This window comes from Calonectris borealis, chromosome 7 (assembly GCF_964195595.1).
Source record: "Calonectris borealis chromosome 7, bCalBor7.hap1.2, whole genome shotgun sequence".
NCBI classification, from domain to species: Eukaryota; Metazoa; Chordata; class Aves; order Procellariiformes; family Procellariidae; genus Calonectris; species Calonectris borealis.
Window position 1 is genome coordinate 25,233,224 of NC_134318.1, and position 127,696 is coordinate 25,360,919.

Below are 127,696 nucleotides of genomic sequence, written 5' to 3' on the forward strand. Positions count from 1 at the left end.
TAGTCTGCGTTTGCTCTCATAAGGAGTTCCGTAGTCCATGTATATTAGGGCAGCATAAATGACAGATGAGTCAAAGCCTTTTTCAGTCTCTTCCCTTTTGAACCTGAAGAAGAATTGTCTGACTTGACTGTCTATGCTCTCCTGAAATTAATTAGAGCTTTACTTCCACTACCTCAAGTCTCAGTGAAAGTTTGTTTCCTACTCATCACGATGACAGTGAAAAGCTTCTTAAACCATATTTTTCAGCAAGTTCAGCACTTTCTGGTTCCCCCAAAAAATTCAAAGGTGAGAATTTGGGTTCCTTCCACCCCCATTTCCATATTCTAAGAAGGTAGCTAAAATCCTGAAGCTAGCAGAAAATTCTGTACAGAACTCGGATTCAGCCTTGTTGAGTGAAGAGGGGACACATCCACTAAGCTAAAGACTACAAAACCAAGCTAGACCATGGCTGAAGTATGCTTCAAGGCTCTCTATGTGAGCTTTCTAACTGTGTGGAATAGACATTGATATGGCTTTGTTCTCATTTGCCTTATTTTGAAAACTTTTTTTTTTTTTAATTTTGAGGTGTATTTCAGACATTAGTTTTGAAAAGCGTCTGATATTGGCCTAACTCCCATTGAAGTCAGGAGGAGCTTCAAGTCATGAAGTGACCATAAACCAAACTCATCAGAGTGACCAGTTGTGATGGAAAAGAAAGGAGAATGGTCCTACTGGGGAATAAGGTGACTCCTTGGGACTCAGAAAAGCTGTTTTGGTAGCAGACTTCTAGTGTGATATCCACACATCGCGTCTCTCAGTTACCCTTGCTCCATAGAGAGGATATTTCCTTACCCAGCAGGAAATTATCTGAGATACCTGGCAAGTAAATGGCCTTATGAACACTGACTCTTACAGCTGACTAAGTTACCCTTCTCTCTAGCGTAACTGTGACTGCAGGTCTCTGGAGTGGTAACAACGTTTTTCTGGCATTACCTCGAAATGAGGGCCACAAGTGCCAGACTTGAAATCTTAGCAAGGAGCAATTGTGTGACTGTGTGTCTGTGTGCTTACAGAGAAGTTTGGGCACTGTAGCTGAATCACACCTTGATATTCCTGCAGATGGCATGGAATCTGCATGTTCTGGACATGGGACATCTCCGAAAGTTTTGCTATTTGCCTACTGAAAAATGGTGAAGTTACAGCTCTTGCTGCGGTAAGAAATATTTTCTTGGAGCTCTGCTTTAGGACTTGCAGCAGATTGTCTGACTGCCTGCCTAACGCCAGCCAAAACAGTCCCTTCCTGAAGTCCCCTCCAAAAGGAAAATAGGAATTTTGATATGGGCAAGGGCTGTCTGAAAGGTGAGGAGGAGTGGGAACCAAATCTGAGCAAGATATTTGGGCCAGTAAAATCCAGCCTTGCTGTGTCATTATTCAGGGTTATCTACCCCCGAACAGTGGGGGAGGTCACACAAACAAGTGCCTCTTCGTGTCCAATTTCTTTAACAATTCACAAACTAAAGACAAACACAGGCTATCCAAAGTTGTGCTGGCTGTAATGCTAAACACCAACAGCTTCCTAGGAGTATTTTGATAACGACAGCTAAATAAGGGCAGGGGGAAGAGCAAGGCTGTTGTTACTATCCTTTTATATGTGTATGTTTATAGATACACACAGTATTTTAATTTTTATGTATATGTATGTAACTGCATATGTATAATTTCTGGGGCAACATTGGGCTTTAAATTGGACAAACTTTTTTAGATTTGAGTTTGTTCACTGGGTGGATCTTCCCAAAGAGAGCCAACCCCACTGTTAAATAAAGAGCTCGTCAGTCCTGCCTAACAATCTCAGCTTCTGGTGACATCAGCAGGAATTAATATTGTCATCTTACCTGCTGTGACTCTGGTTTAAAATAAAATAATTGATTGAAACATTCTTACAATTAGAAATTAGGCTCTGCTGTCCCAAAATATGATTGCATACCTGGTCAGTTTTGACAATATACCCCTGCTAGTGATCACTTAGAATGAAATAGAGGACCCAACGCTTAAATACTTGTTACAAGATCTATTCCTGCAGAGATCTTGCTTTGCATGATTGCTGTCTCTCTCACCTATCATCCTCTTAGCTCCATTATAGTAAGCAGTATAAACTATACTTTCTTCCACATGCCCTTTAAAATGCCTCTTGTTATGAAGGCAGAATCAAGAGGAACACTTGATGCAGATTATACTGTGAGCTCTGCTGCTGTATATGAAGGAGAAAAATGGGGAAAGGAAGAATTTGAATCCTGACTTCTTATGGCTGAATGGAAAACGAAAAATGTTGTGGAGGAAAAAACTTTCTAGAGTGGGATCCTGAGCTAGAAGTAAGCCCTTGGCCCTATAAAGTGTTCAAACGATGAAGTATAAATGAAGGAGCTTTTTTATTTTTAAAAGGTGCGTGGATTTGTATCCTCCCATCTCAAAAGAGACCAAAGTACCAAATCTGAATGTTTCATTGTAGAATAATGGTAGAAAACTATTTGTATGTGAACTTGAGATAAAATCACAAGGGAGAGGGCAGGGAGGTTGGAAATGCTCTCTAGAGCATGTTCTCCTCTAGCAAGAAAACAAGATGAGTCCTGAGCAGAGATATTTAATATCTCATATTAAGAAAAAAGGGGCAAATTCCACTCAGTGCTCATCTGAATCCCCAAAGCTGCACATGACAAAGAACTTTATTTAGATCTCATCAAAATCTTTTCACTTCTCACCAGGAAAAATGTGATTCTGATCATCAGCAGCCTCTATTAAATTCTGGTTTTGTGCTATCATATTTGTCATTTTACGAGCTGGTGCTCAGTGCAAAAATAGAAATATTAATGGATGCTGATGCTTGTATTGGATCTAGCATACAAAGAAGCAGTTCAAGAGATAGAGGCATCTGGCAGGCTGCCATTTAGAGATGAGAAAATAATAATTCAAATGTGATAAGAAAGTTACAAATACCCTGTATATGGGAGCAGTAAAATTCTTGTCTGCTTTAATACCTTGCTATTTCTGGGTTACTCCAAGTCCAGTGTGTGTATTTTGAAAAATGCACACTTTCAGTGGAATGAAAAAGTTTGGGGTTTAACCATAGTGTAACTGCCAGAGATGAATCGAGCTCCTTGGTGGTGAGGAGGGACAGAAATAATTTCAGCTGCTCAGGTTTCAGAATTGTCTGGTCACTTTTAGGCTTCCGTGTAACTGATGCAAAACATAGATAATGGGCTCAGCTGGGGGCAAGGAGGGGAAAGGTTATTAGTAGATCAGTCCTGAATGTGAATTTATTTCTGCTTTCAGCAATTATAGCAGTCATTGCTGCTTGCTGGGGATTTTGTTTCCCCGGGAGAGGAGGCCATCAGAAAAACAAACCCACGGCAACTAGTACAGCTTGTCTGCTAAAAAGACAAAGCATGATTGTTGTGAGAAATGCTACCTTTATAATGAGCACTTACGTTACTCCTGGAACTTGGCACTTCACTAGCTCTTCTCTGAACACACAAACTTCACAACCGACTATTTACACGTATCTGGACAGTTGGTGAGAAAAATTGTGCTGTTACTCCCCCAGGAAAAAACAAGACTTGAAATACGTGTATTAGAGGAGGTCTGTATTGCTTGTAAGGTAGAGTGTTCCATTAAACAGAAAAAATACTAAAGTCTTGACTTGAATTTAACCAGCATAAGTTGCAAGGAGCAAACTTTAAGAGAATTAAAAATTAGTACTGAGACTGCAGCTAATTCAGAGGCAAGGAAAGAAAAATGTAATTTGCTCCTTTGAGTGATAATACAGATTGCTTAACCTTTGGTTTTATAAGTCTCTTCTCCCAGTATCAAATCTAATCTACCTACCAACTTAAGTATTCACAAATGCACTACCTCCTGTTTATTAAACTGCACTAGTGCTTAGCCCAGCCTCCCTAAACCGCACCCTTGCAGCAGTGCTGCGCCCAGGTGAACGATGCCTGTGCAGCGCAGGCAGCCACGTCAGCAGCTGCAGCGGCAAAAGCTGTAAAAGCTGGCGGGGATGGTTCCACAGCTGAAGACTTGTTTACCTTGAGCATCACTCACCTAAGCTCACTTCAGTGGAAACAACAGTGAGCTTTTTTCAGTCTATGCAAAACCCTGGCACGTATGCAAACGGCAAGTGTCACTCCTTCTGCAGACAGGCGCTGGCTCCGATCTCCCTGCGCAGCGCCGCTGCCCCAGCGCGGGGCGGGCCGAGCAGCTGCACCCGCTGCCGGGCGGCCTGAGCGCTCTGCCGGCGCCCGAGCTGCCGTCCCGCCCCTCGGGGGTGGCTGAGAAGCAGGTGAGGAAACGGGGCGGGGGGAAGCGAGCAAGGACTACAACTAGGAGGAAAGACACAGGAAAGGATGGGAGGTGTGTGTAAAGCTGGGAGAGGACTACAAGTGTTGCTGCCGTGCCGTAATTAGCATTACAGATCTTAATTGAGGGCAAACATGCCTTTCTGGTGTCATAGAATCATAGAATCATTAAGGTGGGAAAAGACCTCTAAGATCATCGAGTCCAACTGTCAACCCAACACACCATGCCCACTAAACCATGTCCCTAAGCGCCTCATCTACACGTCTTTTAAATACTTCCAGGGACGGTGACTCCACCACTTCCCTGAGCAGCCTGTTCCAAGGCCTGACCACTCTTTCAGTAAAGAAATTTCTCCTAATATCCAGTCTAAACCTCCCTTGGCGCAACTTAAGGCCATTTCCTCTCGTCCTATCACTTGTTACTTGGGAGAAGAGACCAACCCCCACCTCGCTACAACCTCCCTTCAGGTAGTTGTAGAGCGCTATGAGGTCTCCCCTCAGCCTCCTCTTCTCCAGACTAAACAACCCCATGTCCTCTATCACCTGTGTAAATGTTCCTAGAACAACATAAAGGTCTGTGGAATAGACGCCCATTTAGAGTTTTCTTCAGAAATACATATTTGTTTAAAAATATAATCAAATTATTGGTTCTAAGTAAGTTGCATCAGTATACCCAGGGTGTAATGATTCCTGTGTCATTCATATGATGAAGCTATCTGGATAAACCTCCTCTATGACTTGTTTCTGCTTCATTGCAGAGCTAATACCCTCAAGGTTCAGCAACTTGTTATGACTAACAACTTGTTGGAAATACTGAAAATAGCTCATGGGGAGGGAAAAGGAAGGGAATCAAAGGAGACAATTTTCCAAAGGAGAGCTTCTGCAGAACCAAGGAGGTGTTTTCTGAAAGTTTGCTTTGATCCTGTTTCTAGTGAAAAATACAGTGTAAGAGAAAACTGTATGGCTTACAAGATACAAAAAAAATCTTTAAAGAGATTGAATCCTCATTCTCCTACTTATCTGAACAGAAATACTTGTACCTGACTTAGTTCTCTCTTAGTTCTTAGAGGTCTTTTCCAACCTTAATGATTCTATGATTCTGTGAAAAAAAACTTAAGAAATCAAGATGGACATCTATTAATGTCTTTTTGCTTCTACAATAAGAAATGTCATTCACTAGATATCCTTTCTTTAATGCAATGTATTGCCTTAGTGATATTATGATGATGAAGCATGTCCTCTAGTAGCTCAGTGAAGTTCAGTTGTGTTTACTGTATGAAAAAGTGAAACTATTGTGGTAAATGACAGCCATTAAGATGTTTTTAATCTATGAACAATATTTGCCTCAAGACTTTTTTTCATGTGTGTAGATTTGCTGTGGATAGGAGTAGGAGATGCTTTTCAGCTGTTGTCAATATATCGTTTAAATTGCTCTTTTCTTTCTCTGTAATTTCTTTTTTGTGGGTCTGGGAATTCTTGGTCTGGTTTTCTAAGGAAACAAGGCTTATGCAATCATGTGATTTGGATGTGGTCATGCATCTGTCTGTCCTGCTGTGGCAGCTTTTTAACCCAATAGCAAATTTTAATCAAATTAAAGAGCAGTGGCTCTCTAATTTGTATTCTTATAAATTCATGAAAATCAAGAGCCTGTTACAGAGAGAGGCTTTAAGATGCCCCTAACAAGGGAAAGCCCCTCTACTGAGGACTCAGCTCTTACAAGACACAAGAGATTCCACACAAGAGGAGCTATGTTATGAGTATCCCAAATCCAGGAAAATCTTCCCTTAAAATTCACACCCAGTTTGCTACCGCTGAACTCATCTCCCAGATAAAATCCATAGCAAACCAGGCTCCGTTACCTCCTCTGCCCACAGAACTATGTTTTGTGTATCTGACCTTGGTCAAGGGTAAGCTAGATCCAAATGCTGCCTGTGCATTACTAATACTCTGTGTATTTAGAAATATCTGGATCAGGCGTGAAGAAATAATCATAAAAATGCTGCATTTTATGATTCATTAAGCTTTCCGTTGACACTTCGTGACATAACAAATAGAAGTGCACAAAAAGCATTTCTAGGGCCCTTTATTAATTGCTCTGTTTCTGGGAAATCTGTTTGGAAAGTGGCCTGTTAGTGCCTCCTTCTCCCCTCCCTTGCAACGGCATGCAGCTTTTTCACCTCTAATGAAGTTTAATCAACACAAAAAAAGTGGTAGGCGTTCCAGGTCACAGGCATTGTGGTGACTCAAACATTTTTAAGTGAGTGCTTTTGACAGACCAGAACGCACTTTGCAAACCTTCCCTTGCTCTTCTTGAATGAACAAAGGTAGAAATACGGACTCCTTGCTGCACTCTGTGCAATGGTTTTGTCTTGATGGGGGTAATTTTTTGCTTTATTTTTGCATAAACAAAACTGTGAATGAAATCATCCTTTTGGCACGTTATTGCTGTTTGAATTCTCGTCCTGTTGTTCAGCACTTCGATAGTTCTGAAGAAAATTAACCACAGTGGTCCACTGGTTATTTTATGTTGAGCTACTGGGTTTTATTTTCCTGAGATGTTAAATGTATTTTCATGACATAAATCAAGTCAAAGAAAAGATGATATTTCTTATAAAACATTGTTTAATGTCTTACAGTGTTATAGAGCTGATAATTGTGAAGTTTTCCTGTTATTTTCTATACGCAAAATTAGTGTTTCTACTATTACTTCCTTGTTGAGGAAAAGTCTTAAAAGGGAAAACTGAGAACATATTCAGTTTTATACTTATAATATTTTATACTTGAAACAAAACTCCTGTTCTTGCCTACTGCTGTAAGAAAGGTTGTGCACAGAAAACATTTCCCTTTCATGTTGTTCACCTCCCAGTTACGGTACTGATGGAAGGTAAGAACATTCAGCTAGCAGTCACTTGGGTTCTTCTGGTTTTCTTTAGCAGGTGGTGACTCTTTAAAGATCTGTCACCTATCTCTTGCTTCACTTAAATCTCTGGGCATGGATGACAGTTGAGCTGAGACTGGTTTTTGTTCTGGGTATAGTTACTTCGTGTTCGCTAAAGACTGGAGATACCACAACTTGTGTCCCTCCAACAATACTGCCAGCGTGGCAGAGGTAAATGGAGGTAAACCACTGAAGCAGGCCACTTTTCAGAGGTGCGCTGCTAGCTTTGCTACCAGCTGCAGGTGGCAGTCAGGATTCAATGGCAAGTTACAGTCTGAAGGCTTCTTGACTGTGTTGCAGTAGGATTACTTCAGCAGTGTTGTATTATTTCCAACCCCCTCCATGAGGACAGCTTTCTATTTTTTGCTCTTAGGGAAACCATGCTGCCTGGAAAGATGTCTATATTAAGATGACATATTATATGCTGTTGGGAAATAGATTTGCATCTGATGGGCTTATTCTTAGAAGATTAGAGACTAACCATATACAAAAGTATTTCTTCAAATGTCATTTCATATCTTTAATGTACAACTTGAAAAGGAAGGCTCTGCTAAGAGCTGCCTTCAAAGATGCTTAAAAATTTTCACAGGAATTGAATACAGGCAGGGAATGATGCCTGACCCCCAAATGCTCTTATAAAACTAGGTACTACGTGTAAAAGGATGCTCTTGGCTGCTGTAGCTCTTTGCCTTCTGTTCTGTTTACAAGAATGTCTCCTGGCTGGCTCAGAAGAGCCGGCTGCCAATGGGAATATTAGTGCAACAGGAGGGAGAACAACTGGAAAGACCTGGTATGTTCTCCTGCAATCCCAGGGATGCTCTTTAAGCAGGGAGAGGGGCCTGCATTCTGCAGCCTTCTGCTTAGTCTGCTGGGAAAGCAGCTATCCTGTGATAGACAAAAAAAAGCTATGAAGGCCTTTTAAGAGAAAGGGATAGGAATAGGTTTGCACTGCCATCTTCAGCCCTAGGAAAAAATGGAGCTCTTTGATGTAGTAGGCAGAGCACGTGGCTATATGGGGTATCCCACAGTCTGCTTGCAGCAGCCAGGGCAGAAACTCGGGCATGGGGGTGCAAAAGATCCGCACAGGAAAGGTGCTTCTCCTCCTCTTCACACCACGCTGAACCACTTGCCAGTCACATGGGCAGAGATGCAGGGATTTCCTCCATGCAGCCACTATGGGTGCTATGGAAGGAAAACGTATAACCCCTCCAAGGTATGGCAGGACAACAGAAATATAGGAGGAAAGTAACTGACAGTGAAGTAAGATCTGTGTTGTGGAAAGAGAAATCTGAAAAAAATGGGGCTGCTTAGAGTCCTAAAAGGGAAAGTGAACAAAGAGCAGCGGGAGAGGCTGGGAAGACAGAAGGAGATTTGGGACAACATATCTCCAGGTCTGCATTTGAAGTTTGAAAAATTGGTTGTGGTTTTCCCCTCTAATACAGACATCTCTCTCCTTAATGCAGCAACACAGCTTCACTAGTGGTCAGAAGATACATGGTCTGGTAATGAAGTGCTTAAACAGCATTTAAGATTTTCCATTAGGTAGAAATACATATCCACGAGAGAAATTTATAATTATTGATTTAAATTGCGGTGGGTTTTTGCATCTTCGAAAATCTTTTCGTGACTTCTTGGAGAACATGGAGCATGAAGTACTCTGAGGTTAGTGGGACATTTGCGTTATTAACCCCGCCTGTTGCAATATCTGGAACAAACTTCTTCCTTAGGAGTTTACAAAGGACTCTACTGGAAATCCAAAAGTGTCTTAAAAATACAGTAATACTTCTTTACGTAAAGCCACATATCTCTGGAAATCTAACTGCAGAATGAACCATCACATTACTGTAAAGCTGAATAGCTTTAAATACAAAATGCTGAATTTCCAAAAACTGCTATCAATAGCCTTTTTGTTTTACGCACTATTAAACTGGTGTGCAACAGGCTGTCACTGAACATTTGTTCCACATTTTGCTGAATGAAGAATGAATGCAAGGCAGCTAAGATACCTTCCCTGCAGAGAGTAAAGATGAACAAATCAGGAGCTGTTGCAGGGATTGAAAAGGAGGTGTGTGAGCTAGCAGCAGTGTGTGCTGCAGTGATTGCTTATTTGGAGATTGTGGGAGAAGGAAGCAAGATACTAGAGCTTACTGAAATTGCCAGAGCTATTATATAAGTCATTTAAAAAACGAAAAACAACAAAAAAACCCAACTCTAAGCTGTTAGCTATGCTGACTATACTGCTAATAGGAAAAAAAAAAAGGTCTTCATTTGGCGTATCTCTTGCAACTGGGAAAAGTTTGATAGTGGATGGATGTTCTCAGAAGACAAATCATGAGTAATGGCTACCAGGGGTTACTATCAGCCTCAAGAGTCTGGCTAAGAATAAAGCATGTATGAACTGCATCACCTAATCTAGTGATGAAGACACCCTTTAGCTGAATATCATATGGGACTTGCATTAAATCTGTTGGATAAAGGAATCTGACCTCTCTTGCTAACAATCCAGCACCCTTCATACCCCTAGGTCTACTTACCTAGGAACTCTGTGGTAAAAGCTGTTGAGGAAAGATGGGTGGAATTTTCCAAAAAAAAAAAAAGATGGCATTAAAGTAGGCATGCTGTCAGGAAGGATTAAACTTGGGCTGATGAAATGTGCCTAAAATCTGTTCTGGAGACAGAAGTCTTCTATCTACCAGACAGGCTTAGCATAGCTAATGCCAGCGTAAGCGTATCCTGTCACATCAGCATGCCTCTTTCTTCACCTCGCCGACTGAGGCAGCTATGATACCGCAGCAAGGACGCACCTAGCTTCAGTTGTCACTCTTAAGTGGCTTTTCAGTCCAAACAACCTTCTGAGTCAAAATGATAATAAATAGAAGATCAGGAACTGTTTTTTATAAGAAGGAAGGTATATTTTGCATTCAAAGTCCTCCAGGTTCTGCTAGTCCCTCAGCATGGTGCACCAGGGGCCGCTTTGGAGGTGTCTGTACATCACTGAGGGGCTCATCCAAGCAGAGAGAAAAGAGGGGCTCCATCTAATGGTTTAAGAACTCTGGTTCCAAATGAAAAAAAATGAGAGAGGGGCCTCAGGCCAGCCTTGCTCAGGTTTCTGAGGCTTTGGAGGTATTGAAACATCAAATGATAAGCAGTCAGATTTCACTTAACACTACTACTGGTCAGGGTGTGCTCTCATTTAGGCAGCCACCCTATTTCATTATTTATTTCACCAGATACTGTGACTCATTTTTGAGCCTGGTACTTGACAATTAAAAGAATTCATCTCAAATAGAAACTAAAATTTGGTTGCATCGTACAACATTTTAATTTTGAATGGGAGTCCAAAGCTCAAATGTCTGAGCTTTGAAACCTGAAGTGCAAAGTGCTGCAGTGACAGCAAAATTAAATTTGCTCACCTCCATCTATAGAAGCAAATCTTAAAATATTAGTGAAATTATTTGAAACTGAAAATATCAACATTCAAAAATCTGTCTTTGGATATTTGTTTAAAAATTCTGATTTTCTTGTATTTCTGCCTATACACAGATAGAGTTGATGAAGCTTTACCTGTATGTCACTTACTAAACCAGGTCTGACCAGCTTATTTTGTGTGGTGGCAACAACAGGATTATGAAAATTACTTAGTTCCAAGTAGGAAATAAAACCAGTCAAAAACAGATATTTTCTTTCTCACTTCTAATGTACGAAGGCTTTTTAAATAGGTTTCAGAGGTATTTGATAGCTTCCCTTCTATTTTAGGAAAATACATAGACATAACACAGTGTTTTAAAGGAAGAAAGCCTTCTCAAAACTTGAATTTATACTTAACTGGTGCCCTTTCTCCTTGCTTTTCCAAAATGCCTCCTTGAATTAGAGCATCGCTATAGGGGTATTAGACTGTAAACGAGGTAAGTAGGCAGAGGTAGGTAGACAGAACCTACCTGCTTCTCACTGTGCAGTTCACCAGGTGGTTTGTGCATCCATGTTTTTATTTACTCTTCCACCAGTGTCTATATCTGAGCAATTATGAAAGCTTCTCTTTCCCTCTGGTTGGTTTACATGATTCTCTATAATGCTCTTAATTAATATGTTTAAAACTAGTGACTTCTGTCAGTAACTAAGGATATGTGTGGCTGGACAGAATGTAGCAGAGAAAATATAAACTAAACACAGAGAGAGGAAGAAGGAAATTGCAGTAATTACACAGTCATCCAGTCTGGCAAGCTGTTCAGCATCATTGGCAGATTTCATTCACGTGATATTGTGGGCAACCAGATGGAAAAAGTGGCATTGATTTTTCTTGACTACCCCTTCCAGAGTTTGTGACTGAAATCCCCTAACAGCATGAAAAAGCCTGCCGCTAACACTGTACCTGCCGCTAGCTCTCCAACGGGCAGAGGAGCTGCCAGTGCAGCTGAGAACTTAAATTATGCAGGCACCTTACATGCATCCTCTTTCTCTTGACTGCTCTTCTTTTTCCAATCTTTGTTTCCTCACTCTTTGCTGCTCTTTCTCATTTCATCTCTCCAACTATGAATCTGTCTTTATTGAACATACTATACACCAGTGAAGAAGTAACACCTTAAATTCAAAATTCAAATTAACTCCACAGCAGTGCATATGGATCCTGAATTTGGCAGGAATTTAGATGAGATCTTGAAATTTCCATTACATAAAATTTGGGGGTCTAAAGTTTTTCAGTTTCAGCAATTCATCTTGTAGATTCTTCCTATTTACAGTTTTGGCTGTGTGAAAATAGATTCAATGTTAAGTTTAGATGTCCACCTGCTTCTGTTGATTTGTCACTAAGGTTGTCTGGAAAACTGGTTGCTTAAAGCTCTTCCTCAAAATTTTGAATGTCAATTAAAAAAATACATTTATTGTAAAGTTACCGAACATGTAGTTTGAGCTTTTAACCAGCATTATAGCAAAGTGTTTGGTTAGTATTAAGAGAACTTCTGAAGGCTAGATCTAACTGGAGTTCAGCTGGGTCTTTGAAGGAAGTAAGACCATCTGCTGGCTTCCCTTTCATAATAATGTTTGAATTTACTGACAAGTTCCAGCGATATTTGACAGATAGAGAGACTTTGAGAACATGAAGCTCCTGGAAGCTTCATGAAAACCAGCAACTGGTCAGAGGAAAACAACCCAGATTAATGCCACCTCCATTAATGGCAGCTAGTCCCTGACACATGCTTAGCTCCAAGGTGGACAGCTGTAAGGGATGCAGAAGGGCAGTGGGTGATACTTTGTGTGCAGTGGTTGGGGGGGAAACAGGCATCCAGGAGCACTGGGAAAAGGGGCAGTGTTAGTCTATAGGACAAAAATGGGTAGGGAACAGGCGGCCACGGTCCTGCTGCTGAGAAAACAACTTGTTGGCTTACAAAGGAAGTGATTCATATTTTAAAACAGCAGGAAGGGGGTATGTGATGAGAGAATTACTTTTGCATGGCCTCCCTCCCCTAGTCTGTAAAGACTAATTATCCAGAGGTGAGAGATGGTTGTCTCGGGCACACTTCTCTGGCAAGAAACTTCTTTTCATTAATCTGATGGACAGAGTGTTTCTGCAGTTCTGTGGTCTCTCTCTGACTACCGTACAGGCAATTGTCTGTATGCAGTTTTTTGAGGAATGTCAGGGTGTCCCCATGTTTCCCAGCAGCCATACTTACGCCAGCTTTTCATATGCAAAGTTGAAAATTAATTGAAAGGGCAGGATATTTAAGGCTTTCTGTGAAGTATTCAATATAGCAGTCCAAGGTGTTGACATGTCTGCCTTGAACAAATAAAAGCCACCTGTGATAACTTTCATTGCCTACCATGAAGCTGTAGCCCAGCTGCCAAGATGGAGGTAGCTCTGCCTAAGCAGAGTGAAGTCAGGAGAAATAACAATTGGACATGTGACTAAAAGATTTTCAGTTTGCTATAAACTCATCTGTAAATAGCAGAACTCAGAAATACAGAGATCATGCACCTCATTAAATAAAATGAGGTAAAAATAAATAATGCTCAATATACCATTATGGAACTATGCAGTACCTGGTTTTGAATATGACAAATCAAATTATGAAAGCACTGTATTTTTTCTGCATGGATTTGCAGCTACAGACTCTTCATGTTTTAACGAGTGAAAATTTTCACATAGTGGCAGAATTTTTATGCATTTGATAAACCAAAATATCCTGGTAACCATTCTGATCAGAAGTATAAAGAGCAGTCTGTCAAATTCTTCTTCCTTATCTCTTCGTTGAAAATCTTTTCTATGTTTACCAAGAAAATATACTAGTACACTACCACCTGATAAGTAAATATTTCACTGACTCATTTTCAAAATATACATATATTGCCTAATAATAATTTAAGCTCTCAATAGTAACTGTTTGGACTGCTCACGTTATTATAATAGTTTTCAAAATAATTCAGGATTAAAAACTGCTGGATCCCGACTGTCTGGGAGGAAGTTTATAAGGAATGTTACTGTGTTCCAAGTGATGGTGTCATCAGGTACATGCAGAGGGGATAAAAAAAATGTATAAAATACGTTCATGCTATGGGGCAGAAAAAAAATGCAGTTTTATACTATGCATTTTAGTATGTGCTAAAAAACAGATATTTTTTTTTTATACAATATTGTGTGTGCTGTGTCATCCTAAATATTCGCTAGGGAACAGGTTGAGCCTTAATAATTAGAAAAGCTCCTTCTCATATAGGAACTTTTCAATCTATCTGTGCTCTATCCTGTGGGAAGAGTTCTTAGAGGCCGCTTCTTTTTAAAGAAATTCAAGGAAGATCTCTGATTTGTGGGATGGATTTGCCACACAAATCTTTCTTTTCCCTTTTCTCCTTGTACTGTCGCATCCCATTGTAAAGGAATCTCCAGTATCCACAGCTCTAGTTATCTACATGGAGACCTCAACTGCTCCATCCTAAATATATACACCCCTTACAACTTGCTTGTTTTCAAAAAGGTCCGCAGGCTAGACTGAGAATAAATACTGTGTAAGCAGAACTTCTTTTCCTCTCTACCTTTCAAAAATCTTTATTCCTACATTCTAGCTGACATACAAATCAAACTTAAAAATATATTTGCCCTTTTAGTACTAACATGTTCCGATGCCCCAGTGAGGACCATGACAAAACATACCAGATGAAACACTTTTGACCTTAAGGATTTTGAATTCTAATTTCAAATGAAATTGAAATTTGACTGGTTGTAATTTATCTTACTTTCATGTTGCCAGCAAGACCCACGGCAAGTGTTTTAGTAGAAACTCCAGAAATTTGAAAAACTGATTTCTAGGGACCTTAAAAAAGTAGTCTAGTCTTACTTTCTTTCACTTCAACATTGGCTCAAATCAACATCATCAAAAGCAAATAAAGACTCAATGCAGGAAATATTTTTCTTTACGATAATCCAAAAATGTTTACATGGTAGGGTATGTACAAGATCCGAATTTAGGTATCTAGCTTCACCTCTTCCTCCTGAGCAGCTACTTCTCTCAATTCACTTGTGAGCTGTTTTGCACACTACAGGCTACAGAAGGGATGTGCCAGGAGATCAGTTATGTCCCCATCCATAAATGAAGAGAAAAAATGTTCCTGGAGACTTTGCTCTGCCGTCCTCCTTTCCTTCATTCCATTCAGCAGCATAAAAATGACTGTCTAGCGTGGTCTCTGGGCTGCTAAAGGATTGACTCCATTCAGTAATTATGCTCTGAATCTCTTGATAAGGGATTGTCTCCTCACTAACAGAAGGGAGACTTTCTCAGAAACAGCTGCTGTGATTATTGAGCACAGGTATCAGTCCTGTCCTGCCAACACACTCAAACAGAATGTTAATAGTTTAGTCTATTAAAATCTACTCTCGCAATTGTCTATGAGCAGAACTCCCCAGTGTGAAACAATACAGCTCATTACTAGGAAACAACCTGTCTATACCTTTCTCTGGTTTGGAGATTGCCCATAATCACTCACAGGTATTTTATCCCGCCTACAAAATGACATGTTGTAATAGTCTCTTATATAATGTAATTATACCTTAGTTCATATTGCATAAAATGATGAAATTCAAACTACTGCTGGGAAACACCTTTCTCTGACATTGAAACTAAAATGCTTCACAATAATACTAAGCTATAGAGCATGGTTTAGTTTAAAAAAAAAAAAAAGTCATGAAATGGAAGGAAGTAGAGAAAGTTTCTGGAACGGTGTGACTGGAAATGGGATATGAGTTGCCTCAAACCGCTAGAGCAGGTCCGCGGAGACTCTGCTGCCTTTGCAGGAGTGCTGAACACCCAGTTGAGAGTCTAGCCCTGATGTTGCTGTAGCTGTGTTTATGATCTGCTCCAACGCTGGAGATGTTTGTCTTTAGTACCAGATGCTGGCTGGTAGCTAGATGATGTTTGTCATTTATTTACATATTTACAATGCACCAATAAATGATAATTAAACATGCTGTTTACCCACTGATCTCAACAGCTTTGTCCTGAGGAGAAAGTAAACTCTTACATTTTCTTGTTGTAGGCTCTGTACCAACTTCGTAATTAGGTAGCTGACAGAAGATAGAGAGATCACCTGGCAACTCCTCCTGCTGGAGCTGAAGCCAGGCTGAGCAGGTGTTTTACACCTCTTCCTTCCTCTCTGCAACTGAGTGAAGACTCTCTCAATCTAGTTCAAAGGCAAGAGAGCACTTGTTTTCTGCTGTGTAATTCATGTGTTAGTGTGTTTCAGTATTTATACAATAGAAATAAAACAATGCTCAAGTTGAAAATATCTACTAAAAAGCAGAATTCACAATTTAGTCTTACTGTTAGGAGATCCTCTGGAATCAGAGTACCACTAAGCTATGCTCAGTAAAACCAAAACCTAAGGGTGCCTATAGCTGACCAGTAAACAACTGATAATCTTGCTTGGAGAGCCTATTGCATATGACACAGTAATGTATACAACAAATGAAACTGAAATGCAAAATCATAGTGTAAAATAGTCTTTAAAATAGCATAATGGCTCTAAATAGGGAGTTAGGAGTGGTGATGCTCTCGTTTCAAATGGAAGGTAGTCACGGAGTGCCCTAGTACTCTGCTAAACAAGATAGTTTAGTAGTCAAATTCTGGATGAAAGGGAGAGAGGGATTCATCACTCACTCTGGCAAGAAGTTCTACCTCATAAGAAAGCTGCATAATTAATGCTAGATATTTTAAAGCCATGAATTGCAATTCCTATGTAAGCTTTGGAAACGGAAAAATGTACCCTAGCTATATTCCTGAGGAAGTAGGGAGCGCACCCACTGAGACTTACGTATGCTAAGTCAGAAATTGAGAGCCAGGGATCTGAAAGATAAATATATACCAAAAGGTTATGGCTTGTCCTTCAGTGGAAATTATGCGGTCTTATTTGAGAGGCAGAATCTGCTAATGACTTGTAAGTTAACTTACAACCCTAAATGTAGCAACTGCTAAGAATCAAGTTAAACACTTTGGTTTTGCTTATTTTTAGTTTTAAAAAATATTTCCCAACCACATATTTAACAGTTGAGAACCACACTCATGCCAGTTCTCCAAAGACACATCATCAGAAGAGGAGATCCAGATGTGGCTGTTGCTCTAATCGCAATTAACTGACAGCTTATAAAAGCCATCATCTTGAGAAAACACCTACATGTTAAAAAGCTTGGGATCAAGAGAGCCCCAGGGAGTAGTTTAAGTCTCCTCACTCTACTAGAAATAAAATCAGCAAAGGAAGTGAAAGAAACATAATTAGAAAACTGTGTCTTGAACCAGACAAACCCTTTTCTGTTGTATGCAAAGTCTACCGTGAAGCTGTAAAAGCTATTTACACTAAAAATTCAGTATCATCTAAGATATAAAATAAAACTGGAATCTCTAGTTGAGGTTTTCATAGCCACTTAATGGATTTAGACTTTTATGTCTTAAATTGCAACAAATAGAGCAAGTGGTGCCAACTCTTGTGCTTTGATTATTAGTCTCTTGCTATTTGGTGTCTCCTAGGAGCAAAGCAAACATGTGAGAAGATAAGCTTTTGTCTAAATTTACAATTATATATTATATATATGTACTTACATTTAAATATGTGGCCCTCTTGGCTGTGAAGAAAACCTTAAAAGGGGAAACCCACATCCATCATTTAGGTAGACAGAGAACATCTGGTGAGATAACAGTCTTAATACTGAATCGTGTTTTGCATTGGTTTTATTGTATGCCTTCCTTGCTGTCTTAGTAAAGAAAGCTAATCTGCTCTGAGCTCTGTCCTGGCATGTCTAGATCATCATTGGTAGCTACATTTTCTACTTGTAACAATACCTTGAATATCTTTATCTTCTAGCATGGTTTCTTCCGTTACTCCAGTGTAGGCATCAGTTGTTCCTGATTGATAGTCCCCTCTCTAGGTGTTACAATTTGGTACTATCATGCCTCCCAGAAACAGGGGAGCTCTCAGAAGTTTCAATGCAGGATTTGTTTTCCAGTAAAATCACTGAGTGCTCAAGTACCTTCACCTACAGGAAGGACTAGGAAGGAATTTGCTCTTTTTCTGCCCTTTTTTCAGATAAACAAAGACCCCAGTGAGAACCATTGTGTGTCTCTCAAACTGTTCTTTCATGATCCAGAATTTCTCTATTTTCTGCAAATGAAAGCTTATAGTCAGTTTTACTTACCAACCTCCCCTCAACACCCCCCCAAACACCCCCCCCCCAAACCTTTAAGAATAGGACCCAGGTAAAACAATTCAGAGATGTCCGAGTTTTCAGTGAGCCTGACGCAATAGCTTGAAGTATAGACAGCCCAGTTTATTTTCACTTGAAGTTTCTTTTAATCTCTAAAAGATCGCATCTGCATTGTGTGACACCCATTGAGGATAAACTCAAAGGATTTGAATGCACTGCTCTGATATCACAAATCTGGCTGATTATCACAAACCCAATTATAACCAACAGCTGACCTGACAGTCAAGATGAACACTAGTCTGACCAGCAAAGCCTCAGAATATCCACTGACAGTGCACATTGGTGTCTAAATAAATGTGATGCTGCGGCCTGCTAAAGCATCTTAAACGCAGATATCCTGGTAAGTGCTCCCAGGGAGGCTTGAAGTGGCTAAAAGGGAAAAAGATGTAAGTAGGCAGAAGAGAACTCTTCCCTAGATAATGTTTTTTTTTTAATGCAATGCTACTTGGAAAGCATCATGGATAGATTAAAGTGAACCTTTCAAAACCACTTTCCTGCTTTCCATCTAAGAATAAAGTTGAACTCGTGAAGGTGCTAACTTGCAGGTGAATGCTTAGCTGTAAGTTGGCATCAGCAGTCCTGACTGCTGGCCAGCTGCTCTACTGGCTTGCAGGGAAACGGTTCTAGCAAGGGGCCTTATCCCAAACTTCATGCAAGAGGCAATATGAAGCAGGTTACAGGGAATATTGATTCTGTTAACAGCATGAGGAAGTTGAGTGCTTTACTATTAAATCTCAGGAAAACTTGATTGAGAAGCTTACTCATCTAAAAATTAGTCAGGGAAATTCCTGTGGTGCACACTGAGAGTGCAAATTGGGGATTCCTATTGCAAAGAGCTCTCGTGGCATATATTTTGATATTACATTTATTGCCATTGTTGACTGTGGGATGGGAGTAAAAGTAACAGTGAGGAGTTGCATAATTAGAATTAATGAATACATGAGTAATGTCATACGATCGTGTTACGTTCTCATCAATTCCTTGGTTAAAATTATTTCTTCCACTGGAAATTACCAAGGATAAGATATGAGTCACAATCAGCACAGCAGAAATAAACTTAAGGAGAAAATACCCATTGCTGCAATGGCCTTTTGCCTACACAAACGGGAATAACATGGTATTTCTGTGCAGCAGTTGTTCACAGAACAGTAAACCTTGCTGCTTGAAGATGCATGCTCTGCCCCCGACACGCTGTGCCCGCGTACCACCCAAACTTTGAAGTTCTCCTGATCCGACGCACTAAGACTGCGAGCGGAAAGGGTCATTTACCTCACCGACCGGTAACGCTGTGCTCTTGTCACGAACTGAACCCCCAGGACGGGGACGCACCTGCCGGGGGAAGGGCGGGAAAGGGGCAGCGGTGCTGCCCGGCCGCTCCCGTTACATGGCGGGGGCCGGTCCTTGGGCAGGAGCCGGAGAGAGCAAATCTATCTCTCTGGCAGGGAAACGCAGCCACATAAACAACGAGGAGAGCACCCCCGAGGCGGGGCCCTTCCTTCCCATCCGTTACCAGAGCCAGTGGCACTAACGCCTTTTCCCTACTAAGGACGCGCACAGACGGAGCGTCCCGCCGGGCGGCCCGCAGCCCCCGGGCCCTCAGCGCGGGGCCGCGGGAGAAAGCCCTTACATAACGCCTCCAGGGGACGCGCAGCAGAGCGGAGCCGCGGCCGCCACGGCGGACAACGCCGCCGGTCCCCATCGGTCACGTCTTCCCTCCGTCCGAGCTGGGCGGACAACGCTCTTGCGGCCCCTCCGGCCGCTAAGCCGAGCTTCCCGACGCCAACCCGCCGCCCCCCGCTCCCACGGCGACCCCGCCACCGGCCTCCAGCGGGACGTGAGGGCAGCGAACGGGCAGCGGCTTGGCGCCAGCTTCGCCGCCTCAACGGGCATGCGCAGCCGCGGGGGCGCATGCGCCTCCCGGGCCCCCGCCAGAGCGTCGAGCCTGCGCAGAGGCGGCGGCCGGGCAGCTTCTGAGGGAGGGCGGCTGGCGGCGGCGGGCGCTGGCGGAGCCCGTGGGGCGTCCGGCGGGCGGCGGCGCGCCCCGTGCTGCTCCGCGGCGCAGCCCAGCGGGGGCTCCAGCGGCGGCCGAGCGGCCCCGGGGGCCGCCGCGCGGCCGGGCCGGCAGCGCCCGAGCCAGGCTGTGCCCCAGTTTGTGTCCAATCAGAGAGTGAAGTGCGTGCACCGAGCGGGGCGGCAATGCGTAAACAAGCCCCGGGAAACTCCTCCGCCCCCCGCTCTCCCCTCCGCGCCGCTCCCGCCCGCTCCCCGCGCCGCCCCGCAGCCTCCCCCGCCGCCCGCCAACAACTCCGGCGAGGCGCGCGCTCCCGCCGCCTCAACCGCCCTCCCCTCCCCCCGCCCGCCCGCCCGCCCGCCCAGCCGGCGCCGCCCGCGCTGCCACACGCACCCCACTCCCGCACACGCCCGCGGGTGCCCGTGGCCTCTCGAGAGGGAAGGTAAGGGGCCCGCCGAGCCGGCCGGCGGCGGGGGCGGGCGGGGGCCGCCGGGCAGGCAGGCGGCGGCGGCGGCGGCGGGGTGTGGGTGCGTGCGGGGGGGGATCATGTGTCATAACAAGTTGTTGAACGTGACATTGCTCTCGATCTGCGGGGCGGCGGGGAGCGGGGCCGCGAGGGGCAGGGGCCGCCCAGTAACTTTCTCCTCAAATTTGCCGCTAAGGAGGGAGCCGGCTGCGGCGCGGGCAGGGCGGCGGTGCTGGCTGCCGGCGGGGACCGCGGAATGCGCTCGGGAGAGGCTGATGCCGTTCGCGGTGCTTGTAGCTTCCTGAGGGGGACGGCGCGCAGCGCGGCTGGGTGACGAGCGCTTGGCGTCTGGCTGCTGCGGGAGCCGTTTCCACCCCTGCGAGGATTTTTCTAGCAAGGCGCCTGGGCGGCTAGTTAGCGAGGAGTAGGTTCTGGTCCAAAGCATCCGTTCCTGCGGGTAATTATGCCTGGCTAATGCTCCGTGGCAGTTTGGCTCGCTTCCGTCGTGATTAGCTTGGCTTATTATATAAGATGTCACCGGAGGAGGAGAGGCACAAGTCCTCTGTGTGGCGCGGGGGGGGGGGGGCGGGACGGGACACGGCACCGGTCCGCCGTGCCTTCCCCGCACCGTGTACCGGAGCAGAGGGAGCAGCCCTGGCCCGGAGCGGGCGGCCCGGGCAGGGCGGGGAGCTCACCTCGCAGCCCGCCGGTGAAATACAGCAGCTCGTTTTACACGTGGGTTGGGTGTGTTTCCCAAACCTTGCCTTTGAGCAGAAACATAACCTGTTCTGGTTCCTCTCCGCATGTTTGATTTCTTCTTTTCTCTCCCCAAAAAAATAAACATTTGAGCATAACAAAGTTTAAGAATTTGATTTTTGCTTCCTTTATGTGCATGTTTAGTGTGTTAACATGATCTGGAGACGATTGAATGAATCACCAGTTCCATGGAATAAAAGCAAGTGAATCATCTCATACACACACACACACACACACATCTGTGAGGGAGCATAGTTGTTACTGTAGGTAGTGAAAGGTTAGTGTCAGTTTCTGATACGCAATGGGATGTAAGAAGTATAGACAGTGCTCAGAAACCCACCAGGTTTCCTGGGGCTAGTTTGTGAACTGTGAAAGTTTTGCAACACTCAATTGCAGTTTTTCTGGCTCAGTGGTTGAATGGTAACCTCTTTCTGTATCAACTTGCTACCCTTTATTTTAGCCAAATTCTCAAAAGGGGGGTGTTAATGGTAAGATTTAAGTAACTGTGTTATTCCAAGTGTATTATTTAAAATAAAATTTAAACAGTCACCCCCTAAATGGTATCGCACTATGTCCATACCCTGAAGCCAGAGACATATCCCAGATGCTTTTAATCTGGGATTTGTTTTGCTTAGTTTTGTTAAGCAAAAATAGTTAGTCTCTGCTAGAGTAAAAATATATAAATACATATTTGGAAAACAAATTAAGCCAGTTTATTTACTAAACACATTAGAGTTGTACCTAGATAGAATTCTGTTCCTGATCCTCTTGCCTGTTGTTGTTTTAAATGGGATTGAGGCTGGGTCTTATATATAGTTTTTCTTTCAACTCTGACTTGGTTACAAAGTGGAATTTGCATCCTCCATGTTTTCTTGACACGTCTCTCTTTCCCTGTACAGAGGCAGAACTATGAATTTTACAAGATTAATTCATCTTTTTCTCTCAGCATACCTGCCACTGTCGAGAAATGAAGTCACTGTTTACAACAGAGAGGTAGTGCTTTACACATACAAGCACTTGGTTTTACAGTATAGAAGTATGTGAAGATCTTCATATGTCTTACTGGTAAACCATTTTGTCTCCTTTGGCATCAGGTATCCTTTATCTCGCTGCCCATGTTTTGTACCTCTAGTCATTCTCCAAACCGGAATGGAGGAATAAATCAGTCATGGAAAGGGTTGGATTGGGTATTTGTTACTGTTGGGGAGAAAAGGCATGCTACCATTTTTTTCTAGAACTGAGTGCACTGGCACTTCAAAAACAATTTTATAGCATTAATTACAGGATTGGAGCAGCTAAGTGTGGGAAAACTGTATTACTTCAGGGTTCATTGTGCGGCTTTTAACACCTCACTTTCAGAAGATTCTGGAGTTAACCAAGTTAAGACTGCACGCAACTGTGAACACACTGTAATAGAGATTCTCTTAAGTTAGGTATATTGAGTGATCAAATTAACAAACAGGAAAAAATACTATTTTATTTGTGCATTTAAATCAACAGTCAAATAGCATTTATCCTTTTTCATTTATTTTCCTTACAAAGAAGATAGAAACATACAGTGTCTATGGCATTCTATGCGCCCAGACCTCAGCTGAAAGCAGTAAAGCAAATAATACGTAAAGTGGACGCACCACTGCTCTAGCCGTTTTCCCCTGCTCTACACGTGCTCTAGGCTTCAAAGTAGAAGGGAAAAATTCTAGGTTTCACTTTTAAGCCTTCAGAATGTGCAAAATAAAGTGAGATAAAATGGATTGGTTTAAGGTTGCTTCTGTGCAGCTCCATTTTTGGGATTGATAAGCAGATTACTGTAGGATGCATAGCAGAACTTTGAGAACAGCGGAGGGCAGTGCAGATAAAAATGGAGTGTCTGAACTTTGTATCTTGTTTTTTTGCTGTGTTGGGATAGGCTTTGTTCTTAGCATGATAAATTTATGAATATATATCAAATCTTAAAATGCCTTTTATCAAAAAGAAAAAAAAAAGAGATTAAGTTGTAATTTTTATTTGAAATGGATAGTACTTTGCTCAAAACCAGTTCAAGTTATCACTTGCTTTACAAATTCTATGCTCTGAAAGACTGGTGCTGACAGCGCCTTCCTATGTCCTTCCAGCTATCTCAACTGGAAATGAATGGTTAGCATCCCAATTAAAAAAAAAAAAAAAAAAAAAAGAGTCTTTCCTTTTTGCAGTTTTTGCTTTAAAGACCCTTTCTAGACGCATGCAGCAGTCCCCAGCAAAGTTTTGAACTATTCCTGTAGAAAGACATACTGCTGGTGTTGAAAAAGAGAATCCTTTCTTCAACTATTGAAAACTTTGCACCAAGTGCACATTAGCCTGTTTGCTCCCCAGATCCTCAGTTGAAAACATTTATTGCAGTTGTCTGGGAAGAAATTTAATTTCTATTACTAGTCTCAATATTTAAAATATTAAGAAAATAGTTAGAAAAAGTTAATACTATACTAAGGTGTATCACTTTGTATCGCTTTGTATATTAGAGTTGTAGCTAAACTGTTCTTGAATGTTGGTGGAGAGTGCCTTAGACATTTCCTACAGTGAAGCTTATTTCCCCGATTATTGTGTTTTTCTCTTTACATTTTTCCAGCAAATACACTGCCATGAAAAGTAACAGCTTGACAGACTTTGAGACTGAAGCCCATAATGAATAGAGCAGGTGTAGCACTGGCAGCAAGCTCCACCGTGCTATGACAAGACTGTGTATATCTAGCTGCGTGTGTGCATGTGGGAAATATCAGTGTTGATGTCTCTATCTTAATTATTGCTTATAAAATAAAAATTGTTCACTGCTAAGTGTAGGACAGATATATATATATATGAAAGATATATATATATGAAAGAAATATATATATGAAAGAGATATATATATGAAAGATATATAGTGTTACTTGAGCGCTATGGTCTCAACAGCTGTCACTATTAATTTTTATATGTGAAACAAATAATTTTGACTGGTTAGCTAAAGCTGAAACTGTTTATCCCATTATTAATAGTTGAACTCATGCATGTCTCAGCAGTTTTCCTAACATCTGGCCAAACTGTTCATTTGCTACTGTGCATTGGTCATTTGAATAATTTTCTTCCTTTGTTTGTCATTGTTTTATATGTGTTTTGAGGTTTGGCTGAAAATAAAAAAAGAGCCTGCTAATTTGCCATAATAATCCTATTTTCATAAAAGACCTAACTAGGAAAAGATGAGAAGACTTACTTTCTCAGAAGAGGTTAAAGATGAGAGTAAAAGTTACTGGGAGGATCTTCACTTCCTTAAGATACTGTTGTGTTACTGACTGATGCATTGCAAAGAGGGAGGCACCAGGCTTCAAGTTGTTGCAGTCTGTTATGATTCAGGAACTGCTTTCCCACGTTGAATCTTCACTGGCAGTTGAGTTTGCAGTAGTTGTTTTAAAGAGTGTACCACATGGGCATTGAGCAATGACTGCTGAAGAACCAGGTATCCACACTGCCAATGGGGTGCCTTTGGTGACCCCTTGTGCACAGCTTCAGTACTGGTTCTTCCACAAGGAGGAAACCCACTTTGCAGTCATACCACTTCTACTCAAAGCAAATTCGTATCAAAAAGAACCCTTTCTACACACTAAATCAGTAATGGAGATAGAGTGTTGGGACCTAAACGGTGAAGCTGTGTTTTTTTCCTGATTCCTGGGTATGATTCATTCTCTGCATATTAGTAGTGGCAGCGTTACAAAATTATTTTCTGACAAAGATACATTGTTTCTGGCAACGTTCTAGCAGTTATCTGCTTCCTCAGAAAAATCTATGGCTCTGTGCTTATGGATAGCGGACAGCTGAATCAGTGAGTGCAATGTGACACCAGCAGGGAGGGTCGTAGTTTGTCATTGTCGTAGAATTGCTTGCACCCAGTTTATTATTCCCATCTTCCAAGCTGCACCCTGCACACTTGTTTAGTTCACCTGTTACAGCTTAGTTTTTGTAGTACGAGCTCTTGGGGAACACTTCGTCATTCATTCTGTATTTGTAAAATTTGCAGCACTTCAGTATCCTGGCTGATTTGGCTTCCAGTCTCTATGGAAATAAGTAGTAAATAATAGCTTTCATTTTAGATGTGTGTGCATGAATCTTTACTGTGTTTCTATCCAGTACAAAGAAAAACCAAAACAATTCTTCTGCAGTTTTAATAGAACATCTATCCAAAGACCAACACTATAAGTAAAATATGACTCCAAATAGACAACGGTACGAATGAAAGAGAATAACAAATCTAAATTCACATTTCTGTGACTCATGTGAAGCTCCAGTGAGGGAGACCATGAATACCACCAAGAGCAAAATTAAGTCCTAAAAAAAATAAGACTTCAGTTTTGTTTTAACATAGTTCAGCAGGAAAAATCTCACAAGAATTCTCAAATGTGATGAGCTTCTGTAAGGGACAGATTGGTTGTAATTTTCATAGCATCTTCTTGTCCTTCTTAAAAAAAAAAAAAAATTGTGGGTTTTTTGTGTAGCCAAACCACCCTGTGGTACCCTGAGTAGAGGTTTGTTCAGCTGTAGACTTGGAATCACAGAGTTGTTTTTGTACCTGAGCTATCCTGGTTCCCTTCACAGAGATGTGGAGTTAGAGACAGATGAAATTGCTACAATTGACTTCTTCCATGAGGAACCAAATGCTGTGGTTATAACTTGATGACAGAAAGGCAATTTATCTTCACCTTGTAATTAAAAGGATGATTTCACATTGGCACTGTATCAGAGCATAGGAAATATATAGATTTTCAATGTAGTGTTACCTGGTACATTTATATTAATTTCTCTTTGCAGTGGTCTTTAAAAGTATTAATGTTCATGGATTACTTTTTCAGGACTAATATAATTGTTCTGTAGCAGTTTCAGTCAGTACTAATGAATTCCATTTTACCAAACAAAACAAGAAAACACCCAACTTAGTTTGCAACAATTGTGAACTAGTAGTTGTATGATCATATAGGTGATTTTATGACTTTTTATGAGACAGTAACATATATTTCTGAGTGGCTGCAGCTGACAAACTAATTTGCAGAGGTAGACTATCCGAGATTTCTCTTTAGAACTATAAAATGGGACATTTTAATATGCATTAATGTTTAGATTTTTTAAAAGAGTTTCTACCGTCATATAAGAAATCAAAGTATTTTAATATGTATTCACACATATAGTGTGGATGTATGAGAACATTCTTGGATTAATTCTTATGTTTTCATCTGTCTAGAGACATTTAATTTTTGTTTTCAGTCATTTTAAAATGGGGATAATTTATGTAGATAAGAGCTTTTAAAAAAAAAAACTAATAATAAGACAAGAACATAGGCTGTAATGTGTATTCTGCCCCAGCTGTTTTGTAACTTTCACTGAGCATCCTAACCCATGAAAAAATTCATGTTAGGGAACAGTCTAAATTTCCAGTCTTGGCATTCTCCTGATCGCTGCATTTTTCATAGTCTGTGAACTTGTGATGCAAAAAGGAAGTACCTGTAGATTGAAATTACTTGTATGGTCATAATTCCTATTTTAGCTTTGCCAGTGTGGTGATAGCGCTTACTAGCCTTGGTGAATAGAAGGGCTTGATTCATAAAAGCAGCTCTCCAAGACTTAACACTGCGTCTCCTTAGCAGTTGCTGACGTAATAATACAATGTAAAACTGATGACATGACCTATAACAAGATATTAATTTCCTCAATCTGAAACTCTACGTAGAAGAAAGAAAAAGCACTGGAGTTCCTTTCAATAGCAGAAGACTTCATATTGTGCTTCCTAGTTCTGGTTCTTTTTAAGAATACTGGTAAAATACTACCACCTTATTAATTTAATTTGGATTGGAAAGTCTGTTTATTAGATTATTCCAGTATATTTTCAAAGTCCCCGAAAGAGAAATTATCACTTTTCTTTGGAATGTAAAATGTGCTGGCATTATCTGTTTACATAAGTTTCTTGGATCGAATTTTTCAGATTACTTTTTACATTGTGTTGCATCTGTTAAAATCCTTGTGTACTAACAAAGCACATTAAAGTAATAGAATCCAAAAATTAAATATTCTGAAGATAGATTTCAGTGCTAGTTACTACTGATCAGATCTGACAGACAGATAAATTCTCTCCACCACAAAAAAGTAGTTGATCTTGAGATAAAAGTCTTGAGTGATTCTTTGAGAAGCATCACCACTAATTAAAGCAAGTGAATTATGTTTATTTCCTCTGTCAAGAAGAAGAGTGGAATATGTAAGAAAACAGGCTCTTGATTAATTTCATAATGAAAACAGTTCTTTTTTCAGATGGAAGATCAGCTCTTAAATAGCCAATGTGTGGATTGAATGGAGTTAAAGATGTTTCTTTCTTTCATGGTTTTATAAAGTTGTTATTTACTTTTTTGAATAATCATCAGTACTAGCTGCAGAGACAAAAGATCCTTTATATGATATAAATGATATTTTGACTAAGTACTCTTGGTTGATTCTGGCTGTAGAATTTCCCTGCATACAAAGTGATTTTGAAGAGCTGCTTAATCAAACCAATATTTTTCAGCTTTCCATCTTAACTCTTTTGATATGTCATAGATAAAGTAAATTTTCATGCTTTCATCCCAAATACATATTTACCAAAATTTGCAAGAGTTTTGTGCGGACAGTGATCCCAGAATGCAAATGGATTTATTTGAAATAATATACTCGGTGAGAGTTGGTGCCTCACACAGGCAAGTGTTTAAAATCTACTATTGATGTGTAACTTTTGTGTATTCATTGCTGAAAATTTAGAACGTAAATTTACATGGGATAAGTCTACAATTCAAAATTTCCATTAATTGCAGAGGAGCTTTTCCAGTAAATTCAGTGTGAAGCTGGATGAAACCACTGACAAACTTTTAACAGAGGAGCTGATCTATAACTTTTCTTTTCTGGCTTCTCAAGGTATAATAGCTCTTATTACATCAACTAATAGAGTAGGGAAAAACACACAAACTATTGGGCATACAAGCCCTTCTTCAGGTCTCAAGCAATAGCAGCAAACCTTGAACTAAGGGTGCGGTTTCAGAAGACATCTATAGGCGCTGCTGTTGAACGAGGGAAGTGCTGCTACTATCTCTTATGCTGTCTGAGCCCTGGCAGTCATTGAACCCCCCAAATAAATTAAGTTTAACTAACCTAGCAAGAAACTAATAAAAACAAGTTTTCTGCTGGGCTAGTGTGTTTAATGGACCTACAGATGGATCAACAAGCTCCAGAGTGGTGCTTCCCTTTTTTGGTTCAACTGGTCCATTAGATCAGCTCTGCTGTTCAGTTAAATGTAGATTTAGGACAAGTTAAGAATAGTTGCTTTGAGTTTATTGTAATTATGGCAATCAAAAAGCTAATTTGACGGAAAAGTGTGGTTATCACCTGTAAAACAAAGGGGATATTAGTATAGGGACAAATTGTGAGGTTGTGCTCCATCATGGGCAGAAAGAAAATGGGTCATTACCACCAGAACACTGAAGGCTTTAGCTGGAGTGTCATCATGTGGCAGAGGCAGTATCTCCAATAAGTCTGTCATTTTTGATATCTAGAAGATCTATGAATCCTCGTTTCCAGGTTTGACTTGATCAAGACTGAGAAGTGAGAGGTGGAATTTTCTGATGAAAAACGTTCTCATGGAATTCATTCTGGCACCTAGAAGTCTTGCTAATATGTGTGTAATTACATTGACAGAAGAACAGCATGAATAGAATAGTGTACATTAAGAAAGCAGTTCTTTAATATTTATTTAAGGTAATCTGTGGTCTTCCTTTCTTGGATACTTACTAGGCTGCTGCACTAGAAGCGGGTTTGGGTGACATGGACGTGAGTTGCTGGAGCAAGTTCAATGTTCTCTGGTTCTGGACTACTAAGTGCAGACTCTGCATCTGACTTCTTTCTTGGCAATGGAGAACCCTCCCCGCTTCCCCCATCTAGCTGTCCTATACCTAGATATCTTACCTAGATTTCTCAAGTACTTCTGGTATATAAAGAGTATCTCCAAAGGTCTGCCAAACATTGGGCCTTTGGATTTACAGTTTCCATCTTTTTGGGGGGTTAATATGGGATAACATTAACAAGTAATGTGCTGACTGAAAAGAAATTTCCTATATTTCCTACCAGTGATGATAGCTGCTTACCATGTCATTTTTACTGTATGTTTTCAAAGGAAGTGTCTTGGGTCTCATGAATCCAAGGTAGAATCCATGAAAATACAAATAATTTAGAACTTTAGCCTTAGCTGATGAAAACTACTGTAACTTAAACTTCAGTTGATCCATTTGACTTTATGCCAATATTGAATATGCTTGTAAATAGAGGAAAGCCTAACCACAAGTACTGCTTGTACTTACCATAGTGAAGTTACCATAGACCTTGCCCTGCTTATAAAATTGTCAGTTATTAAACAATTCCGAGAACAAGATTAGGGAAAAGTTGTCATTTTGCCCAGTTAAACAAATTTTTGTAACCTTTTCATTAAGCCAGGAATTCAAATTTGGCTTAATTATTACCCTTGTGTTATGAATTTATTTTTTCCTGTTCTTGTGAAAATAGAGCAGTGTTTGATCTAACTATAAGCCTTTGAAAAAACAATCTAAGTTTATATATGTTCTTAGAAGAGACTGGTGAGAGTTTGGCAGCGACATTTTCCAAAGACAGCATCTGCAGCCAAGTAGTTGAGTAGAACTTTCCCTGTCATTGTTCCTCCTTGAATCCCAATGTGGACTCCGATACAAGTATTAAAAAGGAGGATATTAGCTCTGCTTTGACTGCACAGACATCGTGAAGGAGAAAGAAGAGGTGACTGCTCTGCAGAGGAGTGAGAATTGCAAGTGGCTTCTGTTCGCAAGTATCAGAGGGTAAAGGAAGTTAGAAAACCATTTGGAGGGGCTAGGCACAGGGAAATGTGGAGGTGGATGTTGAGTGATCAGGGGAGGGTAGGGGCTCCAAAACCAGTAGAGAGCATACTTCCTAAGCCTCTTCTTTCCTCTGTTATCAGCAAATAGCAGAGAGAACAACAGGCAAAGAATGTCTCTTCCCTTCAGTGCTTGCTGGTTTGGTATTGATTCTGTTTATTCATACACAAGGTCTGTTTGGCGGGTGCAGAAGTCAAGCTGCTGACAACTCACACTGCAGAGAGTCATACTGACTCTGCAGAAGAATTTCTGTATTTTGGGCATGGTTAAGTATAAAAATTAGACTGTTCTAATATAGCTATTTTAAGGGTAAAGGGCTAAAATGTTAGGACATTTCTTATTTTAGGCTGTTGGTGTGACCATAGGTTACCTATTGTAGTGCTCTTCAATTGTGTTCTTAAAAAGCTTTCTCCCCAGCACCCGCTTATTCACTGCACAGTTGTAAAGTGTTTGGGGATTTACCAGTAGGAGTTGTCTGCAGCAGAGTGTAGAATGGGCGCAGAGGAATGCAGGAAGACAAAGAATGGTCTCAGCTTAGGGAAGTTGAATGCTGCCTTGGAAGGACTAGTTTCTGCCCATCTTGGATGCTAAATGACTGTTTTATGCTGGGTAATATAGGTCAGGGGTTCACAGGTGGCCATTCATTTTTTAACATTTGTGAGACACATGTGGCCAAATTTGCAGGTGTTCTGACATCACCAGTACAGTGAAAATCATGTGAAACTGAGCTGTTTACTGTTAAGGGTCCTGAGTGTCCTGAAAAATTGAACCTTAAAACTTACATCAGGTGTATGGAACTAAAGAGTGCTTGGGACAGTTTGGACCTAGACTTCTATGTCTCCTGTTTCCGTATCTGTAAATTATGGCTAGCAGTGTTGTCTTGTTGAATAGGTTGTGGAGAAGATTTTCTTTACTATTTGGGGAGCATTGAAATACTAAAGGAATGAGTGCATATGCATGTGTGATATCAAACACCTGTGAGTAAAATAAAAAAAAAAAGCATAACTGCCTTTTATACTAGGTTGTTTGGTAGGAAATATATATTCATAGTATTAAAACCAGTGTTACAATTCAGATATGCAAAGGCATACCCTGGAAGCTTCAACTCTTTTGGACTCTGTAATTTTTACTGAGGTTATACTGATCTTGGAAGGCCCCATCTAGATATGGAATTCTGTTGAGTTTGGTTTCATGGAGGCATATAAGAGACTGGTTTTGCCTAAAGGTTGTGTATTTAGACAAAAGAATGTAATAGACAAATTGGGTTCAGGGAGAGGCACTAGTCATACAGGTGTATTTTCCCAACATACTTGGGTGTGCTGCTTGGAGGTACAAAGGTACTATTTTATTCCTTAAACTAAATATGCATTGGGGCACATCTATGTGATTTTAAGCAGATGTAAGTTTCTTTTGCCTGAGCTTGAAGAAACTGAGAAGATATCTGCCTGTGGTTAGTGTAATATCAAGACAGTATATTAGCTGTGGCTCAGTGCCATGGTAACACCAGAACATGGTTTCTAGTCAGCTTTCAACACAGACATATCTAACTGCTAGTAGACCCAGCTTGCAACTTTTCTTGTCTTAAACATCTTAAAACAAACAAGATTCATTAAAAATACTTTATTAAAACGAACAAACTGTTTTTTAGGAAGCTGTGACAGTGATCTTATGGATGAGTTCCGAATATGGTATTTGCGGGAAGAGACAGGCAGAGTTTAGGAAAGAACTAGTGTAACTGTAGAATAATAGTGAGAAGCCCACAATACTTAAACCTGGACAATGCAGAACCTTCTCTTCTTTTATACCTCAGTGAGTGGGATGTTATTGATCCTGCTTATTGGAGTGGGTGAGATTTACCTTCTTCACAGCAATAAACCTACACATTCCTTGAAAGTGGCGATTGACAGTTAAATGTTGATTCCTGTGCTTTCCTACCAGTAAGAAAAGCATAAACATTGCTGAGCATCCTGTATCGATAGATGTCTCAGGAGCTTGTGCTGCAGGAGCTCTTTGTAGGTCAGAGTAGATCAGACAACTTAGTGTGGTATTGCTGTAAAAGTGAGTGGTAAAATGTTGGCGTTAATGATTGTGACTATTCAGTCAGATATCTGACAGGAGTGTTACATGAAGTGTTACAGTGTATCCCATATGTTAATTTAGCTGCTAAACTATAGTAACTTTTCTTTTTAATTGCTCATTTCTATGTATTTTGTGGGCAGCACAGGTTTTAAATAGAGGCTAAAGAACCTGATACTCATCATTGCTCATTTTATCACCTTATCATGAGCAACACTCACTTGAAAGTCACCATCTCTGCATGCATCAGTCCTGGGACCTATACCAAATACAGGAAAGCAGTGATTCCACATAAGCCATATAGCTAAACAGGGCAGGGAAATCCAACTGCTGATTGTGCAGTTGCTGCTCTTGTCTAACCATGTACCAAAATTAATCAGTGTAGTATACCCAGAAACAGAGCATAGAGCAGGAGCTCCAGAACTTATTTTGAGTGCTACTAGCATAGAAAGAAAAATCTGTGACAGAATAAGTGTTTTAGCAGCTTGTAGTGGCTTTTTGGACCATGCACAGATGCAGGAGGAGATGTTTAGGCTGTACTCCTTCTCTAGAGGAAAGGCAGTAAATCAGATCTTTGCGGGATACCAGTTTGAAGTACCTTCATAGTTAGGAGATCCCTGCGGGAGAGAACTGCATTGCAATTACCTGGACAGGAGACTACTGGGCTTAACGACTAAGAGTCTTTTTCAAAGTTGTTCTGTGAGCAAATAGGTGCTAAATATTTTCAGTTTGGGGGGCTGGAGCTGCTCTCTGTGTAAACATTTGTTTGCAGTCTTTTGTTTTTTAGGTCTTATGCTTGTGCTTTTCTCTGCAACACTCTGCTTCTGACTTAGCAAGGTTTCATATTCGGGGTTTATTTTTTCATTGTCTCTTTTTTTTTTTTTTCTTTGCATGTTCCTGCTTATCTCACAAGCATAAGGTATTGATCAAAACTCCAGGTAGAAGATAAATTTCAGAATAAGAAGAAACTTGCATACACTGAAAAGAAATCACAGAAGGATTGTGGAGAAGAATCTAGAGTACGAGTTCTGGTATGAAATTCTAAATATTTTCCTTGGAATTCAGGTCACTGTCTGCTCTGGAAGACAAATCTCACTTAGTATAGAGTATAGCATGTAAAATAGTTCCACTGAGTCTGAGTAAGGCAAAGCTTACTTCTTACCAGAAAAACTATGTTTAAATGGGTTCAGACTAGCATAGTTCCTACTCTGTTGTACATGGTATCCACTAAGATGTTTTTCATGCTTTATCCAAATGTTGAGGTGTCTTATATGTAAGAAAACTTGTTTGTATGAAAACTAGCCACAAAGGACAACTTTCTAGTACTGAATTTTTTTGCCACTGTTAAAGATGTTTTGAGTATGATTTTTTTCCTCCTTAAGATATCAGAAGGAAAACCATATGTAAATACTCTTGAGATGCATTCTTCCATCTCCATAATATGAAGTCAAAAGGCAATTCATTTTCTTAATACTGAAGATGTTGAAATCTTCCACGCATTTAAATAACACTGTATCAGTATTCACCTAGAGAATACCTTGCTCTATTTCTGACTCCATATTTCCACTGAAGGCACTGGCAAGCATTCCTGCTAATTTAAGGGGCTACAATTTGAATCCTTTATACTTACTGTGGAAATTCTGAATTTAGACCTGTGAATTTGCACAAAGCAAGGAAAAAAAGGTCTTTCCCTTGAAATCAGATTATGTTTAAAACCCAAGAAAGCTTATTTAAATTTAGAAAACTTTAATTGCTCTTTTTTTCACTTCTGTAGCATTAAATTTGCATTTTTTTGACTAGTAATTCTTTCCAGAATTTGGCTATGTAAAAGCTCATCAGGCTAAAACCAGGTATACTTGCATTACAAGTTGACTGGATGGAATCAGTCACCTAATCCTAGACAAATGGCTTGATTATTTTTAGTCTTATGTAGATGACTTACTGGTACAATTTCAAAAGCTTTCTCTTTGTAAGTGCAAGACAGAGGACTGGAAGGTCGCCATGTATGTTTTCTAGGCCCATATCCTAGGTGCTGTTATATAAAAACACCTATTTAGTGCCCACTGAACTGAAATTCATGTTATGATCTCACTGTTGCTAAGTACCGACTTCAGCTGATATAAAACGCTGCAGCTAGAAGTTTGTTAGTTCTATGTTCAGGGCGACCAGGAGAAAGGACAGGGAGGAGAGAGAGGAGAAACTCATTACAAAAGTAGTTTAACTACACAAAATCTTGAGTAAGGACCAGTGCATCAGCAGAAATGAAATGGAGATATAATCTGGCAATATTCTTAAGGTAAAATAATCATGATTTCCCTACAATAGACATTTGATTCAAAGGTTAGAGTAGAGTACAGCTTAACTGTGAATCAAAAAAGCATCATAAAGGAGATGGAAGCCAAAGAATGTACATAGGGGGGCTAGGCATTCGTATCCTACCAACTATTTCCTCGCTTGAAACTGCAGAAATAAGTATGCAGTGTTTAGGTGTTCATGAGGGAAACAGCAGAAAAAAACCCATGGGGGTAATTCTAAAATTGATGTATTCCATATAAATGTAATTAAGCTCCCTGACATTAGATGAGTTCAAATAGAAGTCTCATACACTTCCATGGGCATATTCCAGATCTCTCCAAGATCTGAGATAATAAAATAGAAGAATAGGATAAATAGCAAAAGAGAAATCACTATGTCGAAACTATTTGTAGGTTCTATTTACAGAGTGCCTTATTCTTCCCTCACAAAGCACAGACTTCTAAAAGAGTTTTGAAGGGTCCTGGTATAATCAGCTGCCAGTGTCAAGGGGAGACAAAAGAATGAAGGTAGTCTTGGATGAATGGGCAAGGGGAATATCAAGCAGTTGTCGAATTACATTGCTTCTGTGGTTGTTAACGCTGTGCTCACTACTCAAGTACTGAATTTGGTTCTGGCAATTGCACTTCAAGGAGGATGCAGAAAAATTGAAAAGGATATATAGAAGACCTAAAAGAATGATACAGGACTTGGGACACATGCTTTATCATGAAAGGCCAGAGGCACAGCTTAGTAAAAATAAAGCTAAGGTGGCACTTCCAGCCAGTAATCAAGCCATCCCTTAATATTATCTTTGGTAAACTAAATGGAAACATTTGAGATAAAGTAACTGATATTCAAAAACAGGTTGTTCAGTCTTGCAGATTAAAAGAAAATCACATGACTGTAGCTTAGCAAATGAGATAATAAAAACCAGACTAATTCAGACTACAATTAAGGATTTTTTATTATTATTCATTTTTTACTAATTGGAACTGCTAATGATTGTGGTAGATTCCTTGGCGCTGGTAATCTTGAAAATTAAGAAGGATGATTTAGTCAAAGTAATCTGCTGAAATTCAGGTGGGAATTAATACAAGTAAGTCCTATGGCTTGTGTTCTTTTTTAATGCAGCTCAGACTAGATCATCACAGTGGTCTTTTTTGACTTAATATGTATTACATAAAGGTTGTGCAGTCAGTCTTTACTGTAACATTTGGATTATACACAGCTCTGGCAGAGAATGTTCTACATGCAATTACCTGAAATTCTTCAGAATTCAAATTCCTAATTCAGTAAACGCAGAATAGAGGGACATGTACATCGAGAAGGCAGTACGATGGTATTAGACAAATGAGACATTTTCAAGAACAGCATATCTAGTGTGGTTTGTCAGCATTTTATGAAGGCATGACTGGGTCCCTTGTAAAATACCTGGCTATTTAAATTTTAAATCACCTTTTATCTTCCTTTGTGGTGGGTAGTATTCAAAAAGTATATGGAAAGTAAAGCAACAGCTAGCCCTGAAGCTCTGCAAAAGGTAGCCCTTGGATACAAGGGAGAGCTATGGACTGTATTTGCATAACATGTTGGTCTCAAAGTAGGTTAGATATCTGCTTGGCCATTTGGTTTTCTGTAAAAATACTGTTCCCTATTTGTTCTGTATTAAACCCTTCTCCATTTATATTTTTATGTTCTTTAAAAATAAACGTAGAAACAATGTGTTGTTTTAACAACTGATAAAAGCAAACTAGCTAAGGTGCAGAGTCGTCCAAGATCAGCGTTCCAGAAGAGTTCTTTCTGAAAGAAGAAAGCCAGACTTGAGTGAACGTCTCATATTTATTTTGCAAATAATAAGGATAGAGAAAATAAATATTGTGTGGAAGTGTATGCCCTAGCTTCCCTAAGGTAATCGAGGGTCTATGTTGTGTAAGTAGAACTAACAGATGCTTAGGAATCCTAAGAAGTCATGATTCCTCTCTTTCAGGCTTCTTCTCTTCATTTTGGCAGATTTTTTCATTTTGGCAGATTTTTTCATATTGCTGCTAGAAAATAAATATTCTGTTATAATTTGTAAACATCCTTATTAATAACCACATTTTTTCAGTCATCTTTGTACTATAGTCCAGTGGTGTGCAAGAAAGAGCTTTGCCTCAGATGCATATTAATCTTTAAGCCCCTATAAGAGATACTCAGTTTGCTATAATAAGTAGATTACACTAGTTCTGCAGTACACTTCAGTGTTCATAGCATTTTTCATATGTGTGACAGTGATGCAGTGTTTATTTTATGAGTCAAAAGCCACAGGTGCAAATCCCCCTACAGTCAACAGTGGAAATTGCTTGCAACGACTTCTAACGTATAGCCCATACATTTTGATTTCTATTTTACCCATAAAATTTCTGTATGAAGATCTACTGCTAAGAGTTTTTTTATTTTTGATGTAATGCAGCATTTTTGTGCTCAGTGAGAGGACATTGAGAATATTTAGTAATACAAATGGTTCATTACTATGAATGCAGTAAAAGTAACAAATATCAGTGAGATGGCACCCAAAAATACTATCATTTGTATCTAGTATATTCCCATTCTAAAAAAAAAGTCAGTATCTTGATATAAATATCTATCTGTTATGAGATCATGTCATTATTCTGTATGGCTTCTTACATTGTGTTTATTGCCATATAAATGAAACATCTTCCAGCGGTGTATTATTCCATGTGCTTAACATCTGTCACATGCTTTTAACACATCCCCTCCCCAAGGAGAGAAGCACGTGCAGTAGATGGCCATGTTTTGGTAGACTTTTTGTGTTTATTTTGGGGCAAGTATGTTGAAAGTGTTTATGTTGACAACACATAATCAATGTATAGTGTTACACAAAATTATTCTCATATAGCTGATTAATTGACCTATAGGAAAACTACAGACTGAGCTGAATACTGCCTGGGTAAGTAGTTCATCTGGCACCCAGCCCATTCCCACATTCTTTCCGTGCTCAGAGATGTTGGTCATGTCATACAACGCACGTCTGTATCTGGCCGTGGAGAAATGGGACAGCATACATCTGGTTTTAACACAAATACAGGCTTAGTCATGTCACAAGCGTGCATAAACCCTCAACACCTACTCACACATCGCTGGACAGCACAACAGAAAGGTTGGACATTACTAATTTTGTCGATTATGTTATTTTTGTGGGTTAACCCCGGTAGGCAGCTAAGCACCACAAGCTGCTCGCTCACTCACTCCCCGCCCCTCTGTGGGACGGGGGAAGAGTAAAGGAAGAGTAAAAGCAAGAAAACTTGGGAGTTGAGATAAAAAAATGTTTGATAAGTGAAAGATGAGAGAAAGAAAAGAAAAGAAAAGAAGTGAAGCAAAGGCAACCACTGTCCACCTCCCATAGGCAGACTGATGCCCAGCCAGTTCCCAAGCAAAAGACAGCTAACCTCCCTAAACCCCCCTCTTTTCCCTTTTTATGGCTGAGCATGATGTTATAAGGCATGGAATATCTTTTTGGTTAGTTCAGGTCATCTGCCTGGTTGTGTCCTCTCCCAACCTATTGCGCACCCCCCAATCTTCATTGCGGTGGGTAGCGAGAAAGAGAGAAGGCCCTGATGCTGTGCAAACACTGTTCAGCAGTAGCTAGAACATCAGTGTGTTACCAGCATTGTTTTGGTCACAAATCTAAAACACAGCACCATGTGAGCTGCTATGAAGAAAGCAGACCCAGGTTAACCCAGCGTGGTCTAGCCAGACCCAGTACCTAGGAAGCGTTTGAGACTTAAATTATAAAAAGCTGTAGATAGCATCTGAATAACAAAATGTTTGTCAGGAAGGAAGAAGACAGTCTTTTATAGATATCCTTAGTGCTTTTGAACACATTTTATAGTTCTCATGGTGGGGGAGATGATGAGTATTTCTAACTCAGACTGAGAGGGGAATCCACACATCAAAGATATTTAAGGTACATATTTAAGCAGTGTGTCCCACTACTTAAGTTGCTCAAGGTTTGAATGAATTGAAAAATAAGAATTTAGGTTTGTCTTGGACACAAATCTGTACTTAGGTCAGTAAGTGTTCTGTTTAATTTCTTTTACTGCAGAAAACAGACTACTTATACAGTTGTGTGCATTGCATAATGCTCAACTTTCTCAAACCAGAGTGTTTATTTTCTTGTGCAGGAGTCTTTTGGATGTTTTGCCTAAATGTCTTATGTTTCCACCTACTCCTGTCTAACATAAAGCATTCCTTTTATAGAGAAATGAGATCTGAAAGATCATATTTGGCATTAGCCTCTAGTGAAACTGAAATTTTTGCTGGAATCTACTGAGAGTTTTGCAGGTTTACCAGCAGTGCTGTTTTGGGAATAGAGCAAAAAGGTTGCTGTTACTTTTGTTGACATGGAGTCTGTAGGGATGTAAGCAGCCTAGCATTCCTCACGTGAGCAGTTTTCTTTCCATAACAATGTTTGAATATTGCGTGAAAACCTTATTCTTTCCTCATCTCTGCTCATGTGTCATTAGCGAAATGAGTCACTGACTCCACTGTGAAGTAAAGAGTTCGCTCAAATGCTTATAAAGTATGGAAGTACTTTAGACAGTGGAAGGTACTTATAGTATCTAACCATCCAGGGTTTGGGAGGCGTGAGGAAGGGACTAGAAAAAAGAATGGAAATTTGGCATTTTCATATGAGCAGTTTCTGCCTGTGCAGTGGTCATCACAACCTAACCAAAGATAATGAAACATTCATGGGATTATAATGCAATCTTTGTGGCTTCAAGACTAAGAGGTGTAATAGAGCAGTAGACCAGAGGACCACTTCAGTTCTTAATAGTGTCCACGTGCTTCCAGCACATTTTTTATTAGATAATGTGGTGCTGGAATTTTCTCACATAGGAATGCTTACGGGAGTTAGAAGGAGTGACACTTTGTTCTCCCAGAGTTATCAATGCACTGTGGACACTGGTGGTATCCTTTATTGGACATCTTCCCTCCTAGTTATTGGGAGATTTTGATACTTGTGCATGTGTGGAATAAGAATTGTTTACAAGTACATTTCTAAACATGCTGCAAAGAGTGCAATGATGGAGATGTTACCTTTAAACCTCGCTGCAGAGTATGATATGTGTGTGCGCTCGAATCTGTAATATTCTTTTGTTTGCAACCAAAAATACTTTCAGTTAATGACAAATATAAAGTGAGACAGTATTTCTGTTTCAGCAATTGTTAATATTAACTGCTGCTTTGGAAATGAGCGTAACTGTGCATTTTAATTTCCTTTTTAATAATGGATGTGTAGCTATAAAACACTCTATCAGTACTAGATGTGTATTAACCAGCAACCTCTTCATCACAGCAGAGGTAAAAGTACATTTAATTACATCATAGAGACATAAAAATAACTTCTTTCTGGAAGTCATGGAGGTATTGTGTAGGATTAGGCTGTGTAAACAGTGATATTCACGTTCATGTGATATTTGTTAATACGAAAAAAAAGACGAGTTGATGGGTCTGATTCTTTGTCATCTTAAGTGATCATTTACTCTGGCTTAAAATTGAATGCAAAAATGCAATTAAAACACAATGTTCTGTTTCACTCCCATTTTGCAAGTGTATAAAATTACATATCTATAAATACACAGACACATACTATATAAGGTATGAAATTCTGAAGAATCCAGCTTTTTATCTTCAAATATTTTAGCTTGCAAAATGTTATACTTGCCTCCATATGCTGAAAATTTGAGACTTACCTTTTAATTACTTACCAATTCTGTTCTAAAACTAACTGACGATACCTTGATTATTTTCAGGAGCTGGTATCAATAGCAATATGAGGCAATATGTAGGTTAAGTGTTCAATATGGCTATTTTTTTCAAAATAAAATCTCTCACCTCAGAGATTAGGTGTCTGGTTTAAATGCATGTCAAATGAACATTCAGATGAAGAATAATGTTGTGATTAACACATTGTATTGGAATTTGAGAATTGGAAGTTTAATTCCTAGGCAGTCATGTCTCTCTGTGTGGCTGAAATTTATTTATCAGAAATTTATTAGGAAACCAGCCAGAAATATTTTACTTTTTGTGAAAACAGGCTCAGTAATGTATCCTTTTCTTCACACAGTTTAGAATGGATACTCTTTAGACCAGATGGACTCTCAAAGGGTATGTTTCCACTGCAGCTGAAGGTGTATGAGCTGAATGGATATATTTGCACTAAGTGTAATCTAGCCAGCTTTGTTAAATAGCAATAAAAATAGTGTCAGGTGTTTCAGTAAATGGGACCCAGCTTGCCCTGGACCCTTGTGTGGCTAGGTTATGCTGATGTACATTCTAAATGTTCACTTCCATAATTACTGGAGTTAGCTAGATTAAAGAGCAGATCTGCTTTGCCCTTTCAAAAAATTTGTTTTATTTTGATCACCTGTTTTTTTACTCCTTTACTAAATTCTGCAGTCAACCTTTAGATTTTCTTCTGATTTATTCTCCTGTAGAAGCAAGCTTTTTCCATCTTCTATCTTCCCTTGGCCCTCCCTGCCCCATAATACACAGATTCTTCCTTTACCCACAGAAGACAAGACGGCATGCCTCTGTGGCTGCTTTGATCAACAAAGCTGTTTTGCTGGGGAATACTAGTTGACAGTTGCCCCAGAATTCCCAAGAAGTATGATTTCCTTGGTGCTTTAAGAAAAGCAAGAAATAAACGTAATTAAAGCTTGAGTCAATACAGATTTGCACAGATTTCCCTAGGGCTGGATAGTGGTAATACATAGCCCAGACCCTAAATATAGTTACCCTCATTCTCGTCCTGAACCACCTCTAACAGAGAGCCCATTTCCTGCATGAATTACCCACTTCCGAAATTACATTCTCCTCTATGACAATTGGGCTATAGGTGTTCAAAAGCCAAGTAGTGCACTGAATATAAAACTTAGTTGATTGAGTAGAGTTCTGTACTATGGAAGGACATATTCTGCAGTTTGAGACTGTTGAGTTTTCCTCTTCAAGAAGGATTTAGACTCCTGTTACATAAGTAACATGGAGTAACACCTCTACCCCAAAGCTATAATATTTTGAAAACACAATTATCTTTCTGGAAGCTAACAGGTAAATTTGTTCATCAGATTTTGAGTTAAAATTTGGTGCCTCGAAGAAATGTAGCAACCTGTAGCAGCAGAGGAATGCAGAAGGGACAAGAGAAAGGGAAAAACTTGAATGAAGGGAAAGAGGAGGGAAGTTGGGACATGCGAAGCAGCTATTAACCCAGTTTAACAGGACTGTGTATTTCGCTGTTATGCACTATTCCAGGAAGCTTACTATAATGCTAAATCTACCCTTAAAATATTTAGCATGTACAGTAGCTTCTTCATAATTTAAAGTTTTTTAGACATGTCATGGAGCAAATGAGAATGGACACAGAGCCACTATGCAAAATAATGATACTAATCTGTAATAGTTTTTAGGAAAACCCAGTAGCTTTTGTTTAGTTTACATTATGGTGCTCACCACAGTGGATCCCATAGGATAATGAAGACAAGGAGGTGGCAGAGCCAGTGCATGCTTGGATGTATCCCTAGTGTCCATGCTGCACACTCATGAGGGACCAACGCCGTGAGACAAGACCCCAGCATTCACCATAGCATACACCTCTGATACAGTTCAGACTCAACTGGAATTACTAACTCTTTCTGTTCACAGGTAGCCTAGAACTGCATGTAGTAAGCATATTCCAAACCTATTGAGTAATTCTGGTTAGTATTTCACAGAATCCCAGAATCATTGAGGTTGGAAAGGATCTCTGGAGGTCATCTATTCCACTGCCCCTGCTTAAGGCAGGGTCAACAAGAGCAGGTTGCTCAGGACCTTATCCGGTTCGGTTTTGAAAATCTCCGAGGATGGAGACTCCACAACCTCTCTAGGCAAACAATTCCAGTGTTCAACCAACCTCACGGTAAAAACCTTTTTTTCCTGATGTTTAAATGGAATTTCCTGTGTTTCAGTATGTGTCCATTGCCTCTTGTCCTTCCACTGGGCACCACTGAGAAGACTCTTGCTCAGTGTTCTTCACTCCTCCCTCCATCCTCCATAAGGATTTATAGACAATGATAAGATCTCCCCTGAGCCTTCTTTCCTGCAGGCTAAACACTCCCAGCTCTCTCAGTCTGTCCTCGTGTGATAGATGTCAATCCCCTAGTCATCTTTGTGGCCCTTCACTAAACTTGCTCCAGTATGTCCATGTCTCTTTTACCAGGGAATCCACAACTGGACACAGCATTCCAGATGTGTCTCACCACCTCTCTTGACCTGCTGGTAATACTCTTCATAACGCAGCCCAGGTGCCTCTTGGCCTTCTTTACTCCAAGGGTGCATTGCTGGCTCATGTTTAATTTCATATCCACCAGGACAGCCAGGTCCTCTTCTGCAAACCTGCTTTCAAGCCTGTCAGTCCCCAGCATGTACTCGTGTGGGGGCTGTTTGTTGCAAGTACAAGACTTTGCATTTCATTTTGTTGAACTTCGTAAGACTCCTGTAGGCCCATTTCTCAAGCCTTTTGTTGTCCCTGTGAGTGGTGGCACAACCATCCGGTGTATTAACTACTCCTCTCGTTTTGCATCATCTGAAAAATTGCTGAATATGCACTCTGTCCCATCACCAGGTCATTAATGATGATGTTAGGCAGTACTGGCCCCACTATCAACCCTTGGGGTACTCCAATAGCGACTGACCTCCAGCTGGACTTTGTGTGGCTGATCATAACCTTTTGAGACTGGCAGTTCAGCTGTTTTTCAGTCCACCTCATTGTCCATTTGTCTAGTCCAGCTCCTCTATTCAAAGCAGGGTCAACTAGACAAATTGCCAAGGATGGAGACTCCACAGCCTCACCAGGCAAACAGTTCCAGCGTTTGTCCACCCTCACAGTGGATTTTTTTTTCCTTATGTTTAAATGGGATTTCCCATGTTTCAATTTGTGTTCGCTGCCTCTTGTCCTGGCACTGGACAATATTGAGAAGTCTCTTGCTTAGTCTTATTTATTTCCCCCATCAGGTATTTATACACATTGATAAGAACCCCCCTGACCAAGGCTAAACAACCTCTGTCCTCTCAGCCTCTTCTCATTTGACAGATGCTCCAATCCCTTAATCATCTTAGTGGCTCTTCAAGCACTTCGATTGATAAAATCATAAGCAGAGGGAGAAAATTATGTGGTAGAGTAGCAGTTACCTTTCACTCTTTATTGTCAATATTTGCATCTTGTCTGATTGATGTTACTGTATTCTGTGGCTGTGAAGAAGAGACACTTATCAAAGAAGTAGGGATCTTCATCTTTTGTCTATGCTAAATAAATTACTTACAGTATTCTTGTAAGTGGTTACAAGTTTATTACTCTTTGGGCACTAAGTACCATTTAAATTGGCTCCTGTTTACATCAGTGCCAGTGGTTTGGACAATAACATCATTGAGAGGTCATGTTCATAGTGAGGATGTTTGCTCTAAAATTAATAATACCGACCTTGTTACTAAGTAAAAATTATGTTTCTAAAGATTTGGTCCTAGACTCCAGACAAACTATGAAGCTGCTTTTTCCTTCATCAAAAAAGTGACTGTATGTAATCTATCTACAGCAAAACAGTATACTTTCCATTTCTCTTCTTTATAACAATCTTTGTTACGTGGTTTTTTTAGCACCACATTAATTGTACCAAAAATTGTAGTTTTCAGGAATATTATTGAGTCTCTCTGTACTAAAATTCATTAGTTTGTCCTTATTGAATGAGGGACACTAACATGAAATAGGATTATTAGGAAGCAGTTTTAATACCTCACCTTGAGGGTTTTCAACTGTTCTTGCATTTTTTACACTATTCACTGTTTTTTTTTTTTTAAAAGGCAGGGGAGTGGAATTGCTTCACTGGTACAAATGCAGAGACCAACAGATGCAATGAAGAAATTTGTACAATAGATTTAAAATATATCGCATAAAAGTGTAAATTGGCAGTCTGTGTTTGAAGGTATCTCTTTTTGATGTATTTTGTAACAATGATTTCCCTCATGATTTTGGTAAGTTGCTGCTTAGTGGAAGACATAGCCCTGAAAGACGTATTTTAGTTCCTGACTGATGGAGGGTTATGATGGCACCAGTGTTTCTGACAAGTTTAAAAGACGCAAGGATAAAACACTAGACAGCATTCCAGATTTCTCAGCAGGAAAATGTAAATCTCCTTAATTTTATTCCTACTGAGCTGTGGCAGCTAAGGTCTTGTATTTAAATGCGATTTATTAAATAGACAGCATGGTGATGATAGGAGCAGGCTGTGTGTTATATGTATCAACAAGTTCTCATAAGCCAAATACGTTGTCAAAAATTCATATTCCCATCTATGCATTTGTGATAAAGGGAAATAGTTTTAAGAGTATTATGCTTTTATTCTTAAAAGCCTACCAAGGATATTAGATTAGGGAATGGAGCGAGATTTGCTATGTAAATTGATTGGTGAAACCTTCTAGCTTTAAGCCTCTAGAACCTAAACTTATCACAGCGCTGAAGAAAATAGTCACATCTAAAAAAACTCAGCAAAGTGTATAGAGGTTGTAGTAATGTAGAAAGGACAGATATTGTATGATATCTTTAGCATAGTTTATCATTTACTTCAGAAAAACGTTCTTGAAAGGTATTTATCAGGCAGCTCAGTTCATTACCTATTGTGAAAAATTTTGAAAGTGAAAAGGTTTTGGGTTTGTTTTTTTCTTTTTTTAAATGTGTTGATACTGTAAAAAAAAAGGCAGCTGGCAACTTCAAGATGAGATATTATATCTGAGATAAATCTCATCTCCTAGAACCTCTTAGTGTTTTGATGGTGACTATAGGATTTGGAACTCTTGCAATACAGATTAGAAATAGCAGCAAAGTATGAAACAATAGTGGAGAATGATGCATGCTTTCTGCAGATTTTATACACCTTTATAAAATATAAGGAGGTGGCTGTTACATATATACGTACACTGCTGCATGGAGTTACATACTAAGCTTGATGCAAGTGAATAGTTACCCACTTTAATGAGCTGGACTGTAGACTTGCATGGACTATGGGCATGCATAGTGAAGCATGAATGGTAGTGTTTATAGAATCAGGGCCTAAATTTGAAATATAAACATAGTTCACTTGCCATTTAAGTATAGATACCCCTGCAGCAGAATGTAGTGAATTTAGCAAGAATATGATTTTTGCTAAATGGCAGCTTTTTGAAGAGGAAATAAAGATCTATTTTTCTAAATATAAAGCAAGAATCATAATAGAATGATCCAATTTGAGCATTTGTCAGACCTCTTCAGTAAGTGCCATTAGATATTTAAGGACCAAAACAGACATTATTTTGGTTTATTCAAACAACTGCATCTCTAGAAGGGCTTTGCCTGTACTAGTGTGCTTAAGAACTGATTTGTTAGACTCAAAAGCATGTAATCTCCTGAAGCATGACCTACATTTCTTACCATCATTTTCTTCCTACAGAATTTTCTAGCAAAGTAGTTCATGATCCTGTCTAGTTGATGAGACTGGACAAGTTAGTAATGTGAGAATGAACTTCAGCAGACAGTACAGCTTTTTAAAAGCAGGATTGTGTATATTCTTTGTATTCTGGGAGAGACTCAGCCCTGCTCCATCCAGAGCCTGAAAAGAGAGTATCCAAACTGCCATAGCCTACTCGGCTAAAAGCCACGTGATCTCATTAGCACTGAGCTGAACCCAGACTTCCAAGCATTACAAAAAGGAAGCTCAAGATGCAGGGATGGTAAACATAGTCTCACAGCTTTTGGTTGATTTTGTGCTCAATCTGATTAAATGCACCTCAACCCAGAATATGCTGTTTACATGCAGGCAGAGTCTGAAGGCCATGATTTTGTAATTGCAAAAAAAATTTCAAACATTTTTTTGCATACTTGAGAATTGTTTTATACATCTTTTCTTTAGAAAACTCGGTGATGATAATGTCAGACACAGGCACCACTTATGCAAACTTTTTTGATTTACTGCAGTCATGCGACTAAACTTGGGAAACCAGCACTGTCAGCTTCCTAAGCTAATGTGACGGCAGAACTGGCATATGATGCCAAGTTATGGGCTGAGGAGTGATTGTTCACTTGAGAATAGCTTCTGGCTAGAATCCTGAGCTTGTCTCTTCCTAAAACTGGCGTATTGTTCAAATGAAGAATCAATTAAAAGTATCAGTTTTGCTTAATCTTTTTCTATTAGTATATTGGATAAAAATTATTAATATTTCAAGATAATGCTTTCAGTAAAATGTTATTTGGAGTGACTCTCATTTGTTAATGTGAACTGTTACAAACATCCAAAATACATAAAGAACTTCTATTTTTGCTTATTCTTAGGGAGAGGTGGAGATAATGTCTTTTATCTAACTCGATATGCCAAATTTAGCTGTGACTTTGGTCATATGATTGGATGGACTGGATCACATGGAACATGTTGCTGCACAGAGTTTGACTCTCTATATATGCTAAATTGCTGTCAGAAAAGATCGTATGAGGATGTGAAGCTAAGGTTGGAATATCTTGGTCTTCTCCTTATTTTCTCTTAATTTATTCAGAAAAAACATTCTCTATTTATTTTACAAGTTAAAAATGAAATTCACAAGTATCTATATTAAGTTTCCTCCAATGAAGCCTACTGTTTTAACTGGCAAACAAAGTGACCGTTCCCATGAATGAGAGTCTTCCCATGCAGTTCAAATGAAATGGAGTCCATCCAACATTGTGTGTTAAGTTAAAGGTTTTACTCTTGAGAGAGCTGGAAACAGAATTCCTGTTGAAAATCTGTTAAAGTAGGGTAGTTAACTCCCTAAGACATTGTGAATGTCATAAATTTGTCTTGTAAAAGATGAGGCAATTTGGTTGCTACTTTTCTATTTCCTTTCAAGCCTCTTTGTTTGCTGGTTCTGCCATCGTAACATGCATGAGTAGCTTTCTTGAGGATTGCTTTTGCTGAGCTTATTGGAGTTTTAAATTTGTTTTGACTTAAGATCTAGTAGCAAGCCTTGTTTTTAATTTGCAGTGCGAGTTGATTGCATAATTGTGAAGTTGTTTGACATGTGTGATACAATTTGATTTGCATTCCTGCCAGTTTTCAACTGTAAGAAACAAAATCTGTTAGTAACAATTTTAGCGGGAGTCATTGGAGGGTTCTTACAGTTTGTTTTCCATTTCCCAGAGACTGAAAGATGGCACTTTTCTAAAACTATTTGAACACTTCACATTATTGTTTAGCTGAGCTGTATATGTTGATGTAAGTGGCTTTGATATTTTCAGGGGAAAAAAGTGAAAAAATTAATATATTATATAAAATATATATTCTTATATATTATATATATTATATTTTTATATATATATAATGAAGTATAGAATGGAAGAAGCAATATAACACTGACAGAAGCAAGGATTTAAAAAGAAAAGTAATTGAATTATAGCAAATAGCCATTAGGATGTCTTGTGGAAAAGCATAGACTTCATTGAGACCTGATTAGAAAACTTGAAACCTGTAATTATACTGGTATAGAGGTACTTGGCCCCTTGAAGGATACATACGTAGAGTTGGCAAAGTATTTGCCCCATGACCAACAGATGCTGGAAATCTATGGAGGAGACATAGTCTTGCCCATGCAGACAACAGCTATATTCAGGCTGGCCTGTGCATGTTACACCACTGGAGTTTTTCTGATAATGTGGCTCTGATTGTCACTGATTGATTTCTTTCTTTCCATTATGCAGTAGCAGGGAGACTTGAAATAGCATTAATTCCCGAGTAGATTTTCTCTGGAAAAGCCACAGAATAAGCAGGTGATACTATTGTAGAGAGCAGAGTAAAAGGAAACTGAACTGGGAGAAGCATATAATCAGATAGCAATACAGGTAAAGTAGTTAAGAAGTATTAGAGATTATACAATAATAGAAATGGCAACAAAGGTGTGATTTCCATGAGTTCAGAGAAAGTCTAACAAACTATGCAGTGGAAGTGAAATAACTGGCCAGAGACCAAAAAAGTAATTCTGAAGATGCAAGGTCTTTGTGGTGCATGGAAAGCAGTTGATTTAGAACCAAGGTGGGTTGTTTCAAGTTATGCATCTTCTTTAAGCTATTATCAAAATGTGTGACCGTTACTTGCTCTAAGTACTTACACAGAATTGCTATAAATTTATATAAAACATAGGACTGTAAAAGACTACTTTGGTCATTCTTTGTGGTTCCCCACAATTGCAGGCAACTGTGAAATAATGCCTACTCCATTTCAGCCTACAGAACATACCACGAACCACAAAACGTTTTTTTCAATACCCTATAAAAAACTAAAGGCGATGTAGTACAGAACCAAAGTGCATGGAAACTACAGCGTCCCATAAGACAAAACCAGGAGAGGTTGAGGATACCACCAGTATTTTAGTTGCCTACAGTGCCATCGCACTTAAATCTACAGCTGCTTTCAGCTGAATAATTTAAATTATGCTGTGATAGATTGGTATTTTTAAATTTGCAATAACCACAGTTCTTAAATCTGTTATTCACAGGGAGGTATGTCAAACTGGTCACAAGATCTTCCCTTGGTATGTTTAATGGTCAGCTAATAATATGTTCAGAACCGGCTATTTTTTCACTTCAACCTCTGCATACAAGTGGCTAAAGTTAAATTGTCTCCTTCATCCTAGTGAAAATTTCTAGTCAATTTTATTTCACAGTTGTGATTTTTTTTTATTTTTCTCCCTCTCCCACTGCTATGACCTTGTTCTTTACTTGGTTTCTGCATTTCTCTAGCTGGGAAGAGACAGTGAGTGCTATGGCTGACCAGTATTTTAGTGTGCCACAGAAATGTTTAACAATACAGATCTGCTCATCTTTCCCTTGATGGAATCACTAATTTCATTCCTTCTCCTTTACTAGCAGCCATTTATTATAAAACCTGTAGGAACTTACTTTACGATTTCTCTTACTTTTAAAAATTTGCTTGAAATTAGTTCAACAAAGTTGGAACACTCTATGACACAATTTTACCTTACTCTTGAAATGTATCCTGAATGCATTTGTCTTGTTTACTTATTTGTCAATGGCATAATAATACAGATGTTAGCATTTTGGAACCTGCTTTGCTACTTTACTTTAGACTTCAAAAGAAGAGTAAGCATAAAGAAAGAAATGCTATATATATATCCCAGAAGTGATATTATGTGCTAATATACAGCATCTTCTGTAGAGCTCAGTAGGGATGAAGAGAAGCCCTCGCAGTAGAAACGCAAAACCTCATTGCTGATCATTTTCATGGGTAAGAGATGGGGATAAGGATAGCCTGATTCCTATCGTTTCCTATCAAATCAAAGACAGTCTTTACACTGAGCATAGTAATGTTGTTTATACAATAAACAATGTTACTACTCTTTGCCTAACAGCAAAGAAATGTGACGCGTGATCCCAAGATAATGGCAAAGACAGTGATAATGACAGTAAGAGTTAAGTTTACTTGTTGCTAGTAAATTACTCATATATATGGGAAAGTATGTGAGATGCAGCAAGGAAAATTCCGACTGGACCTAAGGAAAAAAATCCACCGTGAGGATTGCCAAGGGTTGAGACAGGTTGCCCAGAGAGACTGTAGAATTGCCATCCTTGGATATATTCAAACTTTATTTGGATAAAGCCCTGAGCAATCTGATTTAACTTTAACATTAGACCTGCTTTGAGCAGGGGCATGGACCAGATGGTGTCCAAAGATCATTAGTGTATCGTTCTATTCTAGATACAGTTCTAGTGGATAGGGAATTTAACACTGGAAATAGAAGATCCAAAAGTGGTTATATTTGATCTATTTTTCATACCTGAATAAATATGCAAGTATTTCAAGTAAGTTGCCAGCAGTTTGAGGGAGGTGATCTTCCTCTCTATTCAGCACTGATGAGATGACATCTAGAGTGCTGTGTCCAGTTCTGGGCTTCTCAGTACAAGAAGGATATGAAGCGAGTCCAGCACAGGGCCACAAAGATGATTAAGGGGCTGGAGCATCGTTCACGTGAGGAGAGGCTGAGAGTGTGGGGACTGCTCAGCTGGGGGAAGAGAAGGCTCGAGGGGATCTTATCAGCATGTATAAATACTTGATGGGAGGGAATGAAGATGAGGAAGTCAAACTGTTCTCAGTAGTGTCCACTGACAGGACAAGAGGTCATGAGCACAAATTGAAACACATGAAACCCCATCTGGTCACAAGAAAACATTTTTTTACTATGAGGGTGGTCAAAACTGGAACAGATTGCCCAGAGAGGTGGTGCAGTCCCCATCTGTGGTGATATTCAAAACCCAACTGGACACAGTCCTGGACAACCTGCTTTAGCTGACCCTGCTTGAGCAGAGGGGTTGGACTAGATGATCTCAGGAGCTCTCTTCCAACCTAAGCAATTCTGTGAAGTTTTCAAGATTTTAAAAGTCATGAAGTGGCATTTCCATGAGATGTCTAGAGACTCAGTATTCAGTGAAGGTGAATGCTGTGGCTTCCCTCTAAATATTCAGATTGCTCCACAATGTCTATTAAGAAAAGTAGGGATTTTTTTTTCATTATTTTCCCAGTCCAGATGTGTCCCAGTAATTCTTCCATCTACAAAATACAAGTAACTCTTAGGATAACTGGAGGGTAATTGGAGACTTGCCTAGAAACAGACTCCAGTGTAGCTCTATAGGGATATAAGGTTGTACTCACGTGGATCTACTTGCAGAATTAGAATTATTCATTTCAAATGTTACTGAGAACTTGGCTGTATTGACCAATGTTTATTTTCTCTCTGGAATTTACTTGAGAACTGACATCAAACATTGATATTTTTCAAAAATGTTGGAGCTGCGTTAATGAGTAGAATTAATTAAATGCTTGGGTTCACAAGTTCTTATGTGTCCTGGCTGTTCCTTTAAAAAGATACATTTTATTTGTATTACATGTAAATAATTACTCTGTTTCACATTAGGATGATCCAGTAGTTCAGGGATTTTAACAAACTACTCTACTTTGATAATACTTAGAAAGCAGTCTTTATTTTCTTTGTGTTAGACAAGATCATATATGTAAAAAAGACTTAGTTTAAAAAAAAAAATAAGTATTGTGTTAAGGACACTCTAAGAACTGCTGAGTACATGTCAGTCGATAGGAAAGTCAGAAGTTTAAGAAACACGGAAAAATGAGAGCGGCTGCATTTTCATCACTGAGTTGAGGGCTATAGTCACCCTCTCTGTAATACCACATTTGCTGTCACTAATACATGATATATATTTACTCTGACTAGCTCAGTTCATTTTGTCAATTCTGTTTCTCTCATAATATGAAAATGACCGCCTTGTTTGATTCAAACGCTATTCCTCTGTTACTTTTTAACTGCTATAAGTAGATCAAAATGCTCACATCACTTATATGGCACTATATTTTTAAATAAACCTGTTGTTGTATGCAATGCTAGGGGTTAACTACCTTTGAAATTATAATTAATTCATAAGCATTTATTAACATAATTTGTTTCCACATGATATAAAGTAGGAGTAAGTATTTAAGGATCTTTGTTATACTACTTTCCTCTGATAATGAAATGAGAGCTGCTTCTGCATTGCTGCTTGTTTGTTCTTTATGTTGTGGTCTTGAAAGGTGCTGAATGCCTCAACTTTCATCATGTTCAGTGAGAGTTAAGGGCACTCAGCATCTCATAAATACAGCTTGGTACCAGCGGGACTGAGCTCCTACGTTGTGGAGAGATGAGGCAAGAATTTGTCATGTACACTGTCACTTACCTGGCATGGGACTGGTAATCCTTAAAAAAAGGCCTTCATTATGGCTTGTGAGAATCTATACCAGTTGTGTATATTTGCAAGTACCACAACTGCTGTGCAATTATTACTGTATGGGCTACACAGTATAACAAATGATGTAACTGTGTTTTTAATGTGCTTGAATAGAACATTGTGTATCCATTATTGTGTAAACATGAGTCTAGCTGATAAATTTGTTTAGAATTTTTTTTTTTCTCCAATAGAGACACTTGATAAACTATCCTTTGAAATCTCACTTAGAATCCAGTTTATTTTTAAAACAAATCTTACCAGATGCAGTCATTTTGAAACAGCCAGGAGAGCATCAGCAGTTGCTTGTTTTAAATGCATGTATATAAGTTTAATAACGCTGTATCATGCTTAGTCTACATTCAAGAAGGGCCACTCATGCTCATTCTGAAAAATGTCAACTTCCGCTAAACTGACAGAATGTGACTCCTAATTAAAATAGCCCCATGAGATATATATAGTCTGTTGTCTACTTTCTCTGTTAGAGTTTAGCATTCTCTAACCTTTGACTCAGCAGTGTGTGCTTTATGGTATAATAATGCAAACAATGGTTGACAATAGAAGGCCAAAGCCATCAAAACACAACTTTTTGTTAAACTATACCACGTGCTGCTTTGAAAGATTTTTAGCTTTATAAACTTTTGTTCATGTTGTGGAGAAATAATCTCGTACAAGATGAACATTTTATCAGGAAAAATTGTGCACGTTCTGTTGAATTACTCTGTCAGGTTTATCATGCATTCACCACTGCACTGTAACTTCAGTTGTAACGGTTTTAAATGCACCTGACTCAGCCTGGCAATTGAATTGATGTAAATGGAGATCTACTGCAGGAATGGATCTACAGAAGTAGGAAAGGATGGCAGGAGCAGGCCTAAGTTATTAAAGCCTTCTGCTGTTGCAAGCACATACCCAAGGATGAAAGGGAGACTGCACTGGAGGGCCAATGCCAAATGAGTATTTATTTCAAATGCAGAATGGAAAAGCAAAGACCTAGCACAGTCACAGGTAATGTGATGGTATTGCAGCTAATACAGGAAATGCCTTCTTATATTTTTGTTATTATTGTTAAAAGGAGTGTAGAAGAAATTTTCTAGGAATAGTGCAACTGAAAGACACCATTAAGGCAGCTTTAGTTTTATGGATAATTTCCTGGTAATATAGTGCATTTCGGGGGGGGGGGAGGAAGCAGATGTATTGAACCACAGAGGCAGCTTTCACTCCTGCTTGATCGTTCTCTGGCTAGTTGGTCCCGGTTAGAGGGAAGCACGTGTGTAACGTGTAACTGTTTACAGGATTTGGGCCTAACTTAGTCCAGTGGTTTAGCGTTTCTTCTTGAGGGATGGAGAAATGGGTTAAGTTTCACCTTCCACGGGCAGAAGCTGAAGTTGTTTTTAAGAAACGGCGTAAGGGCCGAAGCGACGTGCCGCGGGGAGCAGCGGGCTGGGGCGCGGGCTGCGCTGCCGCCGCTCCTGCGCTTACCTGCGGCCGGCAGCGCCCCCGCTCCGCTCCCGCCTGCCCTCCGCCTCACCTCCACGGCCACCCGCCCCCGGTCCCCTCCGCCCGCCCGGTGCCCGGGCGGCGCGGCCGCCCAAGGGCCCCCGGCGGCTCCCGCCCCGGAGCGGCGCTGCGGGCCGCGGCGCAGCAAGACTCGGCCGGGGAGCAGCGCCTGCGCGCCCGTCCCGCCCGCCCTGGGACCGGCCGCGGCAGCCTGGCGGGGAGGGAAGGGGGGAGGGCTCGAAGGGGTGGGAGGCGCACGCCGTTTCCCTTTCTCTTTCGCTGGGCGGCCGCCCGCCCGAGGCCGCTGGGCTGCGCCAGGTACGGCGGGGGGCCGAGGCGGGGGCGGGAGGCGCCGCAGGTGCGCGGGGCGGAGGGACAAGAGCCGGGCAGCGGGGGGAGAGCCCGGCCGCCGCCGAGCTGCCCCGCCCGCCGCCCTCGCCTGCCGGCCGGCTCCCGCCGGCAGGGACGGTGGGGGGGGCTCCTCCCCGCGGGGGCCCTCCGAGGCCTGCGGACCGCGGCGCGCCTCGCCGCGGCGGGGGCGTGCCGGGCGGGCAGCGGGGCGCCCGCGGACCCCGCGGGGGCTGGCCGGCGGCCCCTGCACCTGTCACCATGCCCCGCGGCGCCGGGGGACTTGTCCCGCTGGCGGCCGGAGCCTGGCGGGGGCAGGGGCGCTGCCTCGGAGCTCGGCTGCCGAGCGCCGGGCACACAGCTGCTGCTGCGTGAATAGTGACCCGCGTGCCCCTGCCAAGTTCATGGCGACACTTGTCCTCTGGGGCGTCGTCCCCGGTGTTGTGCTGCTAGGCTTCCACACCTCTCTCTTTCCACGTGTGTTACAGGTAGGAAGATGACTCGCCTGGCACAGGAGCAGGAATTACGAGCCACGTCCCTGTGAGACCTCCAGAATTAAGAGCAAATGCCCGGAGAAGTCCAGCTGCACGGAGCAGCGCCACAGCTCTTGTGAACCACGGGCATTGACGCCTCTCAGACTTGCTCCTCTGGCCCGAGCACTCTGCCAGCATTTCCTGCCCCACGAATGGCTACTCAGAGGAAGCACTTGGTGAAAGATTTCAATCCTCATATCACCTGCTATATCTGTAAAGGCTATCTCATCAAGCCAACTACAGTAACTGAGTGCCTCCATACCTGTAAGTAGCGCTTTGCAAAATATCCCTCCTTCATTAGTGATACTTCCTTGAAGTGTTACCTGTTCAATATGATCTCTGTGCTGCTTTTTGTTTACTTCTGAAGCGTTGCATGAAATGCTATGCAGTTTTTGGTGGGGTTTCCTAGACATTGGTCTGCCATTTGGGTCATCTTGAGGGCATGTCAACTCTGCTTAACACCTTGCAGAGTAAAGATACCCCTTTTCTTTCCCCCAAGCTAGTGGTGATTGTGCTGGCTGTAGCACCAAACGTCTATCACTGTGGCCTGGCTGATGTCAAGTAAGATCATTAGGTCGGGTGTGGTATTTTGATAATATAACTATGCTTTTGAAATTTAAGCCAAAGTATCTGTTGGCAGTGTGCATGATGGATACACCAGTTTGGTCAGTACTGGCTCACATCTCTCTGTCGTGTGTTCCATGGCACAATGCAAAGAAATACTTGAAAGTTGGCAAAATATTTATTTAGGGAGTATATCTCTTTGAATGAAACTGACTCAGGAAAAATTATTCAGGTTGTCTTTTGCTCCTAATACTTCTAAAACATTGGTGTGTATGAATTATATTAAATGTATGAATGGTCCTATCAAACTCGGTCATCTTAGTTCCACAAGTTAAATTACTTGCACACTTGACTTTTTTACATTTATTCCTGAATAGAAGATAGTTTGCTTGGAACTTCTTGAGAATTTTGCATCTTTCCAAATAAAACTTGAATTCTTCTAACGGAAGAGTAAGGGGAACTATATGTTTTCTGGTAGATTTCCCATTTTTAAACCTTTAATAAATGTCCGTTAAAAGCCTTGTCTTGGCATTTCCTGTCATTTCTGCACAGTGTTGTTCTTGCAGTTGTTACTGTCTTCACTGTTAACTTTTACATTATGGTGTTATGTCCCTAGTATATCAAGCATGTAGAGAATTAAAACATATCATTCCTGTATTTTGTTCACAGCACAAAGGTAATATTGTTTACCGTTATAATAATATTATTTTTAGTTTAGTTTTTGAGAAAAAATAATATTGAACTGACTTTTTCCATGTCTAATATCAGCTGAGGATTATAATGTATTTTGTGGTATTATTCTTCTGTTTTGGGTTACTCGGTAAAGGAATTTTAAGTTCAGGAGAAGTCAAGCAAAGTGTCCTTATAAGAACTTGAAATAAAACAGGGGAGAGAGAGGTATATTAGCTATTATTAAATTATCCTTCCCTTTAAAGAAAAAATTCCAGCATTAGTTAATTTTTTTCATGGTTGAAGCTTAATGAACAGTAGTAACTTTTAAAAGGTTGGGGTGAGGGGAAAAAAATTGCATCAGAAATCAGCTCAGACTTACAAAAAAAATTGTTTTTATTATGATATCTTTCTGTTTAGATAATTTATTTGTTTATTTACTTTTGCTCCCATTACAAAACAATAATGGCAGGAGGAGTGTTTTTTTCTCAGCAGCATCTGTTTCTTTTGTTCACTTGTAGATTGTGAGCGCTTCACTGAGACAGCTCTGTTACTGCCTAGTCCCCAGATTAGCGCACGTGAATTCCACTGAGCTTCCATATAGGCACACAGGTCTCCTCTCAGAAAAGCTGCCACATGTTTGGGTCATTAAGTAGAACTACAGGAAAGAAGGTGGTGTTTCTTTAAAGCAAAGTTTAGTTGCCAAAATACGAAGCTTACAATGATGGAAAGGAAAACAAAAAACTTCAAGTGGTGATATGGAAGCCTTATGTCTCTAGAGGAAAAGGTGATCTGTATGTGGCAGAATTCAGGAAGATACTCTGAGAAATTATTTTACCCTTTGGCTTTTAGAAAATATTTAAACGTGGTTTTTTTTTTAAGTGCGGGTATGGTTCTTCAGTCATATGCAAATAGTTACCACAAAATACAATGATTTTAACTGTCTTTTTGTATTTGTCTCGTACTACGAATTGCCATAATTCAAAACAGTATTGCACAAATGATCAAAATCTGCAGATATTAACGGTTTAAGAAGTAGCATGAATTCATTAGATACTGGGAGTACAATGTATTACTCGGACAAGGTGAAAAGCATGTATTGACATAGATGTTCTCCAGTGATCATAGAGGAACTAATGTGATCAATAGTAACCAAATCAGTTAGCGGTTAATTCACATCATCTGTGTTTGCTGAAAAATGTTAAGTAGTAAAGTTCTGCTCTGAGAAATGTGTGCATTTTTAATAAGAGATGTTTCTGATAGGGTTTTTGGAAATGTTGGATAGATGACTGCACCGTTTAGTGGGAAGAATAAGTGCAAATTGGGCATCAGCAGTCCAAACTTTCCTATTTCTGTTGGGAAGGAAATGCTTATAATACTGCAAAATAATTAATTATTCTGCAAATTCAATACTTAGTTTCTTTTTTGCTACTTGCAACAGAATGGTTTTCTCTTATGGACTGAGACCTTTTTTTCTAGTCTGTTACACAGTTGTCAAGGATGTTTAAGAACTACTGGTTGAAGTAGGCTAGATGTGAGATAAAGGGTATGGGTATGTCCCATTATCTGTCTCCTGAGTCATTCCGTTGTTTAGTACAGTGTGCGCTTACAAAACTTGGAAAATAAACTTTCCTCGGGAACATTCTTTAGTGTCCTAAAAAATACCAGACCATTTGCACAATCGTAGAAATGTTGGTTGGAAGGGACATCTGGAGGTTGTCTAGGCCAACTTCGTGCATGAGGCAGGTTAGTTGCCAACACTATACCAGATGAAGCCATGGCTCTGTATAATTGAGTTGTGAATTTCCAAGCGTGGAGTCTCCACAGCCTCTCTCAATAACCATTTCCAGTGTTACGCTATTTACCTAGTGAAGAAGTTTTTCTGAATGTCCTATCAAACAACTTGTGACCATTACTCCTTGTGATACTATTTGTCACTACCAAGAAGAGTTGGGCTCTGTCACTCCTGTAACTGCTACTCAAATGGTATAGGCTGTTAGATCACTTGTTAGCCTCAACCATGACTTCCTTTTGGTAAATCGGTATTGCCTATTCTGATTATGTTTTTGTCCCTCACATAGTTGGGAATTGATTCCAAGGGACGTGGCATGATCTGCCATCTTTCCAGGGAGCTAGGGGAGACTGTTTAGCTGTAGTTACCTGCGTCATCCTTCCCATCTTTCTTAAAGGTGGGCATAACACGCTACCCTTTTCCAGTCATCAGGCACCTCCCATAATCACCATGATTATGGTGATGAGCTTTCAGCTTGGTGAATCCTATAGATTTGAATACATCCAGCTTTTCTCAGTAGGCCCTAACCTGCTGCTCCCTGGCTGCTGGTCATCCCTCTCCTTCCCAAATCGTGCTGGTATGCGTGGAGATCTGGGATCAGGCTCTGCCTGTGAAGACCAAGGGAAAAAAAATATTGAAGACTTCAAGCCTTTCTATATAATCTATTCCTAAGTTGTTTCCCTCATTCGTTAACAGACCCACATTTTATCTCGGTTTCCTTCAGCTACTAGCCTACTTGCAGAATCCCCTTATGTCCCTCATCAGTTTTAGCTATGGCTGGGCTTTGGCCTTCCTAATTTTGTCCCTAAGTGCCAGAGCAATGATTTTATATCCTTTTGTTTCCCATCCTTGTTTCCACTTCTAATATGCTCTATTTTTGCATATTAATTAGTAAGCTTGTGCACCAAGCAATTCTTGTGCACTAAGCAGTCGTTCTGACAAAATTCCCTGTACAATGGGCTGGTTAGCTCTTGAGGTCTAAATAAATTTGCTTTAAAAAAAACTAGCCAGCTCTTCTAAGTACCTTTCTTTCTAATGATAGCCTCCTTGGGAAATCTGGCTAGCAGTTGCTTAAACAAGCTGAAGTCCCATCTCCTGAAGTTCAGAATCCTAACTCTGCTGTTTAACTTTGTATCCTTCCTCGAGATGCTGAACTCAGTCATCCTGGGGTCACTGCAAGGCAAGCTGCCATCTGCAGCTGTATTCATCACCAGTTTTTCCCTGTTTATGAACAGCAGATCAAGTGGTGCATTACTCCTAGTTGGTGTCTGTAGTATTTGCCTTAAGAAATTGTCAACCCATGCAGTCTAGGAAATTTCAGAAATGTCCTTCCATGCAGGAAGATGACCAGAGATGTAATTTTCAATATCAGACCAATAATCTTGCAACCAGAGTGTTTTTCAGATTTTGCTAAAAACTTATACTCTCAGCAGGAGATCCCAAAAGAACTTTACTGCAGCAAAATATCCCACCCTTAGACAAGCAAGCTGAGCTGCTTTCATACTCCTTCTTCTGCAGAAGCTTCAGTCAACGGCATGTAGCAGGTCTTAAAGGTTAGCAGATCTGTCTTATTTTGAAATAGAAGACTTCAACTCAAAAAGACTTTCTTGATCACCACGTACTGAAGTTATCTCTCGCTTTTAACAAAAGGGAATCCAGTCTGACTGTGTCTGGTAATTGTAATTAACAGTGGAGTAGTCTCACCTGTATAGTTTCTGAGAAGGTGGTTAAGTGTATTAAAGTTTTCTGTCCTGTTTTTATGCAGACACATTTTCCCTAAAAATGCTTTTAAAGCAGGTTTAAGGTAGCTAGTGAAATACTTCATTAAACATACCAAATGACTTGTTACATCTCTATGCCATTACTGAGATGGGTTTGATGTTCCACTAGCTGTGAGTATCCTGTGCCTCTCCTTTGCTGACTGGATCAAAGAGTGATTAACTTTGAGAGAGGAGATCCTTGGAAGAATTCAAAGAATGAGTTCTGACAAAGAATTTGTCCCACAATTAACTAATTAAGCTTTCTCTTATAGAATATTTTGTTTAAAAAATGCAATATGAAGCTTTATTTAGGTACCTTGTTAATCAGCATTTAAAAAAAAAACCTGGGAAGAGTCTTCTCATTGAACAATATGTGTGTAGATATGCATAAGATAGGTACTTTTTTTGTTTGCATAAGATGATATACAGCACAGTCCTGACACTTGTATCTGTATTTTTCAGCTGATTACAAAGATCTGAAAGAACGTGTGAACCAGATATCTCAGTATTGGAAAATGTAGCATTGTGTAGTATGTTATGGTTGCCAGCCAATTAGCATATGTCACACAAGTACTTTTATCAGCTGTAGTAAATCATCTTATGTGAGTTTAACTTTTATTGTGGCTCATCTGAAGTGTCATAGTACAACCATGAAATTCAGGTCCTTATTTCACTGGCATGTGTAGCACATACCTCAAAATTCTGCAAACTGTGTACATTTTGGTTAAGCTGTTTTCTTTTGTCAGTTTGCTGCCACACGGTGACCTACAGTAAAGCAAGTGAAACCATATCATTTTATTAATCTGTACTGGAAGCATTAAAAGTTTTTGATTTGGTGTTTTTTTTGGTTTTGTTTGGGTTTTTTCCCCTAAGTGCTGAATTAAATATATCTGTAATTTAATCCTGTTTAAAGATTCCCTTTTCCCCCTACCCTTTTCACCCAATACTTAGACTTCACCCCGTTCTCTGAAACTTCAAAGTGATGGGCTTTGAAAAATGTCCAGTGTTTTATATTGAGAATAACAGAGGATGATTATACCTATCATATCTGAAAATACTGGTTGATGATCCTATTCCTACTAGGAGTATCATGTATCAGTTCATTATTCTTAAGTGCTGGAATTTATGTGTATTTTTTACTTTTACATTGTCATCGGTAAATCACATTTAGTTTTGACAGGCAAATCCTCATAGCACTATAGCTTTACATGAGAAAAAGCAAAAGTTGTTTTAGATTACTACAGTATTGATTTACAATTTCAGGAGGTTTTTCATGGTATAAGATGACCTTGTGATTTGAGCTGGCTGCACAAAGACTTGATCCAGACCTGTATGTTTGTTGAGGTAGGGAATACATCCATATAGGACTGGCTTAAGATTCTTGGTTCTTTATGACGTTTTGTCTGTATATATTCTACTCAGAGACCTCTCTTACACTGGAGATTAAGCTCTTCATTAATCATTAGTCCCTTTCTTGGACCAAGCATGTCTTCCAAGGGTGCCATCTTCTCTCAAAAAAAGGTATAAAGAGAGCATATAAATGTATTCAGACTAAGGAATTCAGTTCCTTTCCATAGATTGGTTTATATTATAAATATTTCTTCAAGTTACATTATTGTGGATTTTAGCAGACTTTGTGTTTCGCAGTGTTTAGTATTTGGGAGGTTTTGGGGAGTCAATCATCTGACTTTAAATAAGTGTGTTAGTTATCTATCCTGTGACATAGAGTTCTTCTGAACAGTAATAATTTCAAATTTCTTCTAGCTGTAAATGAAAGCCATAACTCAGATAGGTCCTATTTGTCTTTAGTTTGGAAAACAAACAAAAAGATTAGCAAAGCCAAGTTTAAAATATCTTTACGAGACAAATCAATGAGTCCTTTTCAAAGCAGTCAGATCAGTGTCATCTCATCACAGATTTCGAGAACTTCTCTGATGTGAATGGAGCAGAGATCCCAAGAGCAAGTGAAGGGAATTAAATTCTCTTCAAAGAATTTCAGACATAGCTTTCTTAAAACATAGGGAAATGCTTTCTGAAGGAGGCTAGTACTAATTGCTTACATTAAAAAAGAAACCACTCTGGTATTGATACGAAGCCACTGGTAATCCTTTTGAAGAATTTGTGCTAATCCTCTTAGAGTCTCCATTGCTAAAAATTTCCCAAATAAGAGAAGGTTAGGGGTTAGGCTTATCAGTTCCAAAATTAATCTTGACAAGTACCAATTACATTTATACCATTTTTTCCAATTTTTTTTATTCTTTATCAATCATTTAAAATTGGTGTCACATTAGAAAGACTGACTCCATAGAGATGCTGCTGTTTCTACTGGACAGGAGGCTTAAAAAAAAAAAAAAAATTAAAGACCAATCCCTTCCTTTATTATAGGAGTTAGCAGAAGAGGAACTCCATCTCACTTGCAGTTCTCCATGGAAAAGGAGTTATCCCTAAGCTCAGTGTCCCTGAAGTCAAGTCACAAAAGCTAGAGTAAACCAAACCCTTATGTTACTTACCTCATCAACTTTCAGCTGAATTTCCATATGACCATTATACACAACTGTGTTAGACTTCACAATTTCATCATCATACTAGCTTCTCAGACTTTTTTTTCCTCACACTCTTTAAATTGAGGTTCTCCAAGCAATGGACTTTCTGAGATAGCAGATGATTCTTAATGTTGCAGTTCTCATCAGTATTGTCATCCCCCACCACTAACCTGTACACTTTCTGCTGAGAGAAGTAGTGTATCATCATCTCCACCTTCAGCACAATACGGGTACCAGGATTATGAGATACCAGGTGCTGCAGTTGAAGAGCTCAACTGACAGTAGCATATTTCACAGATTCCTTGAGAAGTTTGGGCAGAATATGGTTATTTTCATTCTCATTGAAGTCATCCAAGAAGTGCTTATTCTAGGACTCTTGTTTCAGACTTTTACTGTATCTGACATCAGATTTAATAGGTTAATCCTATTTAGTCCTTTGCTTTACTTCACACAGACCTAGTATCTCTGCATTTAATTGCTTTGATGCTCTCTACTTCAATAATATAGAAGAATCATGCCCCAAAAATGTCCTGTTTTGTTTTGTTTTTATAATTAGGAAGAAGACATCTCCTCCGTTAATGAACGGGGAAGATACGATTTTCAACAATGTTAACTACTTCCATTCATGGCGATATTTCTTTTTCTAGACTACCTTCTCTCTGAAAATCTCTGGGTTGCTTAAATACATAAATTTAAATGTAGTTTAGCCACTATGTCTCCAAACGGTCTTCTGTTTGAAATATTTTTATTTTTTTACAGTGATTACAATACATATTACTATCAATTAAAGATGGTTTTGTGCCACATTGTCTTCTGTTTTGCTTTTCCTGTCATGTGTTTAGAGTAGGACATTTTTATGATTGGCTCATTTTTCACTTCTCTAGACGAGCAAGATAAATGAATGACATGATACTAGGATGGCCTATTTCAGAAAGAAAAGCTTACTTCGTCCTAGCTTTCTCATGAACACTGTATCAGAATTTCATGTTAATTAGTGTTATTGGCTGTTGGTTTTTTTCAATTCAAATGACATGGCGTGCGTGTGATTTAGCTGGAGCCATTTTTTTGGACAATCTTCAGGACTACTGGTAGTATCAAAAAAGTGAAGGTACAGTAATTGGAGTTTGAAGATAAGCATGAACATTTTTGGAGAATATTACATCATGTTGTTTGGCCAGCGAATCAAATTCTGTCTGTGCACTTGAATGGTGTTGGTGGCTGCTTGCAAGTAATTCAGGTCTGGACACCTGTAGGGTTTCTATTTGTTCCTTAGTACATGTTTTTACAGAGCATTATGTCTTATGGCAATGCCTGTTCAAAAAGTATAACTTTGGGAAAGCGATGCTGCTTCTTCATCTGTGACTCTGAGACCCACTTGTGACACTTCCTGACCTCAGGGGACCAAGCATGCACCCTGTTATCTAGCTACAAGTGAGAGGGCTTTTGTTTGTTACATGTTACTATACAACACCCCTTCCTCTCCAGGCTGTGTGCCTGTGTACACTCTGTTACCTTTGAAGGTGCTGGTAGTTGTGGTTAGAATCAGGATATTCGTTTAAAGGGAGCACTGCAGAGCAGATTCATGACATCTTTTGGTGAGCAATGTCATGCTCTTACCTATTTACTCTAAAATCTTACAAAACTTAAACCGTTTTAAGGTAAAGTGCAAAAAAACAATTAATCATGATATCTAAAGCAAACAATGCAGTGAAAAACATCTATAATAGATATAGGTGAAGAAGTGATAAAAAATCTCACATCTATTTAATCTTGGCATAGCTAGTTGAAATCAGAAAGCTCTAACCCTTATCCAGCTAGAGCATTAATTTAAGAAAAGAGAATGGTGATTGATGTTCTTGGAGAGGTGATTTTTGTATATATTTTACTGTCTGTGCCTCTTCCCTATTATATCATTGTGTGTATGTGGCTGGGTTTTGTTTAGTGAAGGAACTGAACTATGCCTTCAGTTTCTCCCTGTTCTTTGTGTTTCGGGTGGGTGACAGAAGGAAAGATAGATCAGATAGTTACGGGAGCTGGGATGGCTGAGGAGCTAAAGAATTCCACCTTGTGATGTTTGCCCTGGGTTGAATGTGTGCAGACACTACATCTTGAGAACAACTTTGAGCTGAGAATCTTCATATCTTTTCAATTTCAAGGATAACTTCTGTTATTTTCAATTCTAGAGGAGATTCTCAGTCATATTAATGAGGAGAGATTATAGAAATCTTAACTACATGTTTTTTAAAAGTTATTCAGAGTTGTGCTTTAATTTAAGCAGGTTCTTAAATGCTCTGTTGGGCTGGCATGAGGGCTTCTATGTGGGTGATGAAATTCTTTGTATTCTGTAAGTGTAGTAACAAAATGTTTAGTTTTAAGAATATTAGTTATAAAAAGTATATAGAAAAGTGCAGAAATGTTGTGGGTACAGAACATCACATTTGCCGCTCTGTACTAGACTTCTTACCCTGTGGAAGTGCTAGGGAATGCATGTGCAAAAATCAATTAAGTCTAGTAATTTAACAAATTATAAAAGATCTGTGATACAAGAACTGTTCTGTGATTACAGATTCTTGTATCTGTATGCCAGCGCTAAATACCTCACAACTTGAGGTGAAGAAAAAATTAACTCGTATCCTGAGGGCTGAACGGTGCTCTCATAGCATCAGTGTTCTCGGCTGTTTTGGAGTCCCCACATGCAGAGGACAGCACTGCGCCCCGCTTACTGGGCTTGTTTGGCAGGACTCGTGGGCTTCCTGAGCTCATTTTACCAGATCATCGGAAATCTGCCCTGCATCCAACACTGCTAGAGCCATTTAGCTTGGGGAGAGCGCCAAGAGCCAGCCAGAGAGCTCTGAAGTCTGTCCCTCAGACTTGAAGGGGAAAGTGTATTGTAATTTCAACCAAAGCTATGAAGTTAATGTCCTTAAGTTAGTGTTTTAAAGCAGCTGGAAAAAACACCTGCACGGAGGTTTAATGTGTGTGCATTATCAGTGTCAGCTGATTTGTAGTAACTCTTGGTGAGCATACTAAGGCGAAGATAAATGCAGGCTTCGCTTGTTAGGTGACATTTGTTAAAGGAATTTCAAGATTCCTTAAAGATTGTCATATAATTAGGATTTACCAGCTTGTTTTAGAGGTACTCTTAGTTGTTTAGGTAATTGATGAAAGAAATTACAGTGTTTCAGCAGAAAGCATATTGCAATTGCAGCAGTCCATTTATTTTTTCAGTCCATTTGCTGATGAATTTGCAGTTCTCATTTCAGTTTAGGTGAAGTAATAATAAACAGAGGATAGAGTTTATCTCCATTCAGAATGTTGTAAGGCAATAATAATAGCATGCATATTTGTTCTCATCAGCTTGGCTTCCATTTTCTTATTAATGGCAGTAAAATCTACAGTCTGCAATTAATCATTTGGAAGGAACAGTAGTGTAGCACCTTGTTTAGTTTAATTTCAGTTTATTGGATTTTAAATTCACGTTGTTGTTGTTTTGGGTTTGTTTATACTTGCCATGGTCATGATCCTGATTTTTCAGTATAAGATTCAAGTATTAAATGTTTACTGTATGTTCTGTCATTGCTTTTGAAGGCGCTATGTCAAAAGGGAAACATAGCCACTTTGAACCTGTGTACAGTTTCTGTGAACTTTTCTCCCACAAGAAGTATTTACAACAGTATTTTCAGATGCCAGCAATACTGTTGGAAAGAAAATAATGTGCATAAGTAATTTTCAAATCATCTGAAGTGATGATTGACTCTGCTGGGCTAGAGCTCCCCAGCATGCACTTTCTCAGAACCTGTTCTTTATGTGTGCTACATGATATGGGTTTTGCATTTTATGATGCTGGGAGAATTGTAAGTAGTAAAAATACTGCATACTTTAGAGCAGCAGTTGTCTAACCTGTTCTGCTGAACTCAGTGCTGCTGAACTCAGTGTCTTGGCAGAGCAGAACTAGCTATGGCTTTGAGGAACAAGAAGTGGATAAGGTACATTGTCATTATTTGCTTAAAATCATACTCTTTTATATTTGATGCATGAAGTCGTTAGCTGGTATCATTAGGTCATGTTCAAGCAATATTATTTAGATCTTAGTCTAAGGTTTTTTTAATTTTTTTTTTGTCCCTCAGTTTGTAAGACCTGTATTGTTCAACACTTTGAAGACAGCAATGACTGTCCCAGGTGTGGCAACCAAGTGCATGAGACCAATCCACTAGAAATGTTAAGGTAAGATGACATTGCACAATGTTTGCTGAAATGGAACAACAAAAAATAAAAAAAAAATCTTAATATCTTTATCCTGAAAAGAAATTAAATTTTTTGCTTATTTGTAAAAATATATATATCAACTGTTCTTGACCATAGATTCTGTCAATTTTTCATCTCCCAATAAATTGTAAATTGAGTTTTCAAATATAATAAAAGGAGGAAAGATAAGGGAAAGACACAGAAAGGCTGGGTATATTATACAGATTAAAATAAATATTCTAATACCTCTATTAAACAAATAAATTAACCAGATACCTTTTATTCTTTACATGAAATTAAAGTCTAGAGTTTCATTTTTCCAAATGATTTAGGGCATTCCAAACTGCATGCAACTTTTTTTCTTCTTAGAGCAATGTAGAAAATGAATCATGCAAATAACTGAATGTTTACCAATCTGAATTGAAATCTGCTGTCAGATTAATGAAAAGACACTCATGAAAGAAAGTTTTGACACTGAAAGTGCCCTTTCTTGAGAGTTTGCATTTTTCATATCACAGTAACACATCTTCGTTTGAACAATTATTTTTCTTGAAATTCTAGGTTCTCTTTTAGTGAAGTTAAGTTGAAACAAAGGTGATAGCTATCCTACAAGTATAGTACAGAGAAATCAAGAAATGTCATCAGAAGTGGAAGAACTTCATGTTTTCCTAAAATGAGGAAGCCACTCCCTGCCCTCACTCCCAACACTCCCTCCACCCCCAATATTATTAGTTTGTAATACTGCTATGAACTGAGGAAGAAATATTCTTACATCAATGTTAAAATAAATATTTACATCTGGAATTTACGAGGGTTGGTATTATTATTTCCTAATGCCATTGTGTTTGCTGTGATTTGACATATTCTGCTTTGATTTTTGACTGATGTGTCTGTGCAGAGCAATTCCCGTGCTTCAGTTATATACCAAGAGGATAGGTGAGAGAGATTAAATTCAGCAATTCTAAAGAGTATTATTAGCCTAGGTCTTTATCATCCGAATGTTTTTTGGAAGGGTAGGGCTAAAAGGGTTTATGTAGATGTTTACCATAAGTATTTTTCTCATCTCCTGTCAGTGTCTGAGGCGCTGTGTCAGCTGTAACAGAAGATGCTATACAGAGTGCATAAGGCTACTAATAAGCTGAAAACAAAAGCATTTTAGAATTTTTTTTTTTAATTCTGACAGGACCATTTCATAGGAGCTGAAAAATGCATTTTCTGAAACGTCTAGTAGATGTTTAGTAAAATAATAATATGCAGGAAATGATAGAAGGATGAGAAGAGTTGAGACCACAAGCCAGAAATGCGGGAAGAGCTATTTTCTCTGCAATTATTCCCTGAAACTCCTTTTAGAGTTATTGGGTTTATTTGCCAACAAACTGCATATAGCTAGTAGTTTGCTGGTTGTATTTTATGAAACAGTTTTAAACATTTGCTAAACTAATAATCAGAAGAGCACATGAGCAGTGTAATGGAATTATCTTTTTTGGATGTTGCCTGCATAACTTAATACATGTCTTATACTCTGACTGTAGAGACCAGCCCAATCATTGCTCAAGAATGCAGTCATTTTCTGAGAAATGGCGTTGAACACTCTAGATAGTATTTTTAACTGAGATCTTTGAGATAAACTTTATAAACTACTTTATAAGCTCAATTCTGAGTAACTTCATAACTATGTGAGTTTTTAAGATGTGTCTTTTAGTTGGCAGCACTTAGGGTCTGTTGAAACTATAAGCCTAAGTCTGAAATTCAACACTGAGCTCTAAAATGAAAATCTAGGAAGAGGGTTAAATTCTAGAATTCTCTTTCCTGATTTAGCAGAATTCTGCATCATCAGTATTCAATAGGGTCTGGGTTGGTTATACCACGAAGGCAGGCTTATTTTTTTCTTGGTAGCATGCTGCTTTGGATGCAAGTTTTCCTGAGTGATGGTCTTCATTTCCTTCACTTCAGATAATTAGCAATTATCAGAGAGTAGCTTTGATCTTATAAGTCATTCAATATTATAGAAGAGGTGAAAAAAGAAACTATACGAAGCTAACATAAATCCTTGGTTCTTCTTTCTGTACGTTCTGGTTTGGAGGTTGGAAGATGGGGGGTGGAAAGAGGTGTGTCTAAAGTATTAATGTTCTTGTTTCAGCGTTAACAGGAAGTATCATATTAAATGACTGAGACGAACTTTGGAGATATGTCAAGTAGTTTCATTTTGGAATAGGTTTGATGTGAGTCACAGAAATACAAATCTTTGTTAGAGTGCTCATAGGCGTGGATAATAGGAAACTAAGTTGCATCTGAAATTCAGAATCTTTTTATAATTTCCTATTTTTCTCCCTATAGTTTAAGTTTGGTTTCCCTGTACTTACAGATCAGATAAGTGTTATTTTTTCTGTATTTCTTAAAGTATTGATTAGTATTTATGCTTCATAAAGACGAAATAGCTCTTTTTGTTTAGTTTTTGAAAGAAAATGAAGTCATTGGCTAGAGTATGAAGCCAGTTCTTGCTGCTAGCATCATAAATTTGCTAAGTATACTGGTTTTTTTGCTATGTTAGCATTACCAGTGACTTTTGTTTTGGGCCATTGAAGACAAATTAGAAAGTGCTAAGTGGGAATTTTCAAAAATAATGTAGAAAAACCAGCATGTATTATACCATTCTGAGGAATGGTTAGTGGGATTTTGAATTAAGGTAGTGATGTTCTCTTTTGAAGTCCTTATTTCTTTTCTCTTCATGGGTAAGTTATGAAGATTTGAGCTTTCTTACAATGTGAAATGAATTCCATTTCCAAGACAGGTTCCCTGGTTCCAAGTGCTCTGCTGTGGGAACTTCATAGAAAGCAGTACCATCTAGTTGCATTAGTTATTGTTGAGAGGAGAGGCTAGAAGAGATAACATACTATTTGGAAAGGCAGACCTGTATTGTCATCTGTCAGAAGCTAAGTGCTCAGACATCCCACGATTTTGGTTTCCTTCTTATCTGTGGGAAAGTACTCTCTATGCTCCTTTGTTTTAGGGGAGGTCTGTTTCGCTTGCTGAAGATATTTTTTTTTGGTCCTTATAAGAAGCAGCAGTTAAAAAATGGATCGTGGTTGTAGCTTAAACATGAATATTCTTATGGTATGACAGTCTCCATGAGCTGACAGGTAACACAGGGAACTAGTCTCAGAACAAGATGATTGGGTACTAGGTCTAATTGTAAACTTTCAATTACCAATACAAATTCTGTAAAGAAGAGAACCTGGAATGCTCATGTATTTATTAAAAGATGATAACTGTTATCTATTGAAATGGCTTTTAGGCATTCCTGAACAATAAAATCATTCAGTCTTCTTCCTACTTTGCCACTGGTAGAGTACAAAAGATAGAGAACAGTCATATGTTTTATAACAGGCCTATAATGTATTATTAATAACATGTACACATATATGTATGTATTTATGCAAATATATACGTGTATATAGAGATATATATCGAGATGAAAAATTAAGGCAATTAAAAATATACTAAAGGCAATTATTGTATTGTAGCTTGTGACTGAATCTCAAGGTACTTAATTTCTCTGGCCATATTACTTAGTACTTTGTTTTGTCATGGATTTTTGTTTAGGCTGTGGACTGGGAGTTACTGTTCATAAGAGAAGATGTAGAGGGCAGAGAAGAGAAAGGAAAAGGAAACAGAATGAGAGACAGAGGAAACCGAAGCATAAGTGAGGCAGGGGGAGGAAGTGGAACTAAAAAGCGGATGATAAATTAAATGCATAGGAGAGTAGGTAAAATTCAGAGGAAAGGGAAGAAAAATATTTTAGCTTCAGCAACAAAGGTAAATGCACTGTGTCCTCTGGAAGGGACTGTAATAGCTATTTGTGGCACTAATAGCAGGATATCAGAGGACATGCCTGTGCTGCGTACTGTCGTCTGGTAGACAAACTCATGGCAGATTTAAATAGTTTAAATTAATTATGTCGGGTACCGAGAACTGTCTAGCCAGAGCAGCATGGATGCTCTGTGGTCTTCTTTATCCTGCCAAGACTGGTTTGTCTGTGTTGGAATGAGTAGGGAATAGTCTGTTCAGTTTTTCATAACAGCTTTATTACCAAAGCATTTGAACACTTAATATGATAATGGAGTTTGTAATTTTCATGCTTACTACTCATGACCTGGACCTTAAAATTGGATACTACTTTTCCAGTTTATTCCTTCTAGTAACACAATCATTTGTATGTAACACAAATTAAAACAATGAAAATTTTAGAGTATAATGTTTTTTCTCTTTTGCTTCATTTTTGTCTTTATACAGTAAAAAATAAATTCCTTGGTTATTTCTAAAAGAAATCCATTCAAGAGGTGGTTGAGATAAGCTTTAATGCATGTTGTCTCTCCAGCTAAAATTGATTGGTTTTTGCAGGATGTATTATTTACCAGAAATATGCAATTCATTTTATTATTCAAAAGTTTTTGTTATTTAAAGGCTGAAAATATTTAAAATGCTAGTTTCTACTTAATGAGAAATGTATTTTTCCCTTTGAAAGGCTGGATAACACCTTAGAGGAAATTATCTTTAAGCTGGTGCCTGGACTTCGAGAACGTAAGTTTCTCATTCGGTTTTGGGTACCTGTTTGGGTTGATGGAGGGAATATGGCTATTTCTAATTATATACCTGTAGTATTGATTTAAAAATTCACATTACTGTTCTTTGATGTTAACTAGAGGAACTGCAGCGAGAGATCGAATTTTGGAAGAAAAACAAACCTCAAGAAAATGGACAAGGTGATGATTTTTTTTCCTCTCTCATCTGCATGTTAAGTAACATTGTTCATTAAGCTTTGTTTCTTCAAACACTGATGCACATACATTGTTTTTATGGAATTCAAAGGTACTCTAGAAACTCGTAACAAATCTATGTAAATGTAATCTGGGCCTTCATGTGCTGCTGCTTATCTATTAACCAGTTGTTTTACAAACACTAGCTGGTTTACCATTATTTTTATTTGCATTTCCCTAAGCTCTCACTTTCAACACTCATGCGATTTTCCACTTGAATTCTTAATTTTCTTAATACAGCAAGATGCAGAACTACTTGAGTTTTTTACAGATTATTTTCTGTTGCTGAATTTGACCAGCTGTTAAGTAGGAGGTTGTCAAGAATTAGTTATGACAAGTAGTAAAACAGTTTTCCACACATGCTAAACAATTGTTTTATATAGATTCCAAAATGCTTTTTCTTTTCTTTTCTTTTTTTTTTTTTTTTGTAGTTGACCCATGAACTTTAAGAGCTCAGTATTGAGATGCTAAGTGAGGACTACATCTGACTGGTTTTATGCCCCTTTAATTTGACTTCAGAGTTTTGATACCATAGCCTATTTGATTTGGGCATTTTTAAGAATTTTTGAAAGGCTCTGCTAAGTTAAAGAAATAGCTATTTTTAGTAAAGGATTACTATCAAGTAAAAGTCTTGCAATACTCTTCTGCACTCAATTGTTATACCTTCTTTTCAACTTCATAACATTTCATTTTCTTTCTCACTAGTTTTGTTGATTTGCATTTGGCATCCATTATAAAGGATGAGGTTCTTTTCTCTGTTACATAATTAAATGAAGAACTGCAGAACAGTTTAGATGAAATTGTATTAGTCTACTACAACATACTGTGTAGTGTATACCTATTCAGTTTTTAAAATACTTAGAAAAAAATTTTATGAAATACAGACATTTGTTGACCATTTAGAAAACGATTTTCTGCTATAGACATAGGTAGAAAAAAATAACATATAATTTGCAAATTTGTAAAATGTGACTTACTTTTAAGCAATTTATTCTTCTGGTTCTTACCTTCCTCCCATAATTTAATGGTAAACCTAATGGAGATCAATTACAAAGTGTAATGAGTGATTGGATTGTTTTATGAATCAGAGTAAGGCTCTAACTCTCAAAATATACTCTTAAGTAGCTACAGATGTATCCAGCTCTGTTAGTGACTGTGTCCTTGAGCTATGGAAATTTGACTCTACAAACCACCTGAAAGTCGTGATAACTTTTTGAGACAAATTATGAGCATTTAAACTATTTTCTGCCATAAACAAGCATTTAGAATCTTGCGTGAGAATAAATTATTTGGTGAGAATAATTTCAGTAAGAAAGGACTGTTTCAGTTGTCAATACCATCCCTTGCAATCACATAGTCTAGTTGAGAAGAGTCCATCAGTTATGTATTTACCGCAGGGCACAACACAGTTCTCAACCTTAGCATCTAAGATCTGTAAAAAAACCCCAGGACTTAAAATTTTCACGTATCAGAGGAAAAAAAAACCCAAACAACAAAGCATTTCTCAGGCATTGGTGACTCCACTAGGAGAGTGGTTACTAGAGAGAATTTGATGGATGATGATAGGAAACATACTGTGGTAAAGAGAAAAAAATCTTGATTGGTCCTTTCCAGTCTGAACTGGAGAAGGAAGAGGGCAAACACCTTTACATTGACTAGCGATCAGTTTTACACTGAATATCTGAGAAAAGCACAGGAAGTGGACAATTTCCAAGGTTTGCAAGAAAGATGAGGAAAAAAAAAAGAGACATCAAATCACACCTTAAGGAAAGAGGCATGGAGGTGGGTGAGGAGTTGGTTTGTTTTTCCTGTCTTCTGTTCTTGACTTGATGCTTTTGGCGTGGAGAATGTCGAGTCCATTTTGGTGAGATTAAGATTTCTTTTTTTCTTTTTCTTTTTTTTTTTTTTTTTTTAAACTTGTATCATATTGAACTTTAATATCATTCCTCTAATGGACCATCACATTGATTTCTGGAGGCTGCCTGTACAAACATCATTAATTCTAATATCTACAAGGATTTTTTAGTAAATAGTCTGGTGCCATTTACACCGAGGAGCATTTGAATTTCTATCAGAATATCTTGAAAGGTGCAATGTTTTTTGTGTGTGTACCTGTTTCTGGAATGATTTTATGATTAGAAATTTGCTAATTTCCCTAGTTCTGTAGTGGTTTGCCTTTCAAGACTTTTCAAACTGCATAATTAAATCTTCCTACGTTACTCAGCAGTGATAACTGTTGACAGTTGTGTATGTGCTTGCATTGCCGAAGAATCTGTGAATCATAGGCAGACTCCTCAGACAAATGCTTGTGAGAGGTAGACTGTACCTGCTTGATTAAAAGAGTTTGCTTCCTGGATTTTCACAAAAAGAAAAAAAAAATCTGTAGTTTGATACTGTAAATTCTGTTCATAGCAAGATGATAGGAACAAAACATATGTATGATATGCATTCAACTAAACATGTCAATAGCTAGTAGGGACTTGTGGACAAATCTTTTCTACTTATAAAATACTTCAAAACAGTATGAAAGAAAAGTAATGAATGTAGCTTAAAACTCGAATATGTAAACTAAACGAAGTGAACTAATTACTATGTCTAGAAACTTGGGCATGGCTTGATATTTGTTAAGTTTTCATTCTATCTTCTCATCTTAACTCTTCTAAATGACTTTAAAAGTTTGTGGTAAGTGTAGCAAAACAGAATTTGATCTGAAGGTTTTTCAGGAAGTGCAAAAGTAGCTTATCCAAGTTACTTGTGATAATGTTTTATTCCAACAGAGAGCAGCCTTTGTTTTAAATCAAAATAAATAAGTTGGGGATACAGAAAAAAACAAATGTATATAATAGGGTTATGGTATACTGTATTCCAAATCTGTAAAAATTACTCCATTTTATGGTTCATTGTATGGTTATTATTTACATACATTGCGGCCTTATTTAGATATACTTGCTAGTCTTAGCATTCGAGTGTTCAACTATGCTAAACGTTTGAAAACTGTGGGAGATGGTACCTTTTCCAGAGGGTTAGATTTTTAAACCAGGAATCAATAGAACATGCATCAGTGAAGAAAGAGAACATGGTATATGTGATTATATAGGATATATGTGCTCTGCCAAAAAATATGGGGACCATTCCTCTTTTCTTACATTTTTTGTTTGTAAAGGGGAATAAGTAAGTACATGACTATTTAGTTATAAAATCCTTCTGGAGAGAGACACCTGGAGTTTTTACAATGACGTTACTTAGACCAGGTCAAAAGCGAATGAAAGTTAAGTTTTATCTTGCCTTAGTTGCCTTCATGATAACATTTCAGGAACTTGTCTCCACTGGGTTATTGTGGCAGACAGTTAATTGATTACCCATGTTACTTTGATATACAAGTGTTGGGATTTGTTACTCCACTCAAAAGCAATATTTTTTGGCAGTGAACTGCCACACCATAGAGTAGGTTTATGTGGTTGAGTGTTCTTGATGCATGCGCAGTAGCGGGGTTTTAATTGCTGGACACAAATAGAAGTAGACAGCCATAACCATTAGTGGTCCATCCGCCTAATTATTTTCTGTCACATAGAAATCTGTTGTTTGCATATTACATTAAAATTTCAATAGCAAAACTTTGTTTTCAGAGATTTGTAAATCAATCAATTTAAGAATGTAATGAATTAAAATTGTATAAAGTTAATTTGAAGAAAAAATATGCTCTTGAAAATGAAGTATTACTTTAAATATGTGTGTATTGCTACTGTGACTTTTACTTATTTTACACTTAAATAATAGGATCTTCATATTTTACAGATGAAAGCCCAAAAGCTGATAAACCCAAAGTAGATGAGGAGTGTGATGAAAATGAAGAAGATAAAGACTATCACAGGAGTGACCCACAGATTGCTATTTGCCTCGACTGTTTACGCAACAATGGGCAGTCAGGAGATAATGTAGTCAAAGTGAGTAGTAAAGATAATCTGTGCTGTTGTTATTGTTGCAGAATAGCATCTTACGGGAACCAAATCATTTTATAACCATTAACAGTAAACTTTAATGTGGTGACCTGTCTCCACTTCCATGCTTATTTAGTCCTTTTGTTTGAAACATTTCAGTGCATCTTGGAATTTTGTAAAAAAATACAATTCAATACAGAAATCCATCTGTGACTGGATTTTTTTTTTTTAATGGATTATACAGCCATTGATGGTATATAACTGCATTACACAACCAATTAGAGCATACCACAGAGGTACTTAAAACGCTAGCTGTAGGTGAGCTGCCTCACGCTTTCAGGATTGCTGTCTTACCATGCCAGCATGAAGCTGCTTTTCAGATATGTTGTACACTGAATGGCTGGGACCCAGATCTTCTGAACTGTAAACCTGATCCTGACACTGATGTGTCGTCCGTGGCCTTGGGCAGGTCACTTCCATCTGTAAAATGTGTAGAGTAATACCTGCTGACTGATATTTTAAGAATTAGGGATATTTGGGTTCTATTTATAAAGGGAAGATTACCTAATGGTATCGAGGCTAGAAGAAAGTGTTTAGAAATGCTCTTAGATTTTAATAATGTTTTATTAAATTACAAAAACAAGAATTAAAAAAATATTAAAGATTTGTCTATTAAAACACTACTTATATTTTCTCTGTACTATGTTACATGTATAATTTTGGAAGTTCTGACACAGGAAGGAAACATATGTATGTGTTTGATTCAGCAAGAAAACATATGTATGTGTTATCACTGTCTGTTTATGCTATATACAGTAAGAAATCTGTATCTCCATTACCATGTAGGACTCTCAGGTTTCCAGCTTTTCTGTTGAATCAAAACTGTTAGGTTCTGGATCACAGAATCTGTGATAATAGATCACGTCTCAGGTTTGTAGCTTCCTGTATTTTACCTAGATTATTTGAGGATGTTTTTACTTCCTTTTTCTCTCAAGGACTGAAGAAATTCTAAGAAATTTAACATCTGCTTGACCTCCAATGTTACTAACACAGACACTTAGATTATTTAAGTTCTTTTGGGGCTTTTGGTGGTTTTGGTGGGTTGTGTTTTTTTTTTCTTTCCTCCGTTCTGTATCTTCTGGAAAATTCTTTGGAACCAGAGATGGGTTAAATGAACTTGTTTGTCATCTTGTAAATTTTTGAAAAAAGTGAACAAAAATGAACCTATGGTGCCATTATGAATTAGAAGACAGTGCAGTAAAATTGGTTACTGGTTGAAAAAAATGTCAATTACAGCTGTTCTTGCACTAAAGATTGCTTATGTACTCCAAAATTTCTAACATGGTTTTTCTGTTTTGTTGCTGTTGCTTTAGGGTTTAATGAAGAAATTTATCCGCTGTTCTACTCGAGTGACCGTGGGAACTATCAAAAAGTTTCTCAGCTTAAAATTAAAACTTCCGAGTTCTTATGAGGTACATTTGAAAGCACAATGCTTGTATTTTTATTTGCCTGCAAAGTATTAGGTTTTTATGAAATTTAATCATATTTGAACTTGAGGAATATTTTTTTTAGCTAAGTACTGTTCAATATCAAAGTGATATTTTCTGCCCTTAAATGAGATGTGATCATTTTATCGCAGTACTAAAGTTGCTAATCAAGGAACTCATACAGTTCTAGTAACTTCAGTTTGTTGCTTGCCTGTGAAGGAACAGATACATTAGGTTTTGATATTTTATGTAAAAAATAAATGCTTTCTCTTTCCACGTGGCTAATAAAAAAAGTCACTTAATACAGTTTTGGGCTAGTAGCTACTGGGGAAAAGGAGAGATCAACTAGACATACACCAAATTACTCTGCAGTTTCATTTTCTTCAGATGTAAGAAACTATCTAGTAATTATGAGGAGCAATACCATTTGAATCTTTCAAAATGCAGATACTTTTTTTGCACTGTCTCTGGAATTAGGTGGAATTTGATAGAGAGAGGGTCTTTGCTCCATGAGTGATTTGATCTTGGCCAAGACTGTTCCCTGGGGGGACTTGCTAACGTGATAGAAGTTGTGATGCAGGGTGGAGTTGGGAAGTGTGAGACTCCTGCCTTTGCTTTCCCTCTTCCCAGGGATACAGGAATTTTGACCTCAGCACAGACTATTTCTTCTTGGGTTGACGGTTGGACTCGATGACCTTAGAGGTCTTTTCCAACCTTAATGATTCTATGATTCAGCCAGTTCTCTTACAGGAGTCAATGACTCCATGAACTGCAGGCTGCCTTTAGCACAAATGGCAGCATCCCAGCTTTGGTCAGCGGAAGGGCCGAGTTAGGTTAGGTGCACAGGTTACTGCAGAGCTATATGCAGGAGTTTGTCACAGTGTCATGACAAACGGCTGACCAGCCATTTTGATGTCATTTGGTTTTGTTAATTATGTTAATTTAATCTGTCTCTGGCACCTTAATGACTTGTGTTACATAGTATCTGCTTACTTCAAAATTTTGACATTTTTTTCCTCTAAAAAACAGAAAAGCTATGGTTATAGTAATGAAAGAATTTTCAAACATTTTCAGTGGAGGGTAGAAGTAAGATGCTATAATACAGTTTAAACCAGTCATTTTTCACAGTAAGATCATTACTTTTTTTATTTTGCCTTCAGTTAATGAAGAATCATGTTTGTATACTCAGAAGTGCATTTTGCTTGTAATTTATAGTTATTTTTAAAGTAATTTTTAAAAATTATTTATCATTTATTTTAAAAAAATGAAAATTATAGTACTTCTCTTCTGGGTTTGAAAGAGTGTTGACGTAGCAAGAAGGCCTTCAAAATACAGCACAAGGCTTTCTCTTCAAACAGATAGCGTGTAGTATTGATAAATATAGGGAATGTTTGTCTACTAGTGATTTCCTACCTAGTTTAGTAGGCTTGCTTCTGTCCACATCTTAATCGAAAACACAAAAGTGAAAAAATGAAGTGGAATACTATTATTAAAAATAGCAGTATAGTTTATTGTCAGTATGTTGTATTTATCCAGGTTTGATAGACGTCTGATGAAATTATTGTATAATGATAGGAGTTGAGGGATGAACTCTCAGAGATTGACTTATGAGTTCATTTAGACATTAAAATTTTGCATCCCTTTGTCTTACTGTTTGTTCTGTTGTATTTTAAGCTGGATGTACTATGCAATGGAGAAATCATGGGGAAGGATCATACTATGGAATTCATCTATATGACGAGATGGAGACTAAGAGGCGAAAACGTAAATGCTGTTACATTATTAATAAAAGATGTTTTGGTATATTTATTATAGAGAGTATACATGTTTTCACAGCTTGGTTCAAAATATATTCTGTGACCCTTCAAAAAACCCTTATTTAAAAACGCATTTTGCATGTTTTCTGGGTTTCTTATGTTAAACCCTATGAGTGAAACCCTGCAGCATATATATTTGTGCAGATTCTGAAACTTAAAAATAGCAGGTATACAAAGTTTATGTGCAAGTTCTGCTCTAAGTCTTTAGTCAAGTATCTGAAAACCCAAGCACTTGTTCTTTGTCTGCAAATGTGCTTTTAGTGACCTTTTGAGTTATAATAGTTGGGGAATCGGCATCCAGCAGTTCTTTATTATGAGTCTGTTTAATTCAGTAGTAAACTCAAAGTGACATTGAAAAATTATTGGAGAAATCTAATTGTTTTATTACTGTTTCTGTTAATACTACACCCATTTTTTTTTAGATATGTTGTATAACACTAACATCCAGATAACACAGCTAAATGGGTTTTCCTTGTTGCATGTGTATATTTTAGAATTGGAATATTTAACTTATTAAAAGACATTTCTTTCAGGTCTGATACTCAGTTTGACTTAGTAGCCCTTATATTGCCTTGTTTGTTTTGGGGTTTGTTTTTTTTTTTGTTAAAAGTCATATCCCCATTTCTTCTCTTTCTTTTATACATTCCTGTATGGCTGTTGATTGTTCTTCACTCTTTATTGCTTTGTAGTATATGCAGATTTTTTGTTTGTCACTACCAGTGGAGGCTATACTGGAGTGCAGCTAAGGTTAAGACATATGTTAATGTACTGAACTGCAGAAAATTCCAAACTTTCTGGATGCTGCTTTGCCTTTTTTTTTTTTTTTTTTTTTTTTAAGCTCCCTAGTACTCAGAATAAAAAGCACTGGGGCATGGTCAGAGAAGACAGAAGAGCACACTGTGGAGTTAACAATTCACAAGTTTCTTAAATTTTTACCTTAATCTGAAGCGGAAGGGGGAAGGATAGATTTAGATAGGAATTAGGGTAGTTAATGTATATAGGCAAGTATTCATTAAATTTGAAAGTAATATTGCACTGAAATTTGATGATTGCTGTAACCCCAATATTGCGCCAATAAGGGAGCTTTAAGTAGTATTTTTTCCAATATAGCCTTGAAACCAGTGGGTGTTTGTTTGGCTTGCCATCTTACATTTTTGTTAGCATTGGCTGTACTATTAGGAAATGTTGAGGCAACAACTTTAATGATAATGGAATTCTTTCATGACATTTAATTCTGCAGCCCCTGCCTACAAATGGACTTTTGGCAGTTGCATTGGTTTGGAAACAACAGTAACGATCATGTTGACAAAAAGGACATTATTTGTACTGGTTAAAATTTTTCAAAAAACTCAGAACTATAATTTTTAACATTAAGTGAATATAAGAGTTGACAACTCTTGATTAAATTTGTAAGTTGTATTTACATACACATAGTATAGTCAGGTATGTGTTCATCTTTTCCTTTATGTAGTTTTAAATCACTTCCCTGAAGTCAGAGATGACAAACTAAAACTTGTAAAAATTACGTTGTGCTGGTAATAAATCCAGTAACATCTGGGCTTTATGATTTTATTTTCCCTAACTGTGTTGGGTCTTGTTATAAAACAGAAGTTGCGGTGGTAATTAATTAACAATCTCTTCTTTTGGATGAAGATCAAGTAAATCCATTATCTCCGTCTTTGGTACTATTCACCATGAGCTTTTACTGGCACACCTGTGGACCTTACAAGAAGTAGAGTAGTAAAGGGAAAATATCCATTTATTCATTAGAGAATTCTTTCCTGTTTTAAATAAGTAAATTAATTTTAAGCTTTACATGTGAAAATTTAAAAAAACATTAAATGGTAAATGTGTATGTCCAGCTGTGAATGCCTCTTATCTGATCAGAAAATCATCTCCTCCGCAGTTTCGGTGTCAGAACTGCTCATCTTCGCAAGTCTGCTCACAGGATGGCACTTTTTTTCAGGTAAGAGGCACTCACGACTGTACATACTACAGTCATTAAGGTCCTGTCAGCACTTCAATTGTAATCTAAGTTGTGGAGTTTTTATAATTCCTCACTACAAATTGCTAAAACTCTATAAGCAAGGCCTGAGCATTTTCGTTCATTCAGAGAAAGCTGTATTGAATGAATAAATAGAATCCATTCAAAAGGTTTAGGGGTTTCTTTCACTTTACATTAGGCCATCTATCTTTTTGTTAGAGAGATATCATTCTGTAGGCTGATATCTGCATCAATCTGGAAGGATTATCTACCTCTTCCTATCTCATCCTTCTAATAGTAGTATTGGGCAGTCACTGACAAGGGATAAATACTGAGGAGCGTGAATCAAAAGAGACTACATTGGTTTCATCTCTTCATGGCAATTCATATGTTCTTTTTAAGGGAGTAAAGAAATGTTAGATTTTTCTAATACTGTATTCCTTTCACATTTTTTAAAATTAGAAATGGGCTAATGCCATATCTCTAGAATATAACAAACCAAAACCTCCAGAACCTGCAAACTGAGGTTGATTTCTAAATTTCATTGATCAAACTGGTTCATACCTATATGAAACAGTATTTCAGTTTCCTCATTGAGAATTTTGATTTGAACTGGCTTCTGAAAGTTACTTTGGAAGTTTGAAATAATATTTTTGCTTGAGCAAAAAATTAAAGTTAATGATAGAGGGTCACTCCCCACTATGGATGGGAGTGACCTACTGCAGTCATGCCTACCTCAATAATTAGAAATGTTCCAGCATTCTATTTATACGGTAGGTTTGTAATTTTGTTTGCAAAAAACACTAAGCCTCGCTGGTTTACTTGGAAATTTCAGTGAGGTTACTGCTCTGTCTCTGCCTGTGTGCACTTCCAATTAGAGTTGAGTACTTTTAGAGACAATTTATATAATCAAAGTGAAAAACATGTGAAATAGCATTTAAATAATATGGTAGTCTTATCCTATGCAAAAAAATCAAAGACCAAGTAACTTACAATACTACAAATATATGTTTGTTAATTGCACATGCAGACTACACATGGTGCTTCCTGTCTTCTCTCACCTCTGGTTTTATGTTTTGATTTCTCTGCACTCCAGTTTGTAAATCCCCAGCAAGTATGATCACATTTAGTTCTGGTGATCATTTCACTACCATGGCATGGAAAGTTTATTAACCTGTATAGGCCTCTGCAGTGATACCTTTCTTTTTTGGTCACTGAAGTTCATCTGTATTGCATTTGAAGGATGCAGTAAAATATTTCTCGTTTTAATGATAGGTTCTGTAATAATTCTTTGTAATTCCAAATTTGCAATGAAAAAAGACTTAAATTAGCGATGTTCCTCTGCCCTGTGGCAGAGAGGTAGTTAAGCCCATACCGTTGCTGAGACAATAGGATTTTCCTGGGTTTTGTGCTATAGAAAACGTCCAGTATCCTAATGAAGTTAAGAGGAAAACATCAGACTTAAACGAAATGCTGACAGACTGAAGAAATAAGACGTTTAGTAAAACAGAAGCTCCAGCAACAAGTGCCCAGGTATTCCACAGCACTTTCTGGAAACCTACCCACTCTTGCCTCCCATTCCACAACAGTTTTGTCCAATTCAGGGATCCAAGCAGTTAATTTGCCATTTTTTTTCCAGTAAGAACCATTAAAAACGTATCACTAGATCTGAAGTTGAGGAGTTTGGATTTGGGGGAGAAGTTAGCCCTCATCTCAGAAAATCAGCTGACAGTAATTTGGCCTGATCTTTTTTCTTTTTAATACCAAAATAGCGTGGCTCCCTTTAACTACTGCTGACTACTAGTATAGCTATGGAACCTCCGTATATATAAAAATCAAACAAAATACATCATCTATAAATGGACTTCGTTTTAGAAAGTATAAAATTTCAAGATTGCTTTTCCTCAAACACAGCAACACAGAAATAAAAGGAGTTGTTTGAGCACTCCAAGTATATATGTTGTAAAACATATAAATCATGAAATATATAAAAGCAGATACGGGAATTTTATATTAATGAGAAATAACTACAACTAACTGACTTAGAGATTAAATACAGATTTGAAGTACAGGTATGGATTTAATTGTTGAAATGTATAGAATTATTTTATATAAATAAAACTGATTGCCATATACATGTGTCTTAGGGATAAGCTCTGGCTATTCTTAAGGCAATCTTTAATTGCGTTTTCTTTGTATTTTTTATGAATTATGTCTTCATGTTTTCTTGTCTGTTTTTGTTGTTGTTTTTCTCTTGCTTTTGTTTGTAGTCTTACCCTATGGTACTTCAGTATCGACCTAGAATTGACTTCGGTTAGACCAAAGGGCCAGATCCCACTGAGATGAATCCTGCACTATTTGTTTACCCATCGACAGATTGCACAATGAATGGATGTGCCTGGATTAGGGGGACACAACCAGATTTTCAGCATGCAAATAAGGACATTGTCTTTCTTAAAATTGTCAGTTGCATCTCTGTTGTTTCTATTAGAGCAAGCCAAGTGCCATTCTGCTACTGAAATGTGCATAAGATATTTGTGTATCTTACGAGTGTGCTGCAAATCATAGCCAAAATCATCAAGTGTACAGTCAAGATTCAAAAACTATGGAATATTTTTGCTTGCGTGTTAGAAAATTTTTCTGGTCCTAATATTGGTTACACTAGCAAAATGGCAGAGTGCTCATTCCATGTGGTGTTGCAGTTTCACACACTTACTATTTTACTGAATATTGTTGTTTAAATCATAGAGTACTGTACAAATAACTAAGGATTATACCTTGAAAATATTTTGTATAGAAAATATATTTAGAAAAGTGGTGATTGGGCCACTACCTTTTTCTTGATAAGCTTCTCATGGGTCCAGGTATAGCTCACTCATGAGTGTGCAACAGTCCTTTTGCAATGAATGAAGATTAATTACCTTTAACAAGAGATGTAGAACATGGTAATTCAAAACAGTAATTTTAAATCTTCTAAACAGACTCTGCTAATATTGCTTAAAAGCATCGCAGCCTTTGTGATTGCACTTTTCTGTGGTTTCCCTAAAGATTGGAATTTGGGATACAAGCTATTTTTGGAAAGTGGCTTCTGGTCAGATTACATTTCTTCTAATACAGCCTCCATAAAAAGGAAGTTAAAAATAATCTAAGTGTCTATGGAACAAATAAATTTCACTGTAAGATTCCAACCAAGGCAAAATTTTACATAATTATTGCCTTTCATAGCAAGCATTTCCTTTTAAGATTGGTTGGAGGTATATAATATGCTAAAACAAAAATAATATATAGCTTTAATTACATTATATATCTCTTGTGACTATCTGGAGTTTAGAATTCATTATAGAAATTTTCATTCATATTTCCATAAAATTAGAGGTAATGCAATACTGAAGATAAGCAGTCTGACCAAAATAATCGTTCAGGTCTTCTTTTTCCTAAGACCTGGTAGTGCTGGATAAAACGTGATTGTTGCCTTAGGTATTGCAAGCGTAATGGTTCTAGTATAGAATGTTTATTGAGGTTTCTGGTAATGTTGCAGGGAGCATACTAATGCATATGTTTTCTGTAGTCTTCCGTTGTCTTTGCTCTGCTTAAAAGTCAGTTGAGTTTTTCACTTCAAATTCTGTGGAGATACTTATAGTTCAGTACCTTTATGTAATTTCTACTTAATACACACCTGCTAGTATTGTAGATAACTATTTACTTTCTTCTGCCTTTTGCATACAGCAAAAAGGAACCAAATCAACTTTTCAGAAGCTACTAGAGTGAACTAATCATACTTAGATAAGACAAAGTGAAAATTCTATCTTGGGATCAAGTATAAAAGATAGATGCAAGGCTGTTACTGCTTTGTAAATTTTTGTTTGTGTACATTAGTATGTTTCTGTAGGAGAAAGAAGCATGTTGTAATTAAATCTGGCCCCTTTAATGTTAGTAGGAGTTCTAACATTGATGACTTGAGGAATCCATATATAGTCGGGTTAGCTTCTACCATTGTGCTCCAAAGCCCATATGACATGCAGAAATAAAGGTGCTGTCGGTAGTCTGTTTAGGAAACCTGCCATTGCAGGTCAAGGTTGCACATATTGTGCAGATGCCAGTGAACCTGGGCAAGCAAAATGTTTAGGAAGCTGCTGCGCCTTTCTGCAGGCATAGTGTGCTGACTGGTACAGGCACTGGTTTGCCCACACTGTAGATGGGAAGGGGTGTACATGCTGGCTGCAGGAAGCGGTCGTCTTTTTGCCCGCCTGGTCTATGACAGAAACCAGGAGATACTCCATGTAGGGAGGGCCCTTCTCCTCTGCAGAGTCTCTAGGGAAAAATAGGTTCTTTGTGCAGATAGAGGTCCTCCTCATGGAGCAGCTTGGAAGAGCAGAGCATGCATTCTAATGGCAAATCATTCTTCTCTTTAGGATATACAGTTGTTTTGTACGCTAGAAATAGGATATTATTTGTAAATATTTACATGCACATACAAAGGACACCTTACAGTTTTTATATATTTCACGTGTTTTTATACCAGAATTTTCACTGTAGATTCACTTGACATAAAATGCCTGTTTCAGTTTATCACAAAACTAATGGTAGTACGCTTAAGCATAATTTCTGCTTGGTTCCGGGGACAATTTTTTTCTCAACAGTTGTGCTTGCTGTTTTGACAAATTTGAACAGACTTGTTTTAAAAAGAGAAGAATACGTTATTTGTAATCCATTTTAAGTTATCTCGCACAGAAGTTTGCATCCACCTAACAGGACCCCTGAAGTAGGACTACTTTGTATTGGCTTCTGAATGGCAACTAATAGAAGCTTTGACTGTTTAATGACTTTCTGTATTCACAATTCAGAGAACATGAATTCTCTTGATCAGAATTGGACATTGGTTCAATTCATGGTATTTTCTTGATGCAACTTAAAGCTAGATTACAGAAGGCAAATCTTCATTTTAAGCATGGAAAATACTGACAGATACGATTTAATGTTCCCAGCTGAGAATCACGGCATTAAATGTGTATGGTTTAGCCACCTACACTGTATGCATTTCTGATTTGATGGCACGATGCCTGAGTGCTGTTATAGTTTAATAGTTTTTGCAGCAGTGAAGTGCCAGTGAAATACATATCTTAACTGGGCAGCTTGTATAACACAGGCATTGCCTTCTTTACAGGAAATTTCTCTCCCGTATAGTACCTATGTGCCATGTGTCTACAGATATGCATATTTAATTCATCTGTGCCAATTAAGAATATCTGAACAGCATAGGAATATGAGAATGCGTGTACAGATTCCTGTGTGCCAAAGATGAGGTAAAGTGAAATGAGTACCTAGGCATTCCGTTAAAACTGCGCCATATGCCATCCTAGAGCAGATTGCTGTATACAGTCACACTTTCTGAGCATTTCCATGACAAAGTGTCACCACTGCATGTTTGTAAAGAATAGGAATATAAGATAAGTGTTGCTGCCACTGTGTTTCTATGGCTTTCCCATATTGGCAGTACCTAGCTGCAGAGGAGTAAGACCTAAAAAATTCCACACTACTACCTAACCTTGCTGTCTCTTATTTAGCACATTTGGTGCTTTTTTTTTTTCTTCCTAAAAGTGAAAAACTTGTCTCTTCTTTTAACTCTGGGGTAACTCATTAATGAAAGTCATATGCAACTTTTTGTTGAGCATAGCTGTATGCTGCATTTGTCTAGTAAACGGTAAGCTAGATTTTACAAGCGAGATCCTATAATATCTCAAACAAGATGGAATTAGGTGATTAATCAAGAAATGTATCTTCCATCATGCATTACTACATTGCTCCTAGCTAAGGGCCTAGTCCTATAAGCATATTTTTATTTGGATGAAATACCAAATAAGATTACTACAATAATCTTAGTGACTCATCACTATAGTAGGTACTGTTCATATGAAAGCTTCTGGGATTTGGGTCCTAGGAGTATGCAGAGCTATAAGTATATTGTGCATACTCAGCTAGTTTGCAGTTATTATGCAAAAAAAATTTCTCAAAAGTATTACTTTGACTTTACTGAATATGTTATATAAAACAAAGTGCCTGATTATTAACACAGAATACCTTTTAAGCCCATTGTTTGCATTTGGCAGGGTAATATTTGCTTCTGTATTTTATCTATGGTCTTAATATTTTCAGCAAGAATATTTCATAAACATGCTGTATTGAGAAGCTTTCTTTCATGGGAAACAAGCAGAAAAAGAAATGTGTTCTGTTAGTTTTTTTCAATTTTAAATTACCTATCTTAGTAGAAACTATATGAAAAAAATTACTTTTATATTGAAATTATTTCATTTTCTGCGTGAGGAACCCTTGAATTCTAGATCTTGGTCTTTTTTCTCCTTAGGCACCAACAATTTGACTTGACTTTTCTCTTCTGCAGTTATTGAAAACAGTTCCAGTATATCTGCAGGAGAAAAGAGATTGATGACAGCCCCTTTAGATACAAGCTAAGCTCTTGTTCTCCGCTGAAGACAAAGGGATGGTCCAGAGTTCCATCTCATCTCTCCCGTGTATAATTGTTAGACATGACTTTGTGAGAGAAGTAAATAATTTTCCTTCTCTGCTGTTTTCTAATATAACAAAATATAGGCCAGTGTTGAGTCTTCAACCAATCACTGAGTTGCGTTGTTCCATTTGTGGGTTTTTTTACATTTTCATATCACTGAAAACATCAAGAGGCATTCACTCCCCAGAAAAGATATTCTTGGGAGAACTTGCAACAAAAGGAATAGCATCCAGCTCAGCCAGGTACTATGTCTGGTAGAAATATTAGAGAACAGATTGTTGTTCAAAGCCAGTCTTAAGTCTCAAAATAAACAGATTGAGCCCTGTTTATGGAGGGGCTACATAAAATACTGGTCAATTACATGGACTGATCAAACTTATTTGTATCCTGGAAAAGACCAAAGGCAGTTGAGACTTACATGCCTCTCCACAGCAAATACATAAACATAGAGATGCTTAAATCAAAAGCTTAGTCCAGTTTCTTCACTTACCAGGTTGAAGGCATCAGTTTGATTCCATCAGAAATGCATGCATCATGCAGGATATTCCTCTCTCATTTTACTTCATGCTATGTTACTTTATTATTTATCTCAGTTAAAATGTCTGTTCAGGCACCCTGTGTCCTGTTGTTAATTCTAGGTTCTTACACATCCTTTGCCCATTCCCTTACCCCACCCATTTCATGCCCAACAAGTAGAAACATTGAGGAGTTACAAAGGAGAAATTGCACATGAGGAATTAGTTCATAGGTTTGGTTCATCAGACAGCTGTCATGGATTTCAGTAAAGTTTTCACAGTTCTGCATTTTGAATCCTTTATAGCCAATTTGAACAAGGTAATGCTTCCACAAGGTGTTCAGCTGAAGACGCTTGTTTGGAGAAGGATTGCAGCCTACTGGAGCATGTTCCAGGATGGATTCCAAGACACAAGGGGATTGAGTGACCCTAAAGGAAATGTGAAAAGCTTCCAACTGCTCATTTACCACTAGTTTTATCACATATGGGTAGTCTGGCCTTCAGACCTCAGCTGAAACGTCTTTCTGTAGCAATGTCCTCCAGAAGACAATCTTATAATGGTAATATATTTTTCTTCATAAGCAGATCTACCTGTTGTTTTTTTTTTTTCAAACTACTGTCTACACTGTCTGTAGATCAGATTAAAACATCAGATTCCAGAATAGGAAATTGATTAATTAATGAGTTCCTGACACATTCTTCCACCCAAGGTGTGTGCCATAAATCTTGTTCTGAATTCAAGTAGCTTGCTGCTACAGTTGAGTAAGGACGTTGTTTCATTCTCTAGTAAGCAATTTAGATCTGTGCAGTTCTGGAGTGTGCAGTGAAACAGAGGAGCTCAATAGATGGGTGGAAAGATCCAGGCTACCTTTTATAATTGCAGAAAGAGACCCGGTTCTGTAGGCTTAGGATGGAGGAGACATTCTGAAATGAAAGATGTCTACAAGTGGAAGGTTTTGTAATTATGTTAATTTTAACCAAAGAGAGGCATTGGGTTGACTTTGCATGTTTATCTGAACCATTAGGCGTACTTTTCTTTGAAGTAACTTTTACATGTATTTTTAGCAGATGCTTCACTTAATAATGTGACAGTTGACAGGATGAGGTGAACAGAAGTAGTTACTGTGCATTTTCCTTTTTCCTCATGATAGTGAGTGGAAAGCAAAGTAAGAGTTGAGAGTAGGTTGCTATACAATAATCAAAATTGCTGCAACAGTAAAATACTTGTGCTGCTAGTTAACATAGTGAGGTTTGTATTACAAATGAAGTTGTAATAAAGATGTTTATTATCAAAGTGCGAGGCACATATTTTATGATGGTATTCTACTCCTAAAATTCTGGTTTGTGTTATATTGAGTAGAGTAGAACATCGTTGCTGTTGTCTCATGAATTTTGATGCAGTAAAATGAAACATGCTCCCTTTTTACTGAAAAATATCACATACTAATTGATTTTAAATTACTCTTTGTTGTCAGATATTTAGTTTGTTCATAAAAAAAGTTTTTTTTAAAATAAACTATTTTTATGGATAATCTGATTGCCTAATAGTTTTAAGAGACCTATTTAATACCAAAGGTAAAGCTACCCAGAAACTGCCTCGGAATAAGGCATTGTCACTTTTCTGGAGTGCAGCGGTCAAGAGTTACGCCTGGAATCAGTCAAGCAGAACTTAACTGCACCAGGTAGCTGTCTCTGTCACCAAGCTAAAGGGTTAGGCACACCTAGCAATTTCCGACCTAAAATAGAAAAGGAAAAAAACAACAGGAGTAGCATAAAGGTTGAGTTAACAGACCTAGGGTAGCTCTTTGAGTCATAGCTCATGTTCACGAAGAAAAGCACAAAGGCTTGCATTACTGATGTGTCTGCTATACCTGGCCTGTGAACTAATAAAAAACTTCAGTGTGCTGTCTATCCTGTAAACCTTCCAAAGCACAAAATATTCACCAAGCTACTTTTGGGTTTTCTAGTCGTAGTTCAGTGATATTTTGGAGGGTGGAAAGGACAGACTTTGAGGATAATGAGAAGATGCTATTATGTTTTAAAGATTTTTATAGATATTTTTTTAGCAAATGGCATTGCTGTCCTCGACGCAAGACCATTGACTAGCAAGAAGCCGATTATTTTACTTGTGCAGTATAAAATAGAAAGAATAAAAAAATCCAAATATCTTGATTTCCTTTTCCAGGATAGTGATTAGCTAAACTGGAAAGTAATAGGACAATTTAATTATTTAGCTGACTGAAATATTTCAATCTAAAAACTTACTGATCATATTTTTTCTCTCAAATACAAGCTTCTTAGAATAAACATGAAGCAATGCATCATTTTTTCCCTTATTGCAGACTTAAATATTGAAAGGAAAATATTTTGCATTTTTTAAAATTAATGCAAAGCCTGATTTGTTGGATGTTCCAGGCTACTGAATAGATGATATAGAGTTACTCTCAATGGATTTTTTTTGGGATGGGGGCCTAAGTGTCCTTATATAAGCTGTGATCCAAGTTATGATAAGAAAGGAGCCTATGGTGAGCAGTCATAATGTTCTAATGCTTCCTTGCATTTGATCAGTAGTTACCAGTTTTTAATATAACAGCCCTCACAGTACTTAGGAGCTCATAGAACATATTGTGATGTTATGTTGCTAATTTGTTTTAAAATATAAAATGTTTTAAGCTTTTTGTCAAAAGTGATAACATCATATTACAAATAAACCTTTTTGTGGTTGTAAAATTTAGCTTATAAATCATTCAAATTGAAGTGAAAAAAACACAGGTCATTGTTAATGACAGTCTATCCTACTATTAAGAATATATGTATTTTTGTAAAGGAAAAGCACTTGTAGATATTTAATCAGTCCAATATCTATCTATGTTAATGTTTTGGAAAAAAAAAAAAAAAAAAACAAAACAAAATGCTGCTTAGAGAATCACTTACTCTTTTCTTTTTTTTTTTGTGCTCAAATGCATTTTCTGTTGATTTATGGAATGTTTATTCTGTGTGAAGCTGTATAGTTAGTACAGCTGGGCTAAATGCATTTCTTAATCAATTGTATCTGACTGATAATATATTTTCTGTTCGATCAGAAAGCTAATTGCAAAACATAAACTGGTGGTGCTGTTTTTCATCTTTGATATTAGCTTCATCCTGCCTTATAACATTTCTACTTCATAATAATTATAAAAAATACTAATAATTTTTTTTGTGATGTTTGTGTTTTAATGGGTGTTTCAGGGTATGTTTGGTTATTCAGTTGAATGTTGTTATACTTATAAACTTTTTTATAAAATGGTGATAGAATTTTACGTACAGTATTTAAAAAAAAAAAAACAGTTCCCTGGATGAAAAAGTATGCCAGATTAGTCAAGTTTAATACTTACTTTCCTCCAAAGAAAACTACTGCTGGGTACATGCATGGAACATGATTGCATCACTAAAGTTTCTGAGCATTTGTACAAAAAGTATTTTTTAAACTCAGAATAACTCATTTCTTGTAATATTTTGCAGCTATTTGAAACCTCACTCTTAACTGTATTTTGATTCAACATAGTGCATTAACACAGTTTCAGGAAGAAAAAACAGTAAAGCAAAGAATTTTATTAAAGTACAGTAAAGAGTGGCGACCACATTTGTTTGTAGTTATTAGTGTACAATCCAAAATCTATTTACTTTTTTCAATGGGATTCTGCAGGGGTCTACTCCGTGGGCCTGACGCCGAGCTAAGCTCTTCAGCTTGACCTCAGTGGAGCTACTTTCTTTAATTATCCTCGTAGCTAAGACTTGAAATGACCCAGAGTTCCCACTTCCTCTCTTAATTTCCTTTCATGGGTGGCTAATATTGTTGAAATTTAATTTTATTATATTAACCTTCCCATAAGTAAATAAGTTTTGCAATATCGAGTGTGTACACTAGCAGTAGAATTCAGTGTTACAAAGCTGAGTAAATACTTGCATAATTGTCAGATTGGGGGAGAATTTCACTCCGACTATGAACACTCGTAATGCCACTATCTCATTAATACACGTGCTTCACAAAGATCTGCAAGTGATCAGGTTTGTTTTATTATTTGAATGTTGTCTATTTTTATAATTTTTGTTAAGAGCAAATTTCTGTATTAATTCATTGGGGGTCAACATCTCAGGGTCCACAAAGTAGCAGTTTAAAAACTTAAATCCATTTGAGCTGAGTGCAATACCAGGATTGCAGTCTTGTATCTTTTAAAGAACCAAATACGTTGTGTTTTGAAGTATTTAAAAAAGCACTGTAGATTTCACCCAGTTCTACCAAAGGAATGTTTTTGGTTTTTTGTTTAAATCCATGCTAAAATCCTTAGAAGCTGAGTGGCCCTGGAAAAAATGATGCACCTGTAACTGAGTTAGCACTAGTGAGCAATTTTACCGTGAGGTAAGGGAAGTGCTGGTGCTAGGGCTTGGGGTTTCTTTTGCAAAACCCCATGGTCCTGCCTCTTGACGTAGAGCAAAGCGTGCCTGTTCAAAGCTTCATCGACATTGGCAAGCAAGATTTATTTTAGAACAACAGCTCATGCAAACCCTATAAATGGACCTTTTAGGATCTTGTGTATAAATATATCTGATATGTAATGGTATTTCTAATTATGTAACTACCTGTATGGCTCAGTACCGGTGATGTTAAATTGAGTGCTTCATGCTAATGTCAAGAATGTTCACAGCACCTTTATAACAGCTGATAACAATGACAATTTGGTCTGACCCGTATGCTGCAAGATGCCTCTAGCCCAGTTGGATTAATTTTATGAAAAATCTAGATGAGCAAGAAGTATAACTAATCTGCTTACTAGCACTGAATTGCTCCTTTCTCAAAGCAATAAATATATTCATGTTGTAACATCTGTTGTGCAGCCTACAATACGAGTTGTTTTGTTGCATTGTTTCTATATAATTTATTTTGTGCAATAAAAAATCTCTGGTTTTATCTGACTTCTCTCTAATTTGTAATAATATTTGAATTAAAACTTACTAGCTTCGTATCTTAATCATGCAAGCGTGCTATCAACTTGCAGAAATGCAGAGTAAGAAAATGGAATGCAGTAATATTTTGCCTTATAGAAAAATCAGAAGGTACTTACATGGCCTAATTTTGTTCTCGTTAATGTCATAGAGAGTGTTACCATTAATTTTCATGGGTGCAAAGCCTGCCTAACACTAAAGTTGACTGGATTTGCAAAATACAACCAGGTGGCTTACACAGTGTGACTGTGTGTTTGAGGCTTTTTTTTAAAAAGTACATTTCAGTGCTTAACAACCCCATAGAGCTTCTGCCACAGTTTTTTTTTTAAACTTAATTTCACTGCATTTATCATGTCAGATTTCATTTTCCTTTTTGTTCTCTCCCTTTGATGTTTTTCTGAGTTAATATGATTTCAGTAGTATTTATTGTTTTATGCCCTTACCTTCTGATTACCCTTTATTATGTTGTTGGGGCTTTTTAAGTCTAAGGTAAAGTAAAATAAAGGTGCATGCAAATTGGAAGGTAGAGGATATCCTTATAAATGAGCCCTTGGTGTGAACTAACAGTCTTCATACTATATACTGAGTTACTGCAAAGAAAAACAATGGAGGGAGAGACATTATTCAAGAAAACTCACACCTTTTATCTGAGATGCTACTGTGAAACCTGCAGTACCACCGCATGAGATCCGAGATGTGGGTCAGATTTGGAAATTATAGAAAGGATTGCTGATTAAAATGACCTGAGACAAATAGCATTTTGTATCCTCTTGTAAAATCCTTCTAGATGTTAGCAGAAGAAGGTAACAGTTGCTTGTGAACACAAAATGTGAAGGTATATATAGTATACTGCAATATATGTTCATATGATTAAATGAAACACGTTTTCCGTGGGATTTGTTAGTAACATTGCAATTTGCTGATACACAGGCAAAGAGCAGTTGTGGCACCGTTGGCTGCTGTGCAACCTGTGCAGCAGGAGCAGTGCAGCCTCACTGGCTTTCTTTCAACCTTTTTCATGTTGAATATTTGATCTCCAGATTTGTCAAAGGTCATAAGACTAATGACCCTTCTTCTAAAAGTGTTCTTGAGACTTAGGGTCACTCAGTGGAAAAAAACCCCAAACTTTACATAATGCTTCTACATAATGCTACTACATTCTTTATGAAACAGAAATTGAATCATATTTAAGTACAAAATTCTGCTCCTAAGTAGGGAGCAATGTTTCCTCAAGCAAGATTTCCACTAAAAATCTTGGTGATTAAATTATTTTAAAGAATTGCTTGTTTCAGGTAACTAAAAAGAGAATCATTCTGGGGAGAAAAACATGCATAGGACTAGTAACAAATGCCTGATCAGTCATAAACCCGGATTATGTTTTATTGAAGGAGGAAAGTAGGTGGTGCACAAACAGCTATTTACATCAGGGGCACAGCATATGAGTTTCCCTGTTAGAATGTGATTCAAATTGCTTTCTATCCTGATTATTTTTTTCTCTTTTATTCTAAAGGAGAATATGCTGTGCAACATCATTATAGGCAAGAGTAATGTTTTTCAAAAGAAAAGTGATTTAGTAATCTAGTTTTCATTAAAGAAACAGAAATTTGCTGGCAGTATGTAATATGAGCACCTCGTTCCAGTGGCAGACTTCCAACATCTTCATTTGGAAAGAAGACTGCTGCATTCATAATTCATAAAAGCATTGGCATCTATCCCATTAAACTAACACAGGAAGAGAAAACATTCTTATATTCAAAAACACTCTGTCCATCTTTTCTAAACTATTTATAGGTGAAGTTCTGTCCTTTCCTGCAGTACACAAATAACTACAGTAAGTGCATTTATAGATTTGGAAAATAATAATGCACCTATTCTTAAGAAAAGCTGTAGTTAATACTAGTTTTGGAGACACACTAAATTCCTTGGATTTAATGTCATCCTTTGGTGATTGAAAATGCACAACATGTATGTGTCAGTGCTGTTGCAGACTTCCAGTCCTGCTGCCAGTAGCCTTTACAGATTTTAATGTCCCAGTACATCTGTAGAACTGGCAGAGCTTGTTACTAGCCAGCGTTCTTCCTTGAATTTTTCTGTCCATGTCTTTCTCAAAGCGGTGTGATTTTGTCTTGATTACTTTCTAAAAGGTGTTTTATTCCCATGCTCCTCCCTTCACTACAAGAAGGACATGGAGGTGCTGGAGCGTGTCCAGAGGAGGGCAACGAAGCTGGTGAAGGGCCTGGAGCACAAGTCTTATGAGGGGCGGCTGAGGGAACTGGGACTGTTTAGGCTGGAGAAGAGGAGGCTGAGGGGAGACCTCATCGCGCTCTACAACTACCTGAAAGGAGGTTGTAGTGAGGTGGGTGTTGGTCTCTTCTCCCAAGTAACAAGTGATAGGACGAGAGGAAATGGCCTCAAGTTGTGCCAAGGGAGATTTAGATCGGACATTAGGAGAAATTTCTTTACTGAAAGAGTGGTCAGGCCTTGGAACAGGCTGCCCAGGGAAGTGGTGGAGTCACCGTCCCTGGGAGTATTTAAAAGACGTGTAGATGAGGCGCTTAGGGACATGGTGTAGTGGGCATGGTGGTGTTGGGTTGACGGTTGGACTGGATGATCTTAGAGGTCTTTTCCCACCTTAATGATTCTATGATTCTAAAAGTGATGCAGACATGAAGAGACTACTCTGTATGCTCATCTTGTCCTTATGCTGCACCCAACATCAAGATTTCTGAGGATCTTAAAAGTGGACTCAGGAAGTTCGCTGCTGCTCCTGCACTTTGCTAGTTTATGATGTTGAATTTGCAAACCACGTTATTACTCATTAAGAAGTCCCAGCAGAAAAATGGCTTTGAACAGCAGATCTAATGGTCTCTTCTGAGACAGATAATGCATGACTCGTGTTAAGAAATAAATTATTTGCTTGTGATATAAGGAGCTACTTGCCTAATTCCACAGGACCCACAGAATTCAACACAGTAACTTGAATCTAGTTCATGTGAACAATTTCACTGTCACCAGCCTTGATGTAAAAGAATTTTATCATTGCAAAAAATGGCACTTGTTCTAGTGTACAGCTAAGAAGTGCTAGCATAGCTGAAAATAATGGATTTCCTACTATTTATTGTAAAACCTATTATATAGCATTGTGTATAGACTGTGTCTTAGGTTTTATAATGCATATATTAAATAGTTCCATAGATTTTCTATGGTACAGCATCCAGAATTGGCTATCTGGACCGCATTCATTTTCTCATTTTCTGGAATGTGTTTGAATCCATTAAAAAGGAAAGAGAAAGGGATGTACTCGCAACGGGTACCCCTTGGGAGCAAACAGCATCCAGAATAGCACCTGTACTTCTACATGTATTCTTTCTTCATCTCTAGTGTTGACTGCATTATAATGTTAAACAGCGATTTCACGGACTTCTTCTAGACCCTTTCTCTTTCAGCAAATGTTCAGGTCAGATTGTTGTTCTCTGGTAATGAAAATCCCTGGAACAAGAGGAAAAAAGGCATGGATCTGTACTGGTAAATAGTTCTGTAACCTACCCCTCTTTTCATGTTCTGCTGATTGCCAGAATCTTTCTTCTTAGAGTGAAAAGGTGCTTCCAGAGTACCTTATAAATAAATGAAAGAACACTGCTAATCTGCTTCAGGTAAGCAATATGTAACTTGTTCTTCCATTTTTGAATAATTGCTATTTTGAAGAGCTCTCTGGCTAATACTTTGAGAGGATGAATGTGCATGTTCAGAGCATTACCCACCTAATTTGACTTTTTTTTTATTTATTCACAGACATATAAAATCAAAAATGTTTGGTCATTGTGACAGGCTAGTGGAAATTTGTGTTAATACAAGAATAAATAAATAAATAATGCTATAGCTTATTTATAGAAGTTATACTATGAAGGATAAAATCTGCACTATTCTTGTTTTCAACCAAAGGCTGCTATAATTTAATTTTCTATACTTGCTATGAAAATCACAAGAAATTATGTTGCAGCATGATAAAAGCATGAACCCGAAGACATGTTATGTAGATGCTTGATCCTATAAAAAGGCATGTGCTTAAAGAGTACTCACATATGTAATATGCAACACATGTACATAGGCTTTTAGTGATGCTGTTGTGGAAACACGAATTGGCCTACCGGTAGCATCTTCTCCATTTGTTTTACAGATTGTATCTAAAACAAGAAAATCACCTGGAAAATAGATGCCTACCATGTCAAAGGAATCCAAAGTGCTTTGTAGGTTATGTATTTAAAACACACACATGCAGGAGTGACTTTGCCATGGCAACGTGGCCAAAGGTGAAAGTAGACTAGAAAGTAATAGAAAGAACAACTTAGCACAAGAAAGTAATTCAGCTGCCACTGCAAGATAAGTTTTCAAGGTAACAGTAATGTGAAATCAGAATTCACACCTAAATCTATTCAGGTCTGTCCCCTGACTTTGGAGAAAAGTGCCCAGAAAACCCCTTTCAGTGACTGCACGTGGTGAGCTGCTTACCGTCTGCATTCAGCCTCGAAACACTCCTATTTCTGCCTGCAGCTCCTGGCCAAGACCTATTCCATGGTAAACAAATTCTCAGGAATAAAAAAATTCTTGCATCAGGAAACGGAGTAAGATGCTTTATCACTATGGGCCTTGATTTCCCCATGTTGGTTCATTTCCCAACATGGGGAAACTACAATAATCACTGCTTAAAGAAGCTGAAAAGAAGCTAAATTCTTTTAAGTTCCTCATAATATCTGCTGGATTTTGAGAAGGGGACAGATGTGGTAGGAGAGACTAGTTGTCTTTCCAAGGGAGAGGGCTGCGTACTTTCTTTATTCTGATGTCATCTACTGCTAGTCACAGGAGGAGACTGGCTAAAGCCAAAGTTGAACAGCCTGTAAGAAATTCAGTCTTCAGCTCCCGTAGTTCTCAGCTCTCTCAATTGCACAACAGCAGGTGGGGCCAAGAATTTCCAAAGATGCAGTATCGCAGATAGCACCATGCGGAGGAAATTGCTCAGCGTGCCAACAGCAGGGAATACCGGGCAGCCACCCCACAGCGCAGCAATGAGGCAACCAGTTGAGTACAACGCGTAGCTGCGTTGGTACAGCGCTGGTCAAGCTATTAGCAGCTCTGTGCAGTGAGTGTGGGAACTGGCAGCAGAAAGGCAGCGGCTGTGGGTTTTGAGCCGAGGTACCGGCTCGGGTCCTTGCTAGCCAGGCTACCTTTACACCATGCGTCACTGTGTACAGTATATTTGCCCATGGGGTATATATAAAAAACGGTGTTTCAAAGGATATTACCTTTCACCAACAAATACATTTTTAATATCGCCCATCTTCTTAACTGCTGCCAAGCCATGCCTCAGGTTAAAATAGGTGACCAGCAGGTATGACTGTGTTTCTTAAATGTCCCCACATTTACTACTAGGAAGCTTAGACTTAGTTCCAGCTACTGTTAGCATTGAGTTACTAAAGAATTTGACCTTGGAAAAAGTAGAAGGGCATCCTAGAGCCTTACCATAGAATTACAGACAGAAATAAAGGTGTCCTGGCTACAGCAGAAGACAGGAGCTTCTGAGTGTGGCCGTCAGCCCAAGACTGAGGCTGTGAAACCCAGTGCAAGGCTCAGTCTGTGGATTCACAGGTTTCTTGTTGCTAAATACTTTGGGAGCATAGGTCTTGGGAAAGGAAAGCCACTTGTTGTGAAGCAGCTATATTGTCTGGTCTGCTTTTATTTGCCCACAAGCAACCACTGGAATAAGAATATTTATTTGGGAGTGGTAGTGGCAAAATAATGTCATAAGGAGTGCACAGTTGTGAATATAAATAAAACATTTCTGCAGGAAAGTAAGCACTAGATAAGATAGTGCTTCATACTATTAATAGCTTCTAAGAAAAGATACCATGTCCCAAGAGCAAAAGCGTAGTGGGTTGCAGCCTGCTGCTAAGAGAACTTACCTAAATGTAGTCCACACAGAGGCTGACGATCGTTTCCATTTACTCTGTGAGTCAAATGTGTTTTCTTCTGCTTCAGTACAGGATCAATTATACACATCTCTAAAAGCCTCCAGGTACAAGCACCTCTAATGCAACAGACCACAAGGCACATACACATTTCTAATTTGAGGAGCTGAAGCTGAACTGAATCTGTATCTCTTCATGCATCAGTAATATTTAGAAAAGGAGGAGAAACCCAGCTTTGGTGAGTGATGACCCGTGAAGGTTGCATTAAGAATGCTCAAAGTGTCATAGATCCCTTCCAAGCAGCACTTTAGATGCTCCAGTTGTGCTTCTACAAAATTTACAAAGACAAGATTTTCAAGAAGATTTTCCCTGACTGCCATGAATATGCGAGCAAGCCAGCAATGCCCAGATGCCAAAATGATTCCGAGTAAGAACGGGAAGCAGCAACCCCGCACACAGCTGATTGCTATCAGCAGAGCAATGTGGCTGTATGCAAGGCCCAGGTTCCAGAGTGGGACATGGAGAAAACAGAGGCGTCCGTCCCAAGGAATGGGAGGAAAAGTGCCTCTGTGGCTCTCCAGAATCAGACGGGTCAAGGCTTGTTTATTTTTCACCCACACCCAGTGCTTTTGTCAAGGGTAGAATGCAATGGAGAGTTTGTGCTTTGCATTCAAAGAAAAATTGCTTTTTGACAATTTCCTAAAAGCCCCAGGCATTTTTTTTTTCCTAAATTTAATGGTAAACCCCAATACTGGAAGGCCAGAAAGCAAAGCACCTCCCGTAGCACTGAGACCCCTTCAGTGGCATAGAGAGGCTGCAAATGTGACAGCAGCAAAGGAAGAGGGTTCTGTGATAGGAAAAATGTCTTATTAAATAGAAAAAACTACAAATTTAAAAAATAACTTGCTGGATCGTACATCAAAGTAGAAGCCAAGGAAAGCAGAATTTAAAAAAAAAAAAAAGAGCTGGTTTTATACATGTTCTCCATGTTTGTTAATATCTGGCCTTTTTCCTGTACAAAGACAATAGCTGAGCCGTAAGCTGTTAGCATAGGATTTACTGCTGTTAATGATCAGGCCAGAGCAGCTGCTCCCTGGGTTCAGATGTGTCCAAGTCAGGATTTTGAACCGTAAATAATACCTCTACAGTGGTTAGGCAAAAACTAAGCTTAAATGCAGGAGACAGCTGCTGTAGATCAGCTGTGATAGCGGGGGAGGAGGTGTAGAGAGTTATCTTAAGGTTTGGAAACTCCATCTGTGTGCAGTCTGTCATCGGTCCTGACCTTTAGGAGCTTGGTGTTGGTTAAACAGAGTGACTCCATACCCAGGCGGGATGAGACACCAAACACCACTTTGCGGTTCTAGCTGTCCTATGTGGTAAAGATTTCTGAAAACATCCTTAATCTCCAGGATCTACTGTTTTCAACAGGTGAGGCAGCTGGAGCTGGACTCTTCTGATAGCATTTATGCTAGGTAGCTATGTAGAAAAACTGAAGTAAATTGATCTGATACTCTGCTGTCCTGCAATAAGCAGAACAAAGAGAGCAAAGCAGTTATTCCTATTCAGGAGCTGTTGGCAGGAATGTGCTAGACCTCCATGTTTTAAGCTCATTTTATATCATACATGTCACAGGTATTTGTTTACATTGCAGAAGGATTTTGCTCACCATCTTTTCTTATCAATTCAGTTCAAGCCGCCAATGGGCTTGTGAAGCCATGAGCTTTTGCCATTGATTTTACCAGCAACAGTGACTATTCTGGTTGCTCTCGGCACCAGAAATCCCATCTGAGAAGCCAGCTGCGTTGTGTTACCAGTTTCCATCCTTTCAGGTTGGATCTCCTATCAAATCAGGTGCTGACTTATCAGGTCTTACAGAAGATTTTCCTCTGTTTGTCATTAAAACATCTTTGTCCTTTTAATAGCAACAGCTCTGCTTGAAATTACAGTGGTTAATTTCTTTGCAACCAGCTCTCCTGGTGCTGGTTGTGTCCGCAGGATGGAAATTGCTGTCACAGGTATGTGCAGTTACTGAGGTCTGAATGCAAAGCTGTCTTAGTGCTCAGCCGCTCCTTCCTTATTAGCACAACACCAAAGCATGGGGCATCCTCCCCAGGCCGCCCCTACACTGGAAAATTCCCGTCCCACCCGTGTCAGGTGGCACAAACCACAAGGGGGTTCCCGGGCAGCTGCGGCATCCCCCACCCGGCCTCTGCCCTGACTCACGGGGCGAGTTAGTCGATGTTCCCCTGTTGTGCTGTGACCCCAGCTGGCAACTGAGCCCCACGCAGCCGCTCGCTCACTCCCCCCCGGTGGCATGGGGGAGAGAATCGGAAAAGTGAGAAAACTCGTGGATTGAGATGAAGACAGTTTAACAGGTAAAGCAAAAGCCGCGCACAAGCAAAGCAAAACCAGGAATTCATTCACTCCTTCCCATCGGCAGGCAGGTGTTCAGCCATCGCCAGGAAAGCAGGGCTCCATCACGCGTAGCGGTTACTGGGGAAGACAAACGCCGTCACTCCGAACATCCCCCTCCTTCTTCTTCCCCAGCTTTATATGCTGAGCATGACGTCATATGGTATGGGATATCCCTTTGGTCAGTTGGGGTCAGCTGTCCCAGCCGTGTCCCCTCCCAGCTTCTTGTGCCCCCCCAGCCTCCTTGCTGGTGGGGTGGGGTGAGGAGCAGAAAGGGCCTTGGCTCTGTGCAAGCACTGCTCAGCAGGAACTGAAACATCCCTGGGTTATCAACACTGTTTCCAGCACAAATCCAAAACAGAGCCCCATACCAGCTACTGGGAAGAAAATTAACTCTATCCCAGACAAAACCAGCACAGCCCCCCTCTGCCTTTCAGCTCAGAAGACTCCCAGGAGATAAACCCCTGGGAGATGGCTAATTTTGTTTCTTAAATGGTGACACCTGTAACACAAATAGTGCCCTGCAGTGCCTAGGGTAGTGAGATCCCCGATGCCATAGAGACAGGAGAGTTATTTTAGACATATGAATAGATCTATTCTACAAGTGCCCTGGTTAGCCACACTCAGTTAAGAATGCATTATTTTCTTTTTATCCTGGTAAATAGACAGTAGGTAGATAGATCAGTTTCTCCTTTCATTCTCTTTCCTGCTATCATTATTCACAGTGTTTTTCCCTTGGTTTTAGCTTCACATGATAGGCTTACAATTGATGGTCCCAGTTCCTTCACACCTCTCTTACATTATGCTCTACGTACTGCAGGGATGGATGCTCTACATTGCTATTGCATTTCTGAGTCATTTCACGATGTTTGTTTTGCCCATGAAATCCCCTTCTCCATAACCAAGTGCTTTTTCTTCTGTTTTTCTCCCTGTGCCTCCTGCCTCTGTGGAGACCTGCTTCAGTTGTTAACAACCTTTCTTGATATTACGCCTGAGAACAACTGTAATTTTTCTTTTTTTCTTAAACATCAAATTTTAAGCCTTCATTTTTCTGTCTTCTTCCAAATTTTATCTAAGGCCAGCTAACGCGCTCACTAAATCGTGCTTAAGGGTGCCAGTGCCCCTTCTACCCCAGTGTGACTCCCAAGGAAATTCAAACTGGGGCCAACTTGTCTGCTGCCTTTGCCAACATGTTAGGATCAGCGAGACTGCATGTGGCAAGAATTTGGACAAGGTAAGACCCTTCTGGAGGAGAACCTAATTCTAAGCTGTCTCAGTTTAAGTCTGGACTTGCTCCACGAACACCATGTTCATGTAAAGCAGATTAGATTAGATCCCAAGATCCTTTTTTTAGTACATGCGATATTGAACCTCATTTTTCTTGTGGCAAACAAAAGAGATGTAAAAAGAGTGTTGTTGATATTTTCCTCCCGTGATTAATGCTATTGTGCATTAATTGCCACAGGTTGCAGGTTTGCAAAACCAGACCCTACTCAGGAGGTTTTGAGGGTCTTCCCAAGGCCGTCCATACCTAAGCTGAAGTAACGCGGCCGCAGGATTCCTCAGGGATCGCCAGGTAAGCCTCCGCTCCCTTGCCGGCGTGGGCCTCCTCCTGGGGCGGAACAAGGCGGTGAGAGGGGGCCCACTGCAGAAGTACCTGGTGCTGTACGCACCTAGTCAGGGTTAATGTCACCTTTGAATTTGTTTCAACATCAAAGTGGATTGACTGTAAACATAGTGAGAATGGACTAGAACTCATCACTGCTGTTTATTAATCTTTCAGTTAGCTAATTAAAGCAGCAGAACATGGTCTTGCTCTCTGCATTGCTTCCTACTCTAGACAAAGTATTAATTTCAACCGTAGCTGCAGGAGGACATTGGCAGGAGACGTTTGGATCTGAGTAGGTTTCCGGCTTTGTGTTAGTCTGTCTCTGAACATCTGCTGGGGTGGGTGGCTGCTTCAGGGGGGAGTCAAAATTAACTTTATTGATTGAGTAATTTCCTTTATGAAGGATCAGAAGGGGATGGCTGCCTGCAGAAATAATATTTGTTAAATGGCCGTATTTGGAAAATGAGTCAGTGAGAAAATAGCATTCAAATCCCCCAGCTTATCTCCAGCAGGGAAAGAACAGAGACGTGCTAAGAAAGGGGGAGAGATGCTGACTTGGAGATGCCAAGCTAAAATGACCCTAACGGGAATTTTGTTTAATTTTGAACAGAAAAATCAATTAGGAAAATGTTGGAACTGGCCATTTCAAATGCTAAAACTTTTTTCTAATGAAAAAATTTGCACTGAAATAATTGTCCACCTGCAAACTATTTTTAAGTTCAAAAGTGTCCACTTATGCTGGGTATGTCAAATTTTGCAGCTCTATCCTTTACCTACCTTCACCCACTTTTTCTAGAAAAAAGATCTAACAGAGAACACAATGATGCATTTAAGGTATGAATAATAAAAGAAAGGGAAAAGAAACGTTTTTGTGTTGCATGAACTACATCGGCATAATACACAAGGCTGGCAAGGCCCCAAAAAATTAAAATAAAATATCCCAAAGACAAATCCTTGGGTTTCAGACAGCTAGGCAGCAGCCCATCTCATTACGTACAGTTACCGTCTCTTTAGCAGCTTTGTCACCGCTACCTTTCTCATTTACTGTGAGTCTTTGTAGAGGACATTTTCCACAGTCTTTTGTCCTGGCAGCTGGCTCTTTAAACTCAGGGGCAATCTGAAATAGTTTCTACCTTCTCCCAGTTTGTGGGTGTCTTGGGTCCCATTTTCTTCTGAGTTCCGAAGAGATGCCACAGCCTCGCCTGGCTTTGTGTCGACGTGGGCTTGGAGTGACTGCTAGGGAAATGGTAAAGCTCGTTACTTAGAAACCTTGGGCGAGGGGAGAGGTGGAAGGGGAGAGGAGACCGGCAGCAATCTGATCAGAAATGCAAAGTTACATCATTGCTTTTGTCCTTAGCCCTGGGACTGGGGTGGGAAATGGCAGATGAAACAATGTGAAATCTGATATTTACTAAGTAAGCTTTTAAAACTCGTGCATTAGACGGGAGGCTGCCTGGGGAACAGAATAGCTCTGCACTGATGCAACAGAAGCGTCCCCTGCCAGAGCTGAAACCGAAACAGCTCCAGAGAGGGGTTCGCAGTAAGGTGCCGTGGGGTGGAGCAGCCCCTCTGGGAGCGCTGTGGGGACCCCTGTGCTCCGGACCGCCACATCCCGGGGAGCCCCTGAGGCTACGCTAACAGCTGGGAAACACCTTGAGGCCTTGGGCTGGAAGGTGTAAAGGGCTTACCACAGCGTTACTCGTTTTCACTGCTACTCCCTCCCCGCCTTCCTGTGCAGTACAGACATCTCTAACACCAGTAACACTCCTCTTTTGCAAAAGCATGCGGGAAGCAAAGCAGGCCCTCTGCGTATCTGGGGCTGTGCAGAGCAAATAGGCAGCACCGGGAGGGACCGGCTGACCTGGCGTGCCCGCTGCCAGCAGCGCCCTCCGCCTCTCTCGTGGTAGGCAGTGCTCTGCCTCACGTCCGCGCTCCTCTCCATGAAACTGTTGTGCAATCGGGAGACAGTGGAACACAGTCTTTTAAAAATACTTTGATTTATCGTCGGCTGAAACCAACATTATTTGCTTTCCCCACTGATGCCAGAAAAAACACATACTGCATTAAAGCAAATGAAAAACTCCTGAGTCTCATCTGTGACAAGGAGTGTTTTCCAGCCCACCTGAAAACTCTTATCTCTGGAGTGGTTTTGCTGTATAATTTTTCAAAGATGTAAGTTCCAAAGGTTGTTACAGGAAACCAGAGCAGTGTGAAGCATAGTGCTGCAAATACGACCAACAAAGGGAGGATTGCAAGGTGTGACACATGCGCAAAGCAAGCTGCAACACAGCAAACTATAACGGGACGTGTGCGTGATGGCCCTTCGTTAGGGGATGGGGTATTCACAAAGACAAAACATTTTAAAAATATGACTCCCTACATGTCAGAGGGCATTAGTTCTGGCCAGTGAGGGTTTTGGCAACTCTTCAAAAGATGAGCCTTCTAAGAATAATATTTAAACTCTCTATTTACAGTAAGGGTTGTGTTCTGGCCCTGGACTGCAGAGCATTGTTATCCTTGTTGTGTTTGCTTTAATAAAGATGGATATATCACCCTCATGTCCCAGTGAAATATGAATTAGGTTATTTCCTTCTAGCTGAAGCTTCCTCTATGTCTTAATTGGATGTATTCTAATTCGCCTTGTGAGGTTGGGGAAGAGGAACATGCTGTGCAGAAAATCCAGCCCAGTCCTGGTCGTGTAGGAGGACTAATGAGCGGGCTGCTGAGGTTGTTCCATCAGCTCCCTTGATCTGCCCCGGAGCCCCCATTTCAGTACCCATCAGCTTGCAGAACAGAAAATGATTAAGCGTTGCATCAAAAGTTTGCACAGTACTTACAGATGGATGAAGATCGGCACTATTGTATGTAACGTAACACAATTATTTAAATGGCCAGCATGTTTAGAAATTCCTAAAGTCTTCCACTGACTTTGTTCCACAGGCAGCATATTCAGAATTTGAAGTAGGTGTTGCTAGTGCCCTTTTTATTCTAGCCACGTTACCTTGAGCTGCACCCTTTCTGTTAGACGCTAGCTATACATTAGCTAGCTCCTGCACTGGGGGTGTCTTAGGCCAGTCAGACAAGTATCAGTTCTGATCTCTGTTCCAAAACATTAATCTGCTTTCGCACTGGATTTGGTGTAGAGGATTGAGTCAGTTACACCTGTACGAAGAAGAACATCAAACAGCACTGGACTCGCTGCATTTCCTGCAGTAAATTTACTCCAGCTTTGTATGGACTTCAACAGGGGCACAAATGACTCTTGTTGAGTTGACCACAACTGGTTCCATAGGCAAGAAGCAAAATCCCACCTTTAAAAAAAACACTTTCATGTCTTTCATCCTGCACTCTGGTGTATTTGGGCTTACTTCCAGTAGGAAGACTAGCAGTACTGGTTTTTTGTTTTAAACAAGCACAATTATTGACAAATAGATTAATTCGGCGGTGAGCCGTTAAAATGGGGTGCTGAGGAGGAGGCTGAGCATATGACAGAGGAAAACAGAGCTAAGGGGGGTGGGTTTGTTTTTCCTGGAGCAGAAAGACTTGGGAGGATCTAACTGCCGCCTTCTGCTACAAAAAGCGATGTTAGAGAACTACAAGAGGTAATTTCAGCAAACAGAAACTTCATTAAATACCAAAATTCTTTGTAGGCAGAGGAACAGGGACTGCCACTGAAGTTACACAGTACTGAGAATTAGCATATGCCTGCATACTGGTAATACCTGTTCACTGCTAGAAGAAAGCCAGCTTAAGCAATGTTCATCACTATTCACTTCTCAGACAATATCTGGGGTTTTCAGCATTCTTCCGATTTCTGAACGCGTACTGTGTCCTCAGAGTTGCTGTCCTGACGGTGGGTGGGAAAAAATAAAAAGCTTCGAGTTAGTAGCCTGAGTTTCATGGGAATTGTAAATGTCTTAACGAATTTCAGTGGATCTTTAAGCAAGCAAAATGAGAGACTACTCCAATGCCTCTGTGTAATCAATTTCAACATTTATGACTCAGACTATGAAACCTGTAATGCTGAATTATTCACTCTGGGCCAAGAAGAAAATAAGGCAGTGAGTCTTACCACACTGTGAAGTATTATTACGGGACAGCAGTGGTGTGTTGAACTTCTAAAAATCCTGTTAGTGTAAATTAACTGCAAAGTAGCAAAACATAACATGTTTGGCTTTTAGACACACACAATTTAATTTCAGAGATTTTTTTTTTTAAATTGCACTTTTCTCAAAACATAGGAAAAGCTGAAGTAAAAATACATATTTTTGTATATTGAATCGACATGGCATAACATGATAACTGTTATTTCAGTTGCTTTTGATCTTTTGCACACAAGACAGTAGGGCTTAAAGGACTGGCAGGGTCACAGCCTCTCCAGCCCCCAGGCCTTTGCTATGGATGCCTGAAGCGGTCACCATTTGACACCTTCACAGTAGCCTACAAAACTCAGCTTGTGGATATCTGTTGGCATTTTTTCAAAAAGATCATGCCCTGAGACAACCTTTTTTGCTGTTTGACTAGTTCTAAGTAACCCAAACCTAATACTAACATTGCTTGAAAAGAAGTTACGAGGGAAAAGCACTGTTCAGGCAAAAAAGTAACTAAATCAGGTATAAGACCATTTCACCTGAACTGTAAGGTCAGCGTAGCGCTTGTACGTATTGGCTCAATCTGGAAAGTGTCATTATTACCATGCCAATTTTTGGACAAAATCACTGATTTTTTTCCCTAACATTTTAGATTAGCAGTCAGAAAGCCTGAGGAAAGGGTCATGCAAAGTCTATACGCTCAGCAAGAAGTTGCCTGGCTAATGACCTGAGTGAAATGTCCTACTACGGGCTTCAAGCCTCAGGGAGATGCCCTCCTGCAGCAGCCTGGTCCTGGCTCTGCTTTGGGGTTGCTTCCAAGGTCCATTCCTTCCAGGAGCGGGGTATGGCCTCCTGGGTGCATCAGATGTGCACCTTTCCCATAGCAATGGGTGGTTACAGCCCTTGCAGAGAAAGCAGGGGATTTACATTCGGTTCCCTTCTCAACCTGCAAGAATCCAAATCCACGTGTTCTATTTTCAAGGCAACTGCTTATCCTGGAAGAACACCCTCCCCCTCTCCTTTTGAATGTGTGCCACCAAACCAAAATTAATTAAAAGGAGAGAAAGCATGAATACAAAGAAACAAAAAGGCTGCAGGACTGTAGGCTAATGCTTAGGGCGCTCCTGAGGAAGAGGGGGGTTGTGAGCTGCGGTTCCTGCCCCCAAGCTGAGTTGTGTTTGGCACTTGAACTGTAATACATGCAAGCATGTCTGGCAGCAGAGAGAGTAACAGAACTCCCTGCTTGCACTGGAGTGCCCTGAGCATGGCGACTGCTTCCCTGAACAGCGTCCCGGCTTCAGCTGGTGGGATGGGGAGTGTTGCCTCATGGCGGATGAAGCTGTCACCTAGTGACAGAGGCACCCTGCTCAGATTCACAGCTTGCTTGCCACCGGCTGCAAGAAGCAGCTAAGCATCAGACTGATAATGAATTAAGAGGACCCCACCCCATCCTCTGGTCTACAAGAAGAGAGGAGACACCATGGTATCTGTCTGCGTCTCTGAGACTTGGAAACCAGCTGCACCACGACTGAGTGCTTCCTGCCACCTGGCTGAGCCAGAGCCCTGCCTCTGGGTGCAGAGCAGGTTGAAGCAGAGCTGGATGCTGAGCTCCTCTGCTCTGAGCTGAGACAGCTCTGAATGGGTAAGTGCTGCAGCTCAGGGCACCTGGGCATTGTGAAGTGGAAAAAGTAGGTATCTGTCAAACCGAGTTTTCTCCAGTGCTAGGAGGCAACGAAGCAAAGGGAGTCTGGGATCAGGTACTTGATCCTGCATAAGTCCTTTTTGATGTCGCCTTGTATCCTTGTTTGTCTCTTCTTTTTTTTTTAAGCTCTGTTGCTCTGAATTCCCTCATTGCAAGGACCCTAACAGGTCTCTGAAAGAATGAGCATTTCAAGGGGGTTTATTAGTGCAATTAAGCACAAGAAATGTCCTCCAGTATAAGGAAAAGTTAGTTTTAAACCTGCTTCCAATTTCTCTGTTAATCTGAAGGTTGTCTGTTCAAGAAGCTTCTGATGACAGTGCTGTTCATTTTAGTACTTAGTGATACTAGCTGCTTTTGAGGATGTGGAAGCTTGGCTGTAATGACTTTTTAGTCTGGACATGCTCAGCCAGGACACGTTACTGGAAGAGGGATCAGCATTGGCTCGCTCCTGCTGCATTGGCAGGCGTTCCCCGTCACTGATGTCTGTTTTCTTTGCCGCTGGAGCCAGAGAGAGGAGGCTGAAATGAAAGTTAGGATTGGCAAGGAAAGAGCGAGGTGTAAAAACGTGAATCTCGGCATTCTAATCACAACTATGGTTATAATTAGTGATGCGGCAAAGATAAAATATGCAGCATGGGACCTATATATCCAACCGCTCCTGGATTGCTATCTGACAAGTTAATTAACCATAACAATGTTGAAATACATACTCAGAGTGATTGCTTGGGACTGGACTCACCGTTCTCTCATCATAGTGACATGGAGAGAGCAGAGAGAAACTTAAGGCAGTAAAGAAAGCAGTGAAATGAGGGAACTATTTCTCAACCAGAATGAAGGAGTTCAGTCTAGAAAACCTGCATTACAACCGATGTTAAAGATGAGTGAGCTCCCTCCCAACCACAGTCTGGACTCAGAGCAGGCTTAGAGAACTCAGGCAACACAGAGGAAGAGGAAAGAAGTTTTTCTCTATGGCCAGCCCACTTCAAAATAAATAATAATAAAAAAAAAACTTTCCCGGTTTTAAGGAGGTTTCTTTTCCTGTACTTCTGTTTTCTAGGGTCTTCCATTTTCTTTTGCCCAAGAGTGGGCACTTCTGAGTCACCAGGCGTTCCGTGGATGGCAGAACAAGAGCGTAAGCAGTGGAATGATGATGGAGCATTTCTTCAGGGTAAGCAGAATGAGGCTCCAAATTTGGCTTACTAAATGAATAGTTTGCTCAGCTGTAGGTGCTCAGGGACATAGCGCTGAGTAACTACACTTAGATACGTCATTACTGTTCAGTGTATGCTGACAGATTCTGGTGCAGAGGAATGAAATCCTTTATCCAATGGAGAAAAATGCAGAGGTGGCCATAAATGACAATTTCTGTCTTGTGTGAACTGCTGATGTGTCGGCATTTGCCCTTGTCCTGTCTGCTTGGGAGAGAGAGGTGAAATAATGAACTTTTTTTTGACCTGTAGAAGATGTTGGTCATGTGGAAACTGTTTTCTGGAAAATTTCAGATTGGTTTCTATACTGATTACACCTACAAGGACTTGGCACCTTGATGCTTCAGTGGCACTCTGCCACACCAGTGGCCTACGTTTGCTCACGTTTTGGTCTCTTTGCTGAGTGTACTGCAATCCCCCTCTCTGTTGCTCCAATGGAGATGGACTGTTCCAAGATCTGTAAGTTCAAATAACTGGGTGTGTCCATCTACTCAAACGTGGAAACTTGAACTGGAAACCATAACTCATACAGGGAAGTTGCCCACTGTTGAAACCATATGACTAGCAACTTGAAATTATTAAAGAATTACAAGTGAAATGGAGGTCTTGTAAGTGAACTGTAGATCCCCAGTCAGACCCAGCTTGTCTCCTGTCACAGGTGGAGTTTGACATGTGTGGTTTGTTGGTAGAGAAAAGGCATGTAGGAGATGGCGTGTCAAAGAGATCCATCACAATTTTCCTTGGCTCTGTGTATATACATTCATTAGAAGGGTTTTTAGAAGTACCTCTCAAAATTTCAACTTCTTTTCTGCTTTATTAGCTATAGAGGTGTATTTATGCTTGGTCTGATGCAACTCCTATGTATCCTGTGTTTTTGCAGAAGTTTGCTATTAAAGGAGATGCTTCTAGTAACTGGCACGTTTGTGGTGGAGGCTCCTTTCTGCGTGCAAATGTCGGGGCTACCTTCATTTCCTGAATAATTGATGAGCAAATGAGAGCATCTCCTCTGAAATGGAAATTAATTGTAAGCAAACTTTAGGGAGCCCCAATGATGATAAACAAAAACAAACCACCTCATAAAAATGCGAGTTGAATAAGCTCATGCTTTCTTCTGCTCAGAGATATACATCTCTGTTTAATCAAAACCTTTTCAATTGCATTGTTTATTCACCCAAGAGCACCACAGCACGTTCTCCTACCCTCACCACAATTCCTTGTTCTCTTTCAATCCACTAATACCCCATTCCATGAAGAAATCTGGAAGGAGGGCATGGAGGGGTATTAGGAGATCAGTAGAGCCATACTCGATTATTGCAGGCGGAAGGAAAAGGTCACCGCTTGCTTTAACTTAGCTCCTTTGCGAAAGTATGAAATGTCACCGTGTTTTGGATAGGTGTTTATAATTATTGAGAGAAAACAGTAAGACGTAGTAGATGTGTTCATTTTCATTTTAATCTATTGGGTATTTCTGATTGAATGAGAAAAGCCCACAATGCCGATAGACCAAAAAGAAGTTTTGGCGCAAAAGCCCCGTCTTGCAGTCCTTAATCAAGCAAACCTCCTGATAATTCAGATGGAAATCCTGCTGCAGGAAGGATCATTTTTTGGTCACAAAATATAAGAGCTACAGCAAAACAGGAATAATTTTGACATTATTTACTTACTTTCTTCTTTGTAAATGACTTTTTTCTTATTTGTGCTTGTAACAAGAAATCTCCTCCTTGCTGCACAGCCACAGAGCCTGCTTTAAAACCCAAAAATTGTTATTGGCCTGTTTTCAGCTGCTTCTCTTGATGTCAGTAGGGAGATCTGGCTCTCCCTGAAACGCATTAAAGTAGTGGATATGAATGTTATAAATATATAAAGAAATAAAGACATTTCCTCAAAATAAGTGAGCAGCAGCTCCTACCTCAGCAGGCACCCTGCCACCTCCACTCAGCAATAGGCAGAAGCATGGCTGTTTGGATAGATGCCCTTCTTCTGAGCTGTTGTCTTCTGTTCCAAAGCACATCTATTATTTCTAAAGGATTCAGTCACATGAAGTTAAATCTAAACAAAGGAAGGTCCTGACAAGTCAAACTAAAAAGCAGTATCATTTTACTAGAGAGTCAAAAATAAATCAAATATTTGCTAAGATTTTGTATTCCCTGTGCAGAAAAAATGCTTACTGTTCAGGCATAATGACTGTTTTTCTTCCACTGCGCTTTCATATTGAAGGAGATGCAGAGGGTAACCCAGGACATCGGTAAGTGGCTTTTCTTGTAACATGAGATTTTCATGCAGCACGCATACGAGCAAAGCATTTGTGTGCAACTCAGCACGAATAATCCTGCAAAGATGATCATACTTTGTTATTGATGGAAAGATGATACGGCTTCTCAGCCGCACAGAAGCAGCTCTCCCGACGGTTTGCATTAGTTCATATAGAAGGCATCCAGACTATGTTGCTAGCAGACAGCTCTGCCTTATTAGGATGAGGCAGTTTTCTTCTCAGAGTCTGCGCTTTCCTGGGCTGCAGAGGAGCCCGGTGAATGGGTAGGTGTTACACCAATCTGACTCTCACTTTTTTCATGCCAAATTGATTATACTGTTTTGACAAAAGAGCCCCTTTCCTTAAGCTATATGTTGGCATTTCTTTGAGTTTAAATATGTAATTTTCTATCTTTGGGAAGGCATGGATTGTGTTCATCACCATTGGTGGGTGAAAGCTATATTCTTCACACGTTTAGGTCCACATAAAATCCTAAAGATGTGTATGCAGGAGGGAGAATCTCTACCTGAACCTCTTCCCTCCTCAATCTGCCAGCAGTGGATTTTTCATGTGGGAACTTCCTGAGGAGCTGCTGTAATATTATTAAGCGACTATTATTAAGACTACTTGGACCGGTCAGCTCTGGGGCTTGAATGACGCTGCGAAGTAAACACGGATATAAAACATTGGGCACTGGAATTTTGGCACTAGGCACATGTCTTATTTTTTTACACCAATAAATTCTACACTTAAAAAAGCTGCAGCAGCAGAAGAAACAGCTTTAAGGAGACTAATTCTAGTCTCCCTCTTCCCTAAGGAAAACTTACCGTGATAAAAATGACTCTTTGGAAAACTGAGCAGAGCCCGGTGCTTTATGCAAGTGAAGGCGCTGGTCTCCACGTGCAGATGCTGAAGCTCCACTTACCACGTGTATCTGCAGGGCAGCTGGCCGCTCGCGCCCTTCCGCAGGTCTGTGGAGCAGAAACCTTGCCCGGGTGCAAGCACTGGAGTCTGACCAAGGGGCAGCTCAGCCCAGGCTGAGATGTTCAGTTTCTGGGAACTGGCAAAATGGTGGTGTTGAACTTTACTCTGATTTCCACCATTTGATGCAGTCTGGCCCATAATGTTCAAGCAAGAAGGTATCCTGATATTTGCCTCCAGCTTCAAATATATAGTTTTGCTGAAGCTGACAAACTACTTTTGTTTGTTCTCTGGTCTAAATTTGCAAACAAAGCAGGACTTTCTGAATACTCAGAAAACAACTGACAATATTGTTCCAGAATAGACTTAACCAGGTAACTTCTGCTTTTAGAAAAAGAAGTCAGACACAAGGGCGCGTGACTACTTCGAACATTTGCTGAAACCGTGTTTGTCAGTAATGGCTCTTTCCAGGAGCAAGCGTAGGCTTCCACAGCGGCACCTAGGAGCCGCTCTGGGGTCAGTGGTGAGGAGGGCAAGATTTGGACTCCTGCTGCATTGAGTCCCACTCATTTTACAGAAATTACAAAAGAACAGTAAATCACAAAATCCTGACTACTTCCCCAAGTGGTTTAAAATTCTTTCTGTGGCTTAAATTGCTGTTACAGCCATAACTAACAAAATAGCAGAATAGAAAAAAAACTCCTCTCACTTCTCCAAGTGAGAGGTCCCAGAAACCGCTCTGGGGGAACCCATCATTGCTATAGCATTTAATTTCTTTTTCTGCAATAAACTGTCAATTCCAGAAAGAAGATAATCCTCTTCTAGGCTTTCAGTCCACTAGGAGATTCATTTCTCCTAAGGTTTTACATCAATCCTCTAATCTAGATTTTTCCCTTACTTTATAGCTTTTGTTTCTGTAAGTTTCCCCAGGGACATCCCACAATACTGCCTGCTCTCGCCCTTCACCAAAGCCAAAGCGCGCTGCAGTTACACCCATAACTTCCTTAGACAGATTCCTGAGAGAATGCATAATCTCCCTTTTTTTTTTTTTGGCTTGCTGTAACATGCTTAGGTCTTATAAGCATTAAACCTTTTAACACTTTCTAAATTTATGCCACCAAAGAGATGAGCAGTATATACAAGCCCAAAATTGCATCTATTATGTTGCTCTCTGTTAAATATACTCGAGAATGCAATGCCTCTCACCTCACAGAGATTCCACTTTGTATCAAAGACATGCACTTTTAATTAATAAAAGCTGAAAGAAGGCCTCAAGCAGAGGTGTTGTCTTGTAAATCGTTAAATTCTTAAGTCTCAATCTGCAAAAAAAACCACCACAGGTTTAGACTATTACACTCGTGCAGAACCTCACTACCTCCTCTCTCAAGGATTATAGCCTTCAGCAAGAAAGAAATGTGCAGAGTGTGAAAAAAAAGGAAATCAGAGGCAAAACATAATGCTGACCTGGGTAATGCACCATTTCTTTAAATATGTATGGTTTTATTAGCAACTAAAAGCTTATTTCTCCATTGTAAAATATTTACAGTAACAGCTTCATTACTGTGACAGAAGTCTGCTTCCAGTTAAATTTGTAACACTAACAAAAGCTCCTTGTAGCCATTTTTACAATGATATCTGCTTAAGATACGCTTGAAAACTGTCTAATGTTTCATCCTTCTTGAAAACTGTCTAATGTTTCATCCTTCTTAAACTGTCTAATGTTTCATCCTTCTTAAACTGTCTAATGTTTCATCCTTCTTCAAAACTGTCTAATGTTTCATCCTTCTTTCAGAACAATTATACTTGTTCCCCAGCTCCTCTTTTCTTGGAATTTCTGTATAAAAGCAGAGTATTAGTTCTGAATTCCTCATTGTGGGTTTTCCCTTAACTGCGTAAGGGAGAAATGGCTTTTTTCTTTTTTAATCCTCTGCAATGTTGGTTGGAAAACTGTTTTGGTATGAGAATGTCCATGTTTGGTCTGAAAAGAACAAATTATAGCCAGACAACCTGAAGACATCTCAAATAGTTGCCAAAGTTTCAGTGTCTTAGAAATAGTCAGATTAGATCCACTACAAAGTGTCTTCCATCTGCTACTTGCCTTCTTCAGCCTTGCAAAGGGTTTAATATACCCCCTCATGGTTCTCATGGAGCTGTGCATGAGCTGTACCAAAGAGAATGTTTTATAAATTACAGGGTTTGGGGGTTGTTTGGGTTTTTCGTTGGTTGGTTGGCTTTGCTGTAAATAGGTTTGCATCTAATCTTGCTTCCATTGGTTTTAGTGAAAGCAATGGCTGCTAGAGTTGACCAAATGACAGTAGTATAATTCCCACCATAATGGAAGTCAAGCATTAGAAAATAAAAAAATTAAAATCTAGGGGTCCCTGAATAATAAAGAGAGGTATTTAGCATAAGATAGATTTGTGGTCCTACCTGTACATTTTTGTACTAAGCATCCAAATTCTGTAAATTCTATTTTAGGTAAATTTATTGTCACCTGGCAACTTAGCAGATTTCCCTTAACAAAGGCTTTCACATTTGGAAACACCTCCAGAATGGCCAGTTAAAAACAGTTTTGGTGGTGTTCATCTCTGAAGTGATTTGCACAGTACCAGACACCTGGCTTCATAGCTTTGCAAATTTTATGTCTGAGAGCAAGGGCCGAATTTGCTATTAATAATACCTGTAATTACATAATACCTGTAATAACATAATACTGTGTAAACCACAAAACTACCACCTCATAGGTAGTGAGATGAATGTTTCCGTCCTTGCATCGCTGCAGTTCTTGGCATAGGGTTTGCTGTGATGGAGGGTCTCTGTTCCAGGAACAGTTCCCCAGGTCTCCATCACTGACTCGTAACAGTTTGGTTACAGTCTGGTCCCCCCCCATTCTTTAAATGCGTTGGGGATCCAGCTGCCAAAATCCATCTAAGTCCCCTGTCTCTGAACAGTGTCTGATGGCTATATTGTAAAGCCTGGGTGCATAAATGCAGTCTGATCTTTGCTGGGGCCTTGGGACGCTGCAGTTCAGCTCCCCATGAGACACAGCCACTGCCACCATGAGCTGCCCAGGCTTGCTGTGAAACCTTAGTCAAGTGAGGTCCGTCTAGTCCTCTGCAGGTGGCTGATAAAGCCGTTAGCTGGCTTGTGGCTTAGCCAAGGTGGGAACACATGAAAGTAGAGCCCTTTGGAGCTGCTGTGGTATGAGATGCATGCAACCACTCATGCTGCAAAGGCTGATGGAGCTCTGCTCCAGTGCACGTCCATCACGGGAAGAAAGATGTAACAGCAATAGTGCTGGTGTTGGCGGCCAACCTGAGAAAACCACTGACCGCCACGGCCCTGCTCACCTTTGCCTCCTTCCAACACTTGAACTAGGCTGGTAATGGAAACAATTTACAAGGCAATGATTTTTAATTGCTGTCACTGATTAACGGCCACAAACCCAGAGGCAGAGCAGAAACTCATCTGTTATTCTTCCAAGAAATAAATACCTCAACCATTTATTTGGCCTTACAGTAAAAAAGAGCCTGTTACAAAGATTTATCTGAAATTTTCTGCTTGTCTGAGCAGATAGGTGGTATAAAAGATCAACACTTTCTAACAAAACAGGGCAGGGCTTTCATTTTCATTTTCTAAAGACAAGGAGACAATCTTTGGCTTTGTAGAATGCAATGAAACAGAGAGAGGTGGGAATACTGCCTTTTCTGGGTCATTCTCTCAATATTTCAACCCATTTTCTGACGTCTCCTAAACTGGTTATTTTGCTATTTAGAGTCATGATGGTGGGTAGGACTAGAGGACTAGCTGGATGGCATCTCTTTGCCCCTACTGCATTTTTAAGACCCTTTAGAGGGTTTTCAGACACATTTCCATCTCATGTAATTTGAACAGATTTTTTTCTAGTAAGATTTATGACATGCTCAATGTTAACTTTATTCCTTCTGCAAATGACAAATTATTTCACTTTATTAAAAAGAGACATTAGAATCAGCACCGAACTCAAAAATAATCCGAGGTTTTCTGGCAACCCGTGGAAAGCTGTAACATAAGACAGGGAAAAAAAGTTTTGCTATGTTACTGACTTGCTCAGGGCAGCTGAAGAATGGCATGGCCTCTGATGTAATTTTATCCCAGGCTCTGCTTGGAAAGTGATGTCTCACTACACCCCTGATGAAGCCTGAAGTGCAGTACACTAAGCTAACCCATCACTTGGCCAGCTTTGCCTCTGCTGTGCTGGAAGGAGGGACAGGACTGACAGCTCCTTCACTGGGGGAATCCTTCATACTGTAGATATGGTAAATTTTGGTCGAAGTAAATACTGCTTTTTGACTGTGGCACTCCTCCACTCGTGGAGCTGCTGCGTAAGAATCTTAGCTGAGGCCAGAGTTAGTTCCTTTAGCTTTTAAACTTGACATTTTAACTTCATGTCTTTCTAACTCATTTAACTCTGAGCACCAGTACTGGAGTCAATTAGATAAGGAGGTTTATTTGTGCTGTGGTTCATATCTATTGTGATGCTTCATTGGTTTTCCAGGCTGCATGACAGGAAGGGAGAGGTAAGGTCTGTTTTTCTCCTGCCTGCGTGTGAGTTATGCTAGGATGAGACTAATGGCACCCAAAGTTAGTGCTCCAATAATGTCTGCAAAACACTTTGTCATCATTGCTCGGATATGTTGGAAATTATTATCGGCTTGAAGCAGAGATTCAGGGCCTGGGTGTCCTCTTCTTTTTTCTACATCTGATACACAAAGTCCTTGTATTGTGAGAGTGAATAATCATCCCTAATGATCTCTGCAGACAGGTTCCTACTTGCTGCCTATGACCTTCTAATGTCATAGCCCAGTACTGGATTAGTGCCAGGATTAACATGCATTTCCTTAACATGGGGAAGTGGGACATCACATGAATATTATCTTTGAATTGCTTCTGGCTGTTTTTGCCAGCCATCTGTCCAAACTGTGCAACAACAATCATTTGTTTAGGCTGAATACGGTGCCCTGGTTCAGATCTGTATCACTGTTCCTTGCCACGGGATCTAACTTGCCCCCTCCACTCTAAGAGCACAACCCAGCACAGCGCTCCCTCAAAACTTGTGAAGTGCTTAAATCACGTTTTTGTTGTGCGTCAGGAAGAGAAGGCTCCCTCTGAGAGAGGCTGGCTCCAGAATGGCCAGCAGCCTAGTGCTGAAGGCTTCAGCACCAGCAAGGCAGCAGACCCAGGGCAAAGCAAGGGCTCTGCCTGACAGGGAACAAGAACTTGGCCCGGGCATCCCACAGGTGCCGTGAATGCCAGGCTGCTGTTGTTTAGAAGGTTTCTCTCTTTATTTGTAGCAAGTGGAGAAGCTTTTTCTCTCAAAGCTACTCTAAAAAACAACAAAAATATAATCTACCTTTCTTTGGCAGCTACTACCTAAGAGCCTGGCAGTTTAAGTTCCCCTAATAACATCAATGGGAAACAGGGATGTTTTGTCACCATTTTACAGACCAGGAGATGAAAACAACCATCCTGCAAGATAAAATAGCCCTAATAAAAGAGAGCACTGACACAGCTCTTCTAGTTGAACCAGGCCACGCATCTCTTGGTCTTGTATCTTGAGCAACACAGGCTAAGGCAAGATGCTAACCGCTAACCTTCACACCTCGTCCCCCTCTGCGAACACCCTGGCTGGCTGGAAGACCTGTCTAACTTCTACCCAGCCCATGTAACTGATGGAGTCTGGATCTGTCCTCTCATGTCGGAGTATGGATTCAGAAGTCAGGCTTGTATATACATTTTGAAAAGATACTTCTCAAAATCTTCTAGTAAGGCAAGCTAAAAAGGCTACAATTTCTACAGGAAAAAACACATGAAGTATGCTTTTTAAAGGCCTAACTATAGTGAAGTATAGTAATTGCCAACATGTGTATCTTATTTTCAAACTGTAATCCAGCCAATTTCAGTTAATAAACTGGATCGTGTATTTGTTTACAGTACTCTTTGTTTAAAAGAGAAGTCACATTTATATAATCACATACACATGGAAGTCATTTTATTCATGTCTTATCAGTTGTTCATGTTTTTAGAATATTCCTTATTCCAGTTTCACTGAAGCGAGAATTATTTTAGTTCACAATCTGATTAAAGAAAAATTAGTGAAACAAATTCGTTTGCTAAGCACTGTAGATGAAGTGAGAATTATTTCTGTCCAGTACCAGATCTACCCCAGCGTTTCTGTTGATGTACAACACCGGTATACTCTTTGCCGGCCCAAAAGCTCGGCCATGTGCCAGGTAAGACTTTGTGGCTGCAGCTGAGTGACCAATATCACCTTATTTTCCTCGTTTATTCCAGTCTTTCCCAGAGGGAGCGCACGTTGCAGGCGTTTGACAGATGGAAGTGCTGCTGTCACCCAGCACAACCTTGCAAACAATGGCTTTCAAACACTGCTCTCCACATTGTCCAGATTGCATCATTCCCATGCAAACTAAGCCAAATTAATGACTTTTTAAAGTCCCTATTACAAAAGAGTAGAAAGTGTGTACATAGGAGTTTAAAGGAGCAAGGACTTGCTGCCAAAACCAATGGCAAACTTAACATCATATTCAATTGTTTTTAACAGTTGCAAAACAGAATGTTCTCTTTTCCAGTTCATTTAAGTTTTATGATGGGCTTTGCCTAAACTGTGATTGTATTAACAGAAGGAGGTAAATAGTGATGGATTTTCTGCTGGAATGTATACTTTTTCACTGTCATGCTTCAGCTTCCATGTGAAGAATCATTTTCATTAATCTAGTCTTTATTGAATTAATATATTTATGTTCCCTGTTTCCCTGTATTTCGCAATCCCAAAATAAGTATTTAAGCATACAAAAAGACTTTTCAATATTTCTGCCTGTTCTTGCTCCCCTAACTTCCACATTCCTAGGAAGCAGATCAACTGCGAGATATCCTTATTCCCTTTGAGCGACGCCTTGCTTCACAAACAGCTTCACTGACATCAGTGGATGTCCTTGTTATGCCTGGCAGAGCTATCAAACTGTGATTTATCAGCCCAGTTTGATTCTGGCAGTTCCAACAGGGCGACTAGCCTGACAGAAGTACAATTGTTCATATAGTTTATATGGTCACAAGCCCAACAGAAGCGGGATAAAATGGAGGAAAATTTGGGAAGGGCTAGCGTAAAAGCTAAATAGCTGTCAACACAGATATTACAATCCGGCCCTCGATCACACACAGTGCTGTCGAACGCTGCAGGATTACTGCAGATGTTTTGTGATGCAAAGTAGAGAAGCAATCTTTTGCATTTGAAGGTCATCTGTGCATGCCAGGATGCTTCATACATACAAACATTAAGTTTGCACCCCAATGGCTATCTGCAGATACCATTTCAGCTTTGTTACAGAAATCGTTGCAATAGCTTGTATGGACAAATGGAAAATATTATGCCTCGTTTTTTTCAGCTGCAATGTCATGAGGGATTTTTCTTTATAAGACTTAATCCTACTCACACCATGTCTCCCCAAATCGTCCTACTTGTTTTGCTATTTCAAAAGAGCTACCTTACAAGCATTTATCCTCGTGTTTGCTAAATAATATAATAATAGCTCTGTTCAAATGCAGAGCCAATCCCACAACATTTCTTTTCATTTCAGCTAGTTTATTGTTTCATCACGTTTATTAAGTGTTTAAGAGGCCAAAGTCACTGTTGTAATAGTCACGGAATGGGGCTTAGTTAAGATCCACATCTAAACTATAATAAACTTGTCAAAACCTATAGGGCCTTCTAATAAACAGCAGGTTGTTTTGTGATGATAACTCCATCCTGCAGAAATCTGCACTTCATAAAACTGGAATTGAATTGTTAGTTTCATATGTCCGATTACTGTGAATAAGGATGCTAGGCACCTGGGAGACTGGCTGCGGGAACGGGTAAGGGCCTGCAGAGCCTTCTACTTCTCCATCAGAAAACTTAGTGTGGTTGAGTAAAGGCCATACGTAGGTATTGAGGGAAAACCTGCCCTGAGTATTTGCAGCAGTGAGGTGTGGTTCTTGTGAATACCAATTTTAGAAAGTCAAAACTGATCTAGGTCATTCCGCTCAGAGGTTGGAGGACAAACAGTGCAAGTCTGAAACTCTGGCTCTTTCCTCCTTTGGGGTGTTTCCCCAGCTTCGGGCTGCTCAGTGACACAAAGAATAGTCTGGAGAAATTATTGCCACTGTTGCTCATACCGTTCACTGCTCTTTGGCTGCACTGGTCCTACTTTATGCTGCGCTGGCAACACAGAGCAGCCACCAGCCCTTAATGCTCTCACCTGGAGGATGATACCAGCAAGTGGCAGGCAGAATGCCACCGTGAGCCCCCGTGCTGTTCTCTCGTAGGCCACTCCCAGCAGCTTTTGTTATTCGAGTTCTCAATGTGAGCGCCCACCTGGATGCTCAGCTAGACTTTGGGAGTCAGGCAGAAGCCAGGACAAAGGAAGACTCTCTTCCCTAATTGCAGCTAATGAGCAACGGGCTGCTGAAGGCTGAGTATGAGTGAAGGAAGAAGAAGGAACTTCAAAGGGTGAGATGAAGAGCCTGGACTTTGCCTTACACGTGTTTTCCTCAGTGTGCACAGTGCATGAAAGAACTGTGGCAAGGGCCTCTGAAAGTGTGTCTGAAACACTGACACGCCAGGCAGGTTGTACGCAGGTTGTCTTGAGCTTGGCCAAGGTACATGGAAAAGATTTCCAGCTTTGTACTGCATGTCTTTCCATTTGATCAAATGACTAAGTGTTCGGTTTGGGGGGTTATTTTATTACGTCTGGGTCCATCAGATTGTGAAATTAATACAAGCGGAGGGTTGATTTTTTGTGGGTTTTCTTACTACGACAAGAGAAGTGAGGTCTAGCGGAAACTCTCTAAGTTTCTTAACTCCAAACATGTAGGTGTCTAAGCAGACCTTGCTTCCTTGCTTAGACAATACATACTATTTCAAACTGACCTGGAGGATTAAACATTACTTTGTTTATGGATACTGCTATGGGAATTTCCAGTATAGAAATTGAAGGTGGCTTTGACTTGAAGAGAAGGGGAAGTAAGGACTAAATTTTTGCAGTCTTGCTTTTTTTTATTAATGAGGCCATAGCTGGTTAACTGCAGGGTTTCCAAACCCTGAGTCTCTTCAAACTGTGTCACTTCTTTATGTGGAAGACACTAAAAAGTGAAAATGACGAAATACCAGAAATGAGAACTTTAACTGTCATATGAAGCTAGTTTTATAGTGTTAATGCAGACAATATAGAGAAGTGACAGGATTTGCCTTTAGTATAGGTCTTGTTGAAATAATCAGCACTAAAGAGACGAAGCTTTGAAGAACAGAGTCCTGATATGCCATGAAATATTCATTTCTAGTAAGTCATTTAAATTAGAAGTGTTGAAAAGGGAAATTGTTCCAAGACTTCTCGCAAAGTCTGTTGAACAGTTAGATGGGAATAAGGAGGGGGAGCAGGGAAGGAAGACTTGTTTTGGTTTTGTTTTCTTTTTTAACTTAAAACCTGAGATGTAGCTGACCACTTATATTATTGATTAATCCCTTGCTATTTCTGTTATGTAGTCATATGATGCTGACCAAAACTAGGAAGGAAATGTTTGAAACGTGCACCTAAGCCCCTTCTCCTGTTTCAGCAATTTGTATTGTGGGATATAGAGTAATATGAACCAGCAAAACTGCCCGAGGTGTTGGTTAACACTGTTCTGGAAGATTTATTACCACCCAAAACATGAGAAATTCTTCTCAGTTGACTGACTTTATAGTAGTAAGATCTCAACTGAGAAAAAACCATGTACTGTGGCAATGTTTGAAAAAAAATTTCCTTTGTACTACTGTGTTTTAACAGGCTGCCAGCCAATGTCATCCACATGTCTGCTTGGTAGCAAAAAAGATTTTGAGCATTTCTTCTTACTAAAATGAAACATTTTACATATATTTCAAAAGCATCCTGTCATTTGAAATTAGATCACATACATTAAGTTTTACTTTAAAAAGGAAAACAAGGTTCACACCACTTGTAGTTTGGCTTCATTCCTATCACTCACTTCTCTCCCTTTTTCAATCATCTTTCAACAGAAACTCCACTATGCTAACCAATTTTAAGCAGAATTCCTTAGATTAAGTGGGCCCAAATTTATACAGCAGAGAATAAAGGGCACAGTGCTACAACTCTAAGGAAGTGCCATCAGTTGAGTTACTCCCACAGACTGGGAGTCTGGCGTCTGACTGACCACGTGAGCTGAGCTCACAGGAACCCCGAGTTCATCACAGTTAATGCTTTGCCCACAGGACTAGAACAAGCCAAGAGAACAGTCAGATAGTCATTGGACACGTTCGCATCATGAGCAAATGGAAAACTACTGAGGCAAGGACGTCTTGTGTCCTTGACCTGTGTTTTCAGTTGTACAGCAGTCTGTTACCATTAAGGGTTCTTACTTGTATTGTGGAGCTCCAGTTTGGATTGGGACTGTGTTATCCTTGGTGCAATACAAAGACCAAGAGACTTTTTTCTACTTGGGATGCATTTGCCATGACCCACGGACACTGGCAGCAGCCTGGTCTCTGGCTAATTCTCCTGATAAATCTACCTCAGAGCCAGAGGTGCTGGATTTCTGGCTGCCGAGCACCACCACAGTGTACAGTGATGAACTCTGGTGGGACCAGATTCAGCCTTAGGACAGATCACCTGTTTAATTTAGAGATTAATTTAGAGATTGCGGCTTCCTTAATTTAGAGATTGCGGCTTTGTGGCCATCTAAGAAGGTTCCACAACAGTTCATAAACATGTAAGAAGTATGAGATTAAATACTTCAAACTTACTAAACAGCCTTTAGTATCATGAGGAATTTCCAACCAGATTGTAAAAAGATATTGAGCAAAGTCCTTCTATTTTAGAAACAGTCTTTCTGCTAGAAAACAGGAAGTTTTTTTCCCTTTTAACCTTCCCTGCAAACCAATTCTTCAGATTGCTGAGTGGCCTATAACAGAATTATTTCCTTACTTCCACTAGCACTCATTCATCATCTGTTGTATCACACACAGATTGCCAGCTTCCTTTGGGCCTGCCTTTTTATTCCAGTTCTGTACAACATTCAACACAACAGATTTAGGGGATCCAGAAACAGGGGTGAATAACACCTGTACACAGCTCTGCTAGCTTCTCAAGTGTGACTCTTGGAAGTGTGGATAACAGTCCAATTTAATATCGTTTTATCTCGCCTATCCCCTTTCATAGGGGCAATAAAGTGAAATCCCTCCCTCCAGAGCTGTTGCACCGCTGAGCCAGTCGCCCTCTCAGTAATGCTCCTGAGAAGAACGGGCACAAAGGGGGTCTTCTGGAGTGTCACTTCTCACGGGCAGAATAAAAAACTGCCAGCCACTTCCTACATGTACTGTTGTTCAGGAAACAGATGGTACCCACAACTCCATACAAAATTCTGCCAGCTCATTTTTGCAGTTTTTTGTATGTATAGTACATGTGCATATTAAAGATCAAGATTTTTTAGTTAGCTATTCACCTGAATAGCATTAAGTACTTCATGAATAGTATAAAAGAAAAGAAAATACATAAAACAACTCTTTTAAAGAAAACTCGCTATTCTAAGCCAATACATGCATAGCCACCCCTTTATCTATGTAGCATAGAGGGTCATTATAAACATAAAAATGTGACAAAATAAAAAATAAGGTAATATATCAAAAAACTTCATAGAAGTCACTCAGTACTTTATTAAAATTGGTACTTACAGTATAAGAAAATGGAGAGTAACTTTTCCAAATTAATTATTGAAGTTACAAAACTTTTATCTTTGTGTGGGTTCTGGATTGTTAATTTTGGGACCGCACCCTTTAGATACAATTATAAGGCACATCTGTTTTTATAGCAAATGAATGATTACTGTGTGCAAATCTAACCCCGCTGGTATTATGTTCAGCAAGACATGCAGTTCTGTGCGCTCTGCATCCCTCCTGCGCATATCAGATGTTGTCAACATTTTGGCATGGAATTCACTCGGTCCCACTTTCTGGATCCACGCTCACGGCCCCGAGGTGCCGCGTTGCTCCTGGGGGCAGAGTGAGCAGGCGGTTGCATCATCCCGCCCGGGCACCTGTTCTGGATGTATTTAATCTTCCTCTACCTCTTCTGTGGATGTTATATTGACACTTAGACAGAAAAGGGAGATTGAGTGGTTTAAGAGCAACACAAAGAGTATTTTGCAACAGGGGAGTACAAAAGCACAAGTTTTAATGGTTATGACTAGAATTATTAAAATGCATAACAATTGAGAAGCACAAGAACAAGTTTAATTGTTTTTATTATAACTGGCAATTTACTAAGAAGCAGATTGTTGTTAATGAAACTACTCATATGGGTAAAATGGGCAGGAGTTGGCTCTATAGCTCTGTAAGGCTCAAATCTAATCACTTTGGTTAATTTGTTATTTATCCAGAACATTTTCTTTATTACCTTATTGTCCTTCACGATTAACTCTGTGTATAAATTTCTCTGCTCCTTCTCTTCTGACTACACGATTGTAGAACCTGAACGTATCAATTTAAATAATTCAACAGATGCCACTGTCTGTAACCACAATTTCAAACAGGGTCATGGGTACTTTTTCTAAAAAGGTTGTCAGAACAACTCTTCTCTTCTGGCTGCTCTTAAATCACAGTCATTGTGTGCCACCCAGAGTTGGGATAGCAGAGCCAGGGCACAGAGTGGGTTTGGAGGGGAGGATGAGTCACCACGGTCCTTGGGTGTCAAGCATCCCTCCCATGTTTCCCTAGAGATGAGTGACTTTAAATACAGCTGAAAAATAAATGCGTCTTCCCATGACAAAACACAGGGAGGGAAATAACATCTTCGGTAGCTACACAGATATCATGTGTGGCAGAAAACTGATACTTAATATGGTGCAAATGCTTATCTATATATGTTTTATTTACCTATGACTCCCTTCTAAACAGATAATTTCCCATCCTGCGAGGCGCAGAGGGGAAAGAGGGATAAAGAATGGCAACCCAGTCCTAGCTTATCTTGCTGGCAACACAAAAGGGCTCACCTTAAAGCGTTCAATGCTATGTTTTCCCTCTTCTGTGGTGACTTCAACTGGGACTGACATTCCATCTCCCCCTCCACATGCGATAACACGCTGCATTTCCATGCGCCCAACAGTATTTTTAGCACATATTGCAATTCCCTAGATGGGAAGCAAAACCACAATGTTGTATCTCAGTCCAACCGTATCACTTCAGACCACTGCCACGAGCTGGTACTTGAGTCATACATCCTTAATTATATCAGATACATACTAGGATCGCATTCTTTGCCCTGGAAGGTTGCTGTGGTATGTCATGTGTCAAATCACACCACAAGCAAAAAATATTCACTGTACCTTTTTTGGGCAGTTCTTGCAAAATATAGCCTACGTGCACATTCCCCTTCTGTGCTGTAGGCAGCCAGGCACCAGAAGTGCATTTGGGCTCTGAAACCCTGGGGTGCCCTGTTTCAGTCTCCCCCAGGGGTCAGTCACCCTTTCAGGTACAGCACCTGCATCAGCGTGGTGAGTTCCAGCCTTGGAGCTGGTGCCTGACCTTCAGGCACTGCACTGAGCCACCGCTGAGCCAGGCCCTGCTGCTGGCCCTCACTGGCTTCTCATGAATGATTTACCAACCTTTCTTGGTTTTTCCCTGGTGTACGCACAACCAGCTCTCCACGTGACCACACAAAATGTTCCTGCCAACACCAGGGCAGGGGAGTGGTGGGATGACAGCAAGTAGCTAGAGGGTGGGGAGGGCGGACAGCTTCTTTCAACACCAGAACTGGTTTATGCTACCTGAAAGCATTCATGAAACTACAGCCACTGCTGGCTATCAACAGGATGAATATCCTACCAAAAAAAACCCAGCTTCTCTTAGTCTCACTTGGAGACAGGTACAGAAGAAACTCCTGGGAGCTAGAAAGCTCTGGCATCAACCATGGTGTTTCCTGGGAAAGGTTACAAGGCCACCTGGGGCTCATGGAGGCTGAGGAGACACAAAAAGCTTCTGGCCAAGGTGTGCTCCTCCGGCCCATTCCCCCCGAGGGCTCGGCTGCGGGAGAGGCGTGGAGCTGCCGCTGCTCGCACCGCCTGGAGCACAGGCAGCGAGCAGAGACGACGCGCCCAGAGCTCTGGACTGAACCGCCTGTCCCGGAGAGCCGTGCCAACCTCTGAGAGTGTGCGTGCTGGGCGCCATGGCCGTTCTGTGCTCCGCCCTAACCTGTGCCAGGCGTCCTGAAACCTCTTTCAAAGGGGAGTACAGTGCTAAAGAAACACCAATTTAGGCCCACAGAGCAGCAGCATCGTACTTCACATGATGTACGATGTGAAGATGCCTGCATTCACCCAGCTCCAAGAGGTGGTGGTCTAGGCAGACACTGACACAAACATGGATTCTTCTGCCTGTATCTTTCTGGGCTGTCTCATTTTTATGCGCATTAGGAAAAAATGCAGTCTGTAAATTTTCACATATCTTTTGAATAGCAAAGACTTAATAAAGAAGAATCCATTGTGGGTTTGGGTTTTTTAATTTTTTTAATTTGTAAAATGAATTTAACATTTTGAAATTATTAAAAAATATTCAGATTTGTATCACACTGAGGGTTGGTTTTTTTAACAAACATGATTTTGTTCAACCTCCAGGTCTGTACAGTTAAGAAAATGGATCCCTGAGTTTTCTGTAAATAAGCTTTTAGAGAAATAATTCAGAGAGTACAGAATGACCAGAAACATGTTTGCTATTTCGCAAGGACAGCTGTAGCAGGAGGGGAGGAGACCTCCTGACAAGGTTCCCATCAAATGATGACTTGAGATATGTGACCTTCCTAATAGTATACTAGAGCACTTTTTTGAAAAGCAACCTCCTGCTGGCATGATTTCAAAACCTGACCATAAATTAGTTCTTATCCACAGCTGTCTGAAACCCAACGAAATTAGCTCAGGTTCTTCACATTGCTTTATTCTGACAGGAAAGACTAAAACGTTTGCATGTCGTGAGTACTGTAGGTGCGTGTTGTTACACCTTGGCTGCTAAATAGAGCTTGATATGGTA

At 39.5% G+C, this 127,696-nt stretch overlaps 1 protein-coding gene across 5 annotated transcripts; it reads left to right on the forward strand.

Annotated features, from left to right (window-relative positions):
- Nucleotides 1-20,309: 20,309 nt before the first annotated feature.
- Nucleotides 20,310-92,403, forward strand: PCGF5 (polycomb group ring finger 5). Of its 5 annotated transcripts, XM_075154683.1 has the most exons (11): nt 20,310-20,457; nt 33,160-33,277; nt 54,750-55,058; nt 66,250-66,346; nt 70,893-70,948; nt 71,071-71,130; nt 74,980-75,128; nt 76,496-76,594; nt 78,284-78,373; nt 80,333-80,392; nt 82,681-92,403. In XM_075154683.1, the coding sequence occupies exons 3-11, from the start codon at nt 54,947-54,949 to the stop codon at nt 82,726-82,728; spliced, it is 771 nt and encodes a 256-aa protein (XP_075010784.1). In that variant the 5' UTR covers nt 20,310-20,457; nt 33,160-33,277; nt 54,750-54,946; the 3' UTR covers nt 82,729-92,403. The 5 variants fall into 5 exon arrangements, 4 of the variants coding, with proteins under 4 accessions (XP_075010784.1, XP_075010787.1, XP_075010783.1 ...); XM_075154686.1 differs by lacking the exon at nt 33,160-33,277 and having other exon boundaries at nt 20,369-20,457; XR_012674300.1 differs by lacking the exons at nt 20,310-20,457; nt 33,160-33,277; nt 80,333-80,392 and adding exons at nt 54,133-54,231; nt 81,828-81,943.
- The last annotated feature ends 35,293 nt before the right edge of the window (nt 92,404-127,696 follow it).

Coding starts and splice junctions, on each gene's coding strand:
- PCGF5 (XM_075154683.1), top strand. CDS start 54,947: ATGGCTACTCAGAGGAAGCACTTGGTGAAAGATTTCAATCCTCATATC. Junction 55,059..66,249: donor AACTGAGTGCCTCCATACCT/GTAAGTAGCGCT, acceptor TTTGTCCCTCAG/TTTGTAAGACCTGTATTGTT. Junction 75,129..76,495: donor CAGGAGATAATGTAGTCAAA/GTGAGTAGTAAA, acceptor CTGTTGCTTTAG/GGTTTAATGAAGAAATTTAT.